Source organism: Talpa occidentalis, unplaced genomic scaffold (assembly GCF_014898055.3).
Source record: "Talpa occidentalis isolate TD23 unplaced genomic scaffold, MPIMG_talOcc4v2.1 talOcc4.3, whole genome shotgun sequence".
Lineage (NCBI taxonomy): Eukaryota > Metazoa > Chordata > Mammalia > Eulipotyphla > Talpidae > Talpa > Talpa occidentalis.
This window is the reverse complement of record NW_023603184.1, coordinates 104,342,426-104,486,604: the sequence shown is the minus strand read 5'-3', so window position 1 is coordinate 104,486,604 and position 144,179 is coordinate 104,342,426. Positions and strand designations below refer to the sequence as shown.

At 39.1% G+C, this 144,179-nt stretch overlaps 4 protein-coding genes across 8 annotated transcripts; 2 read left to right on the top strand and 2 right to left on the bottom strand.

The window, feature by feature from the left end:
• Positions 1-26,954: 26,954 nt before the first annotated feature.
• Positions 26,955-68,624, top strand: GPR155 (G protein-coupled receptor 155). Of its 4 annotated transcripts, XM_054699872.1 has the most exons (18): positions 26,955-27,109; positions 27,978-28,073; positions 29,647-29,761; positions 34,186-34,682; positions 41,826-42,225; positions 44,451-44,616; positions 45,752-45,907; positions 47,818-47,901; positions 48,459-48,576; positions 51,965-52,049; positions 52,142-52,232; positions 53,518-53,728; positions 56,114-56,218; positions 58,895-59,031; positions 60,780-60,875; positions 62,832-62,896; positions 64,135-64,272; positions 66,830-68,624. In XM_054699872.1, exons 4-18 carry the CDS (start codon positions 34,217-34,219, stop codon positions 67,119-67,121), a joined length of 2,610 nt encoding a protein of 869 aa, XP_054555847.1. In that variant the 5' UTR covers positions 26,955-27,109; positions 27,978-28,073; positions 29,647-29,761; positions 34,186-34,216; the 3' UTR covers positions 67,122-68,624. The 4 variants fall into 4 exon arrangements, with proteins under 4 accessions (XP_054555847.1, XP_037379467.1, XP_037379466.1 ...); XM_037523570.2 differs by lacking the exon at positions 29,647-29,761 and having other exon boundaries at positions 27,988-28,073; XM_037523569.2 differs by lacking the exon at positions 29,647-29,761.
• Positions 68,625-69,699: 1,075 nt separating this feature from the next.
• SCRN3 (secernin 3) lies at positions 69,700-86,377 on the bottom strand. Of its 2 annotated transcripts, XM_037523564.2 has the most exons (8): positions 86,298-86,377; positions 84,059-84,227; positions 82,753-82,934; positions 82,012-82,211; positions 79,141-79,353; positions 75,590-75,752; positions 75,004-75,184; positions 69,701-71,901 (listed from the first exon to the last, which is right to left on the bottom strand). In XM_037523564.2, exons 2-8 carry the CDS (start codon positions 84,215-84,217, stop codon positions 71,731-71,733), a joined length of 1,269 nt encoding a protein of 422 aa, XP_037379461.1. In that variant the 5' UTR covers positions 84,218-84,227; positions 86,298-86,377; the 3' UTR covers positions 69,701-71,730. The 2 variants fall into 2 exon arrangements, with proteins under 2 accessions (XP_037379462.1, XP_037379461.1); XM_037523565.2 differs by lacking the exon at positions 86,298-86,377 and having other exon boundaries at positions 69,700-71,901; positions 82,753-82,881; positions 84,059-84,089.
• A 38-nt stretch (positions 86,378-86,415) lies between these two features.
• CIR1 (corepressor interacting with RBPJ, CIR1) lies at positions 86,416-117,159 on the top strand. Its single transcript, XM_037523566.2, has 10 exons — positions 86,416-86,560; positions 90,219-90,313; positions 93,239-93,312; positions 93,858-93,868; positions 93,956-94,020; positions 94,381-94,429; positions 96,475-96,592; positions 113,027-113,133; positions 114,264-114,349; positions 116,134-117,159. Exons 1-10 carry the CDS (start codon positions 86,489-86,491, stop codon positions 116,813-116,815), a joined length of 1,359 nt encoding a protein of 452 aa, XP_037379463.1. The 5' UTR covers positions 86,416-86,488; the 3' UTR covers positions 116,816-117,159.
• A 9,803-nt stretch (positions 117,160-126,962) lies between these two features.
• SP9 (Sp9 transcription factor) lies at positions 126,963-130,537 on the bottom strand. The gene is made up of 2 exons (XM_037523563.2): positions 130,375-130,537; positions 126,963-129,365 (listed from the first exon to the last, which is right to left on the bottom strand). The coding sequence occupies exons 1-2, from the start codon at positions 130,393-130,395 to the stop codon at positions 127,953-127,955; spliced, it is 1,434 nt and encodes a 477-aa protein (XP_037379460.1). The 5' UTR covers positions 130,396-130,537; the 3' UTR covers positions 126,963-127,952.
• Positions 130,538-144,179: the final 13,642 nt, after the last annotated feature.

Genomic DNA, 144,179 nt, shown 5'->3' with positions numbered 1-144,179 from the left:
CAACTTTAAGATCCAAATTTTCATCAAAAAGAAAAGTCCATTTGATATTTTCAGGGATATTTAGTAATATTTTACCCATGGACAACAAAAGGATTCAGAGAAATAGAGTTATTGAAAAATAAAAGCCCAGCAAGAGGATTTGTTCACCACTAAGTCTCAGCACATAAATTAAAGTCTAAGTCATAGTTGGAATCTGCTAAAGTGTTTGTTGAATGAATACATGACCAATGGAAGTGATACAATGGAAGGTCAAACCAGTGACCTGAAAACCAAAGGTAGGAAAATCCCCCAAATTTTTAAATAAAAAAAGATAAAGTAAATGGAAAATTTAAGAAAGAACTTAAGCAACATGGAGAACTAATTCAGCTGATCTGAAAGCCCTCTAATAGGAGCTTCAGAAAGAAGGTACAAAATAAGGTAAGGTGGAATTATCAAGAAAAAAAGTTAAATAAAATTTCCCTGAATAAAAGAAAGAACAAATTGTTGATTGAAAGGGCCCACTGACAAATCCTAATGAAATGTAAAAAACTCACAGATAAAAAACATCATTTTGAAAAATCCCACATAAATAGATTAGCATTAGACTTCTCATCACCAATCCTGATGCTAAAGACACTAAATTAATATTTCACAATTCTGAAAGGAAAATCATTCTGAACCTCAAATCTATACTGAGGTAAACTTGGAATTGGTGTGAGGATAAATTGGGAGACATTGAATATACAAGGACTCAGGAGTTTTGCCACATGCTATCTATAGAATAATTACAATACTAAAAAGTGCATTTGAACTAAACAACAATGTCAAAAATAACCCAAAAAAAGGGCTTCCCCTGGTGGCACAGGCGGTTGAGTGCCACACTGTGAAGATGTCCGTAGCCTCTGCAGCACGGGTTCAATCACTGCCCACCGGCGAGGGTCCCACATGGCACGGCAGACCTCTGCTGTCTCGCCCGCTGCTCCCCTCAGCAGTGTATTTCGTCAGTCTGCCTGTTCTGTTCCCCACTCTGTCTCTGGTGAATCCTCTCACCCTCCCGCACATCTGGCCTGTACCCCGGTTCTTGTATAAATAAATAAATCCTAAAAAAAAAAAAAAAAGCAAGCCAAAAAAAATCTAAGTTGGTAAAATTGCTTACAATTGTAGAGGCAGCAGTAGAAAAAGGAAGTCAGAGAGTATAAATTTTTGTTTAATGGGAAAACATAAAGATGGATTAATTCTAAATACTGATTAAAAACATATATAACTATGAGAGTTTGAATACAATTTAGCACATTTAAATAACTGAAATTGAATAGCTTTGCCAACCCTTGAAGGAAACAAATGGAATAAAGAAAACTTGAATCTTTAAAAAAGACAAAGTAGAAGTGAGACACAGCAAAAAAAAAAAAAAAAAAAGGAACCTGAGTTGAAAACATAAACCAAGGAGATAATAGAAATATACCTAAAAATGTGAATCAGCTAAATTTTTCATTATAAAAAGCAGAGATTTGATGTGGGGTTAAAAAATATCCAGCTATGTGACATTTACCAACGACACATGAAAAACATTAAAAGGAAAAAAGGTTATTTCCAAAAGAGACAAATTCAGTATTCCCAAACAAGACATGACACAAAATCTTTATTAATTTAGAACTTAAAATTTCAAAAACTAAAAGACTTAAAAATACATGAAAAAACTGACATTGTTCCATTGATAATGGTGGTGGAAATTTTTAATACATCTGTTTCAAAAATTGATAGACAAAAAGAAATTTTTTTAAGTAAGTATATTTGAATTGTGTGTTTAAGTACCTGGAACTAACAAACTGTGCAAAGATGACAGAGCCCTCCAACTCACAAAAATCCAGCGTCTCCCAGCTTTCACTAGCAATTTACATTTGACCATCTTTTCTCTCCAAAAGGCTCTTTCTTCCTGGGCTCAGGAAATGTTTCAGTCTCCTCACTTTCTCACTGCCTTGAGATCCTGTGTGCTAACTCTGCTTTGCTGGCTCCTCCTCTTATTCCTGACCTCGCAAGATCAAGGAAGACCAGGGCTCAGTCACCCCCTCTCCTCCTTTCTCTCTAAATTGCCTTTCTAAGCGCTCTCGCTCATCCTTTGTCTTTAAATGTGATCTCTGTGACTCCCAGACTTATTTCTCCAGTCCTGCACTGTTCCTGGAGCTCCAGATTCTGTCATCCAGTTCCACTTGAATATACCTAATAGGCAACTGAAAGTTAACATTTCCCAAACTAAACTCCTGATTTTTCCTACAGACATTCTAAAATTTGTGTTGTCTCATATTTTTGTGACTGTGGCAAAATACATATAACATAAAATTTACCACAGTAACAGTTTTAAAGCGTATAATTTTGTGGCATTTACTAAATTCACAATGTGATGTGATCATCTCCTCTGTCTAGCTCCAGAACTTTTTTTTATCCCAAGTAGGAACTTCCATTAAGCAGTCATTCCCATTGCCACCTCCCTAATCTGAGTCTCTGGCCATCACTAATGTACCTTCTGATTCTATAGATTTATCTTTTCTGGCCTTTTCACATAAATGAAATCATAATATGTGGCCTTTTGTGTCTGACTTCTTCTCAAGTTTCACCCATGTCATAATGTCACTCCTTTTTATAGCTGAATAATATTTCATCTTATAGTTACACCACATTTGGTTGACTCATTCATATGTCGATGGTCACACCATTTAGACACCACAAAGTTTTCCTTCCCATTGTCCCTGGCTCTCTCCCTTCCCAGTGATCTCTCTCTCCATTTGTAGCCCTACCACTGAATCCGTTGTTGGGGCCCCAAACCTAGCAGTAATCCTTGATTCTTCTCTTCTCCTTAGTTTTACCTCACCCTTGACTTCCAAAACTATAGCAAGTTCTGTTATATCATCCAGATAGGTCCCAATTTTGGTCACATTTTGCCATTTCCCCAGCTACTACCTCTTCTTAGCTAGTATCTCCCTGGCTAGAACCAAAGGTCTTTTTGCTTCCAGACTTTCCCCTCCAATTCATTTTCCCACCGCAATCAAAATTATCTTTTTTTTTTTAAGATTTATTTATTTATTTATACAAGAACTATGGTACAGGCCAGATGCGCGGGAGGGTGTGAGGATTCACAAGAGACAGAGTGGGGAACAGGCAGATCGACTGAAATACACTGCTGAGGGGAGCAGCGGGTGAGACAGGAGAGGTCTGCCATGTGGGACCTTCGCCGGCTGGCTGGAATGGAACCGGCACTGCAGAGGCTGCAGACAGCTTCACAGCCTGGCGCTCAGCCACCTGCGCCACCAGGGGAGACCCTCAAAGTTATCTTTCAGAGTACTGAAGATCCTTCCATGGCTTCCCATCATACTGAAACAAATGCTAAATGTCTTGCAATGTCCAACAAGGTCAGCATTATTTAACCCCTGTCTACCTCTTTGAGCATCGCTTCTACACTCTCAAACCACACTGGCCTCGTTCTGAATCTCCCACTCCAACCAGTTTCTTGTCCTAGGCTTCTACATCTCCTGAATTCCAGTCTGGGACACACGCCTTTCCCTCCCCAAACTTTGCTTGGTGCTGTTCTCCTCACTGTGTTGGTCCCCTCTGCAAAAAAAGCCCTTCCTTGACTTTACTGTCTGACCTAGAGTCCTCACCCCTAGTCTCTTTCTATCACCCTTAGCATTCTAGATTTTCTTCTCATACAACTTAGAACCCTATGAAATTACATCATTTTTCTACCTGTTCATTATCTGTCTTCTCCCTACAAGAATGTAAGCTCCAAGAAAGTAGTTACTTTGCCTTCAGTCAAATGCCTAAAGCAATACCTAGAATGTATGAAACATTCAGTAAATACTTACTGCTTGAACAATGAATGCATTACATTCCATACACGTGTAGAAAGAGGACTTTGTGCTCAATAAACAGAATATCCTTTCTTTTCAAACAGCAGCGAACAATTACATGAGTAGACCACGAAGCACCCTTAAACCATGTTGTTAAGAGTATGAATTAGTATAAGTTTTCTGGTGATTAATATGATAACTATCCGACTTTTAAATACAAATATTCTTTGAACCGGTACTGTATTATTGAAAACAACTTTTTTTCACCACCATTAACTTCACTGGCAACCTTCATGATAAATCAAGTGATCCTCTATGTTTGGACCTATATTTTGACTCTATTCTCTTCTCTTTATTACTGCTGTAATCACTTTTCAGTGATAACAGGAGTTTCACATGGATCTGAGGAAATGTTCCTTTCCATATTATTTTGTCCCTGCTTTTCTGTGTTCTAGAACTGATCACTCTACGTAACAATTGATTTGGTAGTGTTAATACTCTGGTATTAACACTTTTTGTGTTGGTAGGAAGATTTTCACCATATTTAGGAAAATATTCTGGGATATTGTTCTCCTGAATCTTCATGTATGTTGAGAGGGAGGAGTAATTTTTTTTAATTAAAGAAATTGCTATTTTGCCTTTTTATATTGTTATCAAATATTCTTTCCCCATCCCAGCGTTCCCAAAGGATATTGAAATGATATATATTACAAATACTACTGAAAGGTGACTTTTTTAAATCATTTATTATTTTGTTTTTCAAAGCAAAGGCAGTTTATTAAGTCCAACATGTTTTATTTTATTTTTTCAAATATTTATTTAATTATGCATTCTAGAACTGGGGTGTGGGCCAGAGTTGCTGGGGGTGAGAGGATTCACTCGACGTAGAGTGGGGAGCAGAACAGGCAGATTGACTGAAATACACTGCTGAGGGGAGCAGTGGGAGGAACAGGAGAGGTCTGCTGCACCATGTGGGTCACTTCCCTGGCCAGGGATCGAGCTCACGCTGTAGTAGCTACAGACTGCTTCATAGTGCTATAGTGGCTGGCTGTAGCTTGATAGCCCTGTGTCTTTAACCCCTGCACCATCAGGGAGGCCCAAGTCCAACATGTTTTAAATAGCACTCAGGTATCAGAGATAGATATCTTATAAAACCAACTCTTGGTTTGAGAAATTGCCATCGTAGTTCATGGTGCTAAAGAAACTGGATGTCAGTGTGGAAATGTAAATGGAACAAAACACAAACTTTTTGTTATTAAAGCACTCTAACAGAGTAGACTTTTATTTGTCCACTATGCAAATAGAGAGCCAAGGATCTTCTCCTGATTTGACAGAGAAACTCTGATAATGTTTATATCACTTGGCAACATAAGTGTCAACTACAACATTATCGCCAGGTTCACAAATAAGACAATCTTAACAAATGTTAACAAGCAAGACAGAATGACAGGTATAATTAAAATTTGTAGCATCAATAAGACTCCTTTGTTCAAATAATAATTCCAATGACTTATATTAGAGAGAACAGAATGAGTTGGTAGCAGTTGTATTTGTGCAAGACTTCATATCACATAGGAAAGAAGACTGATGTGCTTATGAGAATTCACATTTAGCACCTAACTCCATCAGATCCTTTGATCAAGTTTTAAAATAAGAAAGATTTATAGCTTCAGTAACAGATATTTTAAAAAATTGTGAAGATCTACATTAAAAGCAAAATTTCACAAGCAAGCCTTGAAATGTCATTAGTTAGCATTAAAAGCAGAATTCCAACTTGTGGGGCTCAGCATTAAAATGGAGAAATGGACTGTTAGGATTTGACTTAATAGTAATGAAATACAAAGAATTTTTCTTTCGCATTCCAAAGAAAAACCACCAAGCTGACATTGGCTTCTCATCTGCAAACAAAAGGTACTGAAACACAATGAGGAAACAGCTACCAAGTTCTTTGGCAACATGATTATAAACTATAACACCGTACCCAGACAAACACAATTAAGTGGGAAGGTGGGATAAAGACATTTTCAGACATGCATGGACTTGGAACATTTATGTCTTACATGCCCATTCTTGCGACGTTACTTGAAAATATTCTACAGCAAAATTAAGAGTAAAGAAAGGAGAAGACTGGTAATGGAGAAGACAGTGAAACAAATCCAGACAGAAAAGGGAAGTTCTAATATGCCTGAAAGAGCAACCAGGAAAGACTGGAGAAGAACTGGCTGCCCAAGTGGAAGGGTACCAGGACAAGAGTGTGTGAGGCGGCGAATGGCAGTAAGTGATAGAACAACTACCATAATGAAATAGCTGGAAGAAGATGAAAATATTGTAAAGGCAATGTCACAAGAGACTTAAAAAAAAAAAAAGGCAGGTAGAAATACCAGGGTGGGGGAAAAACAAAAAAAACATACACAATTTTAAAAAGGAAATGGAAGCACACTATGCTCTTTGGTTCAAAGTAAGAAGAGACTTGCTCTCTCCAGAGATAAAAATTTAGTTTGGAGAAATCCTATACTGTCAAAATATTAACAAGGGTATACAACAATGGTACTTCATTAAAAAATTGAAATTCATTAAATTTAAAATAAATAAATAAAAATGTAGTGGTAGGGCACAGTGACCAATCAAATTAAATGTTAAAAGTCCATGTAAATTACAAAAGAGCCTCAAAGCTAGGCCCAGAGGTTTGCACTGCCAAGGCACAGGGGAAAATTCCCCCACCCCTGGGAGTTCCCCTCTGACAGTTTGAGTAATCAAAACATGAGACTCATCACGAATGAAAAAATCAATAATGTGTGCAAGGAGGAGCTACAGTGATTATGCAGTTCCCACTTCCAATCAGGAAAAGGGGTTTAATCCCTAACTAAAGGATGAAGGAAGGGGTACAGGGGAGCTGAGGAGAGAGGAGGGGGGACTTCACATATCAAGGAGAGACTGACTTCATCTTTACTCTGAAAATAAAAATGAGTGACTCTGAGAGGACATGTTTACAGATACACCTACACCTGCAAGACATCCCCACCCCCACCCCTGACACTAGTCCCCCCAAAAAATGAATTAAGGGAAGGAAAAGAGCTTCTCTTTAGCCTTCAGGGCCTTCAATGTTCTCAAAGGAATCTTCCTGTCAGAGCGAGGCATCAAGAAGACAACTTTGAAAACCTTGGGGGCCTCCCTGGTGGCGCAAGGGGTTAAGACACAACCTATGAGGCTGTCCACAGCCATTGCAGCATGAGTTTGATCCCCGGCCAGGGAGCTACCCACATGGCATAATAGACCTCTCCTGGCTCGCACGCTGCTCCCCTCAGCAGTGTATTTCACTCAATCTGCCTATTCTGTTTCCCACTCTGACTTCGGTGAATCCTCTCACCCCCCACACCTCTGGCCTGTACCCCAGTTCTTGTATACATCAATAAATACATCTTTTAAAAAAAGAAAAGAAAATCTTGGGGTTCCTGACTTGAGCACCCATAATCATCTAAGCACAAGATAGTCATAACTGGTTCTTGAGGAAGAGAATGAAGGGTAGCGTTTCAGTAATGTTAGCCTGGCTGTAGGAGAGGCAGGAAGTTAAAGGATAAGTCTGTTGCAATTTTCCAGGCATGAGCTGGAGGAATAAATGGACAATAGACATGTCAAGAGAGGCGTTTCAAAAGAGGACTGCAGGACTCAGGCACCAGGTGAGGATAAAGGGTGGGAACAGTTTCAATGTTTTTCTGATCTCTGAACTGGAAAACAGTATGACTTTTATCTAATGTTGCTCTTCTCCTATTACACATATGCTTTTTCTCCTCCTCTTGACCCTCCTCCTCTCCTCTTCTCTCTCCAAGTTGGTACTAAGATCCTTGATGGTGGGGACTAAAGCCAGAGTTGTTACCTTGACACCTGCACTGCGTCCCACAATGATAGTCACTCAGCTATAGCGACTGGGGGTGGCGGTAGTGACGGTGATGCTTAAGTGCCTTAAAGATAGAAAAATCGAGAAGAGCAGTGACTTGGGGCATAAAATAGTGACAATGGGTTTAGAGCTTTAGCAAGAGGTCAGCTCCCCTTGGGAGATGGAAGAAAATATGTCCTGAAAATATTGTTGCACTTCAGTGAAATGCCTTCATTCTCCCTTTCTTTAGCCATTTTACTCCACTCCTTTACTCCACTCCATCTCTATCTATAGAGAAAGTAAAATCAAGCCATACTGAGAGATCAGACTACAGTCAGGAAAACTCATTTTCAGATTCTACTTTCACAGCCTTTTTTTTTGACATATAACACTCTTTTTCAGGAAGCAGAGTTATTTAAATGAGCTCTGGCCTGGAGCACAATCTTCTCCAGACAACTTGTTTTGTTCTGGTTTCTAAAGATAAAAATGTTATTTTCCAGGAAAGCACTAGGTGGCACTTGTGATGTATTCAATAGTTGCCTCAGATTCATTTTGGAAAAGGTTTGGTAGGGGGAAAATGCAATAAATATTAAAATGGAAAAATCTTCATTATAATAATGAAGATCAGTATCTTATGATTGTGTTTACTATGTTATTATGTATGAGCAATATCATTATGCAGTGTTTGCATTTAAAATCTGGGTTTTCACTTCTTTTATAGAAACTGCAAGAGGGGAACCAGCATTTCTATAATATGTGAAAACACCACATCAAAAAAATAATAAGAAAGTAATAGTTGATATCAAAAAGGGGGGGAGTAAATATTAAGTCCCTCTATTCTTTTTTAAATATTTTAATTTGCAAAAACAGATTATCAAACAAGTGTTTCAAAGTCCAGGTATTAAGTAAAATGAAATAAGTTACCATTAAGGTAAAATAAGTTATTAATTGAAAATACAGTTTTTAAAGGGTTGGTTTTTTTTTTAGCAATTTTAACCCTCTCCCCAAATTTTAAATCCTAAATACTTTAGGATTATTTTTAACCATATTTAAAGTTATAACATAATAACTCCAAGCAAATGTGTTCTCTGTTCTGTTACTTAATTAGGCAGTTCCCTATTTGGCAAGTTGCTTGATTATCTCATGATCCTTTACTGCAAGGAGATACAAAATGCTTTGAAATGCAGGTTGAAAAAGTACTACTTCTGTAACAGGGTGGTCCCCAGGAAAGGGGGATTGGGCTGCCCCTCTCCCTGCCCTGTAACACTTCAAGTAAAAAATATTATTGCCGAAACCATGGCAACAACCATAGCTCACCTCATGCATCTGTCTTTTACACATTGTCTGGGTCTTCCTGGTGTCATTTTATGGAGTATGTTCACTCATGGCTCCTTCTCATTTTTCTACCCTTGCTCTTCCTTTGTCTCACTTTCATTTCTTATTTTAAATATATTTTTTCTTGCTGTACCTTTGTAGAGTAATTTAACACAATGAAATCCTTTTGAAATAAGATGGGTTATAAATAAATTAATAATGAAGCTAATATGCTGACTTGTAATTGCACTAATTTGTAGGTTTCGGGTAAAATTGACATTTTGAAGGTAATATCTCCTGTAGTAGTAAACGCAGATGTCAGAACTTAGAGCTAAATATGCAGAGCTGCACCAGGACTGAAAAACCTTGGATTGCAGTGTTAACTGTTGAGTTTCTTCTGCTGGGAACCATAGGCATAGACTCTGGCAAACTTAAGCCAAAGGGGACTTTAACAGAGTGCAAGCCAGGACCTCAGAAAAATGGGAGCTGGAGAGCCAGGTCTGGACACAAGACAGGAAGGAGGCCAGTTCCTGGCACCCCAACAGCAAGAACAGCTTAACAGATCTTACCTAGATGCCAAGGCTACGATGTACATACTCCCTCTCTCCCCGTTCTTTTGGGCCTCAACTCAAAATGAAAGGTTCCATGGGTCCAGATCTTTTATTGCTTCCTTTGCATTCACAGATTTCCAGCTAAACTCATGGGAAATTTAGAATGAGTGAAAGCTAGGTCTCATTTGGCTGCCAAGATATAAAGAGATATAAATTTGGAAAAATGAAATATTCCAGGAGTCCAGGTGTCTTCCCTTGGATTACATGTGGCCTCTCGGTTGCAGTGGGATGAAGAATATTGATTTACATCCCCATTAAAACTGCTTACAAAGAGGAAGCAGTAATTCCCAGCAGGAAATTGGGGTGCTTCTGAGAAAGAAGAACGGTTACTGGTCATCGAAAACACAACCCATGTCACTACCCTACATCAAGAATAGACTGCCCATTGCTGAGTTGCATTGTAAACCCCTCTATTCAGGTTGAATAGCATCTTCCTAAAATTTATATCCACACAGAACCTCAGAATGTGACATTAATAAGGTCACTTAGTGAAGTATCCAAGATGAGGTCATATGAGATTAGGGTGGGCCCCACATCCAGTGAGGATGTCCTTATAAGAGACAGAAGACACCCAAAGGAAAAGATGATGCCACGAGGGAGGCAGAGATCAGAATGATGTGTCTTCAAGTCATGGGGTGTCAAAGATTGCTGGCAACTACCAGAAGCCTGGGGAGATGCATGGGTGGTTTCTCCCTCGGAGCCTCCAGAAGGAACCAACCCTGCCAACGCTTTGATTCAGACTTCCAGCCTCCTGACTGGTGAGGTAATAAAATTGCTTTAAGACATTTGTGGTTATTTATTTGTGGTTTTTTTTTTGTTATGGCAACCCTAGGAAATTAATACTACCTCTAAAAAACAGCGTCTTTGTGCAAATCCAAAGTGGTAATGCCACAAAGTAGGTGCTTAGTAAATACATTTTTGTAAAGTGAATAAAAGTTTTTTCTATTACAAAAGAAAATAAACCTATGAATGTTCTATAAAAAGCTTCTGAATATCTTTTATGCACTGGGTATTATTCTAGGGACTGGAAATACCTTGGTAAACAAATTAGATAAGCTCAGGCAGCTTAAATTTAAAGGGAAATGGTTAAACGAGTAAACAAGATTCTTTGCAGGGATCAGGGCAGGATAGTGAAACTGGTTAAGAAGACCTAGAAAAAAAAAGAAAGCCCAGAGGGACAGACAGGAAGTGGGGATTCAGTTTAGAATGAGCAGCAGCCAAGCAGCCCATAATTGAAACTTGAATTAAGGAACTAGACCTTCCTGAGGGGAGAAAAACATCTGAGCAGAGGGAACTGAGAGAAACCATAGCACAAAGATGGACCATGACAGGAAGGCTATGCATTACAAGGTATGACAGGGAACGCCCAGGGGTCCAAGGACTGATGTATGACAAGGGACCCCAGAAGCTGATCAGTGGACGGCCTTGTTGATAAGATTGAAACCATGGCTGGGGAACTAGGGCTTTGCAGTGGCAGGATGACACAGAGCAGGATTTCTGTGATCTGAGCAGACGAGAGGGGTAAAGGAAGAGTCCTGGAGCCCTCAGTGGCTTTCTTAGTATTTTATTGAGCTTTTACATGTAGTGCAGCAACCAGGTACATGGCAGGCAGGGGTGCCGGGGGCCAGGAGGCCGGAAGGCCTCCAAGCCCTAGGCAAGTCTTCACTCTGGATTCTCTGGTGTTCTTTCTCCCCTTCTCTCTCCTGCCACTCTCCTGCCTCTGCTTCTCTGGGCAAATATCTCAATACTGCTGCCATGACCCACAGAAGTAAACAACATAACATAACAATTTAACAAAATGAAGGTGCCCCATCAGGTAGGGCAAACCTAATGGCCAAGGGCAGAAAAGCCTGAAAATCATTTATACTACAGGCTTGATCTCAATTACAATAAGAGTCATTAAGCAGATGAGAAGTGCCTGGAAGAGCAGTCTCACAATCCCTGATAATATAGATGTCAGCACATTTTCTAGTTACTTCCTTTCCCTTTTCCTTTTTTTCCTCTTTACCCTCACAACTGATGCTGTATTATTTTTCTATCAATAAAAAGGCCAGGATCTCCTGTTTCTTTATTAGTGTGATGTTGCCCTATGCAACAGCAGATCCTTCCACAAAGGGTGTGTTGTGCAGAGTAGCACAACACAAAATGACACCTTTGAAAACAGATTGTTTTATACCTATAGATATGCTCCTTCACTATGATGATTGTCAGACCATTTGAGTATGTGGAGAGTATTATAAAGGTGCAGCTTTGCTAATGCAAGTAATAGTCTTCATGGGGTAACAGCTGCAAAGTTGTGGTTGGAAACTTATATGCAACAGCTTGAGATGGTATTAAGGATCCTGCACAGAAGCCCTAAGGTTCTGACTAGATAAAGCAGAGTGTACAAAAGTGAGTCAGCTCACTTGGCATTAGAAGCAGGCAATGGAAAGTAGGTAATAGATATTCATAAAGCAAGAGCTGGAGCACTTGGTGTTATATGTCATGCAGCTCAATTCCAGGGGAGGGGTGTGGAGGATACCCCACAACAACTGCTGGTGTCTGAGAATTCAACTCAATTCTGACATTACCTACCTGGAGATAGCCTCAGATTCCACAGGTTAAGGACTCAGTCTCCCCACATTACCTTCCCTTTCAGACACTGACCGAAAACCCCAGGTGAACCCATGCCTCTGACCAACTGACTGTAGACCAGAGGTCCCCAGGGCTCCCTCCTCAAATTTCAGTGCCCTTAGCATACCCAGAATAGTACTATACTTCTGACCAGCTAGCTGTAGATCAGAGGTTCCCTAGGACACCCTCCTCAGGTTTGAGTAATTTGCTAGAATGGCACATGGGAAATCCACTTACTAGATCACCAGTTTATTACAGTCTAAAACTCACAGCCAGAAGGAAGAGATGCAGAGGGCAAGGTATATGGAAAAATGTAAGGGCAGAACTGGACCACTGAGCAGGTTTTCTAGGATCCAGCAGACCGGGTAAAGGAGGAATCCTGGAGCCCTCAGGGGTTTTTGCAGGTCTTTTATTGGGATTACCAGGTACACCGCAGGCAGGGGTGCTGGGGGGCCGGGAGGCTGGCAGGGCTCCCAGCCCCCAGCAAGTCTTCACTCTATCTGGACTCTCTGGCCTTCTCTGCTGCTCTCTTGGCTTCTGTTCGTTCTTGGCTCCTACTGGCGTCCCCGTGACACCGCCTTTAAAAGCAGTCTCAGCCCAGGTGAATCCTATCTACCTATGCCCACACCCCACTCCAGGTGCCCGCCATCAGGCATGCATTCAGGACCGCAAGGATCCATCATCGATTCTGATGGTGGGAGGGCATAAAAGCCTGACATTTTTCCTTACCCTACAAAAAGGTAGGAAGCTTCCTTGCCTTCTCTAGGCATACCATTCTCCCCCAAATCTTCACATTTGATGTCCTCTGAAGCCTGTCCTCTTGGACTTAATGAAGGCTTCATTACAGAGGCATGACTGATTATCTCGTTGGACAGTGGCAGTGGAGCTCAATCTCTGGCCACTCTCTCTCCTCCCTGGAGGTGGAGGGTGGGTGGAACTGAAAGTTCTACCCTCTATTCATGTTGGTTTCCCAGGTAACCAGCCTCTCAGCTTTCCAAAAGTTGCCTTAACATAGTAAATAGCACTCTCAACCCTGAAGATATTCCAGAGCTTTGGGGGGAATTGAGAGAAAGAAACTGTGAATGATGACCAAATATGTATGAGAAATAAATTTTGGTCATGTGAATGATCAAATATATATATATTTACTATATATGTATATAAATATATACTAAATATATATATTTAAATAATAAATATATTTTAAAAATATAATATATTTTAAAAATATATTATATTAAATATATTTAAATATATTTAAAATATATTTAAAATATAAAATATGTATATATTTTATATATAAAATATATAAATATTCAAATATATTTTAAAATATAATAAATAAATATAAATATATATAAAAATAAAAATATAAATAATAAATATATTTTAAAATAAATATATATTTATTTTATATATATATATATATATATTTACTAGAATACATAATATCCTAAACCCAGAATCTAGCAACCACTTCCAGAGTGAACTGCAATCCTACAGGAGTAGGTAGCTATGGGGAGCAAGCACGGGGTTCAGATATGAGACACTTTCTCAGAATATTATCAAAAAGATTTCTTTCTTGGAAGTGGTTTGCATGGCGTTTTAATATGACTTTTGCTCAAGGGCATCTTAAAGGCCCCCTGAGACATTTGACAAACATGATAAGTATATCTCTGCTAGACTTTTGACAAACATGTGATAAGCCTATCCAAAGCCTGGTTACCTGTCATTAGTCTACACATACTATTCAGAGCTTAAGGCTTTACAGTTTTAGTACCTCTAGGGAAAATCACATTGACTTTAAGATAATTTAGATTTCCATCAGCTGATTCTGTTTTGCTATCTTCTTTTACTACACCTTATAGATTTTTATCTCTGTGTACATTCTGATATTATTTTAGTCCACACTGAGGGTTATTTGATCTAGACTTGTAGCTGGAGCTGCCAAAGTATTCTCCGTGTTGGACAGGAACTTTCTACACTTTGGGTCTAGAGTAGGACTCTTACAACATATGAGAATTTGAAAAATGGTACAAAGAGTAACAACTTTAAAAGGTGTTTAACTTTTAGAAGAAAATGTAGGTGAGTATGTTGCAACCTCGGTGGAAGAGAGAGTTTCTTAAATAAGACCCAAATGCACAAACTGTAAAGGAAAAGATTAGTAAAAAGCCATATTTTAGAAAATAACATCTCTGAAGAAGATAAGAGGAATTATGATTGTTTTTCAAAAACTGACGATTTAAGAGATGGTGAAATAACTGCACTAGAGTTTTGCTACACAATCCACAATACAGCAAGTGTAATTGGCTTAGTTATTGAATGTGCCACAAAATTACTTCACCCAGTTTCACCCATAACATGAACTTTCTGACTAAAGTTTGATAATGGCACATACAAGAAACATGACAGTGATTACTTTAGTTTAGTTTTGTTTTACTTTGATTCTCCACAAAGGACAAACCAAAAAGAAATGGATTTCATGTGAGGTACACTGTCCTGTAGGAAAATAGCTATTGAAATGAATTTCCTAAAGAAGTTGCCAGACTCACTGTGCCTTGCTTCCTATAATGAGAATAATCTCTCCCCATAGGGCACTAAGACTCCATAAAATTTTTCTGCCCTCCTCAAAGACAAATATTCCCAACTGACTATAAAACAGATTTATAATTTCTACTTTATTCCTTAAATGAGTAATTTAACTAGGAATTTGCATTAGCATCATTCACAGAGCTGGAAAAAATAACTACAAATCTTGGACCCAATCTCAGAGTCATTGATTTAGTAAGCCTGGTTGGGGTCCTAGCATTGTAGTTTAAAAACATATAGTCCCCCAAGTGATTGTGCTCTGACATACTAATTGAGAATGACTGTGACAGACCTTTGGATCCTGACTGTGATTAAGCATTCTGTCTTCTGCCACGCTGTACCTTCGTTCTTACCACTGATTTCTCACTCCACTATTACTCCATCTGCTGGCTCACTTGACTCTCCTAGGTCCTTGATCAGTAACTTACATGCAAATCATACTGAACAAATAATATGCGAAGCATATTATAGCCTGTTAGCACCAAATTGCTAGGGTATAATAATAACGAAGAGAAGATGGGAAAAAATGTTGAGAAAAAAAGGCGTTTGAAAGCACATCAAAAGGAAACAATAAACCACTTTTGTCAAATAGGAGGGAATGTCTAAATTCTAACCCCACCCACCCCCATCCTTTTGTAGAGTATTACCTATGGCATAATCCCTGTAACAGCTGTGGCCTTGACAACAGCTTCCCATTGGTCCCCAGCCTCAGTGGTACTGATACAAAGCTTCTCTTATTTCCAAGTGCTGAGGAGATAAATTTCTCTTCTTCAGGTTACTTTGTAATTATTTCCACTAACCTTTTACATTTTTTTAAATGTCTAGCTACTCCCATGAAGGCTTTTTCCCCTCCAACTTCCTCATACAGGCTAAACTCCCTGGAACAGAGGTCATATTTCTTTTCTGTTTACCATTTTCCCAAGTTAGAAGGATTTTGGATAAACAGGAAAAATGCCATTTCCCCCAGATACTCTAAGTTTTGACACACACACGGTTGAAAGAGTGATATTAAAGTGGTTAAAAAGATATTTAGATGATGCTTTTGAATTTCACTGGGATCACGCTTGTGGCTTGAAGATTTAAAAAACTGTTTTCATTGCCCTCATGGATAAGCTCCTTTTTGCCTCTAAAACACACAACAATATTCACTATGGCAAACATTGGCCCTGAACTTTTAATAATAGTTCCTTGTTTGACAAAGAATTTTTTATTTTTCAAAGTTCTTGACTAGTTACTGAGTCAACATCTGAATTAAAACTTCTTAGAACATTCTAGGAATTTTATCAAATTATAACATTACTCTAAATATTTTATCTCCAAAATATTTGAGTATAATAAAACCATGTGAGAGGGTTAGGTCATTGTAACTGATAACACATCAGACTTATAGATATCGATAACTGTGTTATTGGTCTTAGCCTCTACAAGGCTAGATTCCACTAAATAGCACACTGAGAGATTGTTTTCATCAACTTTATTCTCCAAGAACAACCATCTCCAAATCTTGTGACCAGGCCTCTTTCTGGCTAGGTCTGGGTAATATTCTTGTATTTCATAAGTCTTAAGTTCTCTTTCCTATTTCAAATTCGTTATATGGTTTAGGGAAAACTTATATAGACTGTTGGAATTCTGGGGACATTTATTTATTTGTAGCACTAATTATTGGGATACAATTTATCATATTTAGTCTATGTCACAACCAATGATGATATCCCCCCATGATTTATTTTGTTTCAGCCATTGTTATGAAACTTGGAAGCTGGGGAATTCACAGTTGTAGGTCCTCACCCATGTGCTTACAACGGCAAGATATTGTACTCTGATTCAGGCTCAGAGTACAATAACAGGGTTTATTAACAAAGGGAAAATTGGAGGAAAGCAAAGAGTCTCTAAGTCCACAAGTGGCTAGTTGTCTTACACAGATACTATCTGCAACATCCAGTAGTCCAAGCCAAAAACTGCTCATGCAAGATGGCATTTTCCCTTTGACAAGAGCCTGCAGCTGGTGGCACACCAGTAAGTGGTGGACCAGGACCCAACTCACAATGGCAGCTGGAGGTAGTCACAGGTGGCCTTACTGAGGCAGCACTGCAGCAGCACAGCAGACAGCTAAAGGCCAGGCTGTATAGCACCAGATTCAACAGCACCAGGAGGTAGTATTGGACATGCTAGAGGCAGGGGCAGTGGTCAGGTAGTGGTCATATTTCTATCAGAAGCAATGCACAGCTCTTAGAGGTAGCCAGGTACAGGCCAGCAATGCCAATCAGGTCACAGCCACTGGCTAGTGCCTGTCAGCAGGTGGCAATGTGAAGGATCAGGCACCAGTGTTGCAGTTCTTTCGAGGAACCAGGCACAGACCAGTGGTGCACAGCTCTTAGAGATGCCAAGTACAGGCCAATGGCAGACAGATCTTTCAGGGGTAATGTTAAAGCACCAGGTACTAGTGTACAACTCTTTCAGAGATGCTAGGCCTAGGCCAGCAGCGCTGTTCAGCAGGCAATGTGGAAGCAGAGTCTGGGGCAGAAGCAGTAGTCAGAAAGCAGTTCCAAGGGGAGGTCAGATAAAAGGTCTCCCAATGAATGAAGGTCTTGATAAATGAACACCCAACAAGAGACTCCCAATCAATGAATGAAGCTGGTTACTGCCCCAGCTTATATTGCCTTCAGGGTATCCACCTTTCAAACCAAAGAGGTCAGTTTTGAAAACTGCCACCATTTCCAAGTCTTGATTGGCACCAGGTGTAAGCTCAAACCTGATTGGTCCATTTACAAAAAGGTGTGGGCTTTAAAACCAAATCCCACTGGCTCCAGCCTGCACTGAGGTCCTGCAGCCTCAAGGCAGCAGCGGTAGGCCCTGCCTTGGAGCTGGATGGGTAAGCTCTGCTGCATCTGAACAGCAATGGCCAGGTTTAAACCTGAACTGCATGTCTCAAAAACCAATGTGATTTTTCAAAACACAAACCTGGTAGAGACATGAAAACCCACCCAGCACCAGCTTTGGCAATCTCGCATTAAGGGAATGGCAGGGTAAAGGGACACTTGGCTATACCCCCAACCCAGGAACTGCAGGGGATTCCTCATACAATTAGTTGCTGAGATAATCTGGATCTTCTGCTGCCACATAGAGACTTGGGTTCTAATACTTCTCAGTAAGTTTCTCTTGTTGATAGTTGATAGTAAAATAAGAAAGAGCAGGTGTTTCTGTTTTAAGGGATTCTCTAAATACAGACAATTCACAACTTATCTGGTTTCAAGAGTTAGTAGGTCAACAAATATTTATCAGGTGCTTACTATGAGCCAGTCACTGTTTCCCGCACTAAGGATTACTATGGAAACCAACACAGAGGGGGAATCTGCCCTTTCGAGGAGGAAAGGTAGTGGAGCTCCTGGAATACACAAGCTTCTAGACAAACACTTCAGAGGTCTGTGCTGAGGATGTGATAGTCATTTTCTGAGCTAGTAATTTACACAAAAGGTCCATTCTTGTATTGCCTAGAAATAGGTAAAAATCTTACTCCAAAGTCAAAGTTAAATCTGAGATTTTCTCCACTTCTCTTTTTTTTTTTTTTAAAGAACCAAAGGGATGTTTTTGTTTTTTGTTTTTTTCTAAGAGTTATTTATTTATTTATTTATACAAGCACTGGGTATAGTCAGAAACGCAGGCGGGTGAGAGAATTCACCAGAGCCAGAGCGGGGAGCAGAACAGGCAGACTGACAAAATACACTGCTGAGGGGAGCAGCGGGTGGCAGGAAAGGTTTGCGAGCCATGTGGGCCCCTCACTGGCGGCAGGGGATCAAAACCGCGCTGCAGAGGCTGCCGGCAGCTTCGGCAGCTTCGCAGCCCAGTGCTCAACCATTGCGCCACCGGGGGAGGCCCTCCACTTTCTCTTTTTATTTTACAGTCAGTTCATTTTCGTTTTTCACCTAAGAGATGATTCAGATTACAAATACTCCACATTTATAAGATTCTTAACTAATTAATTATTATTTAATTCTTTATTAATTTTATGAGCATATTTTTTAAGTGACCAAACTAGTAGTAAAAACAGAACGCCCTTAAAAAAAAGTTTTTCAGGCGCGCAGACCTCTCCTGCCGTCTGCTGCTCCCCTCAGCCTTGTGCTTCGGTCCTTCTGCCTGCTCTGCTCCCCGCTCTGGCTCTGGTGAATTCTCTCGCCCTCCCGCGCTTCTGACTGTACCCAGTGCTTGTATAAATAAATAAAAATAAATCTTAAAAAAAAAAAAAGTTTTTCAGTTTCATGAACACCCTTAAAAAAAAAAAAGTGGCCAAAAAAAGAGCTTTCAAAGTCATCATGCTTCTGTTGTTCAATTTCTACACCCTATCTTCTATTTTATGCTCTATCTTATCTAAGTTACTGACTTAACTCTGAGTTTCATAATCTAATTCTGGTTCCATTGTTTTTCTACTAACCTCTTAAGTGCTGGCCCAGACAAGTCTCTGCCTATACAACCACATTTGAGCCTTACCTGTGGGTAATAATAACAAGGTGAGATGCTCAGATTGCACTTTTCCTCATTGCTTTTTGTAAGAATATTTAATTTATTTATTTATTTATTTTTTTAAAAGATTTATTTATTTATTTATACAAGCACTGGGTACAGTCAGAAGCACGGGAGGGTGAGAGAATTCACCAGAGCCAGAGCCGGGAGCAGAGCAGGCAGAAGGACCGAAGTACACTGCTGAGGGGAGCAGCAGGAGGTAGGAGAGGTCTGCCCGCCATGTGGGACCCTCCTCCGGTGGCCGGGGAGCAGCCGGGGATCGAACCGACGCTACGATGGAACCGGCACTACAGAGGCGGCGGGCAGCCTCACAACCCAGCGCTCAACCGCTGCGCCACCGCTGTAAGAATATTTTAATAGCAAGTTGAAAGAGGGGCAACAAACAAACACAAGCATACACAAATTTGTGTATATTAAATTGAAAGATAATATTTGGGTTTTATGTTGTGAGACCAGCAATTAAGTTATTTAATTATATCTTTAAAATAATGAAAATAAGAACATGCTCCAAATTTGTTGGGAGAATAGTCTCCCAAACTGGGAGTCTACTTAAATAAAGCTCTAAACAGGGTCAAGTGAAAAGCTGAAAGGGTAAGAAACCCAACCACTATGAAAGAGCTCTCCCACAGTTGCTTGTATCAAACAGTTCCCTTTGAACAGAAATATGTTTTGACATCTTGGACAGCCCATAGGAAATTATGTTTTATTCAATAATTCAAAATTCATTTATGGAAAACCTACCATATGTCAAGGAAAGTGCTATTCTAAATGCTGGGAATACAAAGATTAACAAAAACAAGGCATTTGCCTTGTATAATTGCACCTTCTAGGTGTCCTAAATTGTTCTGTTGAATGGATTTTGTTTACCTACATGGTTTGATACATAGTAGTGACTTTTAAATTTGTTTTAGAAAATGTTTACTATTTGGTGTTTTTCATCATTTCCATAGAGCCAAAAATATGTATTATAACTTATTTCAGACTTTTTCCCGATGAATCAGTATACATGTTTTCATAGAAGTTTCGGGTGCTTTTTTACAGACAAAAAAAAAAAAAAATCATGTATTTTTACCACTCACAAGCAAGCAATTACTGTTGGTATTTCTTCTAGAAATTTCTTCTGTACATTTGATTTCAAGTAATAGAAACTACAACTCAAGCTTGTTAAACAATAAAGAGAATTGATTGGTTCACAAGAATGAGAAATCCACTGACATGACACTTGACCCCACAACTCAGTATTTCATCAAGAAACTACTTATTTCCTTCTCTCTGCTGTGCTTCCTTGATATCTGCATTATTCTAGGACTGACTTCCAGCTGTTTCCAAGATTACAGCCTACAACTTTCTCTTGTCCAAGAAAGGAGAAGCTCAAACTATCTAGAGCTTATGCCCACACTAATTCAATTATTGTTCAAAAGGGTAGCATGTACTGACTGGATAGCCTAGGTTAGTCACAGAACCTCTGAGACAAAGTGAAGCCACTTCTCTAAAGAGAAATTAATCCTTTTAGGGTGGGAATGGGGAGTTTAAAAATAAAAAATAAATATCTTAACAGAAATGTGAGATCATATAAGACATCCAAAGAGTACTTTTAAGTCACTCTAGACTCATACTATTTTATTTTTTCCTTATATTTTTACTAGAATTCTTACTCTTTCAAGGAATATCACCCACAAATTTTCAGGAGGAAGTACTCAATAGGTATTAAAAATTATGATATAGGTCTATACTTATGAATACAAATATTAATTGTGAATTACTAAATAAAAATGATTACTAAAAATCATACATATTGTATGATCCTATTTTTCTTAATCTACACATAGAATATTTAAATGACACATGGTAAAATATTAACAGATATTATCTATAGGTGTTGTAATTTTTACTTTATTCATTCCTTTCTATATTATATGAATATTTTGTAATTATTACTTTCAAAATTAGGAAAAGTTACATTCTTGAAAAAAGAAAATCCACCAAAAATCTACATATATATATATATATATATATATATATATATATATCATACTGCCTCAACATACACCCTACATGACCTCCATCCTTGTGTAAGGCTCTCAATTTAATCCCCTTTACAATATTGATCAGCTAGAATAGGGGGAGATGGACATATGGTTGTATATAAAGGTACAGTCCTATTTATGTGGAAGTTAAGATTAATTTAGAGTTTTCCCTTTTTGAATAGGTTCTACCTTTTTTCCTTTTAAAAAAAATTTTTTTTAAAGATTTATTTATTTATTTATTTATTTATACAAGCACTGGGTACAGTCAGAGCATGGGAGGGTGAAAGAATTCACCAGAGCTAGAGCAGGGAACAGAACAGGCAGATGGACCGAAATACACTGCTGAGGGGAGCAGTGAGCAGCAGGAGAGGTCTGCGCACAATGTGGGACCCTCGCCAGTGGCTGGGGATCGAAGCTGCGCTGCAGAGGCTGCGGGCAGCTTTGCAGCCCAGCGCTCAACCGCTGCGCCAACAGGGAAGACCCTTTTCTTCCTTTTTTAGTTGATTTTATATATAGGTCAGCATCTCGAAGGACAATTGACAGATTCAATGATTTTCTAAGAGTATTCCTCAGTGATTGCTTATCTAAGGATGACTTTTTAATCAAGTCTTTCATCTTTGTATTCACTTAGTTCCTCAAATTTTCCCCACAGATTGTCTTCTCAGAAAACTCATCCGCTCCATTAAGATATCTCCAAACCATGTTTCATCTCTGATCTTTCTTTTTCTTGAGATTCTCTTTTCTCTGGAGGTACTACCAAAAATATCTACTTACAGGTACTGATACCTTCATGAGCAGTTATTTCAAAGAACAGTGGAGCACTTTTATTCCCATTCTTATAAACCACCTTGCTGGGTATTCTTAGGCCAATCACTTAATCTCTAGGATCTCAGATGGAATGATAGTAACTTCTTCAGGACAGGAAACTGAACTAGATAATTTCTCAAGGTTTTAGATTTTAACTTAAAACCAATTCATTGTCTTCTTATAACTGCTTTCTCATTTAAAACATTTCTTCCTTTCATCTTTAGACAATAGATTAATAGAAAATAATGGAATTTGAGAATTTAGAAAGTCATGTTAGGCGCAATTCCTTTTCTTTACTTCATGGGTAAGAAAATACATAGGTTTATTATCACCTCCATCTTCTTTAGCCCTACCAGTAGTCTAGTTCCATCAATTCTCCCCCCCCCTTTTTTTTTTAAAGATTTATTTTATTTATTTATGCATAAAAGAACTGGGGTGTAGGCCAGAGGTGTGGGGGATGAGAGGATTCACCAGAGACAGAGTGGGGAACAGAACAGGCAGATCTACTGAAATACACTGCTGAGGGGAGCAGTGGGTGAGTCAGGAGAGATCTGCTGTGCCATGTGGGTCACCTCCCTGGCCAGGAATCGAACTCGTGCTGCAGTGGCTGCGGATTGCTTCATAGTGCTGTGTCTTAATCTCTTGTGCCACCAGGGAGGCCCTACAATTACCTTTTCAAACCCATTTTCCAGTATTCCCCTAAAAGTCAGTGGTCTATTAGTATATATTTGAATGAATCTTCATATTTTCTAAATAGAAATCCTTTTTAGCCTAGATATAATATATCCATTTTGTTTTGTTTTTTAAAGTGCCCAGGTTCAAGAGAAACTACTGTTAAATAACAAAAATCCAAGTGTTAGACATTTAGAGCAGGGAAGGCCATGCCTAGAGAAAATTAAGCTGCCAGCTTACCCAGGACCCCAGGAAACACTTGTCAGAGCTGATAAAGCCCAGGGAGAGGCAAGAAACACTGAGTGGGGAAAAAGGCAGCCCCCACCTCAACCCACAGGCAGGTAGATAAAGCCAGAGGACAGCAAGAAGCTACCTAGAGGGGGGATTTCTTGGGAATTGTCAGGTCTCTCTCTGGGCAGTGAAACAATGCCTCTGAGTTCTTTCCCTCCCAATGGAAGGGTAGGGCTGGCTGACACCACCCAAACCTGGGGCCTTCTGATAAAACCTGCAGCCCAGGAACACAGGAGAAGGGTGAGTGACTTGGACAAATAAACCAAAACACTGGTGGCACCTGTGCAGTATACCCCAGGAAGGGACAGAGTGAGCAACTAACTCCTATGCCCCATTTAAGAGAAGAGCTCCTCTCTCTCCCCTCGCGGTTATTCTCCCCAGGAATTTCTGCCCAGATCTCTTTCTTGGAGTAATTTCATTCTGTCTCTAAATAAACTTTGCTTTTGTTTCTGCTAAAGATGTGGCTATGGGGCCTCCTTGGTGGCGAAAGGGGTTAAGCACCACACTATGAAGCAATCCACAGCCTCTGCAGCACGAGTTCGATCCCTGGCCAGCCAGGGAGGAACCCACATGGCGCAACAGACCTCTCCTGCCTCGCCCACTGCTCACCTCTGCAGTGTATTTTGGTCAGTCTGCCTGTTCAGTTCCCTACTCTGTCTCTGGTGAATCCTCTCACCCCACCCCCACCCTTGCTTCTCTGGCCTGTACCCCAGGTCTTGTATGCATAAATGGGTGAATCTTGGAAGAAAAAAAAAAGATGTGGCGATGAATTCTTCTCCCACCATAGTCAAGGACCAAAAAACCCCCAAATCCAGCACCGCCAAAACTGGACCACACAACCAGTTAACTTTAAACATCTAATTCGCTTTATTAAATGATTCATGAATCTAGATAGAAGGAAGATGCTCAAAAAAACTGTACAAAATAAAAGGTTTTATGGGCAGAAAGAAAACATTGTAAATAAAGTAAAAAAGAAAAATGAACATGGAGTTATTCCAAGTCTCAGTAACAACAAAACAGAGCCAAGAGGTAGTTGAGGGTTAGATCCCAGGCACATCCAGGGGGGCCCTGGCATGTTGGGGCACATGCAGATGGGTCCACAGTCAAGAAGAAATGAAACCACAGTGGCAATCCATGCCCAGGATTGAAATTCAGTCTAGCATTGCTTCACAAACTTTCCACCAATTGCAACTGCACTGACTGAAAAACTTACCCTGAAAGCGAAACTAGCTCTATCTCTTTTGCCTACAGAAGCATGCTCCACTTAGAGCAATTTGGGCTGAATTCAGCTCAAGTGCTACTTGAGTTTATATCCCGGGGACTACAGTTCAGAAGTCCCTAATTATTGCTGTAATACTCAAACTTTAACACTTGAGTTGTGATACCTCTGCTGTAATACTCAAGCTATAAACAAGAACTGTCACTCTGCAGCTGTAACCTGGTTGACCAGACTTTACTATCATCGACAGACTAGGTAAGAGGAGAGGGAATTATTTCAGACCCAGGTAATCTACCTATATTGTCAGGGGGAAAGGATGTCCTGAGCTAATTCCATACAGGCTTTGTGGACTCCACCCCCACTCCAAACCAAAGCCATCAAGCCAGTTTTATTTTGGGGCTGCCTTGTAACAGAATGGGTAAGTGTTTTGTGGCAGATTTTCTCATTTTCCACTAGAGAATGTAAAAGATTGCCTCATTGGTGCTGACCAGAAAATTCCCTACTGGTCCATTAGGACTATATTCCTGGGGAAGGCTGAAACTGCAGTTAGGTTAGATATTACATCTTGGTGGGCTTAGCACAAGAACCTCTTTTGGAAACCGTCATTTTCTAAATTTTTAATACAAGGAAGGCAGTTAAAAGTGAGAAAGATAGAAACCAAAGGTGAGTGGAATAGGAGCAAAATGTGTGACCTTTCTATAGTTTCAGTTCCTGCTCATTTTTCTAGTGCTTGGTTTTCAGATACTTTAAACTACTCTTAACTTGCCATGATTTTTCAAGTTCAGTCATATGTTTTTGCATCTTTGTACTGTAAGGGAGCAAAATTTGCCTATAATATGTCTCTTTGGGATTAGGATTATGCCATAGGAGGGGCTCTAAAACAGGTTGGAGGTTGCCCTTTAGTAAAAGACATGCATATGTATAAAGGAAAATCTCCATTTATAAGGGTGTCTCTCTATACCAGAAAAACCAAATATCTCTAATTCAGTAAGGGAGGCAGCAACTTAAATCTGCATAATAGTCATGGCCTTGTTTAATGTACCTTTCCTAAAAATGTCTCAAAACTGATCTTCTCCCACCTCCACCCCCACCATCCTTTGTCTTAAGTTATTTAAAAAGGTGACAAGCCATTTTGGTTTTTACTGGTATCTCCCATATATACAGGAGGTATACATATTAAGTTTTTAACTTTTTTTCTCGTCAATCTGTGTGATGATAATTTGACAATTTGCCAGCCTATGACAGAAAGGGAAAAGGAAGAATCACCCTTTCCTCCTCCCTGACAGCACCAAAACTGCCAAGAGGACACTGATGTTGCTGTAGAACTTTCTGAGAGCCCCTCCTTGCCATATTCATAGACTTGCAGTCTATGAAAGTTATGCAAAATATGCTGCCTTCCGGTAAAGCCAGTCTTTTCAACCTCCACTAACGACTAAGGAACTGGATAAAGATTTAACAATGGGTACCCATCCTTTATATCTCCACAGCGCACTTCTTAGACAATAAGAGATTAAACCCCAGCATTGCTTTCCTCTGCACATAGATAGCATTAGGTCAAAAAACTCAGAACCAGAAGCTCCCTTCAAAAATAATTAATTCTTAATGTCAATGACCTATTGCTCCAACCAATATAAACTAAATTCTAGCTGTGATTTTTGGAACAGTTCTCACAGAGTAAAATCTGTCTGACTGCTTACTCTTTTTTTTTTTTTAAACTATGAGACTTTTATTCCAGTTAACATCAGAAAAGATAAAAAGCAAAACAGGTTTTACAAAGTACAGATGCGTTTGGCGATAAGACATATAGAGCCTAGTTCTAAATATATTTAAATTTGAAATAATTTTTGATTCCTAAAGACCAATTCAAACACAGGGTTTCTTCAGATTTCAAAAGGAAGCTCTACATTTGTAATCCCTCATTTCAAGCAGCTTTGGAAGTTTTCTACCAATACAACCAGTTTCTTCTCGGTACACTAAGGCTCTGCGTACAACTTCCAAGCACGGGGCTGACGTTTCAGACATTTTAATGTGATTAGAAAGGTCAAGGTCACACTGCCTGAGGAAAGGCAGGATTCTGAACTAGGTTTGACTCTAAGTCGTTGCTTTTAAACTCTGCTATAAAAATAACCAGGCTAAGAAAGGAGTGACAGAAGGCCCGGGTAGACAGAAAGACGAAAGCCTCTATACTCGAGCTTAGAAAGGAGAACGAGGCTGGAAGGCCCCGGCGGCGGCGGCCATTTTGCGGGCGCAGAGTGCCGGAAGTCCCACCGCCCCCAGCTACATGATGGGCGGCCCGCACTCTGCGGGGCGGGGTCGGGCACCGAGTGCGTCTGCCCCTCGGGGGTCGGGGGCGGAGCCCGAGGGCGGGGCTGGGGGCCGTGCGGCTTCCCGGCTCGAGGTGGTGGGCGGGCATGAAGACGAGACCCTGCCCGGAGGCTCCCGACCGGGGGCGGTACCCGGACTGTGCAGCTTGGAGGCCAGAGGCGGGGGCGGGGCCGGTGGGCGGGGCCGGGGCCTGGTGGCCGGGTGGTTCCCGACCTGGGCGGGCCTGAAGGCGGGGCGGGGGCGGGGCTCCGCGGCGAGCAGGGGAGGAGCTGACCAGGCCTTGACTTACCCGCACCTCACTTTCTCCGATCGTGACTGAGCCGGCTAGGAGGGCTGGGGTGGGAGATGACTGTGAATTCCTCCCTGCTTGACCCACCGCACGCACCGATTCCCTTCTCCTCGCGGCCCCGGGGCTGCAGACGTAGCAGGTGAGATGCACCTCAGGGGCGCCGACCTGCGGGATCTTGGCTCGGCCTTGATGGTCCCCAGTGCCTCGTCCCCTCGGGTCTGGACAGGTGGGCAGCGCCAGCCGGTGGCGCCCAAGCCCGCAGCCCGCTGCCTGCACCTGTCCTCCTCTGCCAGGCGCCGCCGGCTTTTGGGACCACAGGGGAAGGCTTGAGCTGGGGGAAGGGGCGACTTCTCCCCTCTGGTGATAGAATTACCACCCCCCAATTTAAGGAGTCCCTCATTGCACGTGCGTACACCCTGACTTCTCAGGTTCTTCCATTTATCCCGGGTTGGCCTCAGTATCTGCGCATCCTGGGAGCTGCTCCCAAGATACACGGAGTGGTGATCAAATTTTCACCCTTACTCTTTTTTGGAGCATCTCAGTTTCCATGGGATTGTGATTCTTATGCCCTGTGGAAGCTGAACGACCAACTTTTTTTTTTTTTAAATCCCAGCAACACCCCCGGCTGTTTTTCCATTTCCACTGCTGCTAGCCCAGGCATTGGGTGGCAGCAGCTCTCTGGGCGGCATATTTGTTTAGAGACTCTCCATACCCTTATCTTGAAGGGACAAAGTCTGTCGCTGCCAGCGGAGGAAGGACGCAGTGCTCAGCACTCCCCAGCTTACTCTCATTTTACATTTGGGTCTTCAGGGAGGACATTTGGTCCCCTGCTAGTAGGTGGGAGTGGGTGGGTGGTGGATGATGTGGAAGAGTGCTTTAATTGTACCTCGTTGTACTGTGCTTTCCCTTTGGGATAAGGCTATTGGGTGTTTGTGAAACAGACACCCTGAGTTTAAAGCTTTATCTTTGAAGTTAATCAGAACCTTCTTCCCATTTTCACTTAATAGTTGTTTACAGTTTCAGTGGGTCCATGATGTTATCTGAATCACCTATGCAGTGACCAGAAGTGGCTTGTGTGTAACATTTCCCGACTCCAGGACCTGGTGAGCGGTCCCTTTTACAGTCTCAGGTCAACTTGTTTGTTCTGTAACAAAACTTGTTTTTAACTAGATGAAAAGACTGGATACTATTTTTTTTTAAAACTTCCCTTGCTTGGTTCCTGTTCATTATAAAAGAATGCTTTAGAAAGCATATTTTCCTCCCACTGGGAGGGAAAAAGGTTAAGATGAGATGAAACTTTATTATGTCCTTTTTGATTATTTTGATTTCCTCTCAATTAGCAGATACTGCTTTTTTCAACATTTTGAGGAACATTAAAAGAAACTTCATGGGAAGGGGCACGTTACTTTTCAAAGTTTTCTCTTGATTTTTCAACTAATTGAAAGTTTAAACCTGGGCATTTTTACAACTACTTAGCCATCACCTCAACCAAAATGAAGAGTCTTCCTTTCCCTGCTGACAGCTATTTGAGATCAAACTAATTAAATGGAATTCCTCTTAACTATTTAGTATAAAGCAAAAACTTTTGACCCTCTGTTTTAGTTGGTGAATCTTCAATACCACCTATGTTTGAAGAACTAGCATAGGACAATGAATTGTTTTTAATGTTACATTGTTATTATAATCAGAATTACAACTCAAAATTGCAACTGGTAACTGGTACCATTTCTTGAAGACCTACTCTGTGATAAGCTATAGCAATATGCTGTGTATGAAATCTCTAATTCTCACACTATCCCCATCGTAAGTGGGAGTTTACTCTCATTTTACATTTGAGGAAGCTAAGATTCAGGGAGGCTAACTCTTGTGAAAGAGTTGATAAGCAGTAAGGCCCCAAACTGGGTTAAGATCTGTTTGACTCTTTTACCTGAACAACCACTGCTGGTTAAAAAAATTATTGGAATTCATTGAGTTGCAAGTGTAATGCAAATAAGGAGTTATTAATAGTATAAGTTGTACCTGGCAAATATAGGGAATTTTAAAAAAATAACAGGGAATTAGAGTAGTTTATTACTTTAATATTTATCCCTGCCCCCCTTAGAGCTCAAAACATTTTACCCTTTGTTTATTGTTCATTGGCTCCTTATTTCAACTATGGGTACCTATACCAATGTAGCTTTCCCAGGATATAATTTGATGCTTATTTGATAAACTTCAAGTATGCGAATATTGTAGGTTTTGTGTATTTTGACCACTCCTACCTAATCCTGGTAGAAAAATATTTAATCCAGATTAAATATAAGGTTTTAAAATGGTTCAGTTTATACTAGGGGTAGCACAGAGAAAATTATCTCATCCACACCCCCACATATCAGTTGTTGCCAGTCTCTGCTATGCCATCTGAGTGTTTTTTAATGTGATGTGGGTGTTTGAGAATTTAACTTCATTATTGTAAATAGTAAGAAGCATGAGCTTTTTCAATTTTTACCTTACATAAAATCATTTTAGATGGTTAACCCAGAATAATCACTTAGAACTTAGCAATTAGTTAATTAATTTCAAATCACTAATAAAAGCAGAATAGGCTTTCTGAGCTCAGACTGAGTTTGTGGCTAACCACACTGAGACGGTTGGAATTGTCAATAAATACAAGACCTGTTATGGTGCTTCCCTCAGGAAAATGGCAAAGAATATTGAAATCAGCCAACATGCCAAGTACACTTGCTCCTTCTGTGGCAAAATCAAGGTGGAGCCATTGGAGATCTGGCACTGTGGTTCCTGCATGAAAACGGTAGCTGGTGGTACCTGGACCTACAACCCCACTGCTGCCATCACAGTAAAGTCTGTCATTAGAAGCCGAAGGAATTGAAAGACCAGTAGAAGCTCTACCATTTGCTTTTTGTTTTTATTTTTATTTTTAATTAATGGCATATTATTTTACATCCTTGTTTGATTTTTCACAGTATAGAATTTCTCCCCTCAGGTGCGTGGTCACCGTAGTTTTCCCACCACCAAAGCAATCATAGTCCTCCACCACAGTCCTTTGTGCTCTCCTCCCTCTTTGTTTTCTCCCCTCTCCATCTTCCTCCCCTTTCCCTTCTGGATGCCTCAGATCTGTGGTCAGCTTTCAAGAGTCAATTTTAAAGTTGTTTTTTTTTTTTAAAGATTTATTTATTTATGCATACAATAGCTGGGGGTTCAGGCCAGAGATGCAGGGGTGGGATGGGGTGAGAGGATTCACCAGAGACAGAGTTGGGAACAGGACAGGCAGACTGACTGAAACACACCGATGAGGGGAGCGGCGGGCGAGACAGGAGAGGTCTGCTGTGCCATGTGGGTTGCTCCCTGGCAGGCGGGGCATCGAACTTGTGCTGCAGAGGCTGGGAATTGCTTCATAATATGGTGCTTAACCCCTGTGCCACCAGGGAGGCCCCTTAAAGTTTGTTTTTATCTGATCCTTTGTGGTTTCTCTGTAGTACACATATAAATGAAACTATCCACTGTTTTTCTCCTTCCGGCTTACTTCGCTTAGATAATCCCTTCTACTTCCATCCATGTTGCCACAAATGGCATTAGTTTATCTTTTATGATCGCTGAATAATATTCCATTGTGTATATATACCACATCTTCTTGATCCATTCATCTGTTGTGAGGCATTTAGGTTGTTTCCATATCTTGGCACTTGTTAATACTACTGCACTAAACATCGGAGTGCAGGGTTCCTTTTGAATTAGTGTTTTTGTGTTCTTTGGGTAGAAGCCTAGGAATGGAATTGCTGGGTGATATTATAGATCCATTATTAGTGTTTTGGGGAACATCTATACTTTTTCCCACAAAGGTTGGGTCAGTCTACTTCCCCACCAACAGTGTAAGAGGTTTCTGGGTTTTCTTTTTTTTTTGATATGAGCCATTCTCACAGGTGTGAGTTGATATCTCATTGTAGCTTTCTTTGGCATTTCCCTAATGATAAGTAATGGCGAAAATTTTTTTCATATGATTGTTGGCCATTTGCATATCTTCTTTGGAGAAGTGCCTATTTAGTTCTTCTCCCCATTTACTGATTGGGTTATTAGTTTTCTTTTTGTTGAGTTGTATGGAAGCCCCACTATTTGGATGACTGCTTGCTTATAATAAATTGATTAGCTTGTATACAGCAACAACAAAAGATGATTAGTTGCAGAACATTGTGTCCCTGGCAATAAAAAAGGAGTCTGATAAGCAGTGTAATGTTTTTCTGACCATCTATAAAACATTTCACAACATATTTTATAAGTAGCTTTAGAACATGTTAGTACCCATTTTGTCATCTTGGGCTGTTGCTTTAGTAAGAAACTTTAATAAGAAACTAGAATACTTTATCATTCAAAAAAAAGAGATTTCTGTTCATGAACTAGATAGTTCCTAAAAGAGAACATGGCTCCACTAAAGGGTAAAGGGCTTATTTCAGAGCAGGTTATTTAGTCATATGTTAAAAAGATACACACACACATGTATACACACATACACATATTAGGGACACAACAATGAGCAAAATCATGCGTAGTCCCTACTTCTGTGGCACTAAAAGTGGGGTCAGAGAAACCTCACACAATAAAATGACTCCTGAACTATATAATGTAGAAGGTGAATAAGTGTTATTATGTAGAGAGTAGCATATGATGAGGAGACAAAAGCACTTTTTTTAAAAGATTTATTTATTTTTATACAAGAACCGGGGTACAGGCCAGATGCGGGGGAGGGTGAGAAGATTCACCAGAGACAGAGCAGGGAGCAGAACAGGCAGACGACCGAAATATACTGCTGAGGGGAGCAGCAGGCGCTACAGGAGAGGTCTGCTGCGCCATGTGGGATTCTCCCAGGCTGGCCGGGAATTGAACCAGCACTGCAGAGGCTGCGGACAGCTTTGCAATGTGGCACTCAACACGTTGCGCCACAGGGGAGGCCCAGCACATTTAAAAAAAAAATTATACAAGAGCTGGGGTACAGGTCAGAGGCACAGGAGGGTGAGAGGATTCACCAGAGAGAGAGTGGGAAGTAGAACAGGCAGACGGACTGAAGGCACTGCTGAGGGGAGCAGCTGGAGACACAGGAGAGGTCTGCTGCACCATGTGGGACTCTCTCTGGCTGGCCGGGAGTTGAACCAGTGCTGCAGAGGCTGTGGACAGCTTCACAGTGTGGCGCTCTACCAGCTGCTCCACTGGGGAGGCCCTCAAAAGCACATTTTTATAGTGAACTGCATGTAAGAGTCCCTGTAGCATGAAGGGACTAAGGGGCATTCAATAAGGCTAATATGTGAGACTGTTATAAGGTGGGATACCATCATTTTTATTTTCATTCTTATTTTCTACCAAAAGTTATATTTAACTTTTGTTAAGCAATCACTTTGTTGCTGTGAATGGCATGAATTTATCTTTTTTGATTGCTGAATAATATTCCATTGTGTATATATGCCACATCTTCTTGATCCAGTCATCTATTTTTGGGCATTTGGGTTGTTTCCAGGTTTTACCTATTGTACATAGTGCTGCAATAAACATAGGTATATAAGTGTTCTTTTAAATCAGTGTTTTTGTGTCCTTTGGGTAGATCCCTAATAGTGGAATTGCCGGGTCATATGGTAGCTCCATTTTTAGTAGACTGAGGAACCTCCAGACAGCTTTCCATAGTGGTTGGACCAGTTTGCACTCCCACCAGCATTTGTTGTTGCTTGTTTTTTTGATATGTGCCATTCTTATTGGTGTAAGGTTGTATCTCAATGTGGTTTTAATTTGCATTTCTGGGGCCTCCCCTGTGGCCTAGTGGGTTGAGCGCAGTGCTGTGAAGCTGTCCACAGTCTCTGCAGCATGGGTTCGATTCCCGGCCGGCCAAGGAGATTCCCACATGATGAAGCAGACCTCTCCTGTCGCGCCCGTTGCTCCCCTCAGCAGTGTATTTCAGTCATCTGCCTGTTCTGCTCCCTGCTCTGTCTCTGGTGTATCCTCTCACCCTCCTGCGCCTCTGGCCTGTACCCCAGCTCTTGTATAAAAATAAATAAATCTTTAAAAAAATTTAATTTGCATTTCCCTGATTATCAGAGATGTTGAACATATTTTCATATGCCTGTTGGCCATTTGTGTCTCCTTTTTGGAGAAATGTCTTTTAAGTTCTTCTGCCCATTTCTTGACTGGATTGCTTATTTTGTTTTTGTTGAGCCGTGGGAGTTTTTTGTATATCTTTGTGATCAGGCTAGAAGGAATTATGCTCAGTCAGATAAGCCAGAAGGAAAAAGAAAAATATTGGATGGTTTCACTTATAGCAGGAATATAGGAAAACCAAATAAGACATCAGTGTAAAAAAATAGTAACAGTACAAAACACAACAAAGCAAAAACAGACAATTATAAATCAAACACATACTGCAGGGGAGGAGAAGGGAGAGGGATTAGAGGGGGGAGAGAGGAGCACAGGGGACTGAGGTGATGGTGCACGGCTGCACTGGTGAAGGAAACTATGGGGAATACACTTGAGAGGGTGGGGGAAGCAAATATTGTTTAAAAATGAACAATGATGTAAAAATAAAAAATAAAAATAAAAAAAAATAATCACTTTGGCCAGATGTGATTATAATGGACTTTACTTGAATAATCTCTAGTTCCTATGTGGATACTATTATTGCCATTTCGTAGATGAGGAAAGTGAAGCACAGAAAAGTTATGTTACTGGTTCAAAGATGATAAATGATACCATGCTGCACTCTCTTCCTGTCCTGTACTCAGGTATGACCACAACTGACAAGGACCCTTCTGTCCAGTGTGACTCCTTGATGTAACTCTAAGAATTTCTGAAATTTCATGAGGATTTAGAGACAGGTTGCCATTCAAGAGAGACTGCCTGTGGGCTCCATGTTCTTAACCACTAAGGGGACTGAAGTGTGGATCATTGGGCATCATAGCGCATAACTGCTGCTGTAATAATTGTGTCTCATTCTGAATATTATTCTGTGTCACATTCTGAATACAGGACAGTAACAGAAACATTTTGAGATCATCAACCTTTGAGAGGCAATTACCTGTACCCCCCCTTTTTTTATATTGTATTTCACTCTGATGGTAACTGAAGAAGTATATATGTTTACCTGGCCATTTAGTAAGTCTAGGTTTACCAATGTAACTTTTCAACAAGAATTCTTATTGTTTGTCTTATTGTCACATTGAATCATTCTTCCTTCCTTTTTAGATATCTGACTGGTGTTGGAAGGTGAAAGAAAATGAATTCTTTTTCTGATTTACCTGCAGAGAACTTAACCTTGGCATCCAATATGACCAAGACATTGTCTTCAACAGTAACATATGGATTTAATTCCACTGGTGACCCACCTTCTATGTCAATAACAAGGCTTTTTCCAGCCTTACTAGAATGCTTTGGCATAGTCCTTTGTGGCTACATAGCAGGAAGGGCCAATGTCATAACATCAACACAAGCCAAAGGATTGGGAAATTTTGTCTCCAGATTTGCACTTCCAGCTTTGTTATTTAAAAACATGGTTGTGCTTAATTTTTCCAATGTAGATTGGTCTTTTCTATATAGTATTTTAATTGCCAAAGCTTCTGTATTTTTCATTGTATGTGTATTGACCTTATTGGTCGCCAGTCCTGACAGTCGATTTAGAAAAGCTGGACTATTCCCTATATTTGCTACACAAAGTAATGACTTTGCGTTGGGATATCCAATAGGTAAGTTATTTTTTATTTTTCAAGTTTTTAAGAAATTCATGTGTTTTAAGAAGTAACAAAATGTAAGCCTTTAGAATTAAAGACTTAGTATTTGTTAGTGATAGTTATTTTGTGTCTCTAGGAAATCTTGAATTGCATAACTTCAGAGTTTGAGGATCCTTCAAATGTCACCTCCATGTAAATTTTTTGAATCATCTGTCTATAGTATTCTTTTTTATCTTAGTAATCACATATGAAAGAAGTTTGACTTCCAGAAGGATTAGATTCTGATTTAAATTATGTAAAAAAATATGTTTCTTTTTATACAGAAAAAGTGGAAATTTATAAGTGACTTTTCCCCTTCCTTTATTTTTCTTGTCACCTAGAATATATATGTATAATTTTACATTAAAAATTTATTTTTGAGCGAGTTATTCAAAATTTTTAATGCAAATTAATTTCTTAAGAACAAAAATGATGTGGGCATTTTTACCTTTCCAAATTTTCTTTCTTTACCATTCCAACCTTTTAAGCTGCCTAGCTTTGTGTTTCTTTGTGTGTATATTCTTGGCAAAACAGTAACATACCAATTTGGGATGCTGAGCTCTCTTGAAAAGAAAGAAACTATGTTTTTTAAAATGCCCTGCCACTCGCAGCGGTTGAGCGCTGGGTTGCAAGGCTGCCCGCAGCCTCTGCAGCGCCGGTTCGATCCCCGGCTGCTCCCCGGCCACTCCCCGGCCACCGGAGGAGGGTCCCACATGGCACGCAACCTCTCCTGCCTCTCCTGCCGCCTGCTGCTCCCCTCAGCAGTGTACTTCGTCACTCTGCCTGTTCTGCTCCCCGCTCTGGCTCTGGTGAATTCTCTCACCCTCCCGCGCTTCTGACTGTATCCAGTGCTTGCATAAATAAATACATAAATAAATCTTTAAAAAAATAAAAATCAAAATCCCCTCCTTCCCTGCAGTTTTTTTTAAAAAATAAAAAATAAAATGCCCTGCCACTAAGAAAAGTTTATGTTGTACTTTAATCATGTATCATGAGGTCCTGGATATTATGAATCTAATCATTCACACATTCATATTACTAGTGACTCTACTAGCTTCCGGGAGCACACTTCTGACCAAAGTTCTCATCATACTGATTTTACATTTTAATGGAAAGATAAATAATAAAATTAAAATATCAGACAAGGGCCATAAAAATAAAGTTGTATAGAGAGATCAGAATGAGAAGTACTAATTGAAGTGAGGTGGTGGGGTCAGTGAAGACCTTTCTGATGATATTCTGAGCAGAGACTTGAATGAAACATACTGAAATGGACAATTGAAGTCTACTGTTAACTTTCAAATTTCTCCCATTTCCCCACTGGCACCAAAAGGATTCTAGTGGACTATACTTTTTATTTTTCTCCCATTGACCCTCTTTCATCTCACTTATGAGAAATAGAGATATACCAAAAAATTAAATAACTGAGTAAAACTAAAGTTTTATGAGAGAGGAAAGCCTACATGCTAGATAACAGCTGTAAATAGTCAGAACTAAACATGTGTTCCTTTAAAATAATTGAATTTCAAAATTAGGGGTAAACCAAGTGTTTTAATACTTTGGAAATAAAAGGGCACGGAGTTAATGTGTTTGACCATCTCTTCAAGAATATTAATAATGTAAATCTGGCAAGGCATTTATGGTATCAGGAGCTTAGATGTGGTTTAGTATAAAAATGTTAAATATTTAATAAATATCAATGTATCGCAACTTAGATAGGAATTTCAAGTATATAGTTTTATGATCTTATAGATCAGTAAACCCACAACTAAATAGAACTAGCATTTGTAATTTTATCATTTAAAGAGTACTTTCTAATAGACTTATCGCATTTGAGCTAGGGAAGATTATTATCCTTAATTCCAAATAAGGAGACAGCTTACAGAGATTTCAGAGATTTAACTGTCTTATTCCAGGTCAGACAGCAAACAGGTGACTGAGACCCAAACCTAGATCTTCAGGTTCTAAATCCTGGGTAGTCTTTATGCCACACAGTTATGTAACATGCTCATTTAATCTTCAGAAGACCCAACCAGCCCTTATACATTAGTTTCAGAGGGAATGAAAGTTTTGTTTTTACATTATTCTAAAAATATTCCATAAAATGAATAGCAGGACCCATTAGAGAAGTTTAACCATTTTCATGTTGAGGCAGAATTTGTAAATAAGCAATGTGTCACTGTTGCTTTTCTTATGTCCCACATTAAATCAATGAATCTGTAATAATCATATTTCCAGCAGCCAGGCTAGCCACATTTCCCTGATGATTATGCTTATAGATTTTGTGTTGTAATTTTTCTTTTTAAATAAACAATGAGTTCTTGTAACATTAGGTTGTATTTAATAACTTTACCAGAAGCCAGTAGTATAGACAGAAATACCCTCTAATATATCTGCAAATGGAAAGATGTGATAGAGAACTGGAGAGCTGTGCATATGCTTCAACGAAGTTATTTATTATTGCTGTCCATGCCCATCTGCCCCTGGTTTGTTCAGGGTGAACAGAGAAGACTGTCCCTAGAGAAGACCTTTCTTTCCATTTGTTACATGACCTTTCTTAGGAAGTCCCACTCTCTTGTTCACAAATAAGTATCATAGCTCATAGACATGTCCTTTTGAAGGTTGCGTTTGTCCCCCAACATTGGTCCAACTTAGAGGTGACTCAGGAGAAGGGAGGTCAATTTGTGTATATAGAAAAAGAACAGTCATGTTTCCTTTTCTTCTGTAGTATGACACTTATAACAGTCTTTAAAATTATAATAAAATGATTTATCTATATTCAAGTGACAGAATAATACTGGGAATTATTACAGACTAAAAAAGAACTCATGGCTATTTAAAACAGTTATTTCCAAGGTACTTTAAGAAATTTGAATGTGAGAAGAAACTGAAAATCTACCAAGGTGAAATGTTGATTTTAGCAAATCAGAATGGTTCCCTGCCTCTGTCATTAAAAGATACTAATAGGGCATAGTTAAGTCCTATAATTTATTCTTCAAACAATGCTGATAGCATAAGTACCCTGACTAATCATAATTATGTTCTAGTGCTAGGACTGTAAACAAAGGAAATGAAGCATTTAACTATATGCCATTAAATAATAGAATGATCTTGTCTGGGTCTTCGTGTTATTTGCTAGGGATTGAAACCCTGCAGGAATCAAAATAGGAGCCACAGTAGGTGGCTAATTTTGTCTTTTAGTTCTTCAAAGCTATATAATAATTCCTCATCGTTGGGATTCTCCCCCCCACCTTATTTATAAGTATTAATTAATTAGAACTTAATAGTTGATATAATGATTATAAATCTAATTTGTTGATTTAGGTCACTGCCTTCATATTTGTAAAACCATCTTCAGGCCCATAATAAAAAATGCACTGTCAATTTACAGACAAATGTGTAATATTAAGTAATTATGCAAATGAATGTCAGAAATGGACTGAAATTTCATTTGAACCCTATTACAGTAATTTAACAAGTATTTGTTTATGCCTTCACATACTTGTTCCACTGACTTTAAATACCCCTTTAGTAACTTGCTTTATAAATATCTAGAATATGAAAAAATTTCGATTTAAAAAAGAAATGGCCTAATGAATAACAATTAAATATAAATTGCTGTTACAAAATACATTTTTACTATGACTGAAGCCTTGGATGTGTTAGTTAATCCCATTCAGCAAGTATCTTCAGATTTGCTCAACCCTGTGCTGGGCCTTATAAAAGAGTGCCTCCAAGAAGTAAACTCTGCCTTTTCTGTTCCCCACTCTGTCTCTGGTGAATCCTCTCACCCCCCCACACCTCTGGCCTGTACCCCAGTTCTTGTATGCATTAATAAATAAATCTTTAAAAAAAAAAAAAGTAAACTCTTGAGGTAGCAATAACATGAAACAAGTTACCAAGTTACCAGAGCAACCCAAAGAAGGGGACTGAAGACTTGGTGGAAGAAGTGGTACCAGAGACAGACCTTAACTAGTAGGTGAGGCTCAGATAAGAAAGGAGAGAGTTCAAGAATACAGGGGATGATAAGCTTGTAGAACTAGTAATTATTAATCTGTAGTTTGTCCTATGCAAATGACATTAAAGTGGCTGAGGAGGCTTTACATTAAAGAATTGATGAGGTGGGCCTCCCCGGTGGCGCAGCGGTTGAGCGCTGGGTTGCGAAGCTGCCCGCAGCTTCAGCAGCGCCTGTTCAATCCCCGGCTGCTCCCCGGCCACCTGAGGAGGGTCCCACATGGCACGCAGACCTCTCCTGCCGCCCTCTGCTCCCCTCAGTAGTGTACTTCAGTCTGCCTGCTCTGCTCCCCGCTCTGGCTCTGGTGAATTCTCTCACCCTCCCGCGCTTCTGACTGTACCCAGTGCTTGTATAAATTTAAAAAAAAATGCACAAATCAATCAGTATTAAAAAAAAAAATAGATGAGGTAGATAAACTAGACCAGTAGTGAAGACTGACCTGTAAGAGTCAAAGTGAAGCTTTCACAGTTTTTCTTGTGAGCAGTGAGAGCTGTGGGAAAACCTTAATTTTTAAAAATTAAAATTTAGATAATATTGTCAGCAATTAATAAAGTAGTTGAGCTGGTCAAGAAAAAAACAAAAAAAATTCAGGTACGTAAACTCATTTCAATTTTGAGATTTTTGACTTAGTCATTGCAGGTAGAAAACATGAAAGATTCTGCAAAAGAAAGAACTTGTCACATGTAATAAATACGATTTCTCAAATATGCATCGAGCTTTTAAAACATTCTCGTGTCCTTTATATGATGGTGATTAAGTGCTACTATGCTGGGAATGTAAATTTCTGGGGGAAAGGCATTAACTTAAGAGGTATTGTGCACTGTACTTTGTCAAAGGAAAGACCTGAAGCATTTTAGTTTGGCCACTTGAGAAAATTCTTGTGCTTTTCAAAAAATATACTCTCTATTTTAAAAACTAGTGGTGCGCAGATATGGATGGCTTTCCCTTGGAGATAGAATGTCTAATCAGCAGAAGCATAGCTATGGAGAAATAGTTACCAAAACGTGCTGCTTTTTTATGTGCACACATTGAGATGTGAAGTTATACTCCCTGAATGATGTAGTTTTGTATACAAGGGGCAAATCAATTTAAAAATGCTGCCTTTTTTTTTTTTTTTTTTACTTTTAAGATGAAACCTTATAAAACATGAAAGGAAACCACTAAAAGTTACAGGGTTAATGTATGGAATTTGGCTATCAGTGGAAAGAATTTGTGAAATTTTATGTAATCAGATATGTTTTGTTCAACCGCTGCTTCATTTTGGCAATATTATAGACCTCTGTATATGCTTAGCCGAAAGAAAAAAGGATTGGAATTGTATAAAAAGTAGGTTTTAGCTAATGAGAACAAGGTGAATTCTAAATCTTATATAACTAGTTATATAACTCAACGAGACATGTGCATGACATTAACTGAACTTAACCTATCCTGAGTAAGTAAACAAATATATTTTCCTACCTGTGTCACTTTATCTTAATGTAAATTGAGAAACCTAATCTTTTACATTTTTTCACATGATTGCTTCTCTCCTTGTGATTACGGCTGTTCTTTTTTTATCTTTCTCAACCTCTAATTATTTATGAATAAGCCTTTACATGTATTAGGTTAAATAATTTCAGAACTCATTGCCAAAAAATGTGTAGAGACCAGTTTGCTTACTCCAATACTCTAAGTTGCCACACTCCACATAAGAACAGGCTACCAATCCTCACATTCACCAAAAAATTGCTAGAAGTCTGATCCAACCCACCAAGGAAACTCATCTTAAGCAGTGATTAGGTTCTGAAGTTATCGTGTATAGTCAAACCCTTGAAAAATCCCTTTAGTCACCCATAAAATACAGCACACATACTTCGTGTGTATTGGACCACATCACTAAGTCTAATAGAGCCGTGTTCTTCAGTGAACAAGTGATGTAATTAGTTTGCATTTGGGAACATGCTTTATGGAAAGAATGACGCTTTTGTTTTCCTAAAAGTGTATTTGAATTCAGGTTAGATAAATTTGCATCTACATGACTCTAGTGTAATCCCTTCCTTTTCTTATTTCCACCTTTCCATCCCTTCCTCAGCATCTTCACTGGTCTTTTCTGAAGGCATTCACAGCCTTTCATTCCTCTCAAATGGAGACTGCTCATTTTCTCATCACCTGCAAACTACATGAGCAGTGGGAGGCAGGACTGGCATCTGCCTTGGCCATCCAGTACCACTGCTAGGGCATCATTCTCTGCTTTTTTGGTAAAAACTGCACCTTGAGGTTCATGCTGCTTGGCTAGACCTCTGATCTTCATTTCTGTTATCTGCTGGCCTCAGTCTAGTCATCCCTCCTCATTCACTGGAGACTTCAACATCCGGCTCACTTTCATCTTCTATATTCCCAAGTTTTGCCCTTTTTTTGTTCGACCTTAGCATCCATGTGCACTACATATCAAATTCTCTGCCCTCCTGGTTCCGGGGCCTCCTCATCTCCAGTGATGTTTACATCTATACCGCTTCAGCCGCCAACTCCCATGGCCTCATCTTGGATCTAGTCTTCTGGGAAATACTAAATTCAGTAGCTTACCAGCTGATGTATTCCAAATTCCTAAACTTCCAACTACACATAAATCTTGGATTTCATAGGGACCTCTAGTCTCTGACCCCTGTAATTTCCATCAGCTGTCCCCCATCTTCACATCTTTTCTTGTATAGCTTGGACCCCATCATTTCAGTGCCTATTTGTTCATTCATTGTTTCCAGCTCACTCCCCAACCCTCTGTACTCTGACTTTTGCGTCTCCACTCCAATGAGACCCTCTCTCAAGGGAATTAACAACCAGCTTGTTGCTGTTACTACTGGATAGTAAAAATTAGGAAGGTTTTACTAAAAATATTTTAACTTTGGTTATCATTTTATATGCTAAACGTTATTAATATAGTTTTTTCTTCCATTTCAGCTTTATTTCTAAAGTGCGCATTTTCTAAAAGTAGGCTATGAGCATCATTCTGTACTATTTACATTAATTTAAAATATGTTGTAATTTAGCCCTGAAAACATTATATCATAATATATTAATGTATTTCTATGGTGGTCACTTAAAAGTCCATTTTAATCCTTGTTTTGCAGTTGAAGCTTTGTATCAAACTACATATCCAGAATATCTTCAGTATATTTATTTGGTGGCACCAGTATCTCTTATGATGTTAAACCCTATAGGGTTTATCTTCTGTGAAATCCAGAAGTGGAAAGACACTCAAAATGCTTCTCAAAACAAAGTAAAAATCGTGGGACTTGGACTTCTACGTGTATTGCAGAACCCAATAGTATTTATGGTTTTCATTGGCATAGCCTTCAATTTTATTCTTGATCAAAAGGTGCCCGTATATATGGAAAATTTTCTTGACGGACTTGCAAATTCTTTTTCTGGATCAGCCCTATTTTATCTTGGTCTTACAATGGTAGGAAAAATAAAGAAACTAAAGAAGTCAACATTTGTTGTCCTGATTCTTCTCATCACAGCAAAACTGTAAGTTTCACTTATTTATCTTGGGGACTGTACTTTGTGGAAGCCTTCCAGTTCGTTGGGTTATGTTTGCAACTATTTTCTTCTTTAAATAGTCAGATAATAATAGACCTCCTAATTGAGTAATTGTGATTTAAAAGAAACTGTGATGTTGGTAGATTGTTCTTTCCATTTTACTGTCAGGAGACAAGGACTATTGGCTTTCCTTGAATTTAATATAACTTAGTATCTCCTAATGTTCTGGTTTGATCATATTTTAAAGGGATTTTGCAAGATTTCTGAGTTTTCTAAATCGATTAAAGTCCTAAAGTAGCTTGTTATGAGAATAATAATTTTATATATAAACATTTTTTCATGAGTTTGGGAGAAATATTCTGTAATTCTGAGGGTGGTTGAGCTTTTTAAATATAGGTAAGTCATTATGAATGATTCTTATCAACCATCTGATCCTATCCTGTCAAATAAAAAGTTCTTACCAACTCAATTGTTTACAGTTCTTCAGCTTACTTAGTTCATTAATCATGGAATTATACTTTATGGTACAGGTGACATAATTTTACTGCTAGATTAGCACAAAGCACTTGAGGCATACTTAATTATTGAATTTAGCTCTGGCATATATAGTTAAATTCATGAAACCAGTGCAATATGAAATAGTGTTTATATTTTCAAAATGATAAAAATGAAAGTTCTGAAAATTGTTATGGTGGTATTATGCTCTTTGGAAATAAAGTATTGATTAGCATTGCCACAGTAGTAAATATGGCTCTACAATAATATTATCAACTTCAACTTATAAGTAAAATTTAAATATCCCATTTTTTAAGTCTTTTCTCCTGGGTCTTTTATCTTTATTAGATATTTTCATCTTTTTTTACATTGAAAAATACATAGAAGAGTAGTTCTTTACTCTGTCCTGGTGGGTCTCTGTGGGTGCTACTATGACAAAGCTATCAATTTTGTTCTTTTTAAAGGAAAGCTCCATTAGCTCAGCTACTGTTAATAAGCTCTTTCTATGGAATCCTGAAGGATTTGTTTAATTGACTCTTCACCCAGTCAGAATTTCATGAATTTTCTGTTCTGCCTCAGTTATTCCAGTTCTCTTTGCCGAACCTTTTTGTCTTTACAAAGATGAAGAGTTAATTGTAAGATACCAACTTTTCTACTGGTATTAGAATTTAATTGAGCAACATTCTTATTACCTGAACTGTTTAAATCCCTAATTAAAATACATAAAGATCAATTTTTTTTCAAAAAGTAATTTTCTTGGAAAAAAGTTGATCTTTTTTTCTTTTCACTTTCAATGATCTAATAAAGAAAGCAGATATAATTTTTCACAATTTTTTTGCAAGAAAACTATTTGTATGGCTGCTTCCTTTTGCCTTGTGTCTCAGAGAAAGCAAGATGGGTCACCACCATCTGGTGCCATCTGGACAGGATTGCTGCACCTGTCCAAATCCACATAGTCTAATCCAGAAATAAACGCCTCAATATGTGCCACCAATGCTTCTGGCAATATGCGAAGGATATGGGCTTCATTTAAGTTGAACTAAGTGAACTTTCTTGAATTGGTCATCCAAGACATCTATCTTACAGCAGAAACAGTGCTAGATCTTTGGACATAAAATGAAAAAAAAAAACCAAATATTTCAGGCCTCCCCATGGTGCAGTGGGTTTAACGCCACACTGTGAAGCTGTCCACAGCCTCTGCAGCGTGGGTTCGATTCCCGGCTGGCCAGGGAGAAACCCACATGGTGTGGCAGACTTCTCTTGCCTCACCCGCTGCTCCCCTCAGCAGTGTCTTTGGTCTGTCTGTCTGTTCTATTCCCTGCTCTGTCTCTGGTGAATTCTCTCACCCTCCCACGCCTCTGACTGTACCCCAGTTCTTGTATAAATAAATAAATCTTTAAAAAAACAAACAAGTATTTCCAAAAAAGAAGATTATTTGTAAAATAATTTTTTGTAAAACAGTCCTCTTTTTTCTCCTAATCCCTTATGTTTGAAGTATTTCTAGAGTATTGTTCCACATTAAATGGTTCCGAGTTGAATTCTTGATTCTTACAACAAAGAACCCTCATTTGGCATGCAGAACATATGTGTGTGTGCAAATAGATAATACCTCCTGGGTAGAGAAGAATGACCTAGTGCCAAGTTTACTAAAGCAATCTACTACTTAAGGACCAGCATGCTTTGATATCAAGTGAATAATGCATTTCTTGTTTCTTCAGCCTGGTGCTGCCACTTCTATGCAGAGAAATGGTGGAACTCTTGGACAAGGGCGACAGTGTAGTGAACCATACAAGTTTATCGAATTATGCATTCTTGTATGGTGTCTTTCCTGTAGCACCAGGAGTGGCTATCTTTGCAACACAGTTCAACATGGAAGTAGAGATTGTATGTATATACTGCTTTCTAAGTTTGATTGTTTGTGTGGTTAGCAGAAAAATTAATTTTTTAAACACAGGAATCTGCATTTTTGTTAGTTACATTATTTATTTTTCATAAATTTATTTATGTATTTTCTTACATCATTGTTAATTTTTGGACAGTATCTGATTTCTCCCCTCAGGTGTAGTCCCCATAGTTCTCCCACCACCATAGCACCCGTGACCATCACCACAGTCCCTTGTTCTCTTCCCTCCCCTGTTTTGACCTCTCCCTTGGCTCTTCCCTGGATGCCTCAGATATGATCTGCTTGCAAATTTTGTCTTTTTTCTGACCCTTAGAATCAGCTTTCTTTTTGGACAATTTGATGTCTGTAAACTACCTCATTATAAGTAAGGAGGCATCATTCAACAATAGAGTTATTTAATCTAGGATCTTTACTTAGCCATGATTTTATTCATTAATCTTTCTTGTTTTCAAGTATATTATTGCTGTATTTATAATTAAGCCTAAAAGTTATTTACAGAAAGGTAACTTGAAATTTTGAGGAGAAAAATGTGTTTAATCAATCACCAAATGCAAAGCACCATATAATCAATTGTTTTAAATAACTAAAATAACATTTAACACCAAGTTGCTAGTGTCTAAGCACTAACTATACTTGTTATCTGCCTCATCAGACTCAATGTTTTTAAAACATAATATGAAGGAGCTAAAATTGCTTGATGAAGGTCAGTTTCGTTACTTAATCTATAAAATATTGACATTCACTTTTTCTCTTTTTGAATTGCTTTCATTGCCTTCTATTTTATGAAATAGCATAGAAGGAAACTGGACATTGGTTTCATTAGATCACTGATATTATTTACTTTCTACAACCTGGAAGATAACCATCAGCAGTGAATGTCTCTATTATATACTAATATAACTTGAGCTTAGCTTAGAAGAGCTTCCAAGGAAACTTAACTATGTTTTCTTTTAAGGACTCTAAGGAAAGGGGAGTATTTGATAATATTCTGGATTCTAAATCTCCTTTTTCTGGCTCTTGTTTTTATTTTTGAATGCCTTAATATGTTCTGGCTATTTAAATTTTAAGGTAATTGTCTAAATGAGAGTGTGATTCACTTTGACATCATTTTTGCAGATAACCTCAGGGATGGTAATAAGCACATTTGTGTCTGCTCCAATCATGTACGTTTCTGCCTGGTTACTGACCTTCCCCACTATGGACCCTAAGCCATTGGCATATGCCATCCAGAATGTTAGTTTTGATATAAGTATTATCAGCCTGGTCTCCTTGGTAAGTGTGTTGCAGTATAAAATGAATGAAAACTACGGAATGAATTTGAGAATAGCTTGATAACAGAAAGTTAGGGATTTAAAAATCTGATTTATTATGCAACAGAGAAAGCTGAAGCCTCCCCATAAAATACAACAGGCTTCTGAGTTCTGTCTTTCCAGTTGAGAGTTAGATTGTATAGCAGACAAAATAGGAGATTTTGTCAGAGTTGGATTTGACTTCAAGATATGTATCATAAACTACTTCTATTATCTATTACCTCAATCTTGCTAAGATTCATTTGCTCTTATAGAGATTCATTATCTCTTAAAATAGAGATACATTTTACCTATTTTCCTGAACTGTTTTAAAGATAACGTAAGACGGTATGTATGGAAAGCATTCTGCAGTTGGCAAATCACTATACAAATACCACTTGCTATAGAAGTCTGGGGTTGGAAGGGATCTTCGGGATCACGGCCAACTACCCATTTAATGTTAGTGAAACTTTTTGAATGTATCTACTTCAAACTAAATACATAAATACTTGACAACTAGATTATCTTAAAGATCAAGTCGCCATTGAATTCAAACATTCTGGCTGAAAAAAAAACTTTTTACTGTTAAAAGAACAGAGGTGGGGATGAACATGTATATTGGCAACAAATATATGCATAATTAGAGTAATTTTAGGAAATTAAACTTGCATATTCCTTTTTTAATTTTTTTTATTTAAGATTTATTTATTTATACAAGAATCAGGGTACAGGCCAGATGTGCGGGAGGGTGAGCGGATTCACCAGAGACAGCGCTGACAAATAGGGTAACTGACAAAATAGGGTAACTGACAAAATACACTGCTGAGGGGAGAGCAGGCAAAACAGGAGAGGTCTGCTTTGCCATGTGGGATTCTCGCTGGCGGGCCGGGATTGAACCCGCGTTGCCAAGGCTGCGGACAGCTTCACATTGCGTCGCTCAACCACCTGAGCCACCAGGGAGGCCCTAAACTTGCATATTCTTAAAATCTGTGCCCACTGATAAGAAGGCAATCTGGGGAGAGAGAGACTATACATTTTAATTAACATTGCGGGGGTGGGGGGAAGGCAGAAAACTAACCAGGATAGTTTGCTGGCCATGGTGTAAATGGAATAGCAATGTAATGTTTTTAAATATAAGGAACACAAAGCAGTCTTAAGGTGGGCAATGTATATTGATTGAAGTAAGAATGACTGGAATTTAGATACTCATGAGTTAGTATGAGGAAATCAAAATGGGAAAACTTTAGAATAGTGTATTGTAACTGCATCTCCCATTTAAGCTCTTTTCCTGAAGAGTTGACTATGAACCTCTGTCCCACTCCTGGTCAAGGCATTAGTTTCTTACAGACCATGACATCTTTAGACAATTAATTTACAATAGTATTTCTCTATGCTTTTTACTTTTCTTTAGGGATAGTAATTTACCTTAACACTTTTTTGGGGGGCCTCCCCTCGTGGGTCAGTGGTTGAGCGCAGCACTGTGAAGCTGTCCGCAGCCTCTGCAGAGCCGGTTCCATCCCGGCCCGCTGGCGAGGGTCCCACATGGCGTGGCAGACCTCTCCTGTCTAACCTGCTGCTCCCCTCAGCAGTGTATTTCAGTCAGTCTACCTGTTCTGTTCCCCGCTCTGTTTCTGGTGAATCCTCTCACCCTCCCAGGAATCGGGTCTATACCCTGGTTCTTGTGTAAATAAATAAGTAAAAATCTTTAAAACAAAACAAAACAGAAAAAACACTCTTTTGGGAACTAGACAGTTTAAAGTAAATAAAATTTTAAAGTTCTTTTCCAAACCAGGATAAAGAGATTTCTTTTAAGAGGTTAATCAATGAGTTATTTAATACCTAATTATAAAGATTAATAAACCTGACTAACTTTTGAACCTTTTGTCTTTTAAGATCTGGTCTTTGGCTATCCTTCTTTTGAGTAAGAAATACAAACAGCTTCCACATATGCTTACAACCAATTTACTTATTGCGCAGGTTAGTAAACCAACAAATATATTCAGAACTATGCTTTTCTCATGTATTATTCTACTACAGAGATGGAAATTACTTTGCTGGATTTTTCCCACAGAAACATCACCACATGCTACCAGTTACAACTTGGCTACAATTAATTTTGCCTAATTTGCTAAACTATATATAAGGTATTAAACTATATAGTGTTGAAGTTAATGACATCTGATGATAATCATGCATTTTAATAGAAATAGTTGAATCATTAAAAACTGAGTTCCCATGATCTTATTTTTTCCAGTTAAATCTTTGTATGTCTCAAATTATAATGGAAGGAAATTTCACACTTTCTAAAACCACTACTAAGTTCAAGACTAGTATTTAAAATGTGGTCATTTCTGTTCCAGTTGAATATTTATGCTGTTAAAGGTTCTGCATAAAAAGTTTTTTTAATCATAAAACTTGAAGTTTTAGTATAACTAGTATGCAGTTGCTGACAGTACTCAGCAATGATTTAATATGAAAATTATATTTGTTGTGAATAAAATATGACGCTTTTTTCCCATATTTTTTTCCTTTAGTCTATTGTCTGTGCTGGAATGATGATATGGAATTTTGTTAAAGAAAAAAATTTTGTTGGACAAATCCTGGTGTTTGTTCTATTGTACAGCTCCCTCTATAGCACCTACCTGTGGACAGGTAAGTTGGATCATGAAAGTTTTCAACTTCTAGTGATTTGTTTGAAGTTTAATAGTGTGGGATTAAGGCTTCCACTCAGGCAGTTACACCCACTGATACCAGCAGTCTGCATGACTGAATTGTTCCTAATGTACTCTCTTTCTGCATGTTCCCAGTCTCGTGGTCCTTTTCCTTGCTGTCGCTGACTCTAGGCTGTCTCAATACAGATTCTCTTTGGAAACACCAAGAAAGCAGACACAGACTGATGGAGAAAAGAATGGGCAGAGAGGTGTAAGGTGTGTTGCAGGGCTTACTTTCACAGTCCAAGTGAACTTAATGGAAGATGCTGGCTCTTGCTTATACCAATTACTTAACTTTTGTAGCCTTGTCTGTTAGAATGGATTATTGCACGTTATAGGGTTATTTTGAGAATTAAATGAAATAGGGGTATTTATGCCTGATATAAGGTAGGCATTCATAAATTGGATTGTATCATTATGCAGAGGGGGAAAGGATGATATGAAAACAAAAAAAGTGAGCAAATAAAAGGGGGTGGAAATGAAAGAGTAACCAAGTAAGAAAGACTTTCTTATTTCAACTGGCTCCAGAATAGGATATTCAAGATGTTGTAGCACATTGCTATTTTATAGATATAATATTTGTTTCAATGCATTTATATTAGTATGTTTGTAAAACATTTCATATAGCTGTTTGTATTCATATCACAAATGTGAACATGTGAAAAGGCACATGAAAAGAAACTGTAGGATGATAGGGCCAGCTAGAGACACTGTTAATAGGCAGGTGTCAGGAAGTGGTTACTGGGGACAGACCTTTGATTTCATGCATTCAGGATCAAAAGCAGTGCCCATCTAAGTCAATAGCCTTTTGAAGTAAAGCAACCATTTCATTACAGAATGAAAAATTCAGTGCAAACAGGAGGTTTGTGTTTTTTTTTAAGGCAGGTACACCTTGCACAGCATAAGATTCATCAAGGTAAAAGACCCCAGAGACTTTTTTCTTACTTTCAGATATAGATGAGCCAGCTTGATCTCTAATGATACTTAAGTTTATTAAGGATAAATAATGAGAATAAGACAGCAGCAAATAGATCAATAGAGAGCCCCAAGTTTCCCTGAAGTCCTCTTCAATCATGCATGCCAATATTTGTATAAAGCGTTATTAATTCTCTGACCTGGATGAATGTGCCCTTTAACCTTGAGATTATTATGATATAATAAAACTTGAGACTTAAAATGTAATTTAAAATCATCCTATTCTGCCATTTTCAATTTTACTCATTTGCATACCAACCTTATGATTTTTGCCATATCTGCACATTAGTTAGCCTTTTTTTCCCCTTAAAATTGACTCACTTTTTTACTTTTGTAAATTGAGACCTATCAGAAAAATCGCGAGTTTCATATACTAGCTAAATTTTTTAAGCACTTGTTAAAATTAACACAAAACTGGCCCCCAAATTTTCACCCTTGTGCCTCCTATAGTCTCTGCACTTTTGGAAAAAAACTGGTCTAGTTTAAGACCCTCGTTTAGAAAGTGAGGAACATAAGGCCCCAAAGAGTTAACTGGTTTGAACATGAGTACTCACAACCTGGCAGGTGAGAGTCACAGCAAGACTTGGTATGTTTAAATATCAGTCTGTTCACAAATCAGGAATGATGAATACAGATTTCTGTAGGAATAGTCATTGAATCTGACTGGGGGTAAGTTGGTGGTTTGTTGATATGTTTCTACATATATATATATAGTAACTATTCACATCTCTTCCTTTCAACCTATGTTATTAGAAACTTAAAGAGTGCCCTTGATTACTGTAACACAGTTGGCATACTTTTGTAATTGGTTATTTGTTTCCCTGAAATTTGGAAGCCTTTTATAGAGTATGCATGTTTATTTAGGAGGAGCAGTTATAGTACTTTATCTTCTGAACTTGAGTAACATGGTGATCCTCTATAGAGACAAAAAATTTTCAAGGACCAAAAAAAAAAGTTTTCAAGGACCTTGGTGTTAATTCTAGCATAGCATTACCTAATATATACAATCATAGGCCTAGGTGTGATTTTCTTATATACATCCAAAATCTAATATTTAAAACTAAAGCAAAGAAACAGGTGAGATTCAAACAAAACTACAAATTCAGTAATTTTAATTAGCAATGTTAATTGGTATGACAAAGGCCTAATCTGAATGACAGCTTGAAATGTAAAGTAGAATTCACTTCCTTTCTTTAGTTTGCTTTGCCTTTACTTCCACATGTGGGTTTATGACCTGATCATCTCATTGGTTTTTTGTCATCAAACTACCACAGAAACTTCATTTGGACTATGTGTTGTGATATCATTTGGCCTTCATTTGGTTCAGACTTAATGTAAGATCAAATGTAAGCCCTGGAATCATGAGACTACTTTTGCTTATAAGATAGGCATTCAGATGATTAGCATTGAAAATAAACCAAGAAGACTTAAAATTTCTGGTAGGTATTTCCAAGTCTGGTAACATGTGTCTTAGGAATCCTGAAATTTAGAAACACTGATAGAGTTGGAAGACTTACCTTTTGTCAGAGTTTGGGTTTCTAGTTCTGCTCTGCCCTCTGCTGGCTGTGTGACTTAGGCAAACCTATTTCCCTATGTGTGAAATGAAATAACCCTAAAATATATAGCTATGCAGAATTTATTAAATAAGATGTTATTTGTATAAATAATTACATACAAGGTTTAAGGAAAGCTCAGAAATTTTAAAACATTTGTTTTGGTTTTTATTAAGTTTATATTGTATTTTTACTAAGGTCCATCATTTAGATTTGGGACATTTTCTGCAAATATAACCTGGTTAAGAATTTCCTATGCTTCTTAGCACCAGCAGAATGTGGGTGTTTTAGTTTCAGAATTTTTCTGTATGCAGTTAAACTTATTATCCAAGTACACTTAGATTCTAGACATATCAGTCAAAAGAATAAAATGATTTGGGCTTTGGGGAAAAAAATCAAGAATAAAATTAAAAGATCTGAATAAGTCAGCAATATAGAGGGGAAAACATGAATGACTTTAGAGCAAGATAACTTGCTTCAAAATATTGGGGACAGACAGCATATACTTAGAAGGAATAAAACTTAGGGCCGGGGAGCTGCCCACATGGTGCAGCAGACCTCTCCTGACTTGCCCACTGCCCGCCTCAGCAGCGTATTTCGGTCGGTCTGCCTGTTCTGTTCCCCACTCTGTCTCTGCTGTCACACACCTCTGGCCTGTGCCCCAGTTCTTGTATGCATGAATAGATGAATCTTTAAAAAAATAAAAAAATAAAATTTAGGGCAAATGCTATAGACTACTTGGTTAAAGCGTCGTGATCTGATCAACAGTAATGATCTTTCACCTCTATTTCTTGTTCTTAGGGCTTCTAGCAATTTCTTTGTTTCTTTTGAAAAAGAGAGAGAGGGTGCAAATTCCTGTTGGAATCATCATAATATCTGGCTGGGGGTAAGTTGGTAGTTTTCTGTTCCCTTACTTGTTTCCATATACAAAGTTGCTATTAATCACCTTTCTTTCCCTTTAAACCCCTGTTGTTACAGAATTCCTGCTCTCCTTGTTGGTGTTCTTTTGATAACAGGGAAACATGATGGAGAGAGCATTGACTCGGCTTTTTTTTATGGGAAAGAGCAGGTAAGAAGAATTTATAGATGATTATATATTGAGAATCCCTTTTTAGCTTGTAAATGTGTTTTGATATATTTCCATTGAAATTAATTTTGAAAATCTATTCCAACTTTTTGAATATCACACTGGCGATCCTTATTACTTTCTTAAATTACCCCTTAAATGTGATAATGTTTTACATGTCTGTGATTTTTTTAGCAGAGAATTTCTAAATGTTTGAAACTTACTGGGTCTCAAACATACTTATGAATTATGTTTCCTCTATTGGCGGAAAGAGTAATTAAAGTCATTTAATGAGTTTGCAGTAATAATAATAAAAGCTAAGTTCTTGACTTTTAATCCTAGCACACATACAAATTTCAGACCAAAAGTATCTAGGAAAAAGTGTGCTTGAAAAGCTATTGAGGGCCTCCTTGGTGGTGCAAGGGGTTAAGTCTCAGCACTATGAAGCAGTCTGCAGCCACTGCAGCATGAGTTCGATCTCCAGCCAGGGAGCTAACCCACATGGTGCAGCAGACCTCTCCTCTCTCACCCGCTGCTCCCCTCAGCAGAGTATTTCAGTACATCTGTCTGCCTGTTCTGCTCCCCACTCTGTCTCTGGTGAATCCTCTAACCCCACTCCCGCCCCCTGTACCGCTGGCCTACACCCCAGCTCTTGGATGCATTAAATAAATAAAATAAATCTTTAAAAAAAGAAAAAACAAGGTCTCAAGAGGGAGGCTTATAGGACTTAATAAATCAATTTTCCAAGGGAAGGGCCCAAGGATGTATGTTTTATAAAAACCTTTTCATATGATTTTGATTTATCCTTTTGTTTTATAATTTTGAATTTTACTGAGCTGTGAAAATAAATAAGATTATACATATAAAGGACTTAAACTAGTGCTAGTTTATAGTTAGTACTCAATTTATATTAGCTATAATTATTTATGTTTTGTGTTAGTACCATGAAAAGTCTCTAGTTTCTGGAGTACGTTGAATGATGTAATAAAGTAAGCAAGAATGATGAAGTAAAGAAAAGGTTTGTAAGCAAACATTTAGATTACTTGTAGAGGAAATCTGTGACTTTGTTGTATGAGAGAAACATCTTGAAACCTCATATTAAAAGCAAACCATAATTTCTCTAGGTAACTTACATATTTTACATACGCCTACCCTTTTTAAAGAACTACTTTAGAGCATTTTTAACTATAGAGATGTTGCATCTTTCACCAAAAAGTGCCCTTCACCTTCTCTACTACCAAGATGGGATTGTAAAGGTGGCCTAATAGTCTTTTCCCAATGTTGGCAGATGATCATCACAGCCGTCACCCTGTTCTGCAGCATTGTTATAGCTGGTGTGTCACTCATGTGCATGAACCGTACCACCCAGGCAGGAAGCTATGAAGGATTTGACCAGTCTCAGAACCACAAAGTAGCAGAGCCTGGAAACACTGCTTTTGAGGAGAGTCCTGTGCCAATAAGCGAACCTGAACCTTTTACAAGTTCTATCCCAGAAACAAGTATGACCTTAATTAAATATTAATTAAATATTAATATTAATTTTTATTAAAGATTGCAATATCACAAATATTTGTCAGTGAGGAACTTGAATCATAATCAATAATAGAAAGGGTTTGCAAGTTCATTACTGGATTCCTATTTGTAAATCTTTGTGAATATAGCATCAAAATTTCATTCTTTTGAACCCTCTTGACCATTTTCCTTTTTAAAATGGAAACTCAAAAATGTTATATTTTCACCAAAATTTTAAAAACTGTTTTCCCTAAGTCTAAACTTTCTGATCATGCCCAGTATCCTTACCCTCCTCACTTTAAATTGTGGACATTTATGTTTATTTTATAAAACAGTCTGGGTTTTGTTTTCAGGCAGGGCTTTTAGACCCCCATGTTCAGCTGGCTCTAAGTTTTCTTAATCCCCTGAGTGGGGAGCCCTAAACTAAATGTCTTAAGCCCAGAGACTTTTGCTGCTGCTATCTCTTTACCTGTCTTTTAAAAATAGCAAATTCTATACCATAGATGTTGCTTAAATCTTGTCATCATTATCTCCAGCAAGAAAACTAGCTTGTAGTTTTAGTATAAAAGACAGCTATTTAGTATAGAAGACAGCTATCACTTATTTCCATAGGAAAGCTTCTGTAATGTTTATACTTCCTACTCCTCTTATCTCACTCTTTTATAATTGCTTTTTAAGTGATGTACATAACCCACTAGACTGTAAGTGCTGTGACTGATTGCCCTTCTTTATAGCCTCTGCACCTAGCCTGGTACCAGGCTGACTATATCTGTTTAATAATATTTGTTAAATGGATGGATAGGTAGATAGGATACACCAGGGTTTTCTGAAGTTATCTTGGGAACTGCTATGGCAAAGCAATTGTTTATATACCTGTTCACTCATGTTCCTAGAGAAAAGGTTGTTAAATCTGCTGGTTCTTTTCCTTCCTTAAATCCTGTTCTTTTCTGCTTGGCTAGTAGTAATAACACATGACACACTAGGTATCCTGGCTACACCCCCCATCCAATCTCATTAACCCAAACTAGTTCACTCACCTCTGCCACCTCTGCAAGAGCTCCATGATTTGCACATAAGTGTAGAATTATAACTGAAAGGGAAATTAACCTATTTTAACATGAGATTAAAGGTTCAGTTAATAAGAGAAGGCTAATGAGCTACTTATATAATCTTTATGTCTAAAGGAAAAAACTGCCATAGTATTTTTCATGGTGGCCATTGTTGTGTGTGTGTGCGAGTGTGTGTATGTATGTTTTCGGGTTCCCTACATGTATGTCATTGCAATAGCTGGCCTTCTGTCTGTTTTTTTTAACAGTTTTTTCCTTAGCTGATTTAAACCTTTAAGTTTCTGAAAATAAGAGGGCTGGGCACAGATGATCTCTATTTTCTTTCCTACTAATCTGTGGTTTTATTTTAACCTTGAGGTAGCATCATTATCTTAATTTTAGAAAAACATTTGTATAGCTTATTATAGATTGTAGTTTGGAATCTTTTTCTTTTTAAGAACACTACTGAAAATTAAAACACATTATCAATAAATTTCTACCTAAGAATTATTTCTTTTTTCCCCCACACTAAATTTTATTAGCAAAGTTACTATTCTATTATAATCTGTGTCAAAGAGCACCATGTCTATATGTGTGTAAAATGCACTGCATGCAATTCTCTGAATACACAGGGAAAAAATTACTGCACTACAGTAGATTCTCGGCATGAACTCTGTAAACCAGTCTACCTATAAGCCAACAAGAGATTTTCAGTGGTATTTATTTGAAAAGAAAAAAGAATGTAATTGTTTCTATTGCATTCTCTAAACTTGTAGAAACATGTTCTTAAAAGAAGTGAGAAGTAAGTTTTGACCAAAGAGAAACTTTGGATGAATTAACAAGAATGGGAATTCCATGGCAAACTTATTTAGGCTGAGACCCAATTAAGAATGGGGTTTGTGGAGAACACTAAAAAATTGTCTTGAAAAAACTGAATAGCAGGGGTGGTTGAATAGGGAGAGAGAGCCAAGTCCTAGAGAGCTTTCAAATTTAGGCCAAGGAGTTTGAATTTAACTGCAATAAGCAATAAAGCATTAATGTGAGGAGTGATGAAATAAATGCGGTATTTTAGGAAAATGTTAAAATTCTCGATTCCCAAAGCACAAAAGAAACTGATAATATAAAGACATTTTTCCTTGTCTTATACAAAGAGGAAAAATATCTAAAGGAGTTGATCCTCTGTCTGCTACTCTTTATTTGTTCACTTCTGTGTATGTACATTTGAATAAAACTTTTGGTAAGTTTTGTTTTCTGTTTTATTTGGCATCTCCTGAAGCTGTCCATTTCTGTTGTGATTGGGCTCTCCTTTGACGTGTTGTTTTACAGGCTGCTGCTCCTGTTCCATGGGAAATGGTGAGCTGTGCTGCCCATCCGCAGAGCCAGCAGCAAACACAAGCACCAGTGGGTCGTTGAATCCTTCCTTTGAGAAAAGTAAGTACCTCTGGGCTGATAGGATGGGCCCAAGGAACAGAAGATTGATTATTTATCTTTATGCCTCAAAAGAACTCTACGTGGACTTTCTGTAGAAGATACATATTTGAGAAAATATATTCTCAAATAAGATGGTGGAAAGTACTAACAGGATAATAATAATGCATATTTAAAAAGATTTATTTATTCATGTAAGAACTGGGGTACAAGGCCAGAGGTGTGGGGGTGAGAGGATTCACCAGAGACAGAGTGGGGAACAGAATAGGCAGATTGCCTGAAATACACTGCTGAGGGGAGCAGCGAGCCAGTCAAGAGAGGTCTGCTGCGCCATGTGGGTTGCTCCCTCGCCGGGGATCGAACTCATGCTGCAGAGGCTGTGGATTTCTTCACAGGTTGCATCTTAACCCCTTGCGCCACCAGGGAGGCCCCCAATAATGACTTTTTTTAAAGAATGAAGTTCTTACAATACAGTAATAGGTAATGTTATATATACACACGTTATTTTCCAATAGATTTAGTTCAAGTGATTAATTCCAAGAAATTTGTCCAAAGGGACCAAATTTCCCCTCATTCCATCTTCCAGGGCCAGGACTAAAAGTAATAATCTTTTGGCAGTTAGACTAAGAGACTGAATCACATTTGTGGTCTGAATTGCAAATTTTTAAAAACAACTGAGCATATTTATATGAAATTGCAGTGTACTTTCAATAATTATGCTTAATTATAATCAAACTAGAAAGGGAAACCCCAAAAAGTTCTCTTTCTGGTGAAGCATATGTCAGCTGTATTGTTGTCAGGTGTTATGTTTTTATGTAAGAAATGTTGTGAGAATTATAAGTAATGATGTGTACAAATCACTTAGCACTCTGTACAGTATTATAGCTGTTAGGAGTTGGCGCCTCAACTCCATCCGGGGTTCCCAAAGACCACACGGAGCCAGAGATGCAAAAGCAAAAAGGCTTTATTACTAGCTTAAGCTAGGGCCCAACTCTGCCTGGATACTGACACAGCAGTCTCACCAGGTTGAGAGAGGGACCCCCTCCCAGAGCAACCAGCTGTTTTTGTACTTTGTTGACAGGATGCGGGGACTTTTCACACCTGGGGCAGGGTCCACCCTGATTGGATAGCTGTCATGGTTCCAGCTAGGTTTTGTTTCTCCTTATGTTGTAGTTTCTGCCCAGAAACGAAACTAGGGCATAGCTGTGCCCTTCAAAATGTCATCTTTCCTCAAAACGGCTGCTGTCTTGCTATGGCTGCTATACCTAGTTCTTTAATATTTTACATAGCAAATGCTCATTAAACATTGTAGTAATAATAACAATAATAGTAGTCATATTTGTTATTTTTCAGGTGGGGTTTATACTAAATTATCTGTTGGCAAGGAATAAATCTTTACATAGTAGAATTCATATTTCTATAGAAAACTAAAATTATCAGATGTTAGATCTTCACTGACTTTCTAATAGGGAACCCCTTTTGGCATTCCATTGAACTGTCTTTCAGCTTTTACTTGTGTGTCTCTTTTCTAAGCAAATTTCTTTACTTCAGAATTTCCTTGGCTTGCCTCACTTTTTTCCCCCTGCACAATATATGTAATAGTAATGTTCTTTAACAAAACACTGGCACAGCACAAAGACAAAATAAATATTGTAATATGTAAAATTTAAAAAAGGCAAATGAAAGAAAATGAAATTTATTTTTATGTACTTTTATAATACCTGCACATAATATTTTAACACCAGGTTTATTATCTATACTGCTAGAATTTCTCTATGCCAAGATTTACACAAATAATTTTTATTGAAACAGGATCATACTACAGAGACAGTTTAACAGCCTACTTTATTTTTACTTAGCAACATTGTAAACCTCCCCCATTGCCATTAGTTCTGTTATGCTAGACCACGATTAAACTCTGTGTGCATCCTTTTTCTAAAAGGTGGCTTTAGGAAATACAAATTTTTATTGTTGCTTTGAGGGTAAGAGCTATAAAATTATAATTTTTAATCGCTGACTTAAAAATCTGACTGTTAGACTTAACATCTATTTTGTAAAGATGCTTTTCTCAGCTTTTGATTTCATGTCTACAAGTGGAGTTGAGGTAGGGGAAAAAAGGCTTCTTGTGAAAGACCCCACATCTCTATTTTAGGCCAGAAAAGTATTGTCCCTGTGATTTGGACTTGTTTTCATATGTGAACAGAACAAAGTGTATAATACTTTTTCTTTGGTTCCTTAAAGATCTTTTCTAAGGCAAAATTTAAATTCTTTGATGAAAAGGGTAGTTGTAAATTTGTTTTACATTTAGCCAAAATAGAGTATTCCTGTTTAATATACAGATTTATCATAGGTGAAACTTGAATTATTAATTTACCCTTAACAAATTATGTGTATGTATGTATGTATATGCACATGAGTGCTACACACACCATATGTTACATTGTTGAATGGTGTAGAACTATTGTATGCTAATCACATTTTATTTTCAATAAAAAGACCTTAAAGTAGAACTATCCTACAACAATATGAAGGAGCCTTCCTCGGATTTCATCTAAAATAATATACTGATTCTGAGCTGAATGTGCATATGGGGTAGTTTGCTTAGGAAGTCATTATGAATTTAAAATGCATTCAAATAAAAAGCTCTGATTACAAATTGTTGTACTTACTGTCTTATAGATGATCATTGTGTGAGTCGCTGTAACTCCCAGAGCTGTATATTAGCCCAGGAAGAAGAACAGTATCTACAGAGTGGAGACCAACAACTGACTCGACATGTGTTGCTGTGTTTACTTCTCATTATTGGCCTGTTTGCTGTAAATGTTTCTTCTGATTTTGTTTAGGGGGCATTTCTTTAAATGTTTAACAAAGGTTTTCATTCAGGCATCTGGGAGAAACTTAGTTGCTACTTCCTAGGGGTTGGCAGCTAGACTACAGACTATCTGAATCCTAATCTTGAGCTAAATGTTTGGGGGTAGGTGGGTGAAAAGAATGAATAATTCACATTACTTTGTTGCCTGCATACCCCAAAAGCTTATGCTGCTTGGAATCACTTACTCATTCTATGCTCTCAACCTAGAATTTGGTAAAACCACATAGCTCCATGACATATGCAGGGTCACTTGTTAATGTATTCTTTTTTTTTTTTTTTAAGATTTATTTATTTATACATACAAGTACTGGGGTACAGGCCAGAGGTGGGGGAGGTGAGAGGATTCTCCAGAGAAAGAGTGGGGAACAGAACAGGCAGATTGACTGAATTACACTGCTGAGGGGAACAGGGGGAGAGTCAGGAGAGGTCTGCTGCACCATATGGGTCACCTCCCTGGCCAGGGATCAAACTCCTGCTGCAGTGGTTGGGGGTAGCTTCATATTGCTATGTCTTAGCTCTTTGCGCCACCAGGGAGGCCCCTTGTTAATTTATTCTTTAACTTCAGTGGATAAATGCCTACATGATCTCTCAGAAGATATTCCCCATACATATAGTCCCCATATATAGATACACACAATCCAACCACTTCATATAAAAGATACTTGCAAAATAGAAAAAGGAGGGGAAATATCCATAAAGCAACTGCCTTCTATTTTTCAGTACATTTTTAAGGTTCTGATCATACATCCAGATCAACATCCTGTTTTTCAATTCTATCAAACATTTCCATGCATGTGCTGCATAGTTGTTAATAACTGTTACTTTAAATGTTCCTCAATCAACCATAAAGGCAGTACATTATAATTTACTTAATTACTTCCTTATGGATTGTTCTTAGTTTTTCAAAGTGCTCTAATAAACATCTCCATACAGTATATTTCTTTATGATAGAGTCTTGGAGTTGGGAACCTGGATCAAAGATGGAAGAATTTTTATATGACCTTGGATGCATTCCACTAATTTTTTTCCAAAGGAGTAGTACAGATTTGTAAAATACTCTCACTAGCATTGAATATTATGTTTTAAAGTAAAATATATGCTTTGTTTAAGAAGAATGCATTTCTTTGATAACGTAGGTTTTTAAAAATTAGTTTTAGGTCTTCATTAGTGAATTGTCAGTTGTTATATAATTCTTTGAGATGGTTCAAGTATAACTTGTCTAGAGATGGGAAATGGACCATATAGCCTATGAAGAAACCCTTTTACCCTTTTCACATCGGGATTCTTGTTACATTTAACTGCTATTTCAGAACAAAAATCCAAAAGTAAGAAATGCTGCCAAGAATTGCTGCTTAGTGATGTGATTGTTTTCATTGTGTAGAACTAATTTTAAAATCAGCCCTGTCTTAGGCTAGTCGGCAGTCCTGATGTATTATGTAAGCTTCTGTATTATGGCTCATGTCTTCGTGCTTCAAGTCTGATCAGAATAGATGCTGTTTGAATGACATCTGTCAAGAGGAGAGGTTGAAACCTCTTGTTCAAAAGACAAAGCCTCTATATTCTCTCAGTGTTTTTCCCTTTAATCTTTTTCTCCCTAATTATTAAGTAGGTAAGTTATTGTACTGTGTTCTGGATAGAGAAAAATGATTAGCTTGCTTCCTTTTAAAGTACTATTTTCTTCTTCCTTTACAGAATCTTTCCAGTTGTTTATGGTGGCTGTTCAACCAAGAGCCTGGAAGACTATATGTTGAGTTACAGTTTTTCTGTGCTGTATTTAACTTTGGCCAGGTATTTATTGAGAACTTTGAGTGGTTTTTGTTTTTCTTTGATGGGTTTATTGGGGGGGGGAGGGCCTGCGGATGTTGTTTTCTTTTAAATCAAAAGGGCTTAGTCTGTTTGCCAGCTGCTGGTGTGCATGACAGCTGACAGCTGCTGCCTATCTCCTAGTAGAGATGAATTATTATATTGGTTAAAGTCATCAGAATGCACACTGTGTGTTTCAATCAGAAATACCAAATCGTTTTTTTGCTTTGGTTTTGAGATAAAGAATGATAATTTAAGCAGAGACAAGATGTTCCAAGTTCTTTCAAACTTTGTTTCGGTCACTTTGGGAAAATGACTTACCTTCCCGGAGTCTTCAGTTTACTGTATAAACATCATTTTATTTATATGTTGATGTTTTGTTGAACAATAGGTACTTAAATTTTTTTAAAATGTGGTGTCTGAATAAATTTGGGAAGTGATAATAGTAGTTACTATTCTTTGAGAGTCTACTATATCCCAACCATTGTTAAGCATTTTACATTAATTCTCTCATAAACATCACAATAAAATCTGCAAAGTTATTATCATTCCCAATTTAAAAGTTAGAAACTAAAATCCACAAAGACCTACTATGACAGGTACTGTTGCCTTTATGTCACTATTAAAATGGGTAATGTAAGGATAAATGACATTTTACATGTTGAGAAAATATTTTTATGTGCAAATTTCAAATTTAATGTTGTCTTCAATCCCTTACTTTTTAATTAGAGAATATTAGTTCCCAATTGACTATTTAGCTGAAAAAAATGTGTTTGAAGTTACTGGGTTTGTCTTTTAGATCTGAACTAACTGGCTGTATGAATTAATTAACATTTATCAGTAGATACTCCTGCAAGTTTTTCCCTAACATTGATTTCTGGAAATATTTCCAGTTTGTTTCGCCATTATTGTGGGAGCAAATTTGACTGTGTCTAGATAAACCAGTGACTTCAGTCAGGTTATTACAGACAGATGTGAGCATCTCAACGACTGCCTTATGCCCACCTCACTTTGTGATACTGTTTAAGACCTGACTTTGTGCCCAAGAACTATAAAACAGTAGGTTGAAAAATCATAGTCTCACTTAGCATTTTGCATCCAGAAGGCCCACTCCACACAGAGTCATCCCAGGAAAGCTTGATATCAGAAGGTAATGCCAGGATTGTTGCATTGGTGCATCCACAGCTTTATGGTTCAAGTGCTTCAAAGGTGGGAGAAAAAATAAGCAAATCCCTGTTTCCATCCCACTTTCCTCTTGGGAAGGTGTGTAAAATCATTCTTTTGGCTGGTTGTAGAAATGTAGGACCTTTGAATAATACACTGCATTCACCATCCTGCCTCCCACCAACCTGTGTTTACATTCTTCTCCCAGTGCGGCTGACACATGGCAGTTCCCAGACTCCTGTCTCCACAAGCATTCCTTATTGTCCTGATCTGTGGCTGCTATTTGGTGCCATTTTGGAAATGGCACCTTCAAGTGGCAACTTGAAATCCTTCAAACATTTCCTGGTCACTAACCGGTTTTATTTCACATAAATTTTCTGTAATGACTGCAGATAATCAGATACTACAACCGTTGTTAATTCTATAACTTCTGAAATTTTAACAGAAAAAATAATAAATGCTCAAGCACCTTTTTAAGGGGAAAATAAGCAGCCCTTAAATGTTTTCACTTTTCTTCAGTAAGCTAGCACATACATGTGGCTGCTCAGCATTGGTTTATATCACCCATCATAGTAGGACAGATGATGGGGAAGAGGCAGCCAAGTATCATACCTGCTTCCAGGCACTAAATTTTTAGAGAAACTGCCTGTGTGTTCTATTTAAATTTTCTAATCATGATAGGTTTGTTTCCCCATGCACTAAATCAGGTGAATTCCGTTATTTCCCTGTGTTAGCATTTATCTTTGAGTTCATAAAATCTTTCTTTTTCTTCCACAGGGATTTATTTCCTTTGGAATCTTTGGATTGGACAAACATTTAATCATCCTACCTTTTAAAAGAAGGTAAATTTAGTTTTCAAATAAATGTATAGCTGTAAAGGTGATAACAAAGCCAGCCTATTAAGATACTGATATTTTTAAACCTCTAATAGCTGCTAGGAGATACAGGAAGGTTAAACTAAACAACGCAGAAAGGTGATCTGTTGATTCACATATTTGTTGTAAATAATTGCAGAAAAAATATTGGAAGACTATTACTAATCCAACATTGTAATTTGCATCTTGAAAAGGAATGATGGATGCTGACTTCTACACCTCTTTGTGTAGTCCATTAACTACATAAAGTTAAATGAAACTTGAAAGTGTATTTAGAAATGGAAGTTGGGGCGTGCCCCCAAAGATCTGTATTTGTCTTTCTCCTTTGACAGCAGGATTTCTCTATCAAACTGATAATTTATTGAAAACTCAAGGTTTCTAAAGTTTTGGTTTTCTTTTTTTAGCTTAGTGGAAAGTTTTTTTGAAAGCAAATCCTTATACTTGTTTTCAAAATCAAAATTTGTAGAAACTAAAAGTACTAATAGAATTTATCCTACCAGCTATATAAAAGGCATAAAGTAGAAACCGTTCTTTTTTCCTTCTCTTTTTTCATCATCATAAGCTACAGCTGCTGGACCATAGCTCTGAGGCATATAGTAAGGGAGGGGCAAGGTGAGGGATCAAAATGGAAGGGAAGAGCACAAGGGACTGTGGTGATGGATCACGGATGCTATGGTGGTGGGAGAACTAAGGAGACGACAACTGAGACATCAAATACTGTCCAAAAATGAACAATGATAGAAGAAAATTAATTAATAAATAAAAAAGATATATTGCTTGGGTCATAATTCTTTCATGAGGGGAGTGAAGTGAAATAGGAAAAGTCACTGAACTTAGTTATCAGCTTCATAATGTCTAGTACTTAGTTTAAAAAAAGCCAACAATGCTAATTGTCTGGGCTGGCAGAAACAGAAGTGTTCTCTACTCCAGATCCAAGCATTTTTTAGTACTGAAATTGGAAAATGATGGAGTACTTGATCTTTGTAAGATATTTTTGCATTTTAAAACAGTGGACTATAGAATAGTTTACGTTTTTTGGCAGAAATTGAAATGGGTCAAGTATGTCTGGAGAGGTTATAAAATGTTCAAGTCCTCTAGCCACCACCCACCCCAGCCCTGTTGATGGAGTATTAAGTGGGGGGGGGGGTTACTCTCTCAGTGCTTTTCTTTCCTTAAAAATGGCCTCCTTAAATTTTTATTTTCAGACTTGAATTCCTATGGACCAGTAAAGAAACAGCAGAAAATAGGAATTCTCCTGTTCCAGAGGAAATAAAAATGACTTGTCAACAATTTATCCACTATCATCGTGACCTCTGTATCCAGAATATTGTCAAGGAAAGAAGGTAGGTATACATTCCAGATAATTATATCTGGATGATTAATTTTGGTTTGTAATAGGCTAAGTAAAGTGGTGTGACTAAATGATTGCTATTTCAATTACACATATACATGTAAAAGTTAAAATAGCTTTGGGTCAGTTTATAGTTTAAGAAACAGCATTAAAAGAGCCATGTCATTTTGATATTTATTTTTTTAAATGTAATATAACTTCTGATTTTATATAAAATTTTAAAACTTTAGTTTTGAGTGGAAAAAATATAAAATATTAAGTTACTTTATGTTGGCCATTAATAACTCACTGAACTTTGAGATACATTGGATTTAGAGGCGATTTTATGTTCATGTCTCCTAGTAGTATATTATTTCATATCACTAATGTAATGTCAAGAAAATGAAATAAAATTTCTGTCCCTTAATTAATTCTGCTGCTGCTTACTTTTCACCTCAAGTCCTAATTCTCAGTCTGTGACATCTTAATTATTTTGCTAATTCTTAAGGTATGGAGTATGCAGTACGAAGTGAAAAAGTAAATGTATTAGTGCTAGAATTTTTTGGCTGTTGTTAAAAGAGAGGGAAAAAACCATAAAGAACCAAAAATTTTCATAACTGAAAATTTAAAAATTTATGATTATCATTGAAGATGCTTTGTTTACAAATATTCTGTCACTATATTTCATCATAACCAGAAGATAGTCTGGTATAGCTATTGGCATGGGGACTAACATTAAGACTCAACTTCTGGATCTGTTACTTCTTAGCTGTATGACACTGCAATTTCAAGTCTCTAAACTTTCATTTTGCTCTTTAAAATACCTGGCTGTCAGTGTTTGATAAAAATCTATTTAACGGACCTGGAAATGGTGAACTTTGAAGAAAAGTTAGTTTCCCACCCTTCTAAGACAAACACAATTATTATCAAAGTACCGCCTATGGATTGTTTCAACAATTTACAACTGCTTTTTAAAATTAAAAAAAGGGAGCCCCAAGTCAGCTCACCGGGTCCACTGTGATTGCTGATTATGAGAAGGTGAGCTTCTGTCATCTGCAGGGCTGCCAGGTCCCAGGCGGCTAAGTGGACACTGCTGGCAGTAGTACTGCTCTGCAGCCTGTAGTGTCACATTCACTGCCGCTCTTTACACCTCCATGAGCTGTGATTTTAGCTGCCTGATCAGTCATCAGGAAACAATCATTCTGTTAGTGTCTGGGATAGAAAGTGTTGCGTTATGACTCAACACATAAAAAGAAGATTCAGACATAGGTTGTAATATTCAGGTTTTTGTTGAAAGTGATGTTTGTAGTAGCAAAGCATAAATTATTTTATTACTAAGTGAAATTACTGGTGTTAAAATATTGTGATTTTATATACTAGAGAAAAGCTGTCATATATATTAACTTCTCGTCTAATTTTTGTATGAAACTAATGTATATTCATTTGTGATTAAATGTTTTAATATTTTTCTTATCTATTTCTTGTTCCATCTTGATTTCACCTCATTTTTCCTATTGTCAAGCTCTTCAGGTTTTACAGCTTGACTGATGCTTGTGGACAGATTCAGGATTGCATGCATGTGTGAAAATACACAGCATTTCTTTTTGTATTTCTTCCCCGTGTTTGTTTATTCATACACTAGGTGCCCCACATTTGCATTAGGAATGCAAATTTTAAACAATCAAGAAGTAGATTCATAATCTGGGTACATTTAAAAAGGCAGATTTTACTTATTCTTTCCTGGCTTCCAACTGCAGCAAATTCCTAAAAAACATACCAGAAAGATTATTTTGGCTGCTGATGATAAGAAGGCTACTTTTAGACACATTAATAAGCTGAAAATAAATCATTTGAGTAGCTTAGTAAAAATAGTCACTTTTTTTTTTTTTTTTTTTTTTTAATATTTATTTATTTATTTATACAAGCACTGGGCATAGTCAGAGGGAGGGTGAGAGAATTCACCAGAGCCAGAGCAGGAAGCAGAGCAGGCAGAAGGACCGAAGTACACTGCTGAGGGGAGCAGCGGGCGGCAGGAGAGGTCTGCGCACCATGTGGGACCCTCCTCCGGTGGCTGGGGAGCAGCCGGGTATCGAACTGGCGCTGCAGAGGCTGCGGGCAGCTTCGCAACCCAGCGCTCAACCGCTGCGCCACCGGGGAGGCCCAAAATAGTCACTTCTTAAGAACTTGTAAAAAGTATTATTTAATGTTCCTGAGACAATATAATTGAATATCACTTTAAAAATATATAATATTTGGCTATCTATAGCCATAAAAGCTATGGTACTGTAAAAATGCTTGTCAATGGATTTACATTGTCTAAGATTTTTTTTTGCTATTTTTTAAGCATTTCTGTTTTCACAAGCATTATTGGCACATCTTTTCTGTTGTGGGCCTTTCTAGATGAGGTGACAACAAGCCCTTTATATTCAGAACAGTTTCATTCCTGCCATACTTTTAACTGTCATGCTGTCTTTCCTTGTCTCCTATTTTTTTCCTTGATTATCCTCTGTCATGCAGTGCTGATACCAGATTTACAGAACATATGGGTGAATCATTCCTTTGACATACAGGTGTGGTGCAAAGACTTCTGCTGGGACCTTCTGTGGCTGTGATCTGGTGAACTGGCTAATTGAAGTTGGCCTTGCCTCCGACCGTGGTGAAGCTGTCATATATGGAGATAGACTGATGCAAGGGGGAGTCATCCAACATATCACCAATGAATATGAATTTCGGGATGAGTACTTGTTTTACAGATTCCTTCAAAAGAGTCCTGAACGGAGTCCTCCTGTTGTTCATGCAAACTCTCCCCAGCAAGAAAGATATAAAGATATTGAGCATTCATATCCATCTCCTAAGACCTAAATTATGAAGGAAAGAAACACATAGGGAATCTTATTCTAGCCCTAGATCTGTTACATCTCAATCTCTCTGAGCCTCAGTCACCTCTTCTATAAAATTTGATGTGTTTCCACCCCATGATAACACTACGTGACTTTATATTATGTAACTGACTTAGCAAAAAAGAGAAAACTGAACCACAATTTAAAGTTCTGATAATGAATATAATTACTGTTAATTAATTACGCCAAGATATTGAAACATTTCTTCCAACAATTTTTCGCAATAATTTTAAAACCAACATCCAATTTCTTTTTACTTTAAATTGCCAAATTTGGGTAGATGTCCTGCTGGTTGGAATGGATCTTAAATTATGATAGCATTTGCACTTATTGATGGCACCTCCTAAAGAATTTTAATGATCCTAATAAGAAGCCTTATTATTCTATTTTTCTCATTTCCTTGACAAAAAGCACTCATTAAAAACTTGAAGCACTATTTTTAAAACTCATCTTTTCTTGCTTTTCTATCCAAAGTACTAATCTGTGCCATTAAAAGAATAAGAACCTCCATAAATATTACTGTCTGCAAATCCATCAACTAAAGTATAGTCCAATCTTTAACTTTTGAACTACGGATAATTTGAACAGATACATTTAAATTTTATCAATAAAATTATTGCCATGTGATGTATCATTTCTGATGTTTGTACAAAGTATCATAGTGCAAAGATAACCCTATTAATGTATTCCCTGCAATTAAAAAGAAAAATACTCATGTATAAAAATCTATAAACTTGAATATTACTAAATATTGCCCTCATAAATTTTATCTTTAATAAGCTAAAAAGAGATTTATATGACCTTTGAAACTTCGTTTAACTACTAGGTGTCCGTGATGACTTAACTTATTTAAAACATGTTTCAAATATTTGTCTCATTTTTAGTGTCTCATATGTATAAACCATTTAGAAAATAATTTATAGTTAGGTGATTCCCCTTTTAATGCAAAAAAAAAAAAAAACTTGCATGGAAACCTACTTCACTTAACAAGCAAATTACACTTTAGTGTATACAATTAACTTATACCAATTTTAAGTTACAATTAGAGAATGGGGATGTTTTTCAGGAGAACTGTCTTGCTATTAAATTTTTTTAATATGAACACTTTGTAACTGAATTCTCAGGAGTAAGGATAAAGCATAAAACATAACTGCTGTACCAGATTTTTATGGCTACAGCAATTGAGATATTAATTCACACGCATGCAGGCAACTCAAACTCAAGTGGAAAATTTGTTTTGTTTGTGAACAAGTCATACCACACGTTATTTGCATGATAGGAATCTGCAGCATCTTTTTCCTTGGAAGACACTAAAAGAAAATCCTGGATCAGAATGATCTGCAGTTTCAGATAATAAAGGTTTTTAAGATGTTTTAGAATGAAGGATATGCGAATTTTATTATATAAAAATATTTGTAACTTTTACTCCACACTGACAAGGTTCTCAATAAAATACCTATTTTAACTTGCATTGCCAACATCTTTTCTTTGAGTAATCTGAATAATACATAAGAATTTTTATGAGCTTTTTTTCCTATAAAATTTAAATGTTTTCTTAAAGGAATCTCCTGAAATTATGGTACCTAGCCCTATTATGCACTTAGAAACACTTATTAATGAGTCAAAATTAATGGAGTCCTTTTCATACATTTCATAATTCTTAATATGCAGGGGCCACTGCTAGGAAGATAATACAACTGTAATTAAAAACAATGAGTCTTTGTTCTCAGTGAGTTATTCCATGCCTGGCTTGTGTTTCAAGGTCAGTACAGTATTTTTAGTGTAAAGTATGCTTAAGGTTTTAAGAATAATGATTAATATCATTAAGGTCCTAAAAGCATGCAAAGTATAAAAGTATTGTTTTATGTTTTCTTTGCAGAATACACCTTTTAGTATTTGCCCCTTCATAACTAATATCATGTAAGATATTAAATAACTTTAAACCATTTGACTATATAGCTAGTCAAATGATGAATGAAGGCTGAAAACACAGGTCAGAAATACCACTTTTTCAGGAAAAGACAGGATGATAAATTTTTGAAACTAGTGTAATGGCTTGAAATAATTACAAAGAGAAAACATTTTATTCTTTAGAACCTGTTTTTGGCAGATTTTCTAAGTAGGAAGTAAATTTCCAAGGTTTTAGGCTGCATAATTATTTCGCAAAATTTTTGGTTGAGGATTAATATATAAATTGATTTTCATCAATGATCAAACTTTCTCAGTTTATTAGATTATTCCCTTAATTTATTACATAATGGTAAATCACATTATTTATGGGATAACCCAAAGAAGTTTAATTTCAGCTACTGTATTTTTTTATACTTAACACACAAATGAAATTTAAGAGAGCCTTAAATTTTCTGGGAGTTTTAGACTCACCAATAAGAAAATAACCAGATTTAAAAAATGTGCTGAAGCTATGAACACCCAAGGAAGTATATGAAAAAATGTCCACATCATATGTCAAGGAACTGGAAATCATTATCTCCCTATTAGAATGGTCATCATCCAGAATTATGACAAGACCAAATGCTGGGAAGGATGTGGAGCAACAAAACTTTTATTCATTGCTAGTGGGACTACAAAATGGTACAGCTACTCTGGGACACAATTTGGCAGTTTCTTACAAAATTAAACATACTTTTTTTTTTTAAAGATTTTATTTATTTATGCATACAAGAGCTGGGGTACAGGCCAGAGGTGTGGGGGATACAGGCCAGAGACAGAGTGGGGAACAGAACAGGCAGGCTGACTGAAATACACTGCTGAGGGGAGTAGCAGGTGAGTCAGGAGAGGTCTGCTGCACCATGTGGGTAGCTCACTGGGGATGGAACTCGTTTTGCAGTGGCTGCGGATAGCTTCACAGGTTGCGTCTTAACCCCTTGCGCCACAAGGGAGGCCCCAAAACTAAACATAGTCTTACCATACTGTACAGCAATTGTGTTTCTGGGCATTTTTCCAAAAAAGCTGAAAACAACACAACAACCTGCACACAGATGTTTAAAGTACTTTATCCATAATTGTCAAACCTTGGAAGCAACTAAGATGTCCTTCAATAGGTGAATGGATCAATAAACTGTGGTACATCCAGACAACAGAACACTACTAGCACTAAAAAGAAATGACCTATCAAGCCGTGAAAAGACACAGAAAACCTTAAGTGCGTATTACTAGGAAATTAAAAAGCCAGTATAAAAAGGCTACATATTATAAGATTCCAACTCTATGATACTCTGGAAAGGACAAATCTATGGAGATGGTGGGAAAAAACAAAACAAAACAAAAAAAAAAACAGTGGTTGCTAGGAGTTAAGGGGAAAGAAGGGTAAAAAGAGGACTTTTAGGACAATGAAATTGTTCTCTATATTATGATTGTGTATACATGTCATTATACTTTATCCAGACACACAGAATATGTAATCTAGAACCTTATATTCTCTGGACTTTGGGTTATCACATGTCAACGTAGGTTCATCAATTGTAACAAATGTAACTCTGGTATGGGCTGTTGATAGCAGAAGAGGCTATGTGTGTGTGGATGCAGTGAGTATATATGGGAACTCTGCTCAACTCTGCTTTCTGCTAAATTGTGCTTTAAACCTGAAACTGCTTTAAGAAATTAAATGTGTTTTTTTTTTAATTTAGGAGGGAGATTCATTGTCAGGTATAAATTTTTAATCACTCTGGCTATAGTGACTAACAATGGAGATAAAGAAAAAAGGGTGCAGAACAACACTTAACTGCAGTGGTCTAGTGCGAGATGTTATTAGTCCAGTCTAGAATGGTGTCAAAGAAGACAGTGAAATGATGCTGGCTCCAGAGAGAATTAAGATTCATGTATGTATCCCTGGATAAATCAATGAACAGCTTATACTTAGTTCCCTCATATAAAAAAGGTGAGATCTTAATCCCATTTCCTAATCTCCCAGATAAGCGCTTCAAAAAAAATACTAACATAAGTGAGCCTTTAAATTAAATTAAGGACAATGGCATAATATGTCAGATAATTTTAGTTTAGTTAAAAGCTCATAGGTCGGCTAAGTCGGATAAAGATCATGTCTGTGCTAATAAAAGTGCATTCACAGAATAATACATTGTAATAAAACAATGTATAAATCTAGAAAATTTTGGTAAAGCAGGTTATTATTTGCCTAAACCACAAAACACTTACCACTTGTGACTATTTTCCATTACTAAAGATAAGTTTTCAGTCTTGTAATTTAAAAGCTTATTTGAAGATACTACATAATTATAATAAACATGAACTCTTACATTATTTTGATGTTCCATACTTTATGCAGAATTGAATAATTATTAAAATTTTCAAAAACAGGTATTATGGCTAAAGAAACAAAACCCTGTTGTTACCTGTAGAAACTGGCTATTCCATTATATATGTGTCCATTACAATGTCATTTTCTTTCTCAATATTTCAACAAGCAGTAGTAGTATTGAAGATTATCAGTTGAATGCCATTAAAGAATAATCAGATCTGTTCAAACTAAGTATGTTATTTACCAAAGTGACAGATTCTGACTTTGGGGAAATTGCTGGCCACTTATATGATCATTAAGAACTAACATTAGACTTATAAATTCTAATTTCATCTTTTACAGATTTAGGAAAGAGATTAACAATTTTATCCACATCAACATGCTTGTTGTGAAGGATTGATTCCATCTCTTCAAATAGTTCTTTCTCCAGTTTCTTTATGTTGTCCAGGATTGTTTTGGCTTTTTCCTGAACAATTAAAAAAATAAAAATAAACACATACACACACACAAATGTAACCAAATTCCAATGCCCTCTAAAGACAAGATGTGTTCACTCTGATTTCTATTTCAGATTCTGTTCCTTTCCTCTTGATCTTTAGATAAAAAAGAATGAATATTCTTTGGGAAAAATCATTGCCCTTCACCACCCCTGACTTGACAGCTGCAAGATCAGTTCTCCAGACACATGGAAGCCCAAAAAGGCCAAACATCTAAAATCATATAAAAGCCATAGCACCACCTGCTTGAAAGGTAGGAGTTCAAATCACTAAGTTACAGCTACAGAGATAAAAAAAAAATCCTGCACCCAGAGTTCAAACTATACTGCAAAGCTATAGTAATCAAAACAGTATAGCATTGTAAAAACAGACACAGAGACCAATGGAATAAAACTGAGAGCCCAGAAAGAAACCCATACTTATACAGTTAGTCTATGATAAAAGAGCCAAGAATATACATTGGAGAAAGGAAAGTCTCCTCAACAAATGGTATGGGGAAAACTGGACAACCACATGCAAACGAAGGGCACTAGACCACGATCTCATATGAGATACAAAAGTTAATACAAAATGGATTAAAGACTTAGAAGTAAAACCTGAAACCATAAAAATACACGGGCTAAAACACTATTAGAACATTCCATGACACTGGTACAAAGGATGTCTTTGGGGACTTAAATAAGGGAAACAAAAGCAAAACAAACAAATGGGACTACATCAAACTAAAAAAACTTCTGCACAGCAAAGAAACTATTGTTAAAACAAAGATACTACTGAATGGGAGAAAGTATTTGTAAATCATCTGATAAGGGGCTAGAAGCCAAGATCTACAAAGAACTTACTCAACTCAATGACCAAAAAAAAAAAAAATCAATCCAAAAAAAGGGCAGAAGAGCTAACTAAGTACTTCTTCAAAGAAGACATACAGATGGCCGACAGGTACATGAAAAAAAAGTCAACATCACTTATTAGGGAAATACAACTCAAAACCACAATCAGATACCATCTCATACCTGAGAATGGCCCATATCAAAAAGACCAGAGACAACAATTGTTGGTGATGATGGAGAGAAAAAGGAAACCTCATACACTGTTGGTGGGAATGTAGATTGGTCCAACCCCTATGAAAAACAGTTTGTGGAGATTTCTCAAAATATTAAAAATAGATCTGCCATATGATACAGCAATTCCACATCTACTGAAAATGAAAAAAAGCACTAACTGAAAGAGATATGTGCACTCCTGCGTTCACTGCAGCTCTTTACAATAGTGTTGTTTAAGGAAGTAACTAAGTGCCCAAGGACAAAAGAGTGGACTAAGTGGTATATATACACAATGAAATACTATATAGCTATAAAAAAAGATGAGTCTTGCCATTTGTGGCAACATAGATGGAATTGGAGAGGGTTATGCTAAATGAAACAAATCAGGAGGGGGCCTCCTCGGGGCACAAGGGGTTAAGCACCACACTATGAGGCAATCCGCAGCCTCTGCAGCACGAGTTAGATCCCCGGCTGGCCAGGGAGCAACCCACATGGCGCAGCAGACCTCTCCTGACTCGCCCGCTGCTCCCCTCAGCAGTGATTTCAGTCAGTCTGCCTATTCTGTTCCCCACTTTGTCTCTGGTGAATCCTCTCATCCCCGCATCTCTGGCCTGTCCCCCAGCTCTTGTATGCATAAATAAATCTTTTTAAAAAAAAGTGAAAAAAAAAATGGCTCCAGATGAAGGAGGAATAATATTAAGAATTCATAGCAAATAGGAGGTTTGGACAGAGCTATTATTCTTTATGAATAAGCAAGATGGACAGCGAGGGGAAGCAAGACAACTATGCAAACACACTACAGATATGTAGTATATATGTGTAGGAACATTAACACAAAAATAATGAAAATGTGTATGTCTTTTTTTTAAAAAAAGATTTATTTATTTATGCATACAAGAACTGGGGTATAGGCCAGAGGTGTGGGGGTGGGGCAAGAGAATCACCCGAGACAGAGTGGGGAGCAGAACAGGCAGACTGACTAAAGTACACTGCTGAGGGGAGCAGCGGGCGAGTCAGGAGAGGTCTGCTGCGCCCTGTGGGTTGCTCCCTGGCTGGCCATGGATCGAACTTGTGCTGCAGTGACTGTGGACAGCTTCATAGGTTGTCTCTTAACCCCTTGTGCCACCAGGGAGGCCCAAAATGTTTATGTCTTGATGAAGTAAAATTACAGGCAATAAAAGTGAGGAGATTCAAAACTCCTTGGTTGGCAAACTTGAGACAGGTCATACTGCATGTGAATTATACCTCAATAAAGATGTTTTTATTTTGTTTATTTTTAAATCAGGAGTTGGTAGAAACAGGTGAGAAAATATATTAAATAGCCTACTGTTTTCTTCATTATAGGTATCAATTGACGGTTCTGTGAAAAGTCTTTATGTAGCCTTTCTAGAAGACTTGAGAGGTATGAATACTACAGAAGTATTTGTCTATCCATCTATTAGATATGTACCATAAAAATACACCTGCTGGTTTTGGAGATGAGATTTGGTGCATGCTGATCTTCTAAAATGCTTACATTTAAAAATACTAAGTATTGGTCATTTTTAATTAAAATAAATCTGAGACTATATGATTAAAAACATTATGTGAGAGAACAGGTTAAATGCCCTTTAGTAATTTTTGGTGCAGGATAGATACTTAAACTCTCTTAGCATTGGATTCTTTATCAAAAATGAGGATAATAATAGTATTTACCTCATAAAGTGACTGCGAAGATAAAATATTCCATGTAAGATTAAATAAATATTCCATGCTTGGTACAGAATAGTTCTCAATAAATGCTTGTTATTGTTATTATGTTTAATATACTAAATTTCTCCAAAACATTCACTGTACATTATTAACCATTATTCTTAATGAAAGGCCAAAAATAACATAGTTCTACATTAGTCTGAGCATCTAAACTTTAAAATCCATTTTTACATGAAGGAGAGAGAAAGCTGGAATTTCAACATTCAAAGTATGAATTTAATCACATTTTAAATTATAATGATTAATCATGTAACAAACACTATACTATAATCCTACCTCATTATTATCTATTACTTCCAATGCCTGTTGATGTACTTGGTAGAGTGGGTGTCTTCTGTCAGGCTTATTCTTACAATGTGGCTTCTTTTTAACTGGCTCATCAAGTTCAAATATTGGTGAACTGGTATCCAATAGTTGTGAAATATTTGGCACAAATATGAAAGGCTTAAAAACAGATCTAAAAGAAAAAGTCTTTATTAAATTAGCTGATGGGGATATAAAAAATACTTGGTATTATTTGAAATCAACTATGATTCCCTCCAGTTAGGAATTTCTATTAATTTGTTATATATCAATTTGTTCCTATCACACTAGTTATACTCATGCCTGCTCTCCCTGGTACAGTGAGATCTCCTTCTGAGGTAGGCAGCCATGGTTTCTTTAGCTTTATATTCCCATGGACACTTGGGCCTAGTGCATCTGAACATAGCAGGCTATGTTTTTGTATCTCCAAGATACAGAAGTTGTATCTACAAGTAATTGTCATAATTGTGTAACAAAAATTTAGCCTGACAAAAATCAGCAGACTAATGATTCTACCCTAATCCCAGTCCCTTGCTGTTATTATATTTTGTGACTTTACCTTTCAGGATCAGGCGTTCCTGTAAAGAAGTGAACACAAGGAAGGCAGGGATCTTGAGGCAACACAGAAACCATGCTTGCAGTAGTAAGGAACTCTCCCTCCATATTAACCCCACTAGGTTTATCACGGAGAATTTCCATCATTGTTTCGAAAGTTATACTTCCTAGGAAAACAATTTTAAACACCATCATATTGGTATCCTGTAAATACAAACTCCTTTCTCTATTGATTATATAGAATATGATATTGATCTAGGCATAAATTAGAGATTTATCATAAGTGTAATTAAACTCATTCCATTGTTACAGGAAGATTTTTTTTAATACAAAATATGCAGTCTCAAAAACCATTAAAACAAGCAGAATCTGTATAAAACTCCCAAAGAAGAAATCAATAATGCGAAAGTATACTCAATCTCACTGCCATTACAAAAATTTTAAGATGTATTTAGTTAGCAATAATTGACACTATTAATAACTATTATCTATCTATTCCAAGAACCACACATTCAAGAAAATACTGTGCTTCGTTTTCAATATTATATAGCTATTCCTTGCAAAATGACAATTATTTTTTCCTGTAATAATTTCTGTGCTTGAAATTAATACTCTTACATTTAAATATGAATTATAATCTGGGTGGGAATAAAGGAAACAAAGAACGTTATTAGTTTATAGATGCATAATTCTACAGGACTACTTTCAGAGTTTACATGTAAAGAAAATAGATGACATTATATTCTGTTTTCTGCATTTATTTGTAAACTTGGTTTTTAAGGAGTTTTTTGAGAAAAACAAAAAAATTTGTTTAACAAATTTTAACAAGCACAATATGTTTATGGGCACAGATAGCATCAGAATGCCACAGAATCCCATTATTTGGAAAGAAATTCCACCAGAAAATTTAAAGAACCAGTTATACTTTCAGAGAAGTACCAAAACCTCTCTCTATATATACAATACACACACACACACACACACACAGAGTATTTTCCTATTCTTACATACCTATGATAAAGTTTAATTTATAAATAGGCACAGTGAGGGATTAACAATGACATAAAACAATTAAAACAATATACTGTAATAAAAGTTATGTGAATGTGTTTATGTGAATGTGTTCTCAATCTTTGTCTCTCTCCCCTCCTCCCTTTCTTAAAATAACTTATTGTACCTAATATTTTCAGACTTCAGTGGATCACAGATAACTGAAATTGCTAAAAGCAAAATCTCAGGTAAGGGTTGACTACTGTAATATGCTTTCCATTTATTACATACATCAATCTCTTTTTTCCCTGAAGTAGTATTAATTTCTTTATAATGGTAATGAACACAATGGACACACACTGTAACATATAGTTTTTTTAAAAAAACCATATAATTCTTGCCATCAGATATCTTCAGAAACTTTATATGGAGATGTTGACATATTACATTAAAATCAGTTCCCCCCCAAAATTGTAATTTAACACAGTTAATAACAAGTATTAGATTCCTCCTCTTCCAAAGCCCTACCACAATGACAGTGGAGGAGTAAAAAATTAGGTAACTCACGAAGATAAAGAGAACTTGTAAAGCAAGAATTTCCCCCATTCTCATGATACATGAGAATAACTAAAAGAAAACAGTTTACAGCAAGATTGTACCAAAATTGTAGTTTTGTGGCATTTCAATTTAAAATAAAATTGGCATTCATATAAAACAATCTAATGTTCTCACGCTCTGTTAATCATGCAAGCTACCAATATGTTAATAGCAAATTTTCAGTTTCTCTATAATATTGCTATAACTTCAAATTCAAGAAAAATTATAGATAACGTTACAGGAGCAATCTTTCTGTTAATGTTGATAAAATGCAGAAAGAAAAAAAAAGATTTACCTAAAAACAACACTTAATAAGAAAACTAAACAATAAAGCAAAAGCATACATCCCACACCTATCTATTGGGTATATAGCTTTAATGCCTAGTGAGAATTGTAAAATGATTCAAATCTAAATTCCTATAAATGGTAAGTTTTAATGAAAACAATGTCAGAACCGTAACACTGTGATAATACATGTATTATAAAAATGTTTTCTGTATTCAAAACCTGTAATTCTCAAAATGAAAGAAGGATTTACATGATCACTTGAGTAGGACATCTGTAAGTAATCCACTAGCAAGCATTGAATAAGTACTGAGACTGCAGTGGCAGGGTTCACTAAAATGAATGCAAAACACAGGGTGCAATTTCATCGCAATTTAAACTAGTTATTTAAAATACATGAGTGAATATAGATACAATTTGGATATACATGCAGCACAGTTAATAGCTATCAGGTAGGGATAGTTGGAAAGGAGAGAGGTAGGTTCTTTCATCTAGAAAAATCATAGGAAAAAATTAATCATAATATACTAGTAGACAATTTTCTATGAAAGTATTAGAAATACATTTATTCTTTTGGCAAAGCACAGAAAGCTGGATGAACTGTACTTCACACTTGAGGAAAAATGTTTCATGTCAGATGCACCTATAACTATGATCAGTATGCATTTCAAATCTAGGATTTAGCTATTTTGCTGTTAAATGTAACAGAATTATTATTCAGTGGATAATTAATTTATAATTTTTATATCTGTTTTTCTTCCCTTTTCCTAATTATTCTAAACCTCAGGATCCTTTACATTTTCCGCTCCACTTTATATATGTGGTGGTGCTCTATTTAAAGAATAATTACTAATTTTATGTCCTCAGTTTTAAATTTATTGCCACAAAAAAAGCACACAACAATGCACTTTGTTAAACTCATCTTTAGGGGCCTTCCTGGTGGCCTAAGGGTTTTCTAAGCACTATTACCACTAAGGCCTGAGTTCAATCTCCAGCCAGGAAGCTAACCTATGTATGGTGCAGCAGACCTCTCCTGCCTCACCTGCTGCTCCCCTCAGTAGTGTATTTCAGTAAATCTGCCTGTTCTGCTCCCCACTGTCTCTCATGAATCCTCTCACCCCTACCCCCTACCTCTGGCCTATAGCTCTTGTATGCATAAATAAAAATAAATCTTCAAAAATATATATTAGTGGGCCTCCTGGGTGGTGCAGAGGTTGAGCGTCGCTGCGAAGCTGTCTGCAGCCTCTGCAGGGCCGGTTCGATTCCTGGCCAGCCAGGGAGAACCCCACATGGCGCAGCAGACCTCTTCTGCCTTGCTGGCTGCTCCCCTCAGCAGTGTCTTAGCTCCGTCTGCCTGTTCTGCTCCCCGCTCTGGCTCTGGTGAATTCTCTCACCCTCCCGCGCTTCTGCCCTGTACCCCAGTTCTTGTATAAAATAAATAAATCTTTAAAAAAGAAAGTATTAGTAAGGATTGCAACTCTGACATGCAAAAAGAATAATTACGCTCTCACAACTATACAACTCTTCACTCATCTTCAAAAATACCTTACTATGTCACAATAAATAGGTTTTAATAAAACTATATCTTACTAAGAATAATTCCTTAAAAAAGTTATCATACCCACAAATTATCTAGCAAACATATAATCTTTCATTCTGATATTATTTAAATAATAAAATTACCTTTGTGTTTATTCAGAAGCGTATAACCTTCACAGTATCTACCTGGTGAAATCATCATTTTGGCTGTGTCAACGTAAGAGTAAGTTGCTGCAAAATCAAACTCCTTTTTGCCATCCCACCAACCTTTCTGCTTAGCATAGTTTCTCATTTCTGGATGTTCCCGATCAATTTTGGTTGTTATGGAAAGCTGATTAGAAATATTACGAACTCCCTCTGTTTTCAAAGAACAGGGAAAAACAGAAGAAAAGTTGATTAATCATTATTTGAATGTAGATATACATGTCTACATTTTGTACCATGTGACTCTATTACATATTCAAAAAAGATAAACAAATTTTTAAATAAACATTTTTAACTTTGAGATAATTATAGATTCACATGCAGCTGTAACAAGTAATAGAGAGATCCTATGTACTCTTTACCCAGTTTCCCCCAATGGTAACATCTTGTATAATATCACAAGCAAATACTGATATTGAGATGTAGAATACTTCCATCACCACAAGGCTCATTTATGTTGTCCTTTTAGAGTCACACCCAATTCCCCGCCCCCCCTCCATTAACCCCAGGTAACCAGTAGTCTGCTATTTATTTCTACAACTGTCATTTCAAGAATATTGGAATGGAATGGAATGATACAGTATTTATCTTTTTGGCTTTTTCATTCAGTGTAATTCTCTAAATATTCATTCAGGTAATTATATGTATCAATAGTTCATTCCTTTTTACTGCTGAATAGTATTACATGGTATAGATTATTATAGTTTTTTTAACCATTTATCAGTTAAACGATGTTTGGGTTGTTTCCAGGTTTTGGCAATCATGGCAAAAGCTGCTATGAATATTCATATACTTTTTTTTTGTGTTAATATACGTTTTTACTTCTCCAGGATAAACAAGATTTCAATTGTGCAGTTGTGTGTTTAGCTTTCTATAAGACTGCCAAATGTTATCCAGAGTGATGGTAAATTCTCATTAGCAATGTATCAGTGATCCAGTCTCCACATTCTTACTAACATTTGGTGGTGTCATTTTTATTTTAGCCATTCTGATAACAGTATATTGATAATTCACGGTGGTTTTATATTTCCCTAACAGTTAATAATGCTGAACATCATTTCATGTGATTTTTTGACAATTGACATTCCTTTAAATGAAATGTTTCTACATTTCCTATGCCCCTTTCTCTAATGGGATTTTTTTTTTTTTAACTGTTGAGTTTCAACAGTTCTCTATATATTCTAGGTATTAGTCTTATATAAATTACTTTTAAAAATAGACATGAGTAAGTGTAGAACACAAACATAAAGCTTCCAAAAATATTATGGCACTAAATTATCAACAAAATTTTCAATTAAAATATAAAATAGAAGAAACAATAAAAGTCTATTCTAAAGAATTCATAATAAATGAAATAGATCATGTTAAATAAAAATTGCTAATGTTTTAAAAGATTTAGGATGACAGTCTACCAGGAAGAAATCATTAAATTACCTTAATAAAGTCACACTTGAGATATTCTTACTACAAAAACTAGACTTAAGTAATGACAGAATCAAAGATAGTGAATAGGGGTTTTCCATCTACTATTTACATCTTGGGTCCATTTATTAATACAAAAAGAAATAACTGAATAGTTAATCTGCAACTGGATAATTAAACCCAATGAAGGTATTTGCTTCTACAATAAGGTAATATTTATATTTCTAAAGTAAGAATTCTGTTACCTTTATTTTGTATTATTATTAGACCCAGAAAGACTTTTTAGGTCTTAGAAATGACATTGTAATCCTGCACTTTTTTTTTTTAAGGTGTTCATTTTGTATAGTTAGATGAAGCTATCTTTTTCAACTGAATATCTTTATTCGTTTCTCTCTTCCAATTGGCACATTTAATAAAAAATAGTTAGGTCAGTTGTCACAATAATTGAAAGTCTAAATAGTTTAAATTCAATTTTATGTATTAAAAAACATACATGCAAAATATAGCATGTGTGTAAGAACTGGCAGTGACCTATTTTGAAAACAAAAACAAAAAACATACAAATACTCCAAAGTTCAAGGGTATCTTCAAAAAGCCCTTCTAAAATTCTTCAGCTCACAGTAACTTTTCCTTCCTCTGTATGTTCACAGTGTATCATTCACGCACGATTTAATATTATCACATGTGTATCTTATCTCCAGGAGATTCACAAAGCAGTGCACAAGAACATGATCATGACTGACCACAAAGCTGTACCCTAATGAAAGGACAATGAACTGAGAGTCAGGATGGAAAGATTTAAATTCTAAGTCTTTCACTCAGTGCCTCCAGTACATTACTTCACATCTGTGGATTTCCTCACTTGAAAACAGAGGCAAAGCAACCATGAAAAAAATAAATACAAAACATTCCAAAATTTAAATTATTTTCTTTTACTCAATGATATCAAATTTTTTATCAAACTTGACTGCATCAATATATTCTTTCTAACCACTAGCCCACAGACCATATCCCCTTCCTTCTTCCCAACCCTACTCCCCTTTCTGCAATTCCATACCTATACATGATAAAATTTAAGAGTTCAGCCCAAAGTAAAGAGGAATAAGCAGTAAGAATTTATGAAAATGTGAAAAAAGTACCATCAAAGTCAAAAGTTGCTGCACAGAAAATAGTTTATTCATGTTCATATGTATCAAATAGATGCCACTTTTTTTTTTTCCAAGACAGCTCTTTATAGAGCTCTTTCACTGTATGTTCTTTGAACTGTTTTCATTTTCCCTTCATTGCACTGGATTATAAATCTTGAGAAAACATTAAATGCAATGTCTACAATTAAGGAGGTATTTTATTCATTATAAAACATATTAAAATGTGAAAAATTGCCCATACCTTGTACTTTTTCTGCCGCCCAGTACTTTCCTGCAGTCTCCAGAATCCAGGCTTCATGCCTATCAGCTATCAGGAAACTGTTGTGATAGCTAAATAGCAATGTACCCTCTGCACAATTTCCACCCTGGCCATATTTTTCTAATAAGTCAACAATGACATCGAGGGCTTTTTCTGCTGTATCAGCTCTTTCAAGACCAAGTCTAAAATACAAATGTTTAAGTTCTCAAGTTAAAATAAATTTTCATTATTTTTCTTAAATAATTTCATGTACACGAGATTTTATGATTATATTCAAGGGGAAAAATACAAACAAACTTCAAGTTAACAAATAAATTGTATCCCAATTGCTTAACTCTTCTGAAGTAAGTTTGTTTTTGGAATCAAATAAATCCATGTTTATATTCCAACTTGGTAAAATTATTAACATGTTATTTTATTTCTGAAATTCAGATATCTAATGTGTTAAGTGAGTATAAAAATATATATACCCTATGAGGTTACTGTGCGAGTTGGTTATGGTATGATAAAGTACAATAGGACCTCCAATGAATAATTTTGAACTACTTTCCCTTTTCCCAATTAATAAAACTTGAGTCTTAAAAATGCATGCTTCTAGTTTTACACAAACCAAAGTATCAAAGTCCAAAAATGAAAAAAAAGGGAGAATAAAACATGAAAGTGTTACATCAAAATTCAAAATTTAGACAAGTTCTATAGTACAAAAATATAATGTAAAATGACCTGACAAGGTCCATGCCCAGCAGTGCCTCTTCATCACAAACTTCCTCTCTTCCCCACACAGCTTCATTCCCAATGCAAACTCCATGTTCATTGGCTCCCATTTCTGCCCCCCACAACCAAGCTGGGCGACTAAGAACAACAGCATATGTTTCAGGAACTTGATCAATTTCTATGTAAGTACACTGTAAGAAAGTCATAGCAACAACAATAAAACTAAAAAAAGAAAAGTTATCAAAGTCCAGAATCTTAAAAATCAATGAGAAGATATGACCATTATGAAAGAGATTAATGAAGTATAAATTGAAATTTTCAATAATGAAACCAGATTCAGAATTTATTCATTCTGAAGCATTTATTCAACATTTGCTGAGCATCTCCTACTACAAAGCACTCCACTAAGAGATAGGTTAGTTACACAAATGAATCAGATACAGAAATTGCTTTCAAGAAACTAAGACATGTACATCAACTAATATACAACAAAATACAAAATTGAAGGGCAGTGAAAAGTGAAAGCGAGGTGGCAATGGATGCTCAGAAGAGAAACAGTTTCTAGGTGTGAAATCTTGAAAAATACATCTAATATTTGCTATTAAATATCAAAAAATATGTAATACCAATAAAAGCATAATAAACTTATACATTAAAGTCCATCTTAAAAGGATTTTTAAGTGAAAATTTTAAAGGCTCCTTTAATATGAATACTACCAAATACTTGCATAAAATGCATGCTCGTGATCACTTTGCCTGATAAATCTTTTTTGATAAAAGTGTTATTCCCAGAGTCTGGAATGACTTTTCCTATCCTGCATTAATCAGAATTCCTTTTGTCCATCAGACTTTAGCTGAAATCCCAATTTCTAATGAAGTCTTCCTTGATCCTAAGTCTGAATTGTTCCTTCTCCACTGCTGTCACAGCTTGCTGCTCTATTTAAATTTAGCATTGAAGCCGTCCTACTTTATAATGGGGTTAGTTGCATACACATAATATTCCCTTAACTAGACTCTGAACTCCTAGAAGAAAGTCCTAGTCTTGTCACCAGATTTTAAATCCTTTGTCCTATTTAATATGCACATATATCTCAAGAATTCAAATATTTAATCAAATAACAATCATTACTGTTATTTCAGCTTCCTCCAAATTATTGATAAAAGACTAGAAGTTCAGTTTTGACTCAAATTAATTTTCAAATTTAAATTATTGAATTTCTACCTTCTATAGCTTCTGCCAAACAGCTAGCTAATGATAAAAATAACTTTATGATATTTAAAAAAACACTGCTAGCAAGACTTGTATTTCACCTACCTTAAGATGTTCTCTAGGGTTGTTGTGAACTGCAGCAGGAAAATAAACTATCTCTTGTACTTCATCGAAGAGTCTATCGGAATTTTTCCCAAAAATAATCCTATTACCAACTGTGGCTGGAGGCAGTGCCACAAAAGTGTCACAGGAATGAGGTTCCATTTTTTTAAAGCTAAAAATCACACCGAAGATTCAAAATAGAAAGAGAAAAACATTTTTAAGTACATATAAAACCAAGTTTTAATTGCTGACCAAGAAATATGATTGCCATTGCTAATAAAGTATGTTCATTAAAGTTTTAAACTCTACATACAGTGCTGTAGTATAAAAATCATTACTTGGGAGTGAGTCTACTAGTAATATGAGTAAGAAAATGGCAATTATAAGTATCTTTTTCTAGTCTATAGGTCATATTTACCTGCTATTGTATTTTTCTGCTGAAGTCTTCCCTGAATCACCTTTCACTATTTTCATATCTGGGGATTCCTTTACATTTCTTACTATTGTAAAGATCATATTCTACTATATTCATATACACATATTAATCCTTTACTAGACAGTGAGATCTTTAAGTGTTGGGAATAAATCTTTGTATTCTCATCTCTGAAATTTATCTTACAGGAAAGTCCCTATACTATGTACTCAGTGGCCTTTGAGCTAGAGAATAATACACAAAAATTATAATATCAGTATGTCTAAAATTCGAAATAGTCACTGAATCAGACAAATGCAAAAAATGTCAAAATTCCAAATTGTTGATTTCCAGGAGGAAGCTTCCTACGGAAATTTCCGTATATAACTTGTAAATCCTTACCGTAAATTTAGTATCAAATTACATCTTCATTTGTAAGTTGGAAAACTTTAAATTTTAAGATTCAATTTTAGAAGAGCACTACAGTGTTTCAAACTTTTCCTTTTGCTGCCAGAAGTCACTGTTTTATATAATTTTCTTCTTTATTTTATAAAGCCCATACCTTGGACTGTCTTTACACAGGCTAAATAAGTACCAATAATCTAAAAAAACAAATTTTAAATCTAATAAATGTTCCGTCAAAAAGAAAATAAGAAAGAACTGCAGTGTGAAGCTCCTGAAAGTTTTTCTCTTTTTCTCAGTGATGGAAAGAGAGGTCAAAATGGCATCTGTTTTTCCCTGTGTCCCGAATCCAGGGTTTGTTCCATCACTCATAACCTTGGCAAGCTACGTTCCCTGCCTCATCGGTATGTATCTCATGGGGTTATTATGAGATTTTAGTAAGTCAATATCTAACGCACTGTGCAGTGCCTGGCACAGTAACTAAATTGAAAATTTATTATTTGTCATCAGAGTAAATCTCTTACAAAAGGCACATTCTTGACATCACACGCGCACACACACACCCGCGACAGACTTGGTCGGCGGGTCCCTACAGAAGCTGCAGCCACTTCCATTCAAATCTCTGGAGCCTCCAGACCTAGCAAGTGGCAATAAATGATGAGGCTAAGTGGGGTCCAAGCGGAAGCTCAGGAAACACGTGGCCTAGTTGGGAAGACTCCCTAGCCCATGAGGAGGGGCGGTCTCGAGAGCCGTTACTCACTTCTATGTGTGTGAAGCGTTTTTTAACTGGGCCAGGCGCCATCCATAGTCTTCGCCATACACAGAGTGATTCTATTTTATACGCTTTGGTTCATACTAAAACGCTTTCAGAAACACAACTTCGTTTCATCCTCACAAACATACTACAGTTTGGGCAAGAATTACTATTTTCATAACACAGGTGGAAAATTGGGGTAGAAATACTTATGTAACTCGTGTTAGAGTTAACAGAAAATAGTGTCTCCTTGGTGGCGCAAGGGGTTAAACACCGCACTATGAAGCAGTCCACAGCCTCTGCAGCACGGGTTCGATCCCCAGCAGCCAGGGAACAACCCACATGGCGCAGCAGACCTCTCCTGACTCGCCTGCTGCTCCACTCAGCAGTGTATTTCAGTGGATCTGCCTGCTCTGTCTCTGCGAATCCTCTCACCCTCCACAATTCTGGCTTGTTCCCCAGCTCTTGTACGCATAAATAAATAAATCTTGAAAAAAAAAATAGCGTTCACTGAGAATAAAGGTCTCGAATTTCCAGCTTCTTTCGCAGAAGCGCCGTGGCGGCTCCGCGCTCTGCACCCCCAGCAGCGGCGCTCCGAGCGCAGCCGGCGCCGCCGCAGTCTTTTCAATTCCTGCCACAACTACGCCCATTCCACCGCGGGGAACACCCCTCACCTGGCCACGGAGGTAGTCAAGTGAAAAGGGTTGACGAAGGAGGCGCGCCAAACATGGCGCTGGCGTCCGGAAGCCGCCACCTTTGACCCCGGAAGTTCCCGCCCCGCGGAGGCTCAGTTCCGGTTAGGCGGTAGGGTTTATTTACGTTGCTCCCAGACCTAGCCCCTGACTTTCCCAGCTTAGGCTCCAAAATGGGGAAATCCTTCGCCAATTTCATGTGCAAGAAGGACTTTCATCCCGCCTCCAAATCCAATATCAAAAAAGTGAGTAAGTAAGGGGAGCTCGGGCGGGTCCCGGCCCTGACTCCTGAGTTCTCAGGGGCTTCCTGAGGTGAGAGCGGCGGTTTCTCTAGGATGCTAGGGACAGTCGCCTCTTTTTCCAGGCCTAAAACTCGGGGGCTTTTGCCCTTTCTTCGCCCCGAGACAGTCGCTGATAAAGATGGCCTTCGAGGTTTATTCTACCTCATCCAAAAAATGGGCGGCTCCCTTAGCCTCTGTGTGCGGTACCATGTAAATCTATAACGTGTGAAGACCTCATTATTTCTCTCAGCAGATACTGATTTTTTTTTTCTTTCCTGAGCCCCAGAATCACGGCTTCAGAACTCTACTATCATTGCAAAAACGACCTCCTATTTATTTAACATCTTAAAAGAAAAATTGACCCCTTTCGTCCTCTTTTTTAATCCCATCCCATCATACAGTACCTGTTTAATGGCCTTGATGAAGTTTTCAGTAAACAATTATGTGTCTGCTAGGTGCGGTTACAGAAAAGTGCTGAATGGTGTAGCAGTGGAAAGCAGAATAAAGTGGGAAGAATATGACCTTTGGATTCAGACCTGGAGTCTAGTTATTGCACACTTTTAGCCCTGAGGTCTTGTACAAAATGTTAATATTCCTGCTCCTCAGTCTCCTATAAATTAAGAATGATCAGTGTCGGTTTGCCTTGACTTGTGAAATTGTTACGAAGACTGTAGAAGATGGTGTAGGTAAAGAATTTAAAACAAAATACCACTTAGCACTGTGTCCATTCAAGGAGGAAGTGATCAATAAACTGTTAATTGCCCTTACACACATACTTATTCATACCCTGCTCCTAAATAGAGGTACTCCCCAGCATTTTCATCTTTGGCTTACATCTTGCTTACTGTATGTGCTTTCCAGTGCAGTCACATTGATTTCATGGGTTTAACTACGTCCCCTCTTTATGACTATCAAATCTGCAATTCGAGATCTCTCCCCCAGCTCAAGGCACCTCAAAATAACTGTATGCTAGACAACTTATTCTTGATGTCCTGCAGGCATCTCCAACACAACAAATCTGAAATGAAACTTATCTTTCATCCTAAATCTGCTTTCTAGCTTATGTTAGTAGGAAATACGGGTAGTGATACAATCCTTCATCCAGACACCCAAGTCAGAAATTAATTAACTGGTCTTAATTAACTTCTACCTTCATCTTTAACCTAGACTGTTACTCTTACCTACAAGGCTTTTTCTACCTTTAGTCTTGTCCTCTCTTCAAATTCATTCTCTACATGTCCATCAGATAATATTTTGTATTTAACACCTTGATTGAGATATAATTCGTATACTATACAATTACCCACTCAAAGTGTACAATTCTTGTTTTTTTAGTATAATTGCAGATTTGTGTAGTCATCACCACAAAGCGTATTCCTCCCTCCCCCCATAACAAAACTCCTGTCTGTTTGCAGTCACTCCCCATTTGTCTTTAATCATTGCTCCATTAATCTGCTGTTTTTGTAAATTTGCCCATTCTGCACATTTCATATAAATGAAATCCTCTGGTCTTTTGTGACTAGCTTTTTTTGCTTAGCATAATGTCTTCAAAGTTTATCTGTATTTTAGAATCATCAGTATATCATCCCTTTTTATTGTTTAATAATTCCATTGCAGTATGTTTTATTTATCCTTCACCAGTTGATGAATATATGGCTTGTTTCCAAATAGTTTCTTTAAAGCACAACTCTGATTTCTTCCAGCGCCTTTTTAAAATACTATAGAATTAAGTCCAAGTAATCTGGATCCAGTTTATTTTTACTTTATCATCCCCTCCTGCTGTTCTTCTTCCTCATATTTTAATACTCTAGTAATATCAAAATACTTGCTTTCTATTTTACACCTTTGGATCTTTTCCTGAGTTCCCACTGCCAGTAGTATCTTGCCCTGTGAGTTTAGTTACATAATTAAAAATTAAATGACTTCAAAAAACCAAAACTTCTTTTCCTTTATTATATCCTTCCTCCCTGTCCCCTAAAGTTAATCCTTGTCTTATTCTATTTCTTTACCTTCTACATGTTTCTGTTCTCCAAAAACCAAACCTCACTGTTATTATTTATGTGCACAGTTTGCATCTTTATTATAAAATAATTTTAACATATAGAAAAGTCAATATGGTTTTCTATTAGCAGATTTCTAAGCATTTTAAAGGCAAGAATGTGTTTGTTACTTCTTATTCCAATCCATGATAAGTACTTAATATGTATTTAAACTATTGAGTTTTTGAAATTTGTAAAATAACTTCATAAAATCAAAAGATTTAAATTGATGGCATGTATTCTTGTAGAAATAATGTTATTCATTACAATGTTGTTGTTAATGTTATTCCACCAAGCAACAATACATTATATTTATCTGTTGCACTCTTTGCCTTTTGAACTACACTGAAAACTCCAAACATGTGCCTTTTACTGCCTATCCCAAGTATAGGTTTTTAAGTCAGTGGAAGAAGCTTTCAGAAACTAATACTGAAAAACATTTCTGGTATGTTCTGTCTCTAAAGCGTTCTCCTTTCATGTCAGCTTTTGCCTTTATCTCCATAATGATTTTTCTTGTCACTGTCTCAAATTGTGTCCTTATAGAACCTTCCTGTCTCAGTGTTACTAAAATACTAGTAACTACCCCTGTTTTGCTCCAAAAATTGAATAATGGCAGTCTTGTCCCACATCCTTCTCCCACACTTGTCTCCCTCTACCCACAGTTAGTAATTATAATTTTTAAGTATTTGTCCTCGAATTTACCTTCTTAAAACTTAGCACATTTGGAGAGAAAGTTTTGACTTGTGGTTTTATGTTGAATGGTTGCCAAACACTTTGTCCTTTTTTTTTAAGATGTGAATAAAGGCTTTGATACCTTTTAAGCCTGGATATAACATAATTAATATCTTTGCATAAGTTATGTGGACTTTTTATTCATATAGGGTTAGAATTTTGAGACTTTACATACAGACACATTATGCCTGTGGTGTTGGTGTCCCTGAGCAAGTCCAGGACATCTGATGCACCTCTACCCTATCTCTGCTTCCTCTCATGTCTTTTTCCCTTTTTTCTACATCTGCCTTTCATTTTCTTTTTTTTTCTCCCCCTTGTCCTTCATTTTCTCTTCTCTTGGGGTGTCATTTTTTAACTCTTGAGCATTTTTTAACTCTTCTGGTTGTGTCCTATGCTAAAAAACTTTCTATACTACACATATTATGTGTAGAGAGATGGTGGTTCTCTGAGGTCGCCCAGAGAGTGACTAAAGAAAGTTGCTGTACCACAGATGCTCACGGTGGTTCTCAACCTTGATTTTTTTTTGCCTGAAAGCTTAGCATGTTTTTTTGATACTAGAATCCAAATAGGGCAGTTTGATATCAGTCATAACTCTAGAATTGGTATTTCCACTAATAAACACTTTCAGCATATGTGTCTAATAGTTAAGCAATTTGAATGGTTGCATTTAGGATTTGTAGCAAGGCACAAATCAGATTTTTCAGCTATTATTTTTGTGGTGTCATGGTGATCAAAATTGAGTATGTTTAAACTGTGTACAGTATCATCTTATATTTTATCATGAAAGAAAAACAAATTTCCTATTTAATTTAAATCCAACTATTTAAAATTTTTTTCCATTACTAATTCAGGTATGGATGGCAGAACAGAAAATATCATATGATAAGAAAAAACAAGAAGAATTAATGCAACAGTATCTTAAAGAACAGGAATCATATGATAATAGGTAAGAAAGTCTATGCTGGTGCTTTAGAATAACCAGCTGCATTAGAATGATCCCTAACTGAATTAAATAAGCATTTTCCCCCCCCTTACATCGATCTTTGTTAATTTTTGGATGGTATTTGATTTCTCCCCTCTAATGTAGTCTGTATGATTCTTCCACCACAGTAGCACCTATGATCCATCACAATCCCTTGTGTTCTTCATTACCTGCTTTGATCCCTCTTCCTCCCCTGCTGTTTACCTCAGATCTAAGGTCAGCTTACAAGTTTCGTCTTTTTCCTGACCCTTTGCTTGGTTTGTCTGTATTCCACAAAGAAGTGAAACCATTTGCTATTTATCGTTCTTCTTCTGATTTTACTTAGCATAATCCTTTCAAGTGCCATCCATGTTGCTGCAAATGGCATGAGATAAACTCATGCCATTTATACAAGCTCTGGGTATAGTGAGAAGCACGGGAGGTAAGAGAATTCACCAGAGCCAGAGCGGGAGCAGAACAGGCAGACGGACGAAGTACACTGCTGAGGGGAGCAGCGGGCGCAGCAGGAGAGATCTGCACGCCATGTGGGACCCTCACTGGCAGCCATGGATCAAACCGGGGCTGTAGAGGCTGTGGGCAGCTTCACAGCCCATCGCTCAACTGCTGTGCCACCAGGGAGGCCTGAGTTTATCTTTTTTTGATCACTGAGCTTTGTTTTAATTGGATGCCCCAATGATAAAATTTTCTTCACCCATGAACTATTCTTACTCATTTTACCTGTAGATGACCACTTTTTCCAACCTTACTTGTAATTGATGTGACTCCATATATAGTTTGTGAGCAAATTCAGCGAAGCTTAGAAGAACAGTAAAAATCTACATTTGAACTGCTGAGACTTCTTACATACTTTTTTAATATTCACTCAATAGAATGTCAAAAAAAACCTATGTATACTACCATTAGAGTTCAAGACTCGCCTATATTGATCATTCATTTGTTAATGAACACGGGCTGCTTCTACCTTCTGGCTATTAGTGAATAATGCTGCTATAAAAACTGGCTTAGAAATACCTACATCAGGATATCTCTGGTGGCTCAAGGGGTTAAGTCAGCACTATGAAGCTCTCCGCAGCCACTACGGCATAAGTTTGATCCCCGGCCAGAGAGCTAACCCACATGATGCAGCAGGCCTCTCCTGTCTCGATGCTCCCCTCAGCAGTGTATTTCAGTCAGTCTGCCTGTTCTGCTCCCCACTCTGTCTCTGGTGATTCCTCTCACCCTCCCTCACCCCTACACACACTCCTGGCCTATACCCCGGCTCTTATATACATAAATAAATATATATATATATATATTTTAAAGAAATACCTATTCAAGACCTTGCCTTCAGTTCCTTTGAACATACATGTAGGAATAGAATTGTTGAATCATATGGTTATTCTATGTTTAGCTTTTGTAAACCACCAAGCTGTTTTCCCTAGTTCCTGTATCATTTTACATTCCTACCAATAATGTGCCAGACTTGCATTTTCTCCACGTTTTCACTAATGTTTGTTATTTTCCTTTTTCTTTTTTAGAATTATCCTAATGAATGTAAACTGGCATCTCATGGTTTTGATTTATATTTCCCTAAAATAGTGATAGTGAGCTTTTTATGTGCTTGATTTTAATGTTGTAAGTGGTATTAACATAATATAAATTATATTTTGCATGGTTGTTTAAAGTGTATGATGTACATTTTGAATGTATTTACAGAGTTTTGGAGCCATCATCATAGTCTAATTTGAGAACATTTTCATCATCAAAAAAGAAATACTGTACCCATGAGCAACCACTTCCCATTTCCCCCTTCTGCTTCTCAACCCTGTGTGACTACTAACTTACTTTATGTCTATAGATTTGCCTCTTCTGGACATGCAATATAAATGGGATCAAACAACATGTGGTCTTTTGTAACAGGCTTCTTTCATTTAATATAATGTTTTTGAAGTTTGTCCATGTTGTACCATATATCAGTTATTCATTCCTTTTTATTGCTGAATAACATTCCATTGTATAGCTATAGATACCTTCATCTTTTTGCTCTTTCCTTTATTCCCCCAGTTCTTTATTAACTCTAATGGAAATAAGAGGAGAGGAATTATGATCATGTAGTATATCCTTTGTTATAACTTTTCCAAATATAACAGGAAATTCTATTCATTCCATAGCCTTCTTCTTTATAATCAGTAGTTTACTTTGATCTTATTAATTAAAACTCTAACTCAACCAGTCATTCAATTTGTTGCAGAACTTTTTTCTAAAAGGCGCGGCATATATCTCTTAAGCCTCAAACAGGGAACTTCCATTGTTAGAACAAGAGTTTTTGAGGTGCAGCAGACATTGATTCCATATAGTAATCAATCTCTTATAGAGTACCTTTAAACTCTTCTCTCTTCATTAGCTTCATTGAAGAATTTGATTCTCTCATTGACTTTGACTTTTACCAGCTTTAATTGGGTTTGACTTCCTAAAGTCAGAAAGAGACTCGTTTTTCCAAAACTGTTTGATCCTTCACAATTAAGAAAAAATGTTGGCACTAGTTAACTTAATTCCAAATTTGTGCAGGCATATAATATTTCAAAGCTTCACTATTTCCATTGCATTTCAAAGTTTAAGAAAAGCATGTGAGAATGACCATAGATGGCATTTCCTCTTTTTTCTGTTGGGAAGGCCTGGATCTCTCCTCAGGTAATGAGAAAGTCTCAGAACTTACAACCAGTACTGAAAAGGCAGCATTGTTTTAAATTTCCATTCATATAGTTCAGATATCAGTAAAGCTTGAGAATTTTATCTCCTCCAAAAATGTTTTAGCTCAATTCTCTCTAGGTTTTTTTGGGAGGGAGAGTTATTCTGCAGATTTTTTTCCTCCTACATAAAATTGTTGACTTTATGTCTTATTTCATTTAGATTGCTTATGGGAGATGAACGTGTAAAGAATGGCCTTAATTTCATGTATGAGGCCCCACCAGGAGCTAAAAAAGGTACTTGCCTCATTTTTTAAGAAATCTTTGATATGTTTACAACTAAATATTAAGAACTATTGTGACAGACTTTTCTTTTAAGTTGCTCTTCATTGTTTAAAATTACTGTTCTGTTAAGGTAATGAGAAGTTCTGTAATCAATATAGTAAAATAACTACTGAAAATTATTTAATAATGTTTCATGGCTTGTCCTTTGGGAGGAAAAAATATCTCAGTATCAACAGAAGTATATTTATCCTTTTGTAATATGTTTTTGTCTTTCTTACTAAAATTATTTATGAATAGAAAATATATTTACTCTCTGAAAAATGTAAACGTCTAAAAATTGACATGCTTACTAAATACTATTTCATATTCAGTATTATATTCTTCTTTAAGTGCTTTGAATTTTATATTATGAAAAGTCAAACGAATAAATTCTTACAAGTTACAGTTAAATATAATATATAGCATATTATATTTGTAAGTATATCATAGAAAACTTTTATGTTAAAGTTTTTAACTTAGCGTACCTTTTTTCCCCATGTTTTTGATATACAATCAAGAAAACAAAGAGGTAAAGTATTATTTTCTGTTTGAATTTATTTGCAATAGATTTTAATTCTATCAAAAAACTGAAAGACTTTTAAATGAATGTCTTTAGAAAGAAGAAACAGAAGGTGAAACAGAATATAAATTTGAATGGCAGAAAGGAGCCCCACGAGAAAAGTAAGAACCAGTTTTCTTATAAGATAAAATACATATCATTAAATTTATCTTACATCTTTTTTCATTCACTAGAGAAGGCAGCTAATATGAAGAGATTTTGTGAATGATTTGTTTTATGTAATGAATTTGATTAATCATAGTCTCATATTTGGGGTTTTTTTTTTCCTCTTTTTAACCACAGATCATCAGATTGGATACTTAATAATGTGTTTGTAAATACTAAATAGACTTTATAGATCTAGATGTTTATTGACATTATACATTTCATAATGTACTTAAATAAATAAATCTATTTTTCAGATTAACTGTTGTTAATTTTTTTAATTATTCTTGTATTTATACATTTTCTCTACCTCATAGATATGCCAAAGATGATATGAACATCAGAGATCAGCCCTTTGGTATTCAGGCAAGTGACACATATTTTACCTTTAAAGATAATATTTATTTAGTAAACATATCTTTATATTGTTGTCCAGAAGGTTTTTTTTTTTTTTTTTTTTTCCCCTTAGAGGCATGTTTTTATTTATTTATTTATTTGTTTGTTTGTTTTGTTTATACATGCACTGGGTACAGTCAGAAGCGCGGGAGGGTGAGAGAATTCACCAGAGCCAGAGCGGGGAGCAGAGCAGGCAGAAGGACCGAAGTATACTGCTGAGGGGAGCAGCGGGCGGCGGGAGAGGTCTGCGCGCCATGTGGGACCCTCCTTCGGTGGCCGGGGAGCAGCCGGGGATCGAACTGGCGCTGCAGAGGCCGCGGGCAGCTTCGCAACCCAGCGCTCAACCGCTGCGCCACCGGGGAGGCCCCAGAAGGTTTTTTATACTTAAAAAAGGCTCATGGCTTCTATTTGTATCAGACAGTAGAAGAACTAAGGGAGGAAACAGGTGACTTTTTAAAGCTAGGAATCAAAGTTTTTTAGGGTGGGTTTTAATGATAATGGTCTCTGCAGTTTTCAAGGAATTTGGGAAATTAGGTCAATGTGAAGAAAAAATATAAAACTAGTTGCTGAGAACTGGGACAGACTGTCACAGCAGGGCCTGGTCTTTGTTATAAATGACATTTTTTTGGAAGACTGCTTTGCTTATTCATTTACATATTGTCTGTGCCTGCTTTCCTGCTACATAAACAGAATTGAGTGGTTCAACAAACGCATCTTAGCTACAAAGCATAAAATATCATCTGACCTTTTACAGGAAAATTTAAGAAATGGAAACATTAAAGGTTAACTTTTAAAAACTAGGGGTTGAACGCTGGGTTGCAAAGCTACCCACAGCCTCTGCAGCGCTGGTTCGATCCCCGGCTGCTCCCCGATGGTGCGCAGACCTCTCCTGCCGCCTGCTGCTCCCCTCAGCAGTGTGCTTCAGTCCTTCTGCCTGCTCTGCTCCCCGCTCTGGCACTGGTGAATTCTCTCACCCTCCCGCACTTCTGACTGTACCCAGTGCTTGTATAAACAAACAAACAAACAAATAAATAAATAAATAAATCTTTAAAAAATAATAAAATAAAAAATAAAAACTAGGGAGTTTAAGATTAAACCTTGAGGGGCCTCCCCTGGTGGCACAGCGGTTGAGCTCTGGGCTGCGAAGCTGCCCGCAGCCTCTGCAGCACCTATTCGATCCCCGGCCACCAGCGAGGGTCCCACAGACCTCTGGCACACAGACCTCTCCTGCACCCCGCTGCTCTCCTCAGCAGTGTATTCCGTCACTCTGCCTGTTCTACTTCCCGCTCTGGCTCTGATGAATTCTCTCACCCTCCCACGCTTCTGACTATACCCATTGCTTGTATAAATGAATAAATAAATCTTTTTTAAAAAATTTAAAAAAAAGATTAAACCTTGACATACTTCTTTTTTGGTATTTTGCCATTTGTTTTTGGATGACATTGTTTTATTTGTTGCCACCAAAATAAGAAGAATCTAAAAGAAATAGGATCCAACTTAGTTTTTAGGCTAAATTTATAGTAAAAGATTTTCCTATATGTATTAAATTCCAAATATATAGTTATGAAATCTCTTTTCCCTAGAGAACTTTTAAAAACAGGAATAATTTAACTTCAACTCTTCCAAGGAGTAGGGAGTTAAACATTAGATTCTTAGTATTTTATTTTATTAATATTTTTTGATTCTTAGTATTTTTTTTTATGATTTATTTATTTATTTATACAAGCACCGGGTACAGTCAGAAGCGTGGGAGGGTGAGAGAATTCACCAGAGCCAGAGCGGGGAGCAGAGCAGGCAGAAGGACCGAAGTACACTGCTGAGGGGAGCAGCGGGCGGCAGGAGAGTTCTGCGAGCCATGTGGGACCCTCCTCCAGTGGCTGGGGAGCAGCCGGGGATTGAACCAGCGCTGCAGAGGCAGCGGGCAGCTTCGCAACCCAGCACTCAACCGCTGCGCCACCTGGGAGGCCCTGATTCTTAGTATTTTCATAACCAAAATATTGTTCACTGTTTCTCAGGTTCGAAATGTGAGATGCATTAAATGTCACAAATGGGGTCATGTTAACACAGATCGAGAATGTCCTTTGTTTGGTCTTTCTGGAATCAATGCAAGTTCAGTTCCCACTGATGGCTCAGGTAAGAACTAGACATAAGGTGTTTTAAAATTTATAGTAAGGACAAAGATAAAATAACGTGTCTTTAATTTCTATAGTTATTGTTTTGGGTTGGTTTAATTTGGATTTTTTGGACTAAGTCATGTTCTCAAAAATATGATCAAGAGTGAACTCTGATCACATGTTTAGAATTTAGTGTAGTAGAGTAAAATTCTGTTTACAAGCTCAGGGCTTGGACTCAAATTTAAAGGTAAAAGGTAAAAAACAAAAAATGGTTATTCTCATACTCATATCCTCCTGAGTTATAAAAGTAGACTGGACTAAAAGCCTCAGTGCAATTGCTTCTTTTCATAGCAATTGAAATTGCTATGAAATTGCTATGGGATCAGTTATATCTGAAAAATATATTCTGTTTTCTGTAAGGGTTTGTATCCTTCTCATCTTTTCCTTCATTCCAGCCTTGTGGTGCCATGATAATTGCATGCTTCCTGTATTGGGTAGGGACATCAGTGGTGATCGTTATGTTTGTTCCTCAGCTCTGCCTCTGAGAGAATGAGTAGGACAGACTCGAGACTTAGTTCTTTATTTAGTAATCAATAGACCTGCTTTATCTTGAGTTAGAAAGTCTGATAACAACCAAAAGAACTTGTGCTATTTATTAAGTTAACCTGTTTTTAAGACTATGAAGTGAATTTGATATAAAGAAGCTGGGTTTTGGCTCTTATACAGCCCTCCATTTATTTTCATTAACCATGCAATAATACAGTCATTCATTTTATACAATCAGAGTTTTGGACCCCCTTATGGTGGGGTATTACTGTAGTAGTGTTCATCAATTAAATGAACTTTTTCAAAATGAGTGAGTTAAAAAGGCTTGAGTTTTTCCCTCTTGTCACGTTTTAGTATATGTGTAACCAAACTTGAGAAGTCTGCAAATTAATGACTTTCTAGCTAAGTAAAAAAGAAACAGAGGACATAAATATAGGTGGTTTGCAAAAGAAGAAATTCAAGTAGCCGTTATACCTGCAAGGACATGATAACCAAAAGAAGTAAAAGCTAAAATAATTTGTTATCTTTTCATCTATCAAATTTGGTAAAGATTTAAAAGAACTGTATACCCAGTGTGGAGCAAGTGTGGTAAAATGAACCTTTCAGTCCACTCAGAGCAGCATTTCTGAAGTCATTTTGTAATATATATCAAAATCCTTTAAAATATGTATCCTTTTACCTAAAAATTCAACTTCCAGAAATTTTTAAGTGATAAAGTAGATACTCAGTAGTTTATACAAACAACTCTAACTGTCCATTGGTAAGGGGTTGGTAAAAATATAAAAAAAAAACCCTCATTTATTCAGCAGTCATTTATGGATCACTAACCTGTGCCATGCATTTTTCTAGGCTCTGGGATCACAGTATCAGAATAGGTCCTTCATTCCATTATACTGGGAAAACAAAATAATAAAAAATAGTAGGTATTTATAAGTTGTGTGATGAAAATTAAATTGGATGCTGGGATAAGAACTAAATGGGAAGTAATTTTAGAATAAGTGGTAAGAAATAGTGCTTATTGGAACTGATACTAAGCTGAGACCAAAATGGTAGAAAGGATGCAGCCATGCAAGATCTGGGAGAAGAGCATTTTGTATCTTAGGCAGGAAGAACAGCTTTCCACACAGAGAGAACCACAAATATGGTTGAAGATTTAACACAGTTGGAAAGAAAAGTTGACTTAACAGAAACAACAGAAGAAAAAGAAGCACAGATTTATCTTGGGTGACGTTGAATGAGTAGCACCAGAGTTGAATTTCTCTCCAAAGCAAAGGTTGGCTGTTGATGCTGCAGCTAGTTTCTCAAATGTTGTGAATGTAAGGGAACACTTAAGTATTTTGTTAAAGATATTGGTTTCCAAGCTCCTATTGTCGAATCAGAATCCTGAAGAGAGTCTGAGAATCGCACCTCTCAATGATCATGATTGGAAAATTTGGGAAAACAATTGTAGGCAAAAATGATGCCATAGAAGTATGTGTGGGGTGTGTGAATGTGTGAGTGTGTGTGTATGCGCACTTGGTATGTTGTGTTTGGGAAGGAAGGTAGTATAAAGGAAAAGGAAAGATGACAGTGCGCTGAGAGATTTTCAAAAGAGAAATGTTTATTTCAACCTAATTGCTAATGTCTATCCATTATAAACTAAATAATACTTTTTGTATGACAAAATAAATACTAAGTAAACTAAAGAATACCAATTGAATCTACATTTTTACTCTAATAATATAAAATTACATGCATATTGATTAGGACCAGAAGGAAAAATTAAAAGTTAATATGTTAATTTGAGGAAATTATGGGTAATTTCTTTAACTTTTATATTAAAATGTGTGATTAGGGCCTCCCTGGTGGCGCAGCGATTGAGCACTGGGTTGCGAGGCTGCCCGCTGCCTCTGCAGCGCCGGTTCGATCTCCAGCCACCGGGTGAGGGTCCCACATGGCGCGTAGACCTCTCCTGCCGCCTGCTGTCCCTCTCAGCAGTGTACTTCGGTCCTTCTGCCTGCTCTGCTCTCCGCTCTGACTCTGGTGAATTCTCTCACCCTCCCGCGCTTCTGACTGTACCCAGTGCTTGTAGAAGTAAATAAATAAATCTTAAAAAAAAAAAAAATGTGCAATTAAAATTGGGGGAGAAAACTTAAATTTTAGGTTTTCAAACATTAATTTTCACCTGATAACCTTCAAAAGATTTTCCTTTGTACTTCCATATTAAATTTATTTTCAGAATAATCAGTGCAGCTAATGAAAGTAAGGAGTTATTGTGATGTTTTATGTTTAAAGGTTATGTTCATGATGAGAAATAACTGGCAGACTGAATTCATTTTTGACTCAGGCTTTATGGAAGTAGACATTGGGGAAATTTCAATTTCCATTTTTTCCTTTCAAACTGACAAAATGTGTGTGAGAACAAAATGTGTGTGAGAACAAATTAATTTCTTAAATCCTATACCTTATTTATCTAAGAATATCTCAAAGCAGTGTACTCCAAGAAGATTATGATTTAAAAAAAAATAGATCAGTAACTTTCATCATCTATGCTGCCACATAAATTGATGAAATTTACTGGTCTTTTTATGATACACTATCAAGATTGAGAACCACCACCTTCAGTTGTATAAGAACAACTGAATTTTGGGGAGACATGTAGACAGATATTTTCAGAAAAAATGCTAAAAGAAGATAGACCAAAACATTAATAGTGGTTGTATCTGGGTAGTGGGATTACTTGAGATTTTTAGTTTCATCTTTTTGCCAATCTGTCTATGCAACAGTGAAGGTAAATTACATTTATAAATTTTTAAATAAGCCTTTTTTTAGAAAAATTAAAAATTATGCATTGAATTATTTTGAATTATATTGCTCAGTTAATGCCTTTAAAGTTTGACTTGAATTTAGCAGTACCACTTACCTAATATTAATAGAAACCCTTAAAGATTTCTCAAAAACAAAATCAGAATTCTACCATATCAAATAGAAAAGCAAAAATAATAGTGATGTTGTGTTCTGAATTTGAATGCAGTGAAAAATAAACTGGCCAATTTCCTAATCCACTTGCTGATTCAAGCTAAAAAAAAAAATCTTTTCATTTAAAAAAAAATCACCTATTGAATAATGTCTCACCAGTGAATAGAGATTATTTTTGCAATAAGGCAATTTCAGTGGATGTGGTTATCATGGGATAATCACACCCCTGGGGTACAGCCTTGTGCCTGTAATCTCCCAGGAGTGTAATTATTTCATGATAACCGTACCCCCTGGTGTTACATTATTTCTATTATGAAATTCTTAGTTTAGTATATAAAGTAACTTACTTTGATCACTGGAAACTGCAAGGTGCAGTTACAATGTTCCAGCTGTGAGGTTTACAGAGACCAGCTATAAGATTTACTTCTCCTTTACAAAGTTAAATTAGGCAATCAAAATGCTTCTTTGGGCTAAGCTGGTTTAAAATATCTTTTCTACTGATAAGATCATCTTAGCTATGTAAGTTTTCATCCACACTACTTTATATCCTCCTGAAACTTGCAAGCTTCAGTGATGACTGAATTTTTTATATAATGTTTATATTGTAGTATAACTAACTAGCCAGCCCACCTACATTTTATCTATTCTTTATTCTTATTATTGCCTCTCAGCTTGTTACTCATATTTTTAATATATATTGAAATCAAACATCTTTTTTTTTTTTTAATCCACAGTATTGGTTTTCAGCAAAGTGGGGGTTTTGGTTTTGGTATTTTGGCTTTCTTAATAGATATTATAGTTTTGTATATTATAGGTCTACTACTAAAATTTTTTGTGTGTGTTTTATCTTGCTAGACTTTATTTTTTATAGAAGTGTTAGGTTCACAACAAAATTAAAGGGAAGATAGAGATTTCCCTTATGCCCCCCCTTTTTTACAGATATATTTATTTATACATACTAGAACTGGGGTATAGGCCAGAGGTGTGGGGGGTGATTCACCAGAGACAGAGGATTCACCAGAGACAGAGTAGGGAACAGAACAGCCGGATTGACTGAAATACACTGCTGAGGGGAGCAGCGGCAAGACAGGAGAGGTCTGCTGTGCCCTATGTGGGTTAGCTCCAGTGACTGTGGATAGGTTCATAGTGCTGAGACTTAACCCCTTGTGCCACCAGGGAGGCCCACATATGTCCCTTTTCCCTATGCATGCATAACCCTCCCTCATTATCAAGAGAATTCAAACAGTATCCTCCAAAAAAATTTCATTACAATTGATGAACTTACATTAAGACATCATTATCACCCAAAGTCCATGGTTTTTCATAGGTCTCACTCTTGCTGTTGTATACATTTTGTGGGTTTAAACAACTATATAATGACATAAGTCTACAATTATAGTATAGTACAGAGTAGTCTTACTGTCCTGAAAATCTCTGTGCGCCATCTGTTTATTCCCCCATCCTGTCTAACCCCTTACAAGCACTCATCATTTTATTGTCTCCATAGTTTTCCCTTTTCAAGATCATATAGTTGGAATCTTATAGTGTGTAGCCTTTTAAGATTGACTTCTTTAATAATATGTATTTAAGGTTCTTCTATATCTCTTCATGGCTTAATAGCTCATTTCTTTCTAGTGTTGAATAATATTCCATTGTTTCGATGTACCATGGTTTACTGATATGCATTCAGCTACTGAAGGACATCTTGATTGCTATCAAATTTTGTTAATCATGAATGAAGCTGCTCTAAACATCCATTTGCAGCTGTTTGTGTGGACATAAGTTTCTACTCCTTTGGGTAAATTCCAAGAAGGATGGCTGCTAGGCCATGTGGTAAGAGTATGTTTAGTTTTATAAGAAAATGCCAAACTGTCTTTAAAAGTAACTGTTTCATTTTGCATTCCAACCTGCAGTGAAATAAGAGAGTTCCTGTTGCTCCACATCCTCACCAGCATTTGGTGCTGTCAGTGTACTGACACCTGAATCTGATTCTGATGCTTATTTTTTTCCCCTCCAGACTGTGGTTTTTGTCTGTTAGTATACTTGTTATTCATTGATTGAAGGCCAGACATATCATGTAAATGGAACCTAGTAATGAGAGTCTTAGTGTGAATGCTATGCTTATCTGACTAGGAATTAGGTTATGTTTACTGTTTGCTGTAGTTGTATGTCAGAGGCTAAAATTTCCTCTAGTATGGTTTTGCAATAGTATTATATCTTTTAAAAATGTCCATGGTTGGGCCTACCTTGGTGGCGCAGGTGGTTGAGCGCTGTGCTGTGAAGCTGTCCACAGCCTCTGCAGCTCTGGTTCGTTCCCGGCTGGCCGGCGAGGGTCCCACATGGCGCTGCAGACCTCTCCTGTTGCACCCTCTGCTCCCCTCAACAGTGTATTTTGTCATTCTGCCTGTTCTGTTCCCCGCTCTGTCTCTGATGAATCCTCTCACCATCCTGTGCATCTGGCCTGTACCCCAGTTCTTGTATAAACAAATAAATAAAATCTTTAACAAAAAAAAAGTCCATGGTTAACCTTAGCTAAATGTTACAGAGATCTGAAGTGAACACGTTACATGAAAAAATGGTAGGGGTGCCACCAACCCTAGATTTGTTTTTTAAAAAAAGAATAAAGAGGAAAGGAAACACAATAGTCAGTGGCGGTCAATATGGGTGAATTGGTGGTGGTGCACTATGGTGGTAGTACCTGATAGGAGTATCCCATATCACCTCAGTTAAAAATAAACAAATATATTTTTTTAAATCTGCAAAGCAATGAAACAAAGTATGCTTGTATTTAAAGTTACTTCTTTTTAAAAAAATTAGTTTTAATTTTTTAACTACTTGGAACTATGATAATATGGCAAATTTCACGTTATCTTATTTTTTAAATGATTATTTTATTTATACATACAAGAACTGTGGTATAGGCCAGAGGTGGGGTGGGGCTGAGGCATGAGAGGATTCACCAGAGACAGAGTGGGGAATGGAAAAGGTAAATCTACTGAAATACACCGCTGAGGGAAGCAGTGGGCAAAACAGAAGAGGTCTGCTGTGCTGTGTGGGTTAGCTCCCTGGCTGGGGATCAAACTCATGCCACAGTAGCTGGCAATAGCTTGTTAGCACTGAGATTTTAACTCCTGCACCACCAGGCAGGCCCCAAATTTCACATTTTAAATAAAAGTAAACTTCAAATTAAAAGTGGTGTCACTGACTATACTAGACATATACAAAATTTCCTTGTAGCACTTAAGTCTGAGGCCCAGTCACACCACAGATGACTAAAATAAATGCTTAATGACGTAAGCACATCTATCAGTTCTTTTACATTAGTTTTTACTGTTTAAAACAATATGAAGTAGTTTAAACCAAGGTAATCATTATTATTTTATACTTATTACAAAGATTTGTTTACATATCAGTGCTCTTTTCCTTGCTTAATTTCCCCTAACTCTTGATTTTTCATGAAGAATGTTACACTAGGGGTCTCTCCGGTGGCGCAGCGGTTAAGTGCTGGGTTGCGAAGCTGCCTGCAGCCTCTGCAGCGCCAGTTCCAACCCCGGCCACACCACATGGTGCGCAGACCTCCTCTGCCGCCCGCTGCTCCCCTCAGCAGTGAATTTCGTCAGTCTGTCTGTTCTGCTCCCCGCTCTGACTCTGGTGAATTCTCTCACTCTCCTGCGCTTCTAACTGTACCCAGTGCTTGTATAAATAAATCTTTAAAAAAAAAAAAAAAAAAAAAAAGAATGTTGCACTAAGCTGTAGCACTGAGAATTATTTTGCAGTAGTACGCCCACATGTAGCTCCTCTATCTCCTTACCAATCAGAGGAGTCACCAGAGACAGAGTGGGAAGCAGTAATCTTCAGTAGATTCAGGTAGATCTACTGAAATGCACTGCTAAGGGGAGCAGCAGACAAGAGAGAAGTCTGCTGCACCATATGTGGGTTAGCTCCCTGGCTGGGGATCAAACTCAGGCTGTAGAGGTGACAGCGCTGAGACTTGACTCCTAGGGCACCAGGTGGGCACTCTTTACCAACCTTACATGTTGAAGGAATTTTTGTCACTTGGGAATATGTTTGGGAAATTTAACAAAATAATTGCCTGATCATAAGCTTTGCTAGAAAGACACCTAGGATTATGCTTTAGGGACTTCCTATAGAAAGAAAGATGAAAAACTTAGTTGCTCTCTGCAAATGCCCCATATCTATTAGGGAATTTCCTTAGGCAACTCATTAAAGAAGTTGAATCCTACCAGAATATATAGCTACTAAAATCTTACATAGCTACTACAACTGATGTTAGACACACTTTTAATCCTCAAACATAATTCTATTGAAAAAGTATTTATGCTACCAGACTCTCATTAAAGCTGAACTCAAATAGTTATTAAATCTATTAAATAAATAAGGGGCTCACCTCAAAATAAGGGGAATAAGGGAATTAAAGTTAGGCACCATTTCTCTCCTTTATGTGTAGTAAATCAGTCAGGAACATACATACACACATGTACATATACATTTAAATGGAAACTGATTAGCTGAAAAGGAATAATGACAAACTAAAGCAATTATTCAGTAAAATTTGTGAAGTGATTACTAATGACTAAATCATTTCAAACTGTAAGCACTATTGTAAGACAGTGATTAAATTTGTTAGAATGGCTGTGCCTTGAAGTTGACATTAACAAATTAATTAAAATTGACTATTCTGTCAGAAAATGACTGCTTAGTTAAAGTCATGTGTGGGGCTAGTGATATCTAGACTGGCCATAATCTCAAAGGAGTATTATGATTTCATATCATAGTCATAACTCTCTTTTATATGACTCTTCCCATTAACATCAAGGTCTGCCAGTTTCAAGTAAAGAAAATTAGCAAGTGATTACCTTAGGAAAAGAAGAATGAATGAAATTTACCTCACCAAGTAAATACTCATTCTTCTACCCAAGTCAAACATAATGAAGTTAATATGACCCTTTGTGCTCCACTCACTTAGAATGCCTTTTTTTTTTTAACCTTTCCTAAACCCTGTGAAGGTTTGAAAATCAAACTCAGTTTCTGGTTTGTTCCTGGAAAGTATAACCTTTTCTGAAATAGGGACTGTTTCTTGTTTGTCTTTGTATCCTCAATGCCTTGCACAATGTACATGCTTAGTAAATAATAGCTTAGTGAGTGGCTAAACAGAAAAGCTTGGCCGACTACCCTAAACATCACTGTTTATCATCTGCTCTGAATATATATATATATATACGTTTTACAGATTTACAGATTTAATTATTTATACAAGAATTGGGGCACAGGCCAGAGGCGTGGGAGGTTGAGAGGACCCACCAGAGACAGAGCAGGGAACAGAACAGGCAGATGGACCGAAAACACTGCTGAAGGGAGAAGCAGGCGAGAACAGGAGAGGTCCACCACGCCATGTGGGTATCTCCCTGACCCGGCTGGGAATCGAACCTGTGCTGCAGAGACTGCGGCCAGCCCCACAGCACTGCACTCAACTCACTGCACCACCGGGGAGGTCCTGCTGTGAATATATTTTATAACACAAATTTACAATATATATTTTGCTGTTCTTTCACATGAACTTATTTTCCCCAAAATAAGACTGGCCATTTACTTACTTTTTAAGTAAACACACTGGTCTTAAGTGTAGAATTTGAGTTTGACAAATGTGGGTACCCTTGTACCTGTGCCTGACAAGACAGAGCATTACGCATTGCTATCCCCCTAGACAATACCCTGTCCTCTTTCCAGTCAACCTCCTCTGCCACTACCACTATTCTAATTTGCAGTCCCATATATTAGTTTTATCTGTTCTTGAATTTCATATAAATGGAATTATAAAAATGAATTATTCTCTGTTCAATTTCTTTGACTCAACATATTTTTGAAGTTCATGGATGGATTCATAACCTGTCATGAGTATTCATATTCTCATATTTATTTAAAATATACTAACTTCTGGGGCATCCTTGGTTGCCAAGGGGTTAAGTCTCAGCACTATCACTGCTATTGCCTGAGGTCAATCCCCAGCCAGGGAGCTAACCCACATGCTGTGCAGTAGACTTCTCCTGTCTCGCCTGCTGCTCCCCTTAGCAGTGTATTTCAGTGGATACACCTGTTCCACTCCCCACTCTGTCTCTGGTGAATCCTCTCACACACACCCCCCTGTATGTCTAGCCTGTACCCCAGGTCATCTATGCAAAATAAATAAACATATGAACTTCTAATAGTTCATTTTTATCATACCATAAGTGATTTTTCTTTGTCTGCTAGGACTGTGAATTTACTTTATTATTGTATTGGCACATAGATTTTTTTTTTTAAAGATTTATTTTAAAGATTTATTTTTTAAAGATTATTTATTTATTTATTCATTTATTTTTTTTAATTAATAAATTTTATTTTTATATTCCCCATACAATTGCAATCCCCCCATTCTGACCCCAATCCCTCCCCTCCCGCCCCCCACCCCCCAAAAAGTGTCTCTGGTTCATAGTTTTTGTTGATTTTGATTTTCACTTTCTTATAGTTATTCATTTTCCTGGTCCCTTATTTAAGTATTCTAGATTCCTGCTATGAGTGAGACCATCTGGTATTTTTCTTTTTCTTTCTGGCTTATTTCACTGAGCATGATCCCTTCCAGGGCCATCCATGTTGCTGCAAATTGCATGTGTTTATCTTTTTTGAATGCTGAGTAATATTCCATGGTATATATGTACCACATCTTCTTGATCCAGTCATCTATTTTTGGGCATTTGGGCTGTTTCCAAAGCTTAGCTATTGTAAATAGTGCTGCTACAAACATAGGGGTGCAGGTGCTCTTTGGAATTGATGTTTCTGTGTTCCTTGGGTAAATACCTAGGAGTGGAATTGCTGGATCCTGTGGAAGCTCTATGTTTAGTAGGTCCAGAAATCTCCACACAGCTCTCCATAGTGGTTGGACCAGTTTGCACTCCCACCAACAGTGCAGAAGAGTTCCTTTTTCTCCACAACCTCGCCAACATTTGTTGTTGCTAGTTTTTTTAATATGTGCCATTCTCACTGGTGTAAGATGGTATCTCATGGTAGTTTTGATTTGCATTTCCCTGATTGCAAGTGATGTTGAACATTTTTTCATATGCCTGTTGACCATTCGCATTTCCTCTTCAGAGAAGTTTCTTTTTAGCTCCTCTGTCCATTTTTTGACTGGATTATTTTCTTTGTTGTTGCTGAGTCTCATCAGCTCTTTGCAGATTTTTGTGACCAGTCCTTTATCATTAGTGTTGTGTGCAAAAATTTTCTCCCAGTTGGTGGGGTTTCTCTTTGGCACATAGATTATTACTAAAATATTTGCATATAAATTAAGTTGAAAATATAGGTTTAAAGACATAAGTCATATGTCTTTAAATGTATTGATTCTGTGAGGCAAAGTTGTTTTTAATAAAGTGTTTTTTACTGGCATACAGTAAGAGCAGTTTCGTCTTTCCTTGCTTTTGTATATTTTCCAGACACATAGACTAAAATTAAATGTTTAATTTTTCCTTTACATTGTATTTTTTTTAAGAGCGATCAAAATAGCTGTCTTTAGTATGAACTTGGGATAAGGGCAATAAGAAACACTATTGTTTCCAGCCTCCACTAAGATGAACTGGCAGTGCGTCAGGAAAATTCCCAGTATGGAGCAGTTTTATTACAATTCAGTACAATTGGTTCTTGCATAACCTTTAGAAAATCATACATAAAACATTCCCATCTATATAAATAAAAATCACCCACACACTTTATTAATAGCTTTGTTCACTTTTTCCCTGAGACTTGTGCTGCATGTTCCCACTGTGTCCCCTTGTTAAATCTTTTTTTAAGATAGCTTTCTTAAAAGTAAAAAGGTTAGGTAATATTAGGAATCAAATATAAGCATGAGATAATTCTTGATAATTCCCAGTAGACATCGATCTCCTCGATTGCACACTATAACTAGTGTCTCTAAACATTCTTTTTACATTTAGTGACAGGGAGTGGCTTATTCACTAGATAGAGTCAATTTAACTTTATGAAAGAGAGCAGAAGATGATACTTTCATGGGAATAAGAATCATTTTATTTGTGATAATGCTTGAGGGTTTATTTTTAAACAAACTCATTTAAGGCCATACTACTACTACTATGATTACAGTAAATACATGGTGAAAACAGCATCAATACCAGGTTGAAGTCTCAGCCTTTTTTCTTTTCTTTTTTTTTTTTTTTTAAGATTTATTTATGCATACAAGAACTGGGATACAGACCAGAGGTGTGTCTCCCCTCTCACCAGAGACAGAATGGGGAACAGAACAGGTGGATTGACTGAAATACACTGCTGAGGGGAGCAGTAGGCGAGACAGGAGAGGTCTGCTGCTCCATGTGGGTAACTCCCTGGCTGGAGATCTAACTTGTGCTGCAGTGGCTGCAGATAACTCCATAGGTTGCGTCCTAATCCCTTGCACCACCAGGGAGGCCCTCTCAGCCTTTTTTCCTTAATCTAGTCCATTAGCCAGAATGTGTTTGTTTTCAGGGGTCATAATATATTATATATGTGCTGCCGAAGTGAGCACTGGGGTCATAATATATTGATGGATATATTAAATGACATCATTATCCAAAATCTGGGAAATTCTATAGGACATACATCCCAGTTTCTTTCAACAAATAGTTGGTAATAAGGGAAGACTTATGGAAAAGGTGGGTAAATATTTTTAGAGTAAAAGAGACTTAAGAGATATATGAACCAGGGCCTCCCTGATGGCGCAAGGGTTAAGACGCAACTTGTGAAGCTATCCTCAGCCACTGCAGCACAAGTTCGATTCCCAGCCGGCCAAGGAGCAACCCACATGGCGTAGCAGACCTCTCCTGACTCACTCGCTGCTCCCCTCAGCAGTGCTTTCGGTCTGTCTGCCCGTTCTGCTCCCCACTCTGTCTCTGGTGAATCCTCTCACCCTCCTGCACTCTGACCTGTACCCCAGCTATTGTATAAATAAAAAAATAAATCTTTAAAAAATAATAAAGTATTAAGGTACCATACATTAGTCATTTTGCATTTGAACATATTTGTAAAAATCCATTTTTCAACATATATGTGTAATCTATTATATCAATTAAACTGAGTTCTCAGAGAGAACTCATGTCAATTTAATTCTACATAGCCACTGTCAAAATAACATGAAAGTGTAAAGATATCTTGCTAAATATATCTTAGTTAAACCTGACTTGTCACATCATCCAAACCCAGAGATTTTGGTGATAAAATGGTGAATTACAAAACGTGTGTGAATAAGGCTGGATTTTGAAAAATGCTACTTGAAAATGTTTTTTAATTAAATGTGCCAATCAGTTAGTTACATGTCTGTATAACTTTGGGGTTACTTCACTCACCCTCCACCAAAATTCTGAGCTAGTGTCCTCTATTCTCTCGTCCTTCCCCCTGGCAACCAGTATATTTTTCACAGAGCCTAAGAATTGTTTTTTCTGGGCTTTTCCAGGGTGGTTTTTTGGTTATTTGTACTCCACAGATGAGTGACACAATCCAATGTCTGTCTTTCACTTTCTGACTTGCTTTAGACATTGGATTACTTAGCATAATTACCTCAAGTTGATCCATTTTATCCCAGAGGGTTAAAATGTTTGTAAATAGCTGAGTAGTTTTCTATTGGGTATATATTCCACAATTTTTTTATCCAATTTTCTGTTGATGGGCACTTAGATTGGTTCCATGACTTGGCAGTTGTGGAAAGTGCTACCCTGAACATTGGAGTGTGTAAGTCTCTTCATATTAGAGTTTTCATATTCTTCAGGTAAATACCTAGTAGAAGTATTGGTAGGTCATATGAGCTTTGCATTTTTATTTTTTAAAGGTATCTCCATACTTTTTTCCATAGAGGCACCAAAATGCACTCGTACAACAATGGAGGAGTATTACTTTTTCTCTACATCCTCTCCAACTTTTGTTATTTCCATTCACTGAGTATTTTTTTAATAATGAAAAATATATTATAAAATAATCATAAAAGTTTTATAGCTACTGATAAAAAAATATCATTATTACCATTGAGTACTGTTGTCAGATACTTAACTAGGCACTATATTCAGTCTTACATAGTAGAAGTGTATGTTAAATATATGTACTACACAGACCTCATTTGCAGTTTTGGAGAATATATAATGCTAGAGGACAAAAAAAAATTGCTAGAAGACTAATAATGTTTGTTTCATAATCTGTTATTCTGTCAGTCTGGGGAAAGAGATCATTTCCTTGAAGTAGTTGGAAGTACTGTATTAAAAATGTAAAAAAAACATGTTTTGTAAAACATTTTATTAAAATCACCCATCTTTTGATGAAATTACTAACCTCTTCTAATGGGCAAGCACTTTGGCCCTTTCTATACTGGAGTGCTTTTTAATCCTAATTCTTAGCATGCTTGCTTTCTGAATTCATTTGACATACAAAAAAGTTGTTGACAAGGAAATTAGTTTTGACCCTCCAGAAGAGACATCTCCTATTTTATAAAATTATGTTCCTCCATGTAAAATTTGAGAAGCCATCAAAATGAGAATTCTATAATTAATTTAAAGCTAATTTTTTAACACTTTTATGCCATTTTGAGGCAGCCAGTATTAATATTTAAAATTCAGTTTTTATCTAAGATTTTATTAATATTATCAACCAAATTATAACAATTAAAAAATCATTAAAGTAATTCATAGGAATGAAATATCTTGTGTAAAAGAAAAACAACATCCTTTACTATAAAATAAATATCAATGTCAAATGAAATAAAGATGCTGCTTTATATTGTTTTGCTTTAAATTAAATAAGATTTTTTTCTCAGTAAAGCATCACATCATTAATAACTCCCCTTTAATAATAATTTTTCTTACTGTCTTCCTAATACCTAGAGCCAGCTTTCAATAGTTCACAGTAATAGGAATAGAATGGTAAATAAAGCCTATAGTCTAATAAGATACTTACACTTTTTTTTTTAAAAGAGGGAGAAACTACCTTTTTTAAAAAAATTTTTTATTTATTTATTTATTTATTTATTTATTTATTTATTTATTTATTTATTTATACAAGCACTGGGTACAGTCAGAAGCATGGGAGGGTGAGTGAATTCACCAGAGCCAGAGAGGGGAGCAGAGCAGGCAGAAGGACCAAAGTACACTGCTGAGGGGAGCAGCGGGAGGTAGGAGAGGTCTGCGCACCATGTGGGACCCTCCTCCTGTGGCCGGGGAGCAGCCGGGGATCGAACCGGCGCTGCAGAGGCTGCGGGCAGCTTCACAACCCAGCGCTCAACCACTGTGCCACCGAGGAGGCCCTTACACTTAACTTTTGTGACCAAACTTTTTATCAGAGATACTCTTTGACTGGTAAACAGATTGAAACTCAATTGCTTATGTTTTTATGGTAACATGTGGGTCGAATGTGTGTATATATATATATACACACACACATTCAACCTACCTATATATAAAGACCATATATATATATGTATATATATAAAATAAAAGACCAATAAAGCAGTGAAAAAACGTAATACATAAAGTATTTAATCACAAACTAGAGAATCAGTTCCTGAATGTTTCTCTATTCACCATTCTACATTGTGAAGTCCTTGTCATTAGGAACTGCCTCATTCTTCCTTGTGTTCCAGACACATCATTCAGTGTATTTCACTTAAACAAGTGTAGCTGATTTAGGCCAGAAACTTTATGAAATATGTCATTATTTGCTTTATGCAGGGAAAACAAAATGAAACTGGAGTAGACTAAAGAGGGAAGAATTGCTCCTATCTTATGTAAATATAATAATGTTTGAGGGAAGAGGCAAACGTTTAAATTTTTTTAATTATATCTCTTAAACGTGTCATTCACCTTCAGTACATATTATGTGATCAAAAAGAAGCTTGTTTTGCAAAGCTTTGGGACTTTGCAAATGTGGCGAAAGAAGTTTGCAAAAAATTTATCACAGGGCCTCCCTGGTGGCTCAAGGGGTTAAAACACAACCTATGAAGCTATCCGCAGCCACTGCAGCATGAGTTTGATCCCGGGCCAGGGAGTAACCCACATGGCGCAGCAGACCTCTCCTGACTCACCCTCTGCTCCCCTCAGCAGTGTAATTTAGTATCTCTGCCTGTTCTGTTCCCCACTCTGTCTCTGGTGAATTCTCTCTCTCTCTCTCTCTCTCTCTCTCTCTCTCTCTCTCTCTCTCTCTCTCTCTCTCTCTCACACACACACACACACACACACACTCTCACACACACACACACCCGTACCTCTGGCCTGTACCCTAGTTCTTGTATGTATAAATAAACCCTTAAAAAAAAATTACCACATACATACCTCCTGTAGCCAGCTTAAAACCGCTTGTCACCAACCCCAAACTAATAACTAGAAATTTGAAAATCTATATATATGAGAGATAAACTAAAGTTCTTTATTGTTAACTATAGTACACGTGTGTATGGACATGTGTGTGTGTTGTTGATAATTAGCAACCAAGTGGCAATATAGTTGATACTGATATTTAATAAATAAGGGTGAGGAATTTGAATTGGAAGCAGGTGAATAAACTGCATAACTCTAAAAGTAATGCTTTTAAAATTAGAATTAGAGTAACTATTGAAAGTTTGTTTTTTATCATTTTGCTTTGATTTTATACTAAAAACTGCCAAGTAGATAACACCTAAATGTATCTTTTTCAATATCACAAAGTTACATAAGAGAATCCCCTAGCACGTAAAGAAAAATGCAATTATTTTCTATTCTGAATCTCCAGACTGCTGTTTTAGAAAATCATATCTGATTATTTGCTCAGCAGAAGATTATTGAGTTGATTTAGCTGTGATTTTACTTAACAAAGCTTCAACTGCATTCCTACTGTGGAGTCCAAAAAAGGTAGAGAGATATAAATGATACATTCAAACTGTGATTTTTGTGAACAGGGCCATCTATGCACCCCTCGGAGCTAATAGCGGAGATGAGAAACAGTGGGTTTGCACTGAAACGAAATGTACTGGGGAGAAACTTGACCGTAAATGATCCATCACAGGTAATGATCTTTTTATCAGTAAGCTGAAAATGTCTATAAATCTAAATGTGATTGCCTGTGAATTGCTACTTAATGTTTTCAAATATGCATATATCCATAGGAAAGTAAGATAGAGCAAGGAAAATGCCTAAAATGTATTTTAGTTTTGCTTCTTTATTATTTTAACCTAAATAAGAAGTTGTTTTTAAAACCTATATTTTAATAAATGAACTGTTCCTCCGGACTTATGTGTGGATAAAATGTAACCAAACTGGTGAAAAGGTTGTTATTTTTTCCTTCCTTCCAACTTACCCCTGAAGTGACATTAAATAGAATATATGGGGAGAGGGTATAATATAAAAAAGACCCCTAAAAATTATAGAAGATATTCAAAACTTAGTTTATTAAAATGTAAATAGATTCAGAAGGTGATTGATTGCATTTGAAGGGCTGTGGATATCCTAATGCAAACCATGTACTTTAGTTGATGAGGAACTAGAGCCCAGAGAAGTTTAGTAATTTCTCTAAGGTTATGTTTCTCTAAGGTTAATCTCAGACAGAGCCAAGATTAAAACTGAGACTCCCACTAATGTAAACTTGTGCTGCACTGAAAAGAGGCACATTGGTTTTCAAACTTTGCTAGAGATTATATAACCTCTGTAATATTTTGTACTGTTTGATATATTTGATATAAACTGATTATCATGTTTGAAATGTACTGTTGAAACTACAAAGGCTAAAATAGTGGATGCTTTGGCCTTCCCATAAGGGTCATTATCTTATTATGTTTAATATTTCATTCAATAAAAAATAAAATATTTAAACCATAAATCTTTAAATCAAACTTAGAGAGTAGAAGTCATGCTATAAATGTTTTATCTGTATTTCTTAATTGTCCTCTTCCTAATAGATTTTTCTTATTGAGATAACATTAGTTGTAATGCCAGCAAACTCTTAAGTGCATTCTTATCCTTGTTGGCAGGTAGACTACAAAAAAAATTTGAATTCCCCATCTTGCCAATTCACAGTATATACTCATCTACAGTATGTGCCCAATACAAAATCTCTTATTTGTAAATGTTTTCTTTCTGGATTGATAATTAACTTGTCCTTTGTAGTCTAGCCATATAATGATATCTTTGTTGACTCAGGAATATGTTGCAAGTGAGGGTGAAGAAGATCCAGAAGTTGAATTTTTAAAGTCACTAACAACCAAACAGAAACAGAAACTTCTCAGGTAATTAAAGATATATATATATATTTAATGGAGTCAACTACATTATTTCTTATATTTCATCTTAGAATTATATGCAACTTGATCTTAAGAACTTATGAAGGTTCTAAAACAATGTATCACATTTATTGATTTATTCTTCACCTGCAGTAACACAGTTTTGCCTTTTGTTCAGTAATATGAAAATGAGTTAAGATTATATACTCAGATTATGCCACAAAATTATTGTACTTCCAGAACATTTAATGTAGATTTATATGTAGATTTTGCTTTTCATAATAGATTGGGTATATCTTTGCACACAGTTTGTTCTTAGAAAATATCGCAGGCCATTTTTAATTTTTTATACATTTTGTGAGATTTTATGAGGAATGCTGGAAAAATGCTTTAATTTAAGATAAATATAAATCTTGTTAGACTCTGGATTATAGAATCCACGAAATATCTGCTAAATCCAATAGAGGGAGCTCATGCTGTTTTCAGTGTGTGGCGTTTTGCAAATGATGACTGAACAGGATCCAGTTTTTTTCAGGACCATTTTTTTGTCTTATTAACTGGGACATACCCATATAAACAAGTTATTCTTCTGAAAATGTGAAGTACTCTTAATAAATTCAGACTACCTTAATAGAATTCTCCTAATTCTTTATATATTTAGGTAATTGTTGAAAACTAGCATGTGATTATTTTATATAACCAAAAAGAGTATCAAAAAATATAGTGTATGCTTATTCAAAGTCTCTGGAGAATATGCTCCTGAATTTTGATAAAGTTACATGGATTTGTATTTCTATACTTTAAAAGAGTACATACATAAAATTAATTTTGCATATGATTATAGCTTATATATTTGAGTTTGCAGTGGTCTAACGTAATAAACTTTTCTTTGGGGTAGGATGACCATTAATGTCTTACAGTTTTAAATTCTGACTCATCAAAAGTGTTTTTTCTTGGGCCTCCCCGGTGGCGCAGCGGTTGAGGGCTGGGTTGCGAAGCTGCCCGCAGCCTCTGCAGCACCGGTTCGATCCCCAGCTGCTCCCAGGCCACCGGAGGAGGGTCCCACATGGCGCGCAGACCTCTCCTGCCGCCAGCTCCTCCCCTCAGCAGTGTACTTCTGTCCTTCTGCCTGCTCTGCTCCCCGCTCTGGCTCTGGTGAATTCACTCACCCTCCCGCGCTTCTGACTGTACCCAGTGCTTGTATAAATAAATAAAATAAATAAATAAATCTTTAAAAAAATAAAATAAAAAAGTGTTTTTTCTTAATAATCATTACTGTTGAGGAAGTACAGATTTAATGCATTTTTTATTTAAATTTGATGTGTATGACTGAAATAAGGCCTCCCTGGGTTAAGGCTCAGTGCTGTCACCAGCTGCAGCCTGAGTTTGATTCCTGGCCAGGGAGGTAACCCACATGGCTCAGCAGACCTCGCCTGTATCACCTGTTGCTCTCCGTAACAGTGTACTTCAGTGAATCTGCTTGTTCTGCTCCCACTCTGTCTCTGGTGAATCCTCTCACCCTCTACCCCCCTGTACCTCTGGCCTACACCCCAGTTCTTCTATGCAAAAATAAATAAAAAATTTTTTAAAAATTAATGTCTACAACTGAAGTAATTTAAAATGTAAAAGGAAGAAAAGGATCTATCATTTAAAAAAGTAAATAATGTATTTATATTTGAATATCACTTTTAAAAGCTATTCTTTGAAAATATATTGTTTATTCAAATTTAATGCTTATTGGTGAAAGGACGATTTTTACATAATCTGTTACTAATTTCTTCAAATAACAGGAAATTGGATCGACTTGAGAAGAAAAAAAAGAAAAAGAAAAAAGATAGTAAAAAGAAAAAGCTTCAGAAGAACAGAAGTAAGCACAAAAAACATAAAAGCAAATCCTCTTCTTCCTCCTCCACTTCCTCTTCCTCTTCCTCCTCCTCCTCTTCCTCCTCCAGTGATACTTCGGAAAGCAGCAGTGAGAGTGACTACAAAGAAAAAAAAATACAAGGGAAGAAAAGAAAGAAAAATAAATGTTCAAGAAATAACAACAGTGATTCTGAAAAGAAGGACAAGTCTAGGAAGAGAAAACTTTCTGAAGAACTTCCTGGCAGTTACAGTAACAAGGAAAAGCCTAAGTTTATAAAACAAGAGAATTCTGGGGAGAACAGCAAATGGAACCATTCTGATTCTGACAGAAAGGCCAGAAGCCATAACCATAGCCCAGAAAAAAGAGGATCTGAAAGAAATGAGAAGAGCAGCAGGAGCCAGAGCAGAGATGAGAGGAGGAGAAGCCGTAGCAGAAGTCACAGTAGCTACAAGCAAAGAGAAATAAGAAAAAGGCCACAGCGAAGTCCCAGTGAAGAGAAGAGTAGAAGAAATGACACCAGAAGCCATGGCACAGATAGATACAGAGGAGAAAAAATGCACAGAGAGAACTCAGGAGATAAGCATACTAGAGTGACACACAAAGAATGAAGCAGAAGTAGAGAGAGAATCAAGAGAGACCATATATGACAATGGCCTGGGAATAAAAAGATCTCCACTTTCTTATCGAATACCTTTAGCAAGGGCTAAATTATGTACTATTGTCTTTCTAATATAAAAACTGTCCTTTAATTTTTCATCTCTATAAACTATACAAAACTACATCAATACCATAAGAATAACCTTTGCAAATATTTCTAAGAAATCTGTTTTGGGGCTGTAAAATACTTTCTGCCTATAAATGTTTCTTGTGCCCTATACTAGATAAAAACCCTATATGGCTCTTGACATTTTCTTTGTTCTGAAAAAAGAAACATCATTAAAGAATTAACAGTAGTTTGAATATTACTTAATTTTTATGATCTTAATTCAAATGTATTTTAAGATTTGGCTTTACTTGAAGCAAAGAGTAATCACTTTGAAAACTCACTAGTATGAATTAAAATAACAGAGTCATCTGTATATCTTTTAAGACTTTTAAACTCCCTTCAGGCGTTCTGTTCTACAGGGTAACCTATTTACTTTTGGGTGATCTATTAGTTTTCTATGCTGATAAAACAAATTACTTTTTTTTTTTTTTTTTTTTTTTTTTTTTTTTTAAATAGAGGCATGTTTTATTTATTTATTTGTTTGTTTGTTTGTTTTGTTTGTACATGCACTGGGTACAGTCAGAAGTGCGGGAGAGTGAGAGAATTCACCAGAGCCAGAGCAGGGAGCAGAGCAGGCAGAAGGACCGAAGTACACTGCTGAGGGGAGCAGCGGGCGGCAGGAGAGGTCTGCGCGCCATGCGGGACCCTCCTCTGGTGGCCAGGGAGCAGCCAGGAATCGAACTGGCGCCGCAGAGGTCACCGGCAGCTTCGCAACCCAGCGCTCAACCGCTGCGCCACCAGGGAGGCCCTGATAAAACAAATTACTTTAAAAAAATTTACCTCAAGCTTCAAACAACACAAATGTATTAACAGTTCTGGAGATTAGAAGTCTGAAATGGGTTTCATTGGGCTAAAATCAGTGTTGCAAGATTGATTTCCCCTTGTAAGCTCTAGGGGAAAATCTGCTTGCCTCTTCCAGCTTCTCAGGAGTTCCTACATTCCTTGACTCCTGGCCCTTTTTTTGATCTTCAAAAACAAAGGTTACTCAAGTGTTCTTATACCTAGTCACCCTGACGCTTGGGCATTCTGCATCTCTCTTCCCCTTTTAAGAGCCCCTGTGATAATATCAGACCCGCCTGGAAAATCCAGGATAATCTCCACATTTCAAAATCAGCTAGTTAGTAATCTTTATTTATCTGCAAACTTAGTTTCCCCTTGTCATGTAATACCACATTCCAGATTCCAGGGAATAAGACATGTACATCTTTGAGGGACCATTATTTTTTTTTTTAAGATTATTTATATTAGAACCAGAGTACAGGCCAGATGCGCGGGAGGGTGAGAGGATTCACCAGAGACAGAGCTGGGAACAGCACTGGCATACTGACGAAAGACACTGCTGAGGGGAGCAGTGGGCACGACAGGAGAGGTCTGCCTCGCCATGTGGGACCCTTGCTGGCCAGCCAGGATTGAACCTGTGCTGCAGCTTCACAGCGCAGTGCTCCACCGCCTGTGCCTCCAGGGGAGGCCCTGGGGAACCATTATTCTGCCTGCCACAGATGGCCTTTCTACTGATGGTACACAACAATTAAAGATTTTAATTCTAAAGGTTAAATATTTATATGATGCCACAAACCAACCATTGTAAACTATCAGGATATATTTCATGGGCATATTTAAATTTAGCTACAAGTTTAACCTTGTATTTCAAAGGCTATGGTAAAGGGAAACTACAGAAAAAATTACTTAGTTCAAACTATAAAGTGCAATTTGAAAAATACTTTAAACATAATGGAGATGGGCCTCCCCGGTGGCGCAGCGGTTGAGCTCTGGGTTGCGAAGCTGCCCGCGGCCTCTACGGCGCCAGTTCGATCCCCGGCTGCTCCCCGGCCACTGGAGGAGGGTCCCACATGGTGCGCAGACCTCTCCTGCCGCTCACTGCTCCCCTCAGCAGTGTACTTCGGTCCTTCTGCCTGCTCTGCTCCCCGCTCTGGCTCTGGTGAATTCTCTCACCCTCCCGCGCTTCTGACTGTACCCAGTGCTTGTATAAACAAACAAACAAACGAACAAATAAATAAATAAACAAAACATGCCTCTATTAAAAAAAATAATAATAAACATAATGGAGATGAGTGTGTTATCAGGATTCCACATTTTAAAAACATCTATTATGTAATACAATACAAATATTAATTAGATGGATTGAGACATACAATCAACTTCTTTAATAAGAAGTTACATATGAAGGAGCAGTTAAGTAAAACCACATTATGTAGTCTGATATGTCTTTATCTCATATATATGTACCCACACTAATGTCCTCTGATTTAGAAGAAGCTAACAAAAGGCTAAGCAACCCTTTGATTATTTAGATTTTTTTTTAAGAGTGGGGAGGAAGAGGGAGAACTTAAATTTCTTCTACAGTATTCTTTAATAAGTTGCAGTGCACCTCAAAGATCCCTTCATTTAAAAAAAGGAAGCATGCATTTGAAATTGATAGACTGCTAATTTACACCTTGAGTTCATCAGTGTTGCACTGATTATTTTCTATCTTACACCTTTTTAGACTTTATAATTTTTATAATGGCAAAACCTATGCAATACTGCTGTAAAGGATTTCTGAAGCAGTGTAGTGTTCATGAAGAGAAATGTTGAAATGCGTCCTGTAATTAAAAATTAAATACATTTTCATTTGACTTTCATAAAAGTGTGGCCCACTTAATAAGTGGCCATAAGAACTGTATGATTGAAAAGCTTCAGTGCTACCAATGGTGTTGCTGTTCTTACCCATCCACTGATAAGAAAAATTCCATGGAAGATGTTGATTGGCTGTTCTGCTTTGGGCACCGAATGATGTTAGACAGCCCTAAAGGGCTAGTATTCCAGTTTTTCAAGTTTAACAAAAAAAGGAAGGCTTTTGCACATACAGTCATGGTCATGACAACAAACAAGCTTCAAAAAGGTTCACCTTGTTCTGCATACTTACATGACATGGGTCAAAGGAAAGTGATTTTTTACATAGAACTGTTAGACATCTGATTCTACTTTTGCTTTTGAAATAAAAGGTAGAAACCAAAGAGAATGGCTAGTATATTTGGAGGTTCCTCTACTAAAAATCAAAGAAGAATCCTCCAAGTTTAATGAATCCATGATTCAAGAGCCCAGATAAAAGTGCTCAGCAGTGGCAGTTTTTGAAAAACCATAGGAAAAGTTTGATGATATTTGCCATTCTTGCCAGTCTTCATAGAGGAATTCTGTGAAAGAAATCTGGGCACACCTAGTGACATTTCTTATTTGTTCATGGGCCTGAAACTGCGGTGAGAGACATTTGGGGGAGCACTTTCCACCCCCTTTTTTCCTTGCCTTAACATTTAACATAATTTAACACTAGCAAATTAATTCCTGTAGGAGGTGCTGTCGATTTAAAAATGGCTAGGAAAGATCAGGTTAGGAGGTTAGGACTTGTTTATCTGAATATCTAGTTGTAAGTTAGTCACAATTTCAGTTAATAAATGTGCCAAAATAGGCAGAGGTTGCTGCAGCGGAGCAGCAGGTCTGTTTACCTTGCGATGTGAAATGGAGATCTTGTTTTGAATCATATGGTTTTAATCTGAAGAAAGCTTTTTATCGGAAAGGCTTGGAGAGAGCTTTCTTGTTGCTCTTCGCTGAGATCCCTTTGCTTCATAATGAATCAGATCAGTCCACACTGCTGGGATCTCGGCATTTGCCAGTTTTATCACAGAACGCTTAATATCTGTTAGCACTGAAGCTCCAAGACTTCAGAATCCCCCTGCGCCATTTCACTGTCCCCCTTACCTGATGACCACGGGCCAAACGCCGACGGAGGCCTGTCAGTGCGGCGCTTCCTTCACGCCCTGTGCTCAGATCTGGGAGAAGGCTGCGTTTTAGCTTCAGTAGCTGAAGGATATCAAGAAATCTTAATGCTTTCTTTTCAGAAAGCCTTGGTAGTTACCACTTCTTGAAGAGATGAAAACATGCAATAGCTGCAGGGCTTGGGATCAAAAAGGAGAAATTCTTGTTAAAAAGTTGTGAGGAACAAATAAGAACGAGGGAAGTCTAGGGCTTGGGAAATGAGGTTGCCGCTGAGAGCTCTCCGGCTGAGGTTCCTAAAACCCGCTTCCTGCTGACAGGAAAGGAAGCAGATACTCATCACCTTCCCCCTTTCTCCTCCCCTCACGCCACACTTGACTTCACCCTCAGAATGTAGCCATAGTAATAAGGTAAGGCGCGGGGTGAAATGCAAGGAAGGAGTCGCTCGTAATGGAAAGAAAGGCACACTCTGGCCCAAACTGCCTGAGAGCCGCTTTTTGCCCACGGAAAATCCCACCCCTTGGGTTCTGCCCTCCCAAGGAGGAGGGCAAAAGTGGAGGTGCAGGGCTGGGTGCTCACTTTGCCCTAAACCCCAAGGAAGCCACACCCGCAGGTGGAGTAGAGAGCGGCACGGGACGAGGGTGATGGGGCTCCGGAGTTGGGGTTGCCCCTTCTCCTTCCTAGAGGCGACATCACTCTGTGTACTTCGGCACTTTTCATTTAGACGCAACTGGAAACCTTCCGAACACACCTCAAGCCAAATGGAAAGGTTGAGAATTGGGTGGGGGGGTGCGTCACCCTCCTAAGGAGATGTGCCTCCTGCCCATCTCGAACCTCTGGACTCCCCCCCCACAAACATAACGAGAAGGGGTCAAGTACCAGCCCCCTCACGCTCCACACAAGTGGCCTTAACCCTCCAGAAGAAATTCCCGGGCCACTCCGCCAGGCTGCAGTAGCTGCACCCTGGGGACCTGGCGCCGGGGCAGCTGCACGCCTCGCCTGCCAGTTCCCGCCTAAGCTCGCCGGCCTCGGCAGCGTTTTGCCTGCGCAGGTCGGAGGGCGGACTCTCGGTCGGTAGTTAAGAAAGAGCAGATTTTCTCATGGCTCGGCCTCCACAGGTGAAGAAGGGAGTTTTAGGGAATTGATTAATTCTCGCTCGCGGGGTAAAATGAAAAGAGCTCTTACCCGCAGTCTGCAGACCAGAAAACGGACTTGGGGATACACCCTCTCACTTTGCCTTTTTAAAAATTTTAGTCTCCCAGAAAAGGTTATATGTTTGCAAAACAGTGCAAAATTCCTGGTGTGAATTTTCAAAAGAATAGAGTGGAAGGGTCTTCTTGGAACAATTTGAAAACTTCAGTGATTTTCTTTCCCCGGTCACTGAACAGGCCCTGGAGGAATGTGTCCCCACGGACATTCAGAAACATTCCCCCTTAACTGGAGTTGCAAACACACTGTATATATTTATATCAATAGCATATAAGGTAGGCTTGTCTGTATATATTTACCTCATACATATTTCTATAAACTCCAGCGTCTGGAAAGAGGGGGGGGTGAGAATAACACTGAACGGTTAAAATTATGGAGAAGGGATAATAACTGATTACTAATTTGAAAGTAAATAAACAGGTGACTTTTTCAGATCAAATTCCTCCTTGGATCGTTACAATAAATATCTCTGAAGGAAGCTCTCTATTTATGTTGTCATTGATTAATTCTTCACTACCTCATTTGATTTCGATTTAGAACGATTTGATTCTAATTTAATTAGCATGTAATTTGGATGTACATAATTACTGTAATTATGACATTCAGGTAAGGCAGCTTTAGGCTGAAAGGCAATTTCAAATTTTCTAGCAACCTACTTTGTACTGGAAAATGGACAAGGACTTTGCGCCCTGCTATCCAAGTAGTAATTAGCACATCTTTGAAATAGGCAGTGTGGCGGGGTTTGTATTAAAACAGCAAATACAAACCCAGCCGAGTTACCCGCTGCAAAGGTGGCTGCGAATTCCGGGAAACGCGCGGCGTTTCCTGGGCCCCAAGCCTGGGGAGCCGGAGCCGGGGCGCCTCGGCGGGTTCCCGGAGCTGCGGGCCACGGTGCCTCCGCTGCCACGCGCGCCGCATTTGGAGGTGTTCGCTTTTAAGACTGAAATACAATAACCGCGCGGGGGGTGGTGGTGCAAGAAAGGAGTGGAAGACGACACCGCAAGACGCCTGAGGACTGAGGTGGGGGTGGGAGGTAGTGGACTAGGAAGGGGAGGGGAAAGGGGCGGCGGGGGGAGGGCGAAGCCCCAGGAGGAGAGAAAATTGGTCAACGCCCCCAGCTGTTATCCGATTTTAAACTCGGGTTTCAGAAGGCGAAAGGTGGTGACAAAGGGGGTCGGCCTGAGCGGGGAAAGAGTGCGGACCTTTCCCGAGAGCTGGGGCGAGGGCTTCCGAGGCTCCTGCGCGCCCCTCGGTGCCCCCAGACAACCCTAAACCTTCCAGCGCCCGCCTTGGGCAGGAGGCCGCCTCGAGGAGCGCAGCAGGCACCCCCGGGTCCGGCTGGAGCCGCGGATGCCTCGCGCCCCTTCTCTGCAGGAGGGGCCTGGGGCCGGAGGACGGTCAAGCTGCCTGTTTTACCCAGTTTGGTTCCGATCGGTCCCGGGTGGTCCACGCGGGCCTCGCCGCCCGGGAGTCGGGAATGCGGAGTCTTCAGGCTAAGAGCGCGGAGGCTGCGCCCATTGCGGGGTTCGCATCCCGGGACCCACGTAGCCGCTGACAGCGCCCAACGTGCTCAACTCGGAACTGGAAGACCCTGAAGTTGCTCTGAAAGGGGTGGTAGACGCGACCACTCTAAGTCTAGGGTCAAGCCGGGCGTTGTTTTGTTTTGGTGGGAGTCTCCTTGAGCGCATTCCAAAAACGACTCCCTTCGCTGGGAGCAGTAGTGCCGGCCATGGATAAGCAGTGTCCCCTAATAGCGGGACCCGTCCCCCCAGTAATATAAAAACTCGTTTTTTCTTTGCTGGATTCGCACGGTTGTGGCTCGTGGCGGCTGCGGTCTCCCCGCGCGGCGGGCGCGGAGCAGGGCGCACGGAGCGGCCGTCCCCGCCCGGTGCTCTAGATGGCGCCAGCGAGCCGCTCTCGCCACACTCCTCTTAGGGGAATCAAGAGCGACTGTCAAACATAAAAGCAAATCAGAGTTTTCAGTTTTTTTTAATGTGTTAAGAATGTTATTCCTTAAGAAAATTTGTAGCTAAATTATTCTCACTTAAAATAAACACTTAGTATACCAATTACACAAATGGGCGGGATTTATGTGAGATTTACTTCATCTGCATTTTTGTAGTGGCAGAGAGCCGTGGTGAATACAGATAATAGATGCAAATAAGATTAGAGTTAAAATAAATAAAGTTTCCATCTGAATAAAAAGAAATGCAGTCTTACACGACTTAGAGCGATTGGACGGAATGTCCAGACACGCCGCTCAGGTGCGCGATTAATCTCTTCAAAGTAATGTTGCTTTCCCACCTTGGGAGGGAAAAATCTCGTTTCATTTTTTCCTTTTTTCTCCATCGGGTAGGATTAAATTCATTCCAAGGGGGTGCGGAAAGTAGGCAGAAAAGGAAATCGCCGGGGGAGGGCGTAGGCTGGGGCAAGCGAGTGGGCTCAAGGCCGAGGCAAACTTGGTCTGGGTTCCCTCGCGGGGCTGGAAGCTGCAGACCCGGAGACGCAGGAAGAAACCCGCTGAAACGAAATCGCTTTTCCCCTCATCCCGGCCTGAGTGGGACTCGGGGCCCGGGTCTGTACCCCACACCCCAGGCCTCGGTCCCCAAGGCCAGCACGGGCCTGCAGCCGCAGCTCTGGTCTGCACCGTGCACCCTGGCCCCCGCCTTGCGCCCAGGTCGCGGGAGCCCCGAGTGGCCCTGGGGGGCCGCGGCGCCACCTCAGGCGGAGAGGAAGCTGGTCCCGGGCTCCAGGCTCTCCCTCCCCTCCCAAGCACGCCCTCCACAATTTGCAACGACCCAGCGGGGTGCCACCCGCTGGAGCCACGGTGCCCCGGGGGCCGCGAGGGCTGCGGGAGTTGGCCAGGAGGGCTGGGATCTGTTTTTCTGTGGGTTTGGCCCCCGGGTTCAGGCTCCGCGAGCTCTGCTCGGGCGGCTGCACGCCCGCGCCCGGGCCGCGGGAGCCGGGTGATGGACGTCTGCTGACCCGCGGGGCACGGCCGCGCGCAGGCCTTGATCACTCGGCTGCGGAGGGGCGCGCGCGGCGAGCGGGACCTGAGCGGCCCGGCCCTTTGATCTGCCTTTATTATCCACAAGAAACAAAGCTGCCTGGAACAGACGCCCCGGCGCCCTCATTCCTCCGGAAACCCCACCGCACCCTCACCTCCACATCACCGGCCCGCAACCCCCAAACCCGCCAGGCACCGTCTCGGCCTGCGGCGCCTGGACCCGGGGCCGGGATACGCGCACCGGCCCGCTGCGCCCGAGCCCCGACCCGCAGCAGAAGGCGCGCGGGGGAGGGGCTGGGCCGGGTTATAAAGTGTTTCAGCTGGGAGAGAAAATAGCCAAAGTAAAGAAAAACTCGGGGAAGAAGAGCCGGGCAGTCGAGGTTGAGGAGACCGAACAGAGGAGAGGGAAGAAGCCACCGGGCCTCCTGCGGCAAACGCCCTCCGGAGACCTCCGCTGTATGTTTTATGGCTTCTTTGCTTTTGGCTTTTCAAGCGCAGAGTTTGCGAGAAAACATTTTGTGCGTTCGTCACAGCATTTTTTTTTTCTTCCCTAAAAAATCAAAACCTCCATTCAAGTTCCCAAGACGGACAGTAATCAAAAAAAATCTTTTTTTCCATTGGGGTTGACTTTGCCTGTATTTTCTATTGTGTGGGGAGCCTTTTAGAAATATTTTTATTCTGTCAATTATGTACTTTATTTTCTAAATTAACATTTTTTTCGAATTGCGAAATTATCTCATTTACCAATTTTCTTTTCGTCTCTTCCTTCCTTCTCCCTCTCTTTTAAACTGGGCTGTTAAGTTGGTGGTCAGAAGACAAAGAGAGTGAAAATAATTTTCATTTCAATAATTGCCTTCTGGTCAATTTAACTGTGCCTTATTTTGAAAGAGACTGTCTAAATGAGATTCCTGTCCCAAATGTGTTCCCAGGCCTGATCCCAGCCTTTAATTATTCCTGAGTTTTTTTTCTTCAGAATAAGACGCCGCACTGAGTAATCACAAAGAAGTCAGAGAGCATCCTTGAACCTTTTCAGAAGCAGCGCCACTGATATTCAAATAACCTGCGAGGGCCATTTGACGGCGCGGGGACCTAGGCATTTCCAATTCACTATTTGCATAGATCAGCCGTCTTTGAAAAGGAAAGGAGCAGTTGTCTTCCATAACATTAAAAAGCCTAGTTATCAAATCAAGTGCTTAGTTTGGGGGCTTTTAAAACGTTTACATTTTATCTCAGGTTGCCCTTTACCGTTTGACATGCAAATTTGGTGCAGTTAATTTAGACAATTAAAAAGATCTTCAAGGGAGCTTTGTCACGGAGAATATTTGGAGTTTTCCCCGTGGACCAGCTGAGATAAAGTTGGCCAGAACAAATGATGTCTAGGAGATTAATTAGATATTTGATAAGACATGAATCCCTAATAAGGGAATACAAGGCACAGGGGGCTGCTGTGTGCTCTAAGTCAAAATTAATAACATTTAACAAGATTTTCATTTAGGCATGAAATGTCTTTTCCGGGGTATTGACTCTAGCGATTTATTCCCCTGAGTTGCCTCGTAGAGGGCCTTGGGAAGCTAAGACTTCCTTTAAAAAGCTTTTACCTTTCACAGATTGTTTTAAAATCACTTTTTAAAAACAAACCCACTGGAGTTTTGTCTGACCCCTCCGGGAGGTGCAGACACCTCCCTAGTTAAAGCTGTCAAGGACCTTCCCCCCACTCCCCCCCCCAGGCGCTCCAGAGTTTTAAAATGTCACCTTTGAGAGCATTCCCATTAAGTAATACAACTAGACATTCTTAGAACCCAATTTAATTTACGCTGTTTATATACAAATAAATAATTTAAACTTCTCAAAAATGTATAGGTATTATGGCTTTTGTAACTCACATAACCTTACACGACTAAAACTAACATTAAGGGATTTTTTTTTCCCAACAAAAAAAAATCGACCCAAATAAAGGCTATCGAGGGGGGCAACAAGATTTAAAAAAAAAAAAAAAGAAGTGTATTGTTCAGAGTCCTTTAATAATACCAAAATGAAAATATGATGTCAAGATTTTCTTCATACAGATAAACGCATTTAATTTCTTTAGATGACCTTAACTTACGTGTTTGTGAGTGAAATGATAACTCAACATTTTAAATATCTTTTACATATATACTGACTTTCACAAAGTGCATCAGAAAATTAAAAAAACTCCCTGAATTTCAGGAATTCACCAAAAAACTCTATTCGAATGAACATTTACAAGAAAATAAAAGAGAACACAATCTTTTGAACCCTATTTATACAGATGTTATGAAATACAGAGAAACTTTCACTAGACTTCCAGTTTAATTTCTCACCTTCAGCCTTTTTGATGCTTCCTTTTTTAGGAAAAAGTCTCATTGTAAGTAGATATCAAGCAGGACTTGGAGCATTTTATATATAATATAATCCACACAAAGGGTCTGTTTTTATAGGTCCCGTTTGTTTGCAAATGTTCTGACAGTCCTTTGCAAGGGTGGTGGCTTGTTTTTTTTTTGAGAAAAGGAACGGGAAGGGTAGCAGAGAGGGGTGGGAAATGGGGGGAGAAGGGGACGTTTCTGTGTATTGCTCTTCGCTCGAGAAGTTTGTGCAAGTGATGTGTGTGTGTGTATGTGTGTGTGTGCGGATGTGTGTTCGCGCGCGCGCGCAAAAGCGTGCTTATGGTCGTAGGCTCCGGTGTGTGTGTATGCGTGTGTGTGCGCGCAGTTTTTTAGTTGTTATTTGTGTCGGAGGATGGTTCGCTTTTGTTCCTGGGCCACGCGATGATTTTCGTCTGGGCTCGGACAGCAGAGGGGCGCTCCCGGCGGGGCGGGCGAGCAGCTGCCCGGGAGCCGGGCGCGGTTCCACCTCGCGCCGGCCGGGGGGCGTCCCTGGAGCCCCCGCCCGTCGGTCGCCCGCCCGCTCGCTCGCCCTCCGAACCTCGCTCGCTCTCGGTGTCTCTACTCGTCGGCGCCTCTCGCCCGGCCTCCTAAGAGTCGTTGGGGCCAGACGCGGCTTCCTTGCCTCCCGCCGAGGCCGCTGCTGCCGCCGCGGCTGCGGCTGCCCGGGCCGCACTGACGCCCGAGTCGTGCAGGATGAGGTCGGGGGACTCGGAGCGGGGCGTCTCCAGGTTGCTGGCGTCCGTGTCACTGTCGCTGCCCTTTTTACCCCCGCCGCCCCCGTTGTGCGTCTTAATGTGTTTGCTCAGGTGGTCGCTGCGCATGAAGCGCTTGTTGCACACAGGACAGGCGAAGCGCTTCTCGCCCGTGTGAGTCCGCAGGTGCCGCTGCAGCTCGTCCGAGCGCGTGAAGCGCTTGCCGCAGAAGAGCCAGTTGCACACGAAGGGCCGCTCGCCCGTGTGCCAGCGCAGGTGCGCCTTCAGGTGCGAGGTCTTGCCGTACACCTTGCCGCAGCCCGGGATGTGGCAGCTGTGCAGGCCCTTGCGCCGCAGGCTGGCCCCGGCCGGGCCCAGCCGCTCGGCCTCCTGGCAGTTGGGGCAGTCGCAGGTGGCGCGGCCGGAGTAGCGGCGGGCGGAGCGCGCTGAGCTCCCCCCGGCGGCCGCCGCGGCGCCGGAGATCATGGCGCTGGCGGCGGCGGCCGCCACGGCCGCGCTGGAGTCCGAGTACGAGGGCAGCACCGGCTTGAAGCCGTCCTGGGCCAGCAGGTGCTGGCTGGTGGAGAGCAAGTGCGAGGCGGCCGCGGCCGAGGAGCCGAGGCCGGTGGAGCTGAAGGCCGAGTGCGTGAGCGAGCTGAAGTCGGGGTTGTAGGTGCCGAGCTGCGAGTGCAGCGAGGCCTGGGGGGCGCCCGAGTGCAGCGAGCTCTGGAGCCCCCCAGCGGGGTTCTGCACCTCCAGCCACGAGCCCGGGCTGCTGTGCACGTCCCACCAAGACGACGCCGCGCCGTTGGTCACCTCGCCCGCCGCCAGGGTCGAGTGGAAGCCCGACTTGTACCACGACTCGTAGGGGTGCGCCATGCCCACGCGCGGGTACAGGCCGTCGGCCGCCGTCGTGTGCACCTTGGAGATGAAGGCCGACTGGCCGCCCGCCTCCTGCGGGGACACCCCGGCCGCTGCCGCCGCGGCCGCCGCCGAGTTGGAAAAGAGGCCGCCGTAGTCGCTGCTGAAGGCGGACGACGTGGGGGACGTGGAGGCCAGGCAGAAGGCGCTGTTGGCGGCGCCCGAGCCGCCCGCCAAGCCGCCCGAGCCGCGGCCGCCGGTGGCCACCGCGAAGCCGGAGAGGCTGGAGCCGAGGTTGCAGCTGGACGAGGAGCGCTTCCAGGGGTGGAAGCCGCCCTTGGCGAAGGCGCTGGACTCCGGCAGCGTGGTCAGCGGGCTCGTGTTGCCAATCTTGTTGCAGGTCGCCGCCAGCATGGCCAACGGGGTCGTTCCGAAGCGCGGCTCTTCCTGGAGAGGGGGAGGGGAGGGAGCAAGGAGGGCGAGAGGAAGTGGGGGAAGACACAAAGTGCACCCGTGAGCCGCCCCGTCCCCCCGCGGCGGGTCCCGTGGGGAGGGGATGAGGGGGGAGCGCCGCGCCCCCGGCCCGCGCCTCCACCCCGCGCTCTCGCCGCAGAGGTGCCGCGCCCCGCGCGGGACGCGGACGGTCGCAAGGACAAGGGTCCAGGAGCTGCAAAGTTGCTCCGCAGCGGGGCTGCGATCCAAGATGTCTCGGTTCTCCCCACCTCGGCCGCTGCCACCCCTGCCCCGAGCCCGAGTCGGGTTTCCTGCCTGCCCCTCGCGGTAGACCCGCTCCCCTCTCGGAAGCCCCCAAATCGCCCTTCGGGGGGAAGCACGGAGGTAAACACAGCGGCAACCCGCACAGGGTGAGCCGGGGGCGGCCGAAACAGCGCCCCAGGGGCGGCAGGAAAGTTGGGGCACTCCTCCCCGGGGTGGCTGCGACTTGACTCTTCTCTTTTAACAGAAAACGTTGCTTTTAATGTTTGCACACACGAAAACCCGATTACGAAAACAACAATGTGAGGAGGAGCGACCCAGAGACGGATTTCAAAGTCACAGGCGAACTGGGGAGCCGCAGAAGTGTAAATGTTAACGTGACTACATGGGCTGCAAAACGATTCAGGATGTTTTCTGGAAACACCACTGTCGCGTAATTGCAACAATCCCCGAAGCAAGGGGGGGATGGGGCATACATCAGGAGGGGAAGAAGAAAAGAAACCTCTAGGCTTTCTTTAAAACCAAATAAAAAAGGGACTTGCTCAGCAAAGCATTTTTCTTACAAAGGCATCTCCTAGTTCCCATCTCTTGGGGGGCAAATCCGGGCTGGAAATGTGGAAAGTGCGAAAAGAAGCTGCAGTCCAGCAGCAACAGTTTCTCGGGAGCCGCAGACCAGGAGAAGCCATAACGAAAAATGACTCCAGTTAAAAGAAGCAAATGCGCCGCCGCACTTCCGACTTACCCCGAGTATAGACGTGGCCATAGCAGGTCCCTGGGCTGCGCGGCGGGGCCGGGAGCGGGGATGAGCCTGGCGGGCTGCGGAGGGGAAACAGCTCGGGTTCCGCGAGGCTCCCGCGTCCCCGCGCTCGCGCCGAGCGGACTCCGGGCTCCCGCCGACTAAACTCAGCCTAAGTGCTAGGAGCACCCGCTTTGAAGTGCCGCTGGCTGCGCCTCCCGCCCAATGAGGGCTCAGGCAGAGCAGACGGGAGCTGCCCCGCAGCCAATCAGACGCGCTGAGGGCCCCGAGCCCGCTCCCGGCGCGTGCCAGTCAAAGCCGCTAGCTAGGGGTGGGGGAGGTCGCGGGCGAGGGACTGAGGAAATTACAGTGCAATTAAAAATTTACACACCCGCACCAAGCTCGGTTTAAGTACCGTGGAGACCGAGCCACAAGACCCCCGGCCACCCCGAGAGGATGCAAGTTAGGGGGAACAGTCCTACTCCTCGCCCTACTTGTGGGAAAGCAGGCTGGAGGGGCGGGGGGCGCCCGCCGAGGCGAGGCCGCACCAGCCGGGCCCGAGTGGAGATGGAAATGTCAAGGCACACTTGGTGCGTCCAGGCTCGCGCCTGAGGAGCACAACTGGAGTTGGAATCCAGCACTCCTCTGGCGATTTGGTCATTTGTCGTTTTTGTCTTCTACCTGGCTCGTTTTCCCCCACTGGATGCAGTTTTACTTACTCTGAGTCAAATTGAGGAGAGGGTGCGGAGGGACAGCTCCTCTGGGAGGATGGAAATAGGCCTCTCCGTCCAGGTCTACACCCACGGACTTGCTGGGAGGGCCTGCAGCCTGCTGCATTCCGCCATTTCTCCAAGCGATCTAAGTGACTTCCTAATTGTCGCTCTGGCCTCTGACCCGGGGGGTAATACAAGTGCCACTCACACCAGAAGCTTCTGGTGGTAATTGAGGGCACCCTTTGTACCGTTTCGCCAGCGCCTAGATACCAGGTTAACCCAGTTGTCAAATATGACTAAACAGTGGGATGTGCTGATTATCTGCCGGATTTCGCTGGGGGCTGGTATGGGGGTGGGAGGCATCAGCCCATACAACACGCTGCACGAAGCCGCTTATTTTCACATTGTAACAACTTTGGAAACAGAGACCCGCGCGAGGCGCGTCCGCCCCCACCGCCACCCCCGCTGAAGCTGCAGCTTGCTCGGCTGTTTGTTTAACCCAGTGAAGATTTGCATGTCACGTTTCAGCCAGGAGCCGAGGTTTCTTGCCCCAGTTCCAACCCACTTCCACTCCAGACCGCCTGGGCCTAGAGGCTTCTCTGCAGTGCGAGGGCGCCCATCAAGACGTGGGCTCTCTCCTACAGCCCTGCTTTCGTGGAAGTGCTCAAGTGTCCTCTTGGGGACCCCTTCCGCGAGTGTGGGAGACGAGGTCACACGTGGGTACCTTCACGTTCAGGTAGCATCCTAAAGTCCTCTCTCGGTTTTGTCAGTGTGATGAAAGGTGTCAGACCACTGCGCATCCTGCAGTCCCTCAGCAACCGCTGAACCATGGGTTTTTCTTCTTACTGGGTTTTTCTTCTTACTGGGTCTCGCTTTCTCTTTCTTCTTCAGGGCAGCTAGGGATTGCTTTTGAATCAGGAATATCAGTGCCCTCTGGCAGACCTGGGTATTGGTTTTCACGAACCACATAGACCCACATTCTGCTTTTTTAAAAGGAATTTTTATCAGAGAACCCCAAATGTTCGGTGTCAAAGACTAGTTGTCACGGAGGGGGAGCAAATGAGGAGGAACTATGCCCCCAGTGTTTTCTCTCTTCTTTTGCAAAATCTCTTGGTCCAAGAGTGGCTCTTCTTTCGGCCCTAAGACTGAGCCTGCGAGCATCCTGGAGCACCCCGTGGGTGGGGAGGGATATTTGGGTCGCTTTCTGTGCTTTTCGTTAAAATACTTTCACTTGGAATGCTTCCTGTTTGTTTAAAGTAGCAAAAACACCAAGGAAATGGACAGAGGAAGAGAAAAGAAAGAAGTCAGCGAGAAGACACGCACGGTTCTAATGGTGCGCTGTGCCCTGGGGCACCGTGGTGGAAATGGTTGGGGGGGGGGCGGGTGAGGGTGGGAGGGGGAACTCGTGAAAAACCCCGGGAGGGATTCAGGGTGGAGATTGTGGGGGGGAATCCAGGCAGCCTGGAAGAGCCGGAAAGCGCTGCAGAGGGACCCGGGAGTCCTTCCCAACAGGTGACTTCTCCCCTGGAAGGAGAGGCTGGTACTCGGCTTCCTGGAGAGTCTCCGCGTCGATTTACTAATAGAGGGATTGTTAAGTGGCAGCGAGGCGTTTCCGACTCGGTGCAGCCCGGGGAAGAGAAGCGCGGAGGTTTCCCCTTTCCACCTCCTCCCCACCCCCAACACACCCTCTCCTTAAGGAAACCTGACAAAGTAATAAAGAAGACAATCCGAAAAGCCACTTAGCACTGGTGACATTTTCAAGTCAACCATTTAACAATTCACACTGGCACCTCGGGCTCCAGGCGCCCAGGCTGCCTTCCTTTTTCTCCTCCTCTTCCTCACCCCTCCCCTCCCCCTGCTGCTGCCGTTTTCAATGTAGTTCCAGCTGTCAGACTCTACGAGGGCACTCCGACATCCCTCCAGATACATGCGTTCGCATCACAATAAAAGTTAGGGAAACCTTCCAAATGAACGCAGGCAGATTCCAGGACCACTTCAACTCTAACGTGGGGCCCTAAGGAAATCTTTCCAAAAAGGTCCAGTTGCTGGGTGTTGGGTTTTTTTTTTTTTTTCCGTCTGACAGATTTTTTTTTCATTCCCTAAAAAATCTAGTTTTTAAACAAAGATCAATGTGTTATGCTAAAGTGTTGAGCTGACTGTTAAAACATTTGGGGAAATAATGACAATGTAACAAAGGCCTGGTTTGGAGTGAATCATCACCCTTTTAAAAGTTAAAGCAATTTTCAGGAGAATAGCTTTCAGCAAATGCTTTACATTATTCAAAACGGCCAAATAATGCTCTATTATAGCGCCTGAATGCTGCCAGTCAGCCCCTAAGTGCAATTTGTGCAAAGGCCCCGGTGCCTTATCTCCACTTCTTTATAAAGAGGTGAATATAAAACAATTTCTTCCAAACCCAGACAGAGAGCACGAAAATTGCTTCCCTTTCTGCAATCAGGGCAATTTAACTGGAGTGCAATTAGCACTATTAAATGTCGATTCTGCATAAACAAATCTGACTGAGCAGCGAAAGTGGGGTGAGAACCTCATATACACTGAAACTGATTTTTTAAAATTATGTATCCGGGTCCTTTACAATTGATCCGTGACGTTTTCATCTTGGAATATATTAACATGGTAAATACACTATGGTTAAATCAACATAATTTTTTTTGCAAAAAAAAATTTCAATAGGAATCCTAATAAAGAAGAATAGGGTAATTAAAGGGAAGAGTTCACTTCCTTTGAACAAATATTGTTTCCCCCATCTTTCCTCTCCCGAGAGCTTTGATCTGAGCAACTGCTCAAGTTGCTGCGTTTAGAAGGCAAAGCCGGGAAACAATTCCATCATTAGCGCTGATCCGAAGGAGTGGAGCTCCTCCGCCACGCGAAAAAATGTTTCTCCCTGATGCCCAGGAAGCCGGGTGGGAGCACGGAGGACCAGTTATCTTCTGAACAAGTAGAAATATTAGTGGCTGCCTAGTCTCCCCCGGGGCTTTGACCTGTCACAGAGATTAGCAGCGGGTCTACCGCACGGGGGTTGGGTGAGGTGGAGTTGGGGAGACTCGAGGATGTGGGCGGGAGGAGAGGCTTTGGGGGAGGAGGAACCGAGGGTTCTCGCCGGGGTGTTGCTGGCTGCTGCCAAAGCCTCCGCCACGAGGACTGGAATGGCCGGGGGCGGAGAAAGGGAAGCGAGAGGAGCCGATAAAAAGCGTTTATCTGACCTGTCCTCCGCCCACCTGCCTTTATTTATTTATTTGTAAGCCACAGCGCTCCCTCTTTGAATCATTTGCGCAATTAATTATGCTTTTCATTTGCATGATCTACACTACAGTAGTGATTATCGGGTCAGCACAGTGTGGGAGTTGGGGAGCTACAGTAATAATCTGAGTTTTTAAAAAACTGCCCTGTGTACATCATCGCCTGCAGGAACAGGGGCAAAGGAAGCTGGTTCAGACTATAGCGCCTGTTGAGTCCGGAGAATCCTATCCACAGTTGGAGTTTGTCAGTTGTGGGTGCAAACTGAAATATAGCCTTGGGGAATCTGTTATAGTTAACACATATTTATATTTATTAAAGCACCGGTCTTGAAATCAAATGGTTGGAAAAAATTAATTGATAAGTGAGAAACTCTCCCACAATTTCCACTGAGCTTTCATTTAATGTTTTATAATGTCCCCACTGGAGGCCAACCCTTACAAATAAAAGATCTGGGAAGGATCAGTAGGCCCATGGAACTTTCATCTTTATCTCAGAAGAGTTACTACTATTTAGAAGTGGCAGCATATGCAAATCCTTATCTGTCAGATCTGTTGGAGAAATTGAAAGCCCCTAGTCTATTAATTACACTCCAAACATTTGTTACACAACTAATTTTCTGTGGCTAGATATATTCTGGCCATGCATTTAAAGCCTGCCTTGATCTGTTTATGTGAGCCAAAAATGCATTAACAATTAAAGGAAAAACTCTGGTGTGTCAAAGGAAGGAAGGTGACTGTAGACTGTGTGATGATTTTAATGACTGCAATTATTGGAAGATTATTCAACAAGCATCATAGATTTGTTTACTGCAGTACTAGGGAACTATGGGGGGCATATTTGCCTTGGGGTTTTACCTTCTTCCCTCCCTCCTCAATTACCATAGAGGGGTCTTAGACCTAAGCAAATGTAGCATTCAGTTTTGTCTTTCTTCTTATTTTTAGGCATTTCTACCAAAATGAAGCATTTTTGTTTTCTTAGCCAACTCTAATGGAACTATCCTTGGAGGGAGGCATCAAAGCAATCTTTTCAAATGGGCCCTCTCTCTCTCTCTCTCTCTCTCTACACATACACACACACACACACATTGTCATATATGTCATAGTGTATATGTTTTAAAACCCACATATGTTTAGAGGAGTGAGGGGTCTGGTCTTTAGTCAGCTTGTCCCAGTCAGGGCACCAGTTCTTCAATTTTACCCTTTCATAGGCAGCCTTTGAGGAGACTTCCAGCTCTTTCCTTCTCCTTCCAGGGCCTGGAGGAGGCACTGCCACTGCAAGAGATAAAACAATTTAGGCATATCTCTGGAACCCCATGTTGGAGAAAGTTTGACTTTTTCTTCCTTTGAATACACCCCTCCCCCCATATTATTTTCTATCACAATTCTGGATGATGTCCTGTTAGTATTAGTAAATAAAAAGGTAGGACTAAAAGTGTAAAGGTTTGTGGTTAAGGACATTCTTATGTAAATACAGACATGGGATGCAAATAAGGAAGGTATCTCATCTGACATAAACAAAAAAGATCCTTAGTCTACAATAATCAATAAATCACAGACCTAGCTCTGCTCATTAGTGAATAGCTGACTTGGAAATGAGCTTTGAAAAGTAAAGGAAAAAAAGAACAGAAAATAACCCCAGAAAGTTCCCTTTCCTCCCTCCCCTGAGGTACTGAGACTACACTGACCAGGTCAGCTTGGGGCTCCTCCTGAGTCTGTAATCATCTAGTCTCAAGATTAAGGTGAATTTAGGCTAGAATGAAGAACCTTCCCTGTTCAAACAGGAGTCTGCAAGTGGCAATTAGGACCCAATTACAAGCCATTAGATTGATCAATGTACCTTAAACAATGCGAATGATTTATATGGTTGGTTTATATGGGGAAGAAAAAAAAAAAAGGCGGAGGTCGGACGACGACTCCATCCTTTATAACCCTCCCACCGTTCTGGAAAAGACTGGGTCCCACCCTCAGTTCATCACAGCTTAGAACCATCAGAGCGATTTATTTAGAAAACTTCTCAAGCAAAGACACAGGCTCTCCTGACTCGTCCGGTGGGTGGCGAAATGCACATTTTTTGCCCCTTTCTCTTCTTTCCAAGGAAGAGCTTAGAAAGACCAAGGCGGCGGGGAGCAGCCGGGGGTCACGGCGATGCCACTCCTCGAGCGGAGGACCCCGCCCGGGGCGGTCCCAGCTGCCTCCCTCCTCCCGATGAATCCCAAGAGAGGGGGAGGGTGACTTACAGATTTGTTTAACAGAGTGTTGGAGAGCGGTGTGGCCTCCTAATTACGGAAGGAACACTGAACCAGCAGCTCTTGAAGTTTCAGGCGCCACTGGGGAGGAGCGGCCACCTCGCTTCCCGCGTGCACATGACGCGGGGGGTGGGGTGGGGTGGGGTGGGGTGGGTCTGGGAGGGAGGGACTCCGTGGCACCGAGCTCTTCGCTCGCGCTGACTTTTTCAGTTAATCTATCTGGCCAAGAGGAAAACACAACAGAGCTGAAACGATCAGAGCTGGGCCCCGCCACCACCTCCTCCCGCTCCCTCTCCCGGCCCAAAGTCTGTTTACAGTTGTCTCCTGCGCCGCAGACACTCGTCGGTCTTCTCACGACAATTCCTGCCAGCTTTTCCAGAGCCTGCAAGGAGAGGACAGACGCACTTCACAAGTCCCAGAGGCAAAGAATGCCCTTTGTCGTACTGCTCCCCCAGGCTGTCGGAAAAGCGAGCGAGGCTGGGCCCAGAAGACCCTGGGCACGGAGGGGGCAGGCTGCAGGGGAACCCCACCTACAGCTCTGCCCCTGCTGGTCCCTCCTCTTCCTCCCTCCTCTTCTCCTTCCCAAACTTCTCCTCTCCTCCTTTCTCCCTCCCTCTGTCCAATCCTCTACAGCCTCTCACCACCCAAGTCTTCTCCAGGGCTGGGAAGTGCTGTTTATTTCCAAACCTTAATGGTTGCCGGGAAAGGACTCAGTCCAGACTTGTTTTTTGGTGTCTGGGACAAATTCTTTTGTTTGCATCTAAATATGGAATGGGAGGCATTCCAAGTTAATAAGGGGGTGCAGAGGGAGGAGGGGAAAAGCAAAAGCACATGCAGGGGGAGACATGCTATCTGTTCTAAACACACACACACACACACACACACACACCCTTCTATACCAGGTGTTCTTAGGCCCTTTATTACCCCATATCTCACTCCCCTGAATTTTCTGAGTTAGTTCCTTTCAATTCCTCCTTCCTAGGACCTTCCAAGACCCAACAGATGAGTAAAAGCTTAAGAAAGAAGTCAGTTATGATTCCCACCAAAGACTCAGGCACCCTCTGTGACATGCCGGGAACAGGCTGTCTCGGGCCGGCACTTGCATGCTCTCTCAGTTTCAGCCACTCCAGAGCCCAACCCCACGCGGCTGACCTCGCGTCTGGAAGTCACACCCACCCCCACCGCGAGGCCAGACGGACACTGCCAGCCTGACTTTCTGCTGGACTCCCAGCAGCCGGCCATACATTGGGGCCGAGAGAGGCTCCCGGCACATCAGACACGTGCGCCTCCCGCTGGGCCCCTCCCGCTGCCGCCTGCAGAAGGCACATTGGTGGCACAGACGTACTTACTCCCGCACGCGCTGGCGCTTCCATCCTCTTTCTCAAGCGGGCAGCGGCAGACAGTACAGCCTTGAGGCAGGTGACATCGCCGCGGGAGGCGTGCTCTGGGCTTCAGATCCCTCCAAGGAGCGGGGTTGTTCACGTCCCCCAGAGCGAGCGGCAGGCCTCTCCGGCTCGGTGACCCGCGGCCATGCTGCGGCTGGGCCTGCCCTCCGCCTGCTGCTCTGCGCCCGGCTCGCCACCTCCGCCGCTTCAGCCCACCCAGCGCCTTATTGAGAAGCAACCCCCCCCGCCTTCCTTAGACTGGGTTACATCTGGGATGCATTGCCCCTTAATTGTAAACCCCATTATTGTGATCAAGCGAACGTTGCTAATCTCTACATTTATTGTTTAGGTAAATAAAGGCTGCGTTTAATCAACACGCAGGGCCACAGTCCTCGCCGCGCCAAGTAACTTAAGTCAACGGTGAAGATTTCAGTGTGTGCGTAATTATAGAGCACGCGGAATAGTCACCCCTGCCTAATCCCACCTCTCTTCTCCGACCCGGGGGAGCGGGAGGAGGGAACGTGAGGCATCTCCACCCTCCAAGGGGGCGAGGGCCGGTTCCCTCCGGGGAACAGCGGGAGTTGCCAGCCGAGACGCCGCGCACTTGGGCCGCGCCCTGCCTGGAGTGCGCCCCTGGCGCGGGGGCCTGAACCTGGACTGCGGAACGCCCTGACTCCGACTGCTAGGTACCCCGTTCCGTGCCGTCTCCCCTGGGGCTTCTGGACCGTTCTCTGTCGCCCCTAGATTTGCTGCAGAGAAGAGGGTGGTTCCCCATTCCTCGGGTTCCCGCCAGGCGGGAAGGCTGAAGACGGGACCCCAGGAGGCGGGTCGCCGGGTGCTCCTGATGCCCTGGTCCCTCAACCTGGCTCCCTCTCTTCCGGCGCGGCTGCGCTGGGCTGCTGAGTTGTTTGTCCGAAGGGAACTCCCGAGGATGCCACGCTTGGGCGCGCTGAGCGCAGTTATTTGCACTTCTTCTTAAATAGCTATTGTTTCCTAATTAAGAGGACCGTAGACCAGCGCCGGGAGGATCGGGGATTCGCAGCAGGGGTTGGGCAGGCCTGGGAAAGTGGGAGGGCCGCTCTGGTGACGGGTGGTGTCTGCTCCTTGCAGAAACGCGGCGGCTGGTGGTCTTGGAGTGAGCCTCTCTGGGCCTTGACAGGGAAAGGGTTAGCTGGAAATCTTCCCGGCGGCTGCTGAAAGAACCCGACCCCTCCCGACGCCCTGGAGTGGGGCCCAGGAGTCTGACCCTCCAGTTTCAGGCACTAACTCTTTCTCCTTGGGCACTTTGTCTCTGGGAGTTTCTGTTTCTCCTGGTGCCTCTTTTTCCGCTCCATTCTCTCGTAATGTTTGATGTAAACAACCAATAACTCGAATTGTAATAAGATCCAGCCTTCTATGGTATCGTCCCGGTTTAAATACGCTGGATTCTAAAATCAACTCATCATTTGCAAGTTTAGGGTGTCAAGGCCACGACCGAACTAAATTACAGTCGGAGCTTGAATTCAGACCCACGGTATTGGGTAGCAGTTGGCTGTTTTTAATTCTTGGAATTGAACGGTTCTCGTATAAGCTAACTTGCTCAGCTTTCTCCTCTCCCCAAAAAAGTTGAATAGCAGCGTTTAGAACAAGAGAAAAATTAAACACAAATGTCAGTGCAGTCCTGAAAACCTTGTTTCTTTTTATTATTCTTTCTTGAGCTTCCTCCCTGCCGGCTTCAAGCTACCACTCCCTTGTCAGGTATACAGATCTTTTAATACCCTGCTGCAAACTAGTGCTGTCAGTCGACAGATGAGTCGACTTTGAGTGAGAATGGCAAGTCTTTTGAGTGAGAATGGCAACTTAACTTTTCTGGGTTGTAGTGGTTATTTTTTATCTAAGACAAGGCAAAGAAAGGCAAGGATGATGAAGGGCAGGGCTCCTGGATGGGCACAAGCACTTTGGGACTCTCAGAGATGGGTATAAGGGCCACCACTTCATGCCAGGTTCTTGGTGGGCAAGGAAACTTCTGTTTCCTCCTCTCTGAAATGAACCTACTACTTCAGAGAATTGTCATAAAGGTTAAATAAAACTATAGATGGAAATTATTAGCAATGTGCTCAGTATTTACTAACAGTTGAACTTTTAAAATGTTTTTGCCTTCTGTTTTCCATTGAAATAGCATTCACACCTAAAATGTAATGTGAACTAAAGGCAAAAAATCAGCAGCTACTATAAAACAGAATTTTAGTGTGGAAAGCATAGGGCCTAGTACAAAACCAGGTTGGATGAGGATGGGTATAATGCTAGGCAGGTGCTGTTTGTTTTGGAAGGAGTAAAGATGCCTTTTCCCTCAGTCACACATTTCATGATCTGCCTTTCATAGGTATGCATAGGGCAGAAAAGAGGCACATGTCTAATAGTAATAATCAACATATATTGAGCACTTGTTACATACCAGGCACTTTGCCAAGTGCTTGCTTTTTCACACAGTATCATATTTAAATTTATGTGATAATCTTATCAGGTGAGTTTAACTCATAGCTTTTATTATGAAAAAACTCAAATATGTATTTTAAAGTAGAATACTATAATATAAAGTAGAATACTATACATTTTCTTCTCCCTTATTTTGAGGCAAATATCAAACATCATATTATTTTAATTATAAATATTTCCATATTAATCAAACTATCAAAGATAGTTTGATAGTTTGATAATGACCTGTAAAAATACAAAAACACCACATGATCATCATATGTGAGCCTGTTTGAAATGATGCTTTCACATTTTTAAACATCTAATCAGTGTTCAAGACTCCCAGGAGTCTCGTAAATGGGTTTTTACACTTGCCTTTTTTTTTTTTCCAAATCAGATCTAAGCAACATCTATACACGTAGTTGACATGTCTCTCAAATCTCTTTTAATTTATGGGTCCCTTTCTCTCTTTTCTTCATTGTGGTTTACTTGTTTTGGTAACCAAGTCATTTGTCCAGATAACTTTTTTAAAATGAAGGAACAAGCTCAGAGAGGTTAAAGAAGATAGATTTTTAGTCCTAGCCATGTCTGAGTTAGTCTCCAAGCACTTAGTGGCTTTATTATATTCCCTTTAAATCAAGTGATGAAAAGCAAGAAACAGGACAAACACAATCACCCATAAGAGATTTCAGAGCATGCGTGACTCTCTCAAGTAACCAATTCCTTTACCAAGTGCCCACAGAAAACCATTCACATAAAACCCAGGCAGGGTTTGAAATGTGGGAAGAGAAATTGAAAACAGGATAACCTACTACCCCCCTTATGTTTTGAATATGACTAAATAATTCCTGCATACAAATGTATCTATAACATGTGAGGGATTTTTATTTCCAACAAATATTTAATAAGGCAAAAGCATTTCTTAAATGAATCTACCAGTTTCCTTTTGCTCCCCTCTTCCTTTATTTTCCCTGTTCCTCTTTTCTCTACAGCTAGATAAGGAGAAAACATCTCTTTTAAGTAGTTATTTTAAAATACCAGTCAAATTAACAATTTGGTAGTTTGATATGTGATATCTGGCTTTTGTTAGGGTAGTTTTGAAACCACAGTTACCCTAGCAACTGAATACATTTTTTTCTTTTAAAAATTTTAGCTGTCTGAAGGAGAAAAAGAAGGAAAAGAAAACTTCTTGCCAGAATTTTCCCATAATAGCTTCTATTAACTGCAGTGACTTCTATTGGAGAGGCCAGCACTGCTCTCTCCTGCTGTCACCAGTCATTCACTGATCTAGCAGATGTTTTGTTTGATAAGGCCAATTTGAGCTTTATAAAACATTTATTTTTTTCACCTCCAAGGAGCAAATACCAGTAAGGATGGGATTCAACATCTATCACTCGATACCATAGAAGGCCTCAACCTGCCAGTGGAGCTTCTACTGAGTAGACACACTAAAACAAACCTAAAAGCTTCATTTCTTAAAAAAAAAAAGAGGGGAATGGTTAAAATTCATTAGATCAGTTCCTAAAGATTTAGCAAGAGGAAAAGAGAAGAGTAGAGGAACCAATAATCTATGGAATCTTTCTGGGAAGGCCTGGTAGGGATTTCCAAAGATGGCAGTGAGATAGGGAATAGAGAGGGTGGTGTACATTTTGCTGAGTTTTATAAATTTGATAAACCATGTGTTAACCTTTGAAGGAGATGGAGTAGAGAAGAATCAGCAAGAAATAAGGCTTTATACTGTGGTTTTTTTGTTTGTTTGTTTGTTTGTTTTTTTAGTAACCAGACACCGAATTTTGTGAGGATATTCACTTACTTCTAAATAAAATTCCGATCACAATCATGCTCCCAGTATAAAATAGATTATATAGCTCTAGAGTCCTTTTCTTAAAAAAAAAAAAAAAAAAAAAAACCTCAAGACTAATTTTTATAAAATTACAAATAACCTAATTCTTTCTCTTGAATAGAAGGAAGGCTGATTTCAAGATTTGGAGCTATATTGTGAATAAAAGAAGTGCTGGGCAGTTCTACTCCTGTTAACAAGATGCCTCTGCCTACATATCTGAGTCTTCTGGGGGATGGCTTATTTCATTCTTTTGCAAAATACCAAAAAGAAAAAGAATTCTAGTACAGGAAATTCTTCTTTACAATACAACAGAGATTCTAATCTTTCAACTTTGTCCAATTTTTATAACTTGAAAATTTTTTTAGGGTTACATTTTTCCTCTTTCATGTGTACACATGTTTCACTCACACACCACCAAACCAACACTGCTTTGCCTGTCTTCCCATCCTTTTTTCCCTCTCCACATTCCTCCCGGTAACCATTAAATTCTTTCACTAAGTCCAAGATTTGTTCATTCTGTATTTTACCTGTGTATGATTTTTGGTTATTTATATTCTAAAATGTGTGAAACCATCTGATATCTATCATTTTCTGACTTATTTCATTTAACATAATCACCTTGAGGTTCATCCATTCCCGCCCACCAAAGCCACTATTTCATCTTTTTTCAAAGCTGTGTAGTATTCCACTGAGTGTATATTCCATAATCTCATCATCCATTTATCTGTTGAAGGGTGCTTAGGTTAACTCCATAACTTGGCAATTGTAGACAGTGCCCTTCAACTTTATTTTAAATTTCCCTACCTAGGGGGCCTCCCCTGGTGACGCAGCAGTTGAGCGCTGGGCTGCGAGGCTGCCCGCGGCCTCTGCAGCGCCCGTTCGTTGGACAGCCGCCAGCGAGGGTCCCACCAAAAAAAAAATATTTTTCCTACCTAGGTAAAACATTTTGACTTGACGGATTACATTTTGAGCCAGGGTGAAAAATTTTTTAAAGGGGAATAAAGTCAAAATGTCAATTTTATTTGTAAAAATGTAATATTTCTAGTCTATATTACCTAGAATGAAACAAATGCTTTTGCACATTCCTCTCCAAATCAACAGAGAAAAAGAAAAGCAGGATCAGCAATATCAGTTGGGACATTTTCTTTACTATTGAACAATTAAAGGACTCTTGCTCCCCATTCCCCCATTACTAAGCTATAATTGACATATAACATTATATAAGTTTTTTAAAGATTTATTTTTATTTATTTATGCACACAAGAACTGGGGTGTAGGCCAGAGGTGTGGGGATGGGGGGAGTATGAGAGTATTCACCAGAGACAGAGTAGGGAACACAGCAGGCAGATCTCTTGAAATACACTGCTGAAGGGAGCAGGGGGCAAGACAGAAGAGATCTGTTGCACCATGTGGGTTAGCTGCGTGGCTAGGGATCTAACTCTTGTGGCAGTGGCTGCGAATCGCTTCATAGTGCTGAGACTTGCGCCACTAGGGAGGCCCAACATTATGTAAGTTAATGATATACACAGTGATAATTTAATACACATATATTATAAATGATTACAATAAGGTTAGTTAATGCATTCATCACCTCACATAATTCTCATTTTTATTGGTGGTGATGGTGGTGATAACATTTAAGATCTACTTTCTTAACAATGGTCAAGTATACAACACAGTATTGTTAACTATAGTCATCATGCTGTACATTATGCTGTACATCCAGAATTATGCTGTACATTATGCTGTACATTATGCTGTACATCATGCTGTACATCCAGAATTTATTCATCTTATAACTGGAAGTTTATATTCTTTGACCAAGACCTTTCCGTTTCTCACAGACCCGTGTACCAGGTAATCCCAATCTATTCCATTTCTATCACTTCAGCTTTTTTAGATTCCACATA

What these genes read in the sequence shown, in the direction of transcription:
- GPR155 (XM_037523568.2), top strand. Translation starts at nt 34,217, where the DNA reads ATGAATTCTTTTTCTGATTTACCTGCAGAGAACTTAACCTTGGCATCC. An exon ending in CCAATTTACTTATTGCGCAG is followed by an intron (nt 47,902 to 48,458) that starts GTTAGTAAACCA and finishes TTTTTCCTTTAG; the next exon opens with TCTATTGTCTGTGCTGGAAT. An exon ending in AAGTTCTATCCCAGAAACAA is followed by an intron (nt 53,729 to 56,113) that starts GTATGACCTTAA and finishes GTTGTTTTACAG; the next exon opens with GCTGCTGCTCCTGTTCCATG.
- SCRN3 (XM_037523564.2), bottom strand. Translation starts at nt 84,217, where the DNA reads ATGGAACCTCATTCCTGTGACACTTTTGTGGCACTGCCTCCAGCCACA. An exon ending in ACCCTAGAGAACATCTTAAG is followed by an intron (nt 82,935 to 84,058) that starts GTAGGTGAAATA and finishes ACTTTCTTACAG; the next exon opens with TGTACTTACATAGAAATTGA. An exon ending in CTGGGCATGGACCTTGTCAG is followed by an intron (nt 82,212 to 82,752) that starts GTCATTTTACAT and finishes TTTGTATTTTAG; the next exon opens with ACTTGGTCTTGAAAGAGCTG.
- CIR1 (XM_037523566.2), top strand. Translation starts at nt 86,489, where the DNA reads ATGGGGAAATCCTTCGCCAATTTCATGTGCAAGAAGGACTTTCATCCC. An exon ending in CCAAATCCAATATCAAAAAA is followed by an intron (nt 86,561 to 90,218) that starts GTGAGTAAGTAA and finishes TTACTAATTCAG; the next exon opens with GTATGGATGGCAGAACAGAA. An exon ending in CCGTAAATGATCCATCACAG is followed by an intron (nt 113,134 to 114,263) that starts GTAATGATCTTT and finishes TTGTTGACTCAG; the next exon opens with GAATATGTTGCAAGTGAGGG.
- SP9 (XM_037523563.2), bottom strand. Translation starts at nt 130,395, where the DNA reads ATGGCCACGTCTATACTCGGG. An exon ending in TGGCCACGTCTATACTCGGG is followed by an intron (nt 129,366 to 130,374) that starts GTAAGTCGGAAG and finishes CCCCCTCTCCAG; the next exon opens with GAAGAGCCGCGCTTCGGAAC.